Source organism: Spea bombifrons, chromosome 2 (genome assembly GCF_027358695.1).
Source record: "Spea bombifrons isolate aSpeBom1 chromosome 2, aSpeBom1.2.pri, whole genome shotgun sequence".
NCBI lineage: Eukaryota > Metazoa > Chordata > Amphibia > Anura > Pelobatidae > Spea > Spea bombifrons.
Genome location: NC_071088.1, coordinates 58153977 through 58277968, shown reverse-complemented (window position 1 = coordinate 58277968; position 123992 = coordinate 58153977). Strand labels below are relative to the sequence as shown.

General features: G+C 40.0%; 4 protein-coding genes across 7 annotated transcripts; all 4 read right to left on the bottom strand.

The window, feature by feature from the left end:
- Positions 1-18084: 18084 nt before the first annotated feature.
- On the bottom strand, positions 18085-23388 carry KISS1 (KiSS-1 metastasis suppressor). Its single transcript, XM_053454372.1, has 3 exons — positions 23288-23388; positions 20617-20710; positions 18085-18393 (listed from the first exon to the last, which is right to left on the bottom strand). The coding sequence occupies exons 2-3, from the start codon at positions 20705-20707 to the stop codon at positions 18089-18091; spliced, it is 396 nt and encodes a 131-aa protein (XP_053310347.1). The 5' UTR covers positions 20708-20710; positions 23288-23388; the 3' UTR covers positions 18085-18088.
- Positions 23389-23650: 262 nt separating this feature from the next.
- GOLT1A (golgi transport 1A) lies at positions 23651-28950 on the bottom strand. Its single transcript, XM_053454371.1, has 5 exons — positions 28881-28950; positions 25439-25530; positions 25175-25353; positions 25015-25078; positions 23651-23903 (listed from the first exon to the last, which is right to left on the bottom strand). The coding sequence occupies exons 1-5, from the start codon at positions 28897-28899 to the stop codon at positions 23862-23864; spliced, it is 396 nt and encodes a 131-aa protein (XP_053310346.1). The 5' UTR covers positions 28900-28950; the 3' UTR covers positions 23651-23861.
- A 7854-nt stretch (positions 28951-36804) lies between these two features.
- PLEKHA6 (pleckstrin homology domain containing A6) lies at positions 36805-110267 on the bottom strand. 4 transcript variants are annotated; one of them, XM_053454349.1, is made up of 30 exons: positions 110204-110267; positions 102854-103113; positions 102032-102108; positions 100141-100198; positions 61669-61740; positions 61482-61590; positions 60901-61005; positions 60393-60465; positions 59668-59768; positions 58000-58175; positions 57398-57814; positions 56779-57277; positions 56156-56242; positions 53207-53260; positions 51292-51369; positions 50495-50563; positions 50310-50390; positions 49893-50042; positions 49705-49800; positions 49514-49625; positions 49159-49298; positions 44902-45039; positions 44233-44368; positions 43954-44063; positions 43462-43644; positions 43114-43278; positions 42443-42576; positions 39900-40042; positions 38040-38196; positions 36805-37046 (listed from the first exon to the last, which is right to left on the bottom strand). In XM_053454349.1, the coding sequence occupies exons 2-29, from the start codon at positions 102934-102936 to the stop codon at positions 38048-38050; spliced, it is 3795 nt and encodes a 1264-aa protein (XP_053310324.1). In that variant the 5' UTR covers positions 102937-103113; positions 110204-110267; the 3' UTR covers positions 36805-37046; positions 38040-38047. The 4 variants fall into 4 exon arrangements, with proteins under 4 accessions (XP_053310324.1, XP_053310327.1, XP_053310325.1 ...); XM_053454352.1 differs by lacking the exons at positions 100141-100198; positions 102032-102108; positions 102854-103113; positions 110204-110267 and adding an exon at positions 97108-97345; XM_053454350.1 differs by lacking the exons at positions 100141-100198; positions 102032-102108; positions 102854-103113; positions 110204-110267 and adding an exon at positions 86862-87150.
- A 6505-nt stretch (positions 110268-116772) lies between these two features.
- On the bottom strand, positions 116773-121323 carry PPP1R15B (protein phosphatase 1 regulatory subunit 15B). Its single transcript, XM_053454359.1, has 2 exons — positions 119955-121323; positions 116773-117468 (listed from the first exon to the last, which is right to left on the bottom strand). Exons 1-2 carry the CDS (start codon positions 121251-121253, stop codon positions 117271-117273), a joined length of 1497 nt encoding a protein of 498 aa, XP_053310334.1. The 5' UTR covers positions 121254-121323; the 3' UTR covers positions 116773-117270.
- Positions 121324-123992: the final 2669 nt, after the last annotated feature.

The window sequence follows — 123992 nt, the reverse complement described above, 5'->3', positions numbered from 1 at the left end:
TAGATTAAGTATGCCCATTTTATATTTCTGTTTGCACTTAATGAATAAAAGATGATGTCAATTTATGAGCTTTAGGTAATTTGATAATACAGCAGTGAAGAGGTTACTTTTCCTGGCAGGCTCTGGAGTTTCTCTGTGACCAGAGTCCATGATAAAAAACCATTTAGGGACTGGAAATCCTGACAGACCTACTTGCTTCTCTCAGTGCCCTCTTCCCCCTTACATGTCTGGGTGCTCTTTTCAGATTTAAGAGTTTAACCCCCAGGTCAAGAGGCCAGGAAGGCATCTCATTGGCTTATTATTGCTTTCCCACACTCTGCCCTTCGCTTGGTGTCAATGTGAACGTAACAGGGGCTGTTCCCAAAACTCCTACAAGATAGGAATCTTAAAACCAAGTTTGAAGGGCAAAGTCTGAAGAGGGGAAGATTGTGTGGGAAATTAAATCTGTTCTCACAAAGTGATCAGCTTGTCATTTGTAATTTGAATTATTGTTGTTATAGCAGAGCTTAGTTAATAATATGGGTACATGAGATGGGTCACATTGAATTGATTGTTAGCATGACCTTTTTAGTCATTCTATAATTTTTGCAGTTTCCTGTATCTCCATACTCTGAAAATATATGTATCCTAACAACACGTATGGGTACTTAAAAACTGTAAGGCCAGCAAAACTTCTACATCGTACCATGACGTTGGTGATGCACATTGTTGAGTAGCGGTTAATGGTTTGGCATTCGCATAAATGAAGTGATGTGCGTATGGTACTCGTTGACATTTAGAGGTTGCAGATGGTATCATTTCTGAGCAAAACAGGAACACAGACAGAGTCCAGACGGGTTCCAAAATGTGAAGACGCAAATGCAAATAATAGTACTAAAGGGGCAAGAATGTAGCAAATATGGAGTCTTAAGACAGGGGTCGAAAAATGGGAGATGACATCAGCAAGGAAGACACCAGGAACAAACAGATCAGGGCCAGGATAAATTCTCAGTACACCCAAATACACACACCATTCTCAGTCAAACTACATTTCCAAGCAATCCAAGATTACATGTACCTCTGTTGTGTTGATAGGAGAGTGATCCAATACTAAATTCAAATTTAAGTAGAATCAGCCCTGCCTCAGCACACTTAATGGGCTTGCATTTATGCTGTGCGCAGAATTGGAGTTATAATTACAAGATTCTCACATTTATAATCTAATAACTAATTTCAGGCTCTGATGAAAGTGAAAGGAGAGAATAGATACGTTGAATAGATACATTCATTCAAGATGATGTACTATGGGCATTTGAATTAGTGAGTCACAGGTGCTGTACTAGGAGGAATTTTCCAATAATACTCTGGGTGGTTCTGTCATCTTTTTAAGAGCCTATTACCAACTGAGACACAAAGGGAACAGATGTGGAGTCTCAGAATAATGCTGGAACACTGCCTTTTCTCAAGATTTCATAAAAGGCCCGAGTTCTGATTTATCAAGCAGGGATAGTACAGAAGCAAATGTTGTATTGCATGAAAACAAGGATGTCAAGACAGATAAAGTATTGGAAAAGGAATACTCTGTGTTAAAGCAACAGCATTTACTCGAGGCTAGAGAGTAGCACACTTTTGATGCTCACCTCTATATTATATGTTCAAAACAGGAAGTATGATTCTTCTTATTAGTACTGTTTTCAGTGTTCAGTTAGTATGCTAGAAATTCTTTACACCACAGGTTCAGTGAATGAGTTTGGTCAGTCAGAAGCACATTGTGTCTGCATTTGCCCACGGGTAATTGAAAAAAAGTTCGTAGCACATTTTTCCTGCTTACATTTGGCAAGAAACCCACTGGGCTTGCTTTCAACACTAATTCAGTTAGGCTATGGTACTGACCTCTCAGCTACTGAAAAGTTATATAGTAGTATTGTATTAGTAGTATATACAGTGGAATATATAAAGTGTTCTTTTTAGAATCACCATAAACAGACATCAACCTTTTCTGGAAAATGTTGGCCATAGACATGAAATTGACAGCTGGTGGTGTGTCATTATAATGCCAGCCTTGGCATCAAAAGGCCAGCCTTGGGCTCAGCCTGTAAAACTGACGATGAGCTGAGCCAGATTCACCTGCATAACAAAAAAACTTTTCATGCTTTTGTTTGTGACAAATGGCTTCGCTTGGACAAGGAGTTTTATCAAGCTGGGCTTCAGTTTTCACTATTTTTAAAGCTGACTTGAGCCTGCGGTTGGTTTAAGGAATCCAGTGGTTTCCGTAATAAGGTTACAGGCTGAAATCTAATTTTATGACAAGACACGGAGGCTCCTATTGCTTAACTCTTTCTTTACTGGAAACAAATAGCAGCAAGAAAATATTAACAGAGAAAAAAGTAAAACACAATATGTGGCCCCAACAGCCAATCACCACACTGTATACATTATAAAACCAGTCTCCTCCCGGAAATCATCCTCTTTCTTTGCTGCTCACTGGATCAGATAAGTATCATCCAGTGTATTTCGTTATTCTATATACCTGACTATTTATTGAATATTTATTTAGTATTTATTTCATATATTTTTCTGTTTGGTTCCCTGCTATATCGTTTTCTGGGTTTGCTTTTCATGTATTTGTTGCAGGTTCTTATTCGCTAATTTTTTGTCTTGGTTTTGCCCTCCTTTTATTGATTCCCCCTTCGTTAGGGTTATTTTGTTTTTTCTTCCGTTTTGAGTTCCGTTTCGGTCCTCGTTACTTACCTTTCCCTTCCGATATGTCCTACTTGCTGTTTCCTTTATTCCGTTGCCGGCGTTGTCTGCCGAGAGTTTTCTTTTTACTCGCGTCTCTCTGAGACGCTCTATTGGTCTTCCGCGCATGCGCGCGGCTGCCGCTTCACCTCAGCTCCTTCGCGGTTTTTCATACACGCGGCTCTGCGGCTCTGGTATATTCTCCCTCGTCCTCTCTCGTCCGGACAGCGTTTTTGCTCGCCCAGGCAGGGGTAAGCTCCCAACCTGGTGCTCTTACTAAGATCTTTGCTTATATTCCCGTTTTCACTATTTGGCATTAGGATTTGACTTGGCTGTTCTGCAAATTAATTAATTATTATTTTCTGCCGATTATTATCATGCCTAAGCCTGTCAAAGAAGTGCCTTCTCAGGCAGACAATGTTATTTCCCTGGGGGATTTGGAAGCAGAACCGATTTTGCCTGTGCCTAGTGGGAGTAGTAGTCTCCCTTCTACTTCTGGGCCTCATTTAGACTTACAAAAGTCTGTGTCTGATGCTATTTTGGCTGCTATGGGATCTATGACATCTACTCTGTCACAGTCTATTGCCCAAGCAATTAATACTTGTTCTCTCCAAGGTGCTTCGGCACCTCTTAAAGTGACAGCACATAAAAAGGCAGTGGCCAAACAAAGACACCTTGAACCCCCGACCTCCAGAATTACTGAACATGGCGATGCTCATACCGCCCTAGATAGCGTGGCTTCAGCGCGCAAGAGAGCCTATCCGCGCCAGGCAGAACGGGCACGGCGGTGGAAGTGTGCTAAGACACTCCCCGAGGACTCAGATTCGGAGCTTGATTCCGCTGAGGAGGTCGTACCACCAGAGGATTCCTCTGATTTTGATGAGGATTTGGATGAGGAACCTTTTGATTCCTTGGAACCAGGTTCCCCCAAACAAGAGGACCCAGGGGTCTCTCACTCTTCATCCTCACCAGGGATTCTTGACCCTCAGGGAGAATGCCTTTTTGACCCTGAAAGTCTTCACCACCCTCGTTCATCAGAATGGGTACCATCTGTTCATATTGCCCAATATCTTGAGAAGTGGGTCAGGTGTCCTCTGTCTAAATCCGCAAGAAATAAACTACGAGCGGAATGTCCACGCCCTATTGTCCCTAATAAGGTTTGTGAAACCCCTTCGGTGGATCCAAAAATGGTCCAGTATTTAGCAAAATCTGGCTGGAACCCTAGGAAGGGTTTAGAGTCTGCCCTTAAATCCTGCCAGGATAAACACCTGGATGTGTTTGGCCCATTAACAAAATTATTTGAGTTGGCGTCCCATGCCAAAGAGAAAGGGGAATCAGTTGACCCAGACACCCTCTTGGGGTGGATCCAAAGGGCGATCTGTATCGCAGGGAATGTTAATACTTCCTTCTGCATTGAGAGACGTAAGGCCATCCTTCTAAAGGTGGAGCCTAAATTGGCCAATCTCGCCTTGTCGGAGGCGGGTAAGGATGCTCAGGGTCTCCTGTTTGGAGATTCCTTTATAAAAGAACTAGGTCAATTTGTTGGGGCTTTCACCGCATTGGACAAAGCCCAATCATCGATGAAACGGGTGTTTGAGCCTCGGGTCTCCACCAGGGCCGGCAGATTCAGGGGCCGTCTGGCCGGCCGTAATGCCTTCAGTTCTTCCCGAACTTCCAGAGGCTCCTTCACGCAACTCCCTCCACGTCGGGAGTTCAAGCAACCCTCACCGTTCTTCCCTTCACGAGCCAGGCCGTGGCGATCCAGGGGTTCCGGACGAGGTCATCGACGTCCCTATGGTGAGTACACTACTAACCATCCCTTCTTTCCCGCTTCAGGTGGGCGGACGTCTCCGTCATTTTTTCCAAGCTTGGAAAGATCTTACGGCGGACACGTGGGTCCTAGATTGTGTCCGGGGTTACAGGATAGAACTGATTTCTTATCCGTATCAGCAGATCCTTCCGTCTCCGATTATGTTTTCCCAACAGGACCAACTGCTCATAGACGCCGAATTGACCTCTCTGTGGACAAAAGGCGCTATAGAAGTGGCCTCAGACGAATCCCCAGGCTATGTCAGCAACATCTTTCTGGTCCAAAAGAAGGGCGGTGGTTTTCGTCCGGTAATCAATTTAAAATCGCTAAACCTTTTGGTACGTTACAGGCATTTCAAGATGGAGGGGATTCACCTTCTTCGCGACTTACTGTTACGGAACGATTGGATGGTGAAGTTGGATCTGCGGGATGCTTACCTCACGGTTCCCATGGCGGTCCAGTCGCGGGATCTCCTGCAGTTCTATTGGAAAGAGCGGAAATGGCGCTTTACATGTCTTCCCTTTGGGCTCTCGTCGGCTCCATGGTGTTTCACCAAGTTGCTTCGTCCTGTGGTATCGTGGCTTCGCACGCAAGGGGTGAGACTTATCATTTACTTGGACGATATTCTACTCATGGCTCAGGATCGTCACACTCTGCTGTCTCATCTACGCTTGTCAATCTCGTTCCTTTCGGAACTGGGTTTCCTCATCAACGAGGAGAAATCCTGTATGACACCTTCCCACAGAATGGAGTTTCTGGGGTTCGTGGTGGACGCGGATCGAGAAATGCTCAGTCTCCCGACTTCCAAGATTCGTTCTATTCGCAAGGAACTGACTCGTGCTCTGCAACGCCCGACCATCTCAATTCGTTTCCTGGCCAGGATTGTGGGGTTGCTTACGTCTTCGATTCAAGCGATTTTTCCGGCTCCGCTCCACTATCGGGCTCTCCAACGCTTGAAAATCGCTCATCTTCGCGACGGAGCGTCCTATGCGGATCTCGTTTCTCTGGACGCGGATTCGAGGGTCGAGTTACAATGGTGGATCCGGAATCTGGAAGCGTGGAATGGCAAGGCCATCGTGGGTCCTCGTCCGGATTTCACCATCGATTCGGACGCCAGCCTTCACGGCTGGGGTGCCCATTGCGAAGGACTCACTACGGGAGGCAGGTGGTCCCCGGAGGAAGCCGGTCTTCATATCAACTCTCTGGAGTTACTGGCCGGGTCCTTTGCAATCCGCAGTTTTTCAAAGGACCATGCCAACGTCTGCGTCAGACTCCGGATGGACAATGTTTCGGCAGTGCGGTACGTCAATCATTTCGGCGGTACCCACTCCAAGTCCCTGGCGGATTTGGCTCGCCAGTTCTGGGATTACTGTCTCAGCAGGAACATTGTGGTCCATGCGGAGTATCTCCCTGGGTTGCACAACTCCGTGGCCGATTGGTATTCTCGATATCTGCGGGATTCCAGCGATTGGAGGTTAGATCCGGAGGTGTTTCGTTCTATCGTTTCGATCTGGGGTCCTTTTTGTACAGACCTGTTCGCCTCCAGACTCAACGCGCAACTTCCGCGGTACTTCAGCTGGAGACCGGATCCAGAAGCGTTGGCGGTGGACGCGTTCGCTCAGGATTGGACCGGGGGCACCCAATATGCCTTCCCCCCGTTTTCCATGATACCACGCACCTTGCTACAAGTTCGGCGCCAGGGTGTTCAACTGGTGCTCATCACCCCGCTTTGGAGGTCGCAGCCATGGTTTCCTCCGTTGTTGGAGCTGTCGATCGATCCACCCAGATTGTTGCCCCACTCTCCTCTCCTTCTGCTGAGTCCGGAGGGTCATTCCCATCCTTTGATTCTGGACGGGTCGTTGCGCCTGGTGGCGTGGCTACTTTCCGGGGACTTTCGACGATCCACGGATTTTCGGACACGACTTCACGCCTCCTGGCAGCGTCGTGGGCCCCGGGAACCAGGAAGGCTTATGGATCAGCTTGGAGAATTTGGTCTGGTTGGTGCTTGGCTAGGAACTTGGATCCCTCTTCTGCACCTTTAAATGCGGTTCTTCAATTTCTTTCGTCTCTCTTTGAAGAAGGCAGAGCTTATCGTACCATCAACGTATACCGGTCGGCAATTTCGGCATCTCATGATGGTCTCCTTGGTTGTCCGATAGGACAACATCCTCTGGTTTGTCGTTTGATGAAGGGTGCCAGGCTTAGCAGACCTCCCCGTCCTCGGTATTCGACCACTTGGGATGTTTCTTGCGTTCTCTCCCTTTTAGCTTCATGGCCGCCGAATGAGGACCTTTCTCTGAAGGACTTGTCGGCTAAACTGCTTACCCTGCTATGTCTAGTTTCCTGCAAGAGGGTAGCGGACGTTCGCGCCTTGGATGTTGACAGTCGTTCTTTTGACCCTGCGGGTGTTACTTTTAATATATCCAGGCGTACCAAGACTTCTATCAAGTCTGTTTCTTACCCGGCTTTTCCATCTACTCCTTCTTTGTGTCCTGTGGCTTGTCTTAAGGAATATGAACTGCGCACAGCACAGTTGCGGTCTGCGTCTCACCCCAACCTTTTTATATCCTTCAGGGCTCCGTTCGGTCCAGTTTCCTCTACGACCTTGGCTCGTTGGTTGAAGAGGGTTCTGGGTCTTGCTGGGGTAGACACCTCCGTGTTTGGAGCCCATTCCTCTAGGAGTGCGGTTGCCACGAAGGTCATCAGTCTTGGTGGTCGTTTGGAGGATTTGATGAAGGCGGCGGACTGGTCCAGGCCATCCACTTTCAAGGAGTTTTATTTTCGACCTTCATCACATATTTTCTCTCCTATTGTTGCTCAGCTTTGAACTTGCAATAGGAGCCTCCGTGTCTTGTCATAAAATTGCATGATTTTACTATTACCATGACGTAAAGTCATGATTTTATTAAAGACACGGAGGCGAGTATTGCTTCCCACCCTTTTCCGCTGCGTGGGTCTCGCTCCCGCCCTATGACTTATGGTTTGTATAGGATTGATGTTAGTTGTTTATTTATTTCTTTGTCTCTTGTTCTGTCTGAGACTGACGGGTCACTGTGGTTTGTTTATGCCATTTATGTTTTCTTGGTTTCCTGCTACTTATCTGTTCTCATGCACTGGAGTTAACCTGTAGATTCTTGTTTTTCTTGTCTCCCTACAGCGTGATCTGGTTATGCGTTTTCTTCGTTCCTGTCTTGGTTTCTGCGGACGTTCAAGCATTTTGGTTCACAGCGGACGTTTCGTTTTGTGGTGCTGATCAAGTTCGCCTATCAAAGAAAGAGGATGATTTCCGGGAGGAGACTGGTTTTATAATGTATACAGTGTGGTGATTGGCTGTTGGGGCCACATATTGTGTTTTACTTTTTTCTCTGTTAATATTTTCTTGCTGCTATTTGTTTCCAGTAAAGAAAGAGTTAAGCAATACTCGCCTCCGTGTCTTTAATAAAATCATGACTTTACGTCATGGTAATAGTAAAATCATGCAATTTTATTTCATAATATTATGTATGAATTAGACTTGGACATTTTTTTATTTAATTTTTGGTGCCTTTGTTTCAGTTCTGACAAAATTTGGAGTTTTTGTTTCAGTTAAAATAAAAAATTCAGTGCAATATTTTCAATGGAGAGGTCCCTGCCACCTTCTGAACAAGATTTACTTCACTCTGCAGCATTGTAGGGCTTAGGAAGAATTCCAGACTAGATTTTGCAGTGCAGGACACATCAGCAGTGCGTCTATCCATAGTCACATCCAGCAGCATGTTATGGGACTGAAACAAAAATAACACCAATTATTGAAACTGATCCTTCATAGTAAGGAAAATGCAGCAGCAACAGCAGTAGGACAGTAGACAGACACTAGCAGAATGACACAAGCCACATAGCATATGGAACTGATTTCCCCCCAAAAATGCCGCACGATAGCATGCAATGGCCAAGGTAGGCCTGTCTGACTAATTTGTGCACGATATTTATTTAATTTGAGCTCTACAAAAATTAGTCTGTCCAACTGCAAATCTGTTCAAGTTCTACAATCCACCCCAGTCTCCAGACCAGTACTAAAAGTAAACAAAATCCCCCAAAGGCTGATGGAACATCAATCACAGCCATAAATAATGAGACTGTCCTTCCATTTCATGCCAGGATTATACCGACTATTTGTACCAATCACTTATTCTGTACCCAACTACACACGCTCCCACGCTGCAGTGCGGGGAACTCTGATCTCTGACAGCAGGGGAAGGTCTGTGCGATGGATGCAGACAACCCCCACTGCTAATGGCACCTCCTTCCGACTGCAGCGGAAGTTGTCTACGCGAATCACGTAGGCGTCTACCCGCTGCCCCGACTACACATTACGTAGTCAGAAGTGCCGGTAAGTTTGGGGGGGGGTTAGTGTTAAATGGGGGCATAAGGCATTTCTGAAGGCTCTATGATATGCCTTTTAACCCCCTTAATGCCACTCTGCCTCCAGATATGCCTTTTAACCCCCTTTATGCCACTCTGCCTCCAAAAATGCCTTTTAATCCTCTATACGCCACTCTGCCTCCTGAAATGCCTTATACCTCCCTATATGGCGCTCTCCCCCATAATATGCCTTTTAACCCCATAAATGCATATAGGGGTATGAGCCATTTCTAGAGGCAGAGTGGCACATAAGGGGTCAAAAGGCATGTCATGGGGCACAGTGGCATTTAGAGGGTTAAAAGGTATATCATGAGGCACAGTGGCATATAGTGGGTATAAGGCATTTCTGGGGCAGAATGGCAAGCATGGGGGAATATGTGCATAGCTTTTATTTAAAAAAATAGTTTACATAGTTTACATGAATTAACATTTACTAGTAAAAAAAAATTCCTATAGGGTTGTCTTTTATTTAGGCTTCTTCTTTTTTTTATAAATTAATATTCCGATTTTGGGGGGTCGTCTTATAATCAGGGTGGTCTTATAATGGAGCAAATACGGTACTTATAGCTTACCATTCTTATAAATAAACTGAATTTAACCCATAGATTGGCAGCTACATAAAAGGTGCATAGCAAGTAATCTGGGTTCTGCTGTGTAGTGAAAATGATCACCAGAAATTTCTGTAGTGCAGTGGGGTTTTCAGTCATCTGCTGAGTCGATCACTGGCAGAAAAGAAATCTCAATGCAATCAAGGCGAGTGCCTTCTCCTCACGGGCATGGGGGATCTTATTGTTACATGCTGCAATTTTTACAAAAAAGAACCTGGGTTATGGTTTCAACTGGTCATGTTCATCATGCAATATGAAGGGCCAACCCCTGTTAGCTTCCCCTGCAATAAGAGCTGGGCTGGTGTTGCATAACGCTTTTTAACAGTAAAAATGGGAGATCCTTGAAAGTGTTCTCCCTGCTTGAAATATGACCCTTGATGTAGTAGACGCTCACTGGAGTTATATTTTTGTAAAGCAGTGAAGTTAAACAGTTGAAACAGAACTCGCTTGCAATTTCCCACTTTATTGAATAAATCCCTGTGTTTTATGACCTGGGAACTTCCCAGGATAGGCTACTGGGAGTTCTTCTGTATGCAGGGGGAGTGGCTACATAAAGGCATAGTGGTACACATGCAGAGGAATAGGGCAAGCTTTAGCCTTTTGTGGATGAAGAGTGGGAAAAAGTAGGCAGGGAATGGATGTCACAGAAAATGACGCAGAAAATTGACCTCTGGTCAAACGCAGAGAGTTCCCAGGTATGGTTATGACTTCTAGAGCTGTGCTAGCGTGACATTTTCTTTTAAGTTTGAGCAAAACAATTTACAGGTTTATTTTATATGTAACTAAAATCCTAGTCAATGTTATAATGCATGTTCAGGACACAATAGTATAAATAGACAAAATAGTTTATATAGCAAGAAGGTAATTTTTTGTCTGTTGACCAGACCCCACTCAAGTACATCCACATGATATATTATTATATTAATTTTCTTACCAGCTTAAACAAAAGGCCACTTCTCACTACTTTTTCTCTTGGACCTCTCTGCAGCCTTTGACACAGCTGACCACCCTCTTCTCCTACAAACCCTCTTTCCTGACTCATATCCTACATCTCTGACCATACTTTTAGTGTCTCATTCACTGGAACTTGCTCCTCCCCCATATCTATCTGTTGGTGTTCCTCAGGGCTCAGTTCTTGGGCTGTTCTCCATCTACATCTCTTCGCTCATACAACTGATATCTTCCTTTGGCTTCTAGGACCACCTATATGCAGACGACACCCTATCTGTACTTTCCTCTCCTGTCCTTTCACTCTCTCTTCTAACTCGCCTCACTGACTATTGTTGAGGAATTGCATCATGGATGGCATCCCATTACGTAAATCTCAACATCTCCGAGTTTATGGTAATCCTGCCATCTGTTCTGTACGCAATTCCTGACATGTCTCTTACTGTTGACAACTCCACTATGCAACCGCTCTCTCCTTCATCCCTCTCATCCAGACTCACCAAATCCTGCTGCCTTCACCTGAAAGACATCTCCTGAACTCTCCCATTCCTCACACAAGAAAGAACCAAAATACTAATCCACCCCCTTGTCATCACAATTTGGCCTATATCAAAGTTACTCAGATCCTACTCTTTTTTCCTGCTTCTAACACATTAAGTTTGAGGACAAAATGTTTACTTGCTGTCTAATATATCCCCCCTGCTGACAGTTGCCATGATAACCAGATTATTAGTGTTATTCACTTCACCTGTCAGTGGTCATAATGTTATGGCTGATCGGTGTATATATTCGTGCTAAACTTATAATTACATTTGTAACGCTGTACCAATGCACTAATGCAGAACTAACACATCTTATTATATTGAGGTATCATGTAGGACTCATGTCCCTTTGTTTTGTTAGTGTTGCATTAGTGTTTGGCTATAGTAGCAGAAAGTATTAATTTATTAATTTTTTAAAAAAATGCCTTGGCCTACCTTGATAATCAGAGGTAAGATGCATAAGATGCATTACTGACGGGGGGGCGTGGCTACGCACGAGCGGCGGATGGCTGTGTGTTGACCGAGCTCCTCGCACACGACACCGCTAATTTAAGCATCTGAACCCCGAGAGAGACCATGGGCAACAAAAAAAGAGATCCGGACCACAAGCATACTCCCAAGCCGTCACAGGGGCTTAAATCGGCTGCCTTGACGGCTTATTTTCGCGATCCGACGCCAACGCGAATGGAGGATGCAGGGCCCAATATGGCGCCGACAGCGTGCTCAGCCTCTTCCCGGGCAAGCAGTCCGGTGTCGGATTGCTCTCAAGCAGCTCCGGATCAGGATATCCGTGAAATGCTCAAACGCTTACCCTCTAAGGCGGATATGGCTTCTATGATGTCCAAGCTGGAAACCTCCTTTCATACCAAGTTGAATGAGCTCTCGGCAGACATCACGCAGATAGGATCCCGTGTGGCGGATTTAGAATCTGACAAGGACCAGGTGTATGTCCAGCTGCAGCACATGAATCACCGGTTGGATAGTATCACTGACCAGGTGCACGCACAACATAGACACCTTGAAGATTTGGACAACCGTAATCGGCGCAATAATTTGCGCGTCCGGGGCTATCCGGAGGGGGAGGCTGAAGATCTAAAGGTACTCATTACAAATTATTTTAACGCTATCCTAGGTAGACCCCCCTCTACACCGCTGATGTTTGATAGAATCCACAGGGCGCTTCGCCCGAAACCTAATGCTCAGGCACCTCCCAGGGACATAATCTGTCGTTTGCACTACTTTGCTGATAAGGAAGCCATTCTCACAGCTTCCCGGAATGCTGACATACCAGCCCTTACGGGTATGGATGCACGGATCTACCAGGACCTGTCGTGGATTACCCTCCAAACGCGTAGGCATCTTAAGCCTCTGACTGATGAGTTGCGGGAACGCAACCTTAAATATAGATGGGGCTTCCCTTTCTCCCTTACGGTGACCCACCAACAGCGCACCTACACGATTACCAAGGCACAGGAGGTACCAGCATTTACTGAAGCTTTGGGTTTACCTGACATTCTGATACCGGATTGGATGGACCTATCGTTCCAACCATCTTTCCAACCGCAGCCCCAGAGACACCGCTGGCAGACGACTCAACGAAAGCGCAAATCGCCGACTCCGCGTCCGGGTCCGGTCTCGCTTACTCAACCCTCCCGGATCAAGATCACCTGAAGGTAGCTGGCTGGCATTCCTCTGCGATCTGACCTTGCGTTTTGCCTTCGGGACATCTGCTATACTGCCTGACTAGACAATAACAGTACCATGTTTGATTGTTTTTTTTTTGTTTTTTTTTTATTTTTTTTTTTATTTTTTCTACCTTTTCGTTTTATATTATGTTATGTTTCTACTACGCTGGTTTTTGGTTACTTATTATTTGATGCGAATACTCTCTCTCTATGGTTGCTACTCCGTACTTGAGGGGGTCACCTAATTCATGTCTCTACCATGTAGCACTCTTCTCAGTAGCTGAGTGTCCCCACTGTCTTGCGCATTCAGGGGTTCTATACATGTTCACTTTTTGGCCTTGGGCCTATTTTCCTTATATGGTGTCCGAGGTTGAATTGTTTATTGTTTATGGATACGCCTGCTCGTCCACCCCCGCAGCAGTGTTTGCCTCCTGACACCTGCTGCCGTCTGGAACTAAAGCCTGATTCCGGCGGCTGCCACTGCGATTTTTTGATGTACAGTTTGTTTTTCTTTATGGTTTTGTTTTCATGTTTATATCTTGTGACACATTTACTGACGATTTTTGGCCGAGTGGTGTTTTATGCTTTTCTTTCACGGATGATTTACATAAATGGCTAACTTTACATTGATGTCTTTAAATGTGAGGGGGCTGAATATTCCTGAGCGACGTACTATGGCTCTCCAGGAAGCTTATCGCCAAAAAGCCGACGTTGTATTTTTTCAGGAGACACACTTCAAGGCTGAGAGTGCTCCGTCACTCCGTAATCGTCATTATCCGGTGGGGTATTTTGCTAACTTTACGGCAAGCAAATCTAGAGGAGTGGCCATTTTGTTGCGTGCAACTGTCCCATTTACTTATGTAGACCATAGATCTGATGAGGGCGGCCGCTACCTACTCCTGAAGGGGAAAGTTGGTGATACTTTATTTACATTTGTTAATATATACTTACCCAACCGTTCCCAATGTCGTGCCTTGGCTGCGATCCTCAGGATTTGTGCTACCTTTACTGAGGGGCATGTTGTTTTTGGTGGTGACTGCAATTTCACTTTAGACAGACACTATGCCGCCGCTCGAGATGAGTCACACCAACCTTCTTCTCTTACGTCTAGGGCTATTGATCTCTTACATAACGCACAGCTGACAGATTGCTGGCGAGTAATGCACCCGACTGACACCGATTACACGTTTTTTTCCGCTCCTCGTAATTCGTATTCGCGCATCGATATGTTCTTCCTTTCCCATTATGCTTTGCCCATGTTATCAGGTGCTGACATTGGACATATTACATGGTCAGACCATGCCCCTATATTCCTTACTCTAAATGTGTCTGCAATGTCGCGGCCTCCGAGACATTGGAGACTTGATGACATCTTGTTAAACGATACTAATGTTACAACTGCAGTTTCGGAGGAGTTAGGCCATTACTTTCAAGCTAATGCGACAGGTGATGTTACCCCTATGATATGTTGGGAGACGCATAAAGCCGTTATTCGTGGGCGCCTGATTCAACTGAACTCCCAGCTTTTGAAAGGTAGGGCGAAGCGGCTGAAAGCCTTGACGGATAGAATTGCTGAACTTGAACGCGAACACAAGAGCTCCCACTCTATAGATCACTATAAACTGCTGACGGCCGCTCGCACTGATTTACACATTCTGCTTTCTGACCGGGCCAAGCGCTCCATGTTACATACTCGACACACTTTTTACTTACACGGAAACAGGAGTGGCAAACTGCTCGCAAAGGCTCTTCAGGCGAAAAGGCAATCCTCGTATATAGCGAAGCTCAAGGCCCGAGACGGGTCTCTTCAACACTCTACGCCTGACATTGCCCGGGTCTTTCATGATTACTACCGAACCCTTTATAACTTATGGCCCACCCCGACCTCGTTGCAACACACACAAGATGTTACGCTTTACTTGGAGAGGCACCTACACTCTACTGTCCCGCCCAATGTCAGTCACCACTTAGACTCTCCCATCTCTTTAGACGAATTTCATGCCGCACTCAAAGCTACTCCGTTAGGGAAAAGCCCGGGTCCTGATGGCTTCACAGCCAAATATTATAAGCAGTTTGCACAGGACTTGGCTCCTCACTTTTTACGTGCCTATAATTCTCTACGACTCCACCCCGATGTGCCTCAATCTCTTACCGAAGCTGCGATCACAGTTATTCCTAAACCTGGCAGGGACGCGTTGCTTTGCGAAAATTATCGGCCCATATCGCTAATTAATGTTGACTTGAAAATATTCGCCAAGGTGTTGGCTCTCCGACTGCGGCCGTTTGTGGGAGGACTGGTTCACCCTGATCAGTCGGGGTTTGTCCCTGCTAGAGAAGCCAAAGATAACACCACTAAACTTATAAACCTTATTCATGCCTCCGGCACTTTGAAGGCCCCAGCTATGTTGATGGCTGTAGATGCTGAGAAAGCGTTTGACAGGGTGAGCTGGTCCTTCCTATTTGGGGTTGTGCGGGCTATGGGTTTTGGGCCTTGCTGGCAATCGTGGCTGCAGGCGCTTTACTCTAATCCTTCCGCGAAGGTGATGGTGAATGGGGAACGCTCCGCTCCATTTTCGATCCTCAATGGCACGCGGCAGGGTTGTCCCCTCTCCCCTTTACTTTTTGTTTTGACTCTCGAACCCCTTCTCCAGGCTATTAGATCTAATGACTCTATTAAGGGGTTTTGTTTAGGACAATCTGAATACAAGACATCGGCTTTCGCTGATGATCTCTTATTTTCGTTATCTAGTCCGCTGCAATCCCTACCGCCTCTCATGTGTGAATTGCAGGAGTATGGGGTTCTTTCGGGTTTTAGAGTTAACTTGGAGAAAACGGAAATCCTTAATCTGACAGTTCCGGAGGCTGAGGTGGCTATACTACGATCTCGATACCCATTCACTTGGGCTAGCACCTCGGTTAAATATCTGGGCGTCAGGCTCCCTGCCACTATAAGATCATTGTTTGATTTAAACTTCCCTCCCTTACTTCACTCGATTAAGGCCGATCTAGTGAAATGGAATCTGCCCCAATTTAATTTGCTTGGTAGAGTTCATATTATTAAAATGAATATTCTGCCGCGGCTGCTTTATCTTTTACAGACGTTACCCATTCATATTCCTCCAGCCTTTTTTGCCGAGGTCCGTGCAATCTTCACAAAATTTCTGTGGGCACATAAACGCCCGAGGGTCCGCTATGACTTATTGACTCGTCCCCTGCACTTGGGGGGTCTGAATTTGCCGGACCTGAAATGCTACCATATGGCTAGCCTGCTTACAAGACTGTATCTATGGACTAGGACTGATACATGTAAACAGTGGCTGGATATTGAGGACTCTTTTTCAAAGGTTCCAAGACAGTCACTTCCTTGGCAATCTGCCCCGTTAACAGCTTTGGGGCTGGCCACTCATCCCACTATTGCCCCTACTTTACTGATGTGGAGGAAACATAAGTTAGATATGCATTGGTCCTCGGCCCATTCCCCACTCACTCCGATCTCTCACAACCCCCTTTTTCCCCCTGGTGTAGCGGGTCTTGGCTCTTTCCGGGATCCTAAGACATCTTACGTGCCTCTACATGACATAGTGGATGCTGGGGGTGTCAGGTCTTTGCCCTCCATATTTGGGGATAAGGGGAGCTCTGGTAATGTAGCATTCTTGTATCACCAACTGCGTCATTTTGTTGCTCCTATGCTCCAACACACGGCTGCTGGCCTCCACTATACTATCTTTGAAAGGATGTGTATTGCCCATAAAGGGGTTACTAGACCGTTCTCCACCTTTCATGTTTTGATCCGTAAGGCCATGTATAGCTCGCCTCCCTTTTATCTGAAAGCTTGGGAACGTGACCTCGGCTGTGCCCTTTCCCCTCAACAGTGGCGCAGAGCGGCGTCCATGATGTCCTCCTCGTCCCCTGACTCCTGTCTCCGTCTCCTGAATTTTAAACTACTGTGTCGATGGCATTTGACGCCTGATGCACTTCATAAAATGATCCCTGCGCATTCGGCTAGTTGTTGGCGGTGTGGTTACTCGCCCGCTACCCCTGGTCACATATGGTGGGCTTGCCCTAAAATTAAGACCTTCTGGTCTAACGTAATACAGATGGTCAGGATACTCACCTCTGTTGACATCTCTTGCACTCCCATGGCTGCCCTTTTCCACCTTACGCCATTGTCTTTTCGGAAGTACAAATTATCCCTTATACCGCACCTCCTTAATGCGGCGAAAGCGCTTATTCCCAGACGCTGGAGGCAACCTGATCCTCCTACCTTGCAGGAGTGGATAGTGGAGGTTGAGCGTATCCGTAGCTTGGAGGAACTTACCTTTAGCTTGGGTAATAAGTACCGCCTGTACCTCGCCACTTGGTCCCCTTGGCTGCGTTACACCTCGTCTGCGGGAGATTCCCGCAGATAACTTACCTGTCCCCTCCAAGTGTTGGAAGTTCTCCCCCCTCACTGAGACGCACACACTCTTGCTCCATTTGCTATAGTTAGCTTATACATTGTGTTACCTCCGTGCTGATTGTAGGCTTTCTTTTCTAGACGCCTTTTTATTTTATTTTTATACTACTGTTACCTACTCGTGTGGGAGCGTTACATTTATCACTCCCATTAAGTGTTTTCCTTCTATGAGTTCCCACTGGACTACGCGTCCCTTATTAGTTTGATATGACTTGGGCATTGTGTCACGAACCCTGTTGACTCTATCTTTCTCTCTCTTCTCTTTTCTTATACCTTTCTTTACTCTGTTCCTTCTATTTCTTACAGGGCTCAATGTATCTTTCACATGCTCAGTGCGATTTATTGCACTGGTGATCAAATATACCGTGAACTGCTCTTACCACCTGCGAGTGGTTTATTGACATGTACTGCTCTTCCCCCCTCCCCCTTTTTCCTTTCTGTACCCCTATTTGAAAATCCTTGAATAAATATATATAAAAAAAAAAAAAAAAAAAAAATGCATTACTGACAGTAAATGGCATTAAACGACTGGTGAGGTGTGATGGTGTCAACAGACCTGTAAGACTGGACATTCTCCATACACAGGACAGTATTTATAGTAACTGGTTTCATATTTAGCACTTCATTAAAATGACATAAACAGACGTCTGATCTGTTGTGTTAGGCATAGTGTTGGAGATGCATTAAGTTTTCATTAATATGTTTCAAATGTTGATACATCAGCAAATATTTCTGTGTCCCACTTTTGTTCTTGGGGATTGTTTTTAAATATGTGATAACTGTGTGAAACAATTGAATGATAATAGTGTATTCTACAAAACAAATCCTAGTGCATAAAATGGTTTGTATAAATTCAATATAGAGTTCTTGTAACACATTTATGTGACAGATTAAAAACATTATTAGCACCACTCAAGACTCTACAAGAACTTTATTTTGGAATTTACTGCTCCACTTTGTCTTTTTCCATATCTTAAGCCAAATGAGTTCCAGTTATATGTGGATAGATCCTTTTCTCTTTCAACCAGGAATGCCCCATCAGGTGCCGAACTGACTCTGCTGGGCACAGGGGAATCCTCTGACCACAACTGATTAGAAGGGGACAGCTTTTTCCTCCGACACAGTAGGGCAAGTATAGGTGTCTGTTCCATCTTCCACGTAGCTGGCATCTTATCTGAACATGGCAGCCACTGGTTATGTCCCAGCATCAGGCTTCTGCCTTCACCTGTAAGTAAGAAAGGTAATGAGGTAATATTTAGGAATATTCCTTGTTGGTTACCAATAGATCAGATTTTAGGGATTTTAGATCTGTCATTTTCTCGGGTCCTATGTCCTACATATTGGTACCGTGAATAAACCATTTATCCATTTGAGTGCTATGGGTCAGGACACATTTTACCCTGGGGGGCTGGGATAATTTTTGTTACATTTATGTGACAACATTAAAAACAGCTTTAAACTAGGGAAACTGGTGTTATTTTTTAATCACAGATAAAATGTTTAGGGCAAAGCATACATCACCCAAACATGATACAGTGAAAAAATACAAAAATGTAATTTTATCCATCTATCGTTATTTCCCCATAAATTCCTAGCCAAATACTAACAGTAACTGAAACAAAAGAAAAGTCCACTTCTTTAGTAAACTTATACAATATAATCGGTTTACGTAGAAAAACCCATGTAGTACACAATACACAAAACATCTTAGGGTAGGCATTTATATAAGAATGCTAAATCATAAGTAATTCCAATCATACTAATGAAACAAACTTTCTGTTGTAGGTACACATACCATTAAGTATGGCACTCTTTTTGTACAAAATAAAAGTTGTGGACCCATAAAGCTCATCACCCGGTTTGTGAAAACGAACTAAAAAATTATGTTTTTATATAAATAGTCATTGTGCTTTTTTATATTGGGGGCTACCTGTGATGTCATAGTCACTAACCTAGTTAGCAGGGATCAGGGTTTAGCAGCATGATCAATAGATCAACTTGTAACATGTTGCCTCTTAAACAATTTGTATAGCATCATTTGTTACCTTGGTAGCAAGCAGCAGCCATAAGGGCTGCCTTTCCACATACCCAAACACAGCCAGAAAGGTGTGATTTTTTTTCTTGAATTTTCTTTCAGAGAAGGTGATACTTGGAGCCTCACTTCAACAGAAGTCTCCTTGTATTCTCAAATACTTTCCATGGGACGCAGGATGCCACGGAAGCTCCTGGAGGGGTTTGAGGGCTAGCATCTTTCCTACAGACTACGGGTCCTGGCATTAGAAGGGGTTCTGTTTTTGGGGAGATGGGTACAGGCGGTCCATTAGGAGTACTTCTTTCCCCTGGTACGGAGTGCCACCTTTCCCCAAGACTGTGGAGCTTGGACACAGATTTGGGGCACCCCCATGGTCAGTATCTGCACCTGGATCTGATATCCAGCAGGTTTCATCCAGAAGTCAGGGAACCGCACCTGTTTACTATCCTCCCCACAGACTACAATAGTGACCCCCAAGGCTGAGGTGGGCTGAGTACAAATACTGATGCGTGTGCAAAGGAGGACCTGATGGAGAACTTTGTGTGGTTTCCTGTGTCTATTGTATGTAAATAACCCCCCTTGTACTGTTTAAATATTGATGTGTTTCCAAATAAACTGAGTCCTGCATTCAGCTTAACATGCTTGGGGTGGGCTGCTATGATCCTTTATTGTCCTTTTTAGGACGAAAGTCACACTGTGAAGCTAAGCTTCGGCTAGCCTCTGGTGCAGCGGCACCCCACCTTCTCTCAACGCTGGTTCTGTCTGGCGCAGAAGGGTTTAATTGCTGGTGTCCCGAAAGCAACGTTTGGCAGGAGTACCCAGTCGGGGGACAGGGCATCCTGTCACATTGGAGAAGGCTGCCCAACAGTTGCTAAGAAAAGCTTTTAGTGATCAATCACACAGGGTTCATAAGGCAGATACTTAGGACATAAGTAGTGGCCATCTGGACCATTTCTCCAACATATCTCCTATATAGCCGGTATCCTGGGGGTTAATAGAACTATTTGTGTATCTCTGTTAGTCTGCATTTCTTACTATTAGGATCAATAATCTTTGACTTTGTCCCTTCCATGTACTCACGGGTAAAAGGGTATAATGACGAAAATCTAAAAGAGGTGCAGGACCGAAATTCAATAGGCAGATAGAGTGCTACAGAGTTCTATTTCACTGAAATGTCAATTGTCTCTAAAACAATTATACTGATAAACACTAGCTACTAGTTGTGTAAATGAATCAATTAAATGATGCTCAATATTTCACTTGATTAAAATTGTTTGGTTTTATTTACAGCCGTCTTTATTTCTCTGTGAGGGTCAGTTTTGAAAGAAGTTTTGATATTCAATACAAAGAGAGTTACGATAATGTTGGCTCCAATTGAAATATTAAACTATTATGCAATAGTTCAGTTAAGCATACCTGTGAGTTTGGAGGTGTAGTCCAGACCATCAGGAGTAGACTCTCCTAGGTGAACTGCCACAAGCAGGCACAGCAGAGACAGCACTGACATTGTCTGGTGATGAAAAGCGTGTGCAACGTAAACCTAGGCAGAACCAATATTTTTATTTTTCTTACCAATTTTGAATCACAAAATTACCTCTTCCACAGTTTTTATAATAATACAATATTGCTGAGCTGGCATGGCCTCCATATAAGGTGATCACATCGACCATGTTTTCCCTACAGTATGTGGGAGGTATAGACTTATGGAAGGGAACCAATTAGTCAGTTATACATCACCCACACTGCAGGACAGCATTTTATCTGGGCTGGTCAGCAATATGTAAAAATTACGTAAACATGGAATCATGGAAAACATGGCTAATGTGGTCACCCTTCCTCCATAGCATGCTATACACAGAGTAACAACAACAACAAGTATTTATATAGTGCTTTTCTCCTGGTGGGACTCAACGCACTTGACAGGTATATGTATATGAGAAAAAGAGTGATTGGGAGAAAATATGGGTTTTAAGTCTTTTTTTAAAAGAGCAGCACAGCACTTTGTAGAATGGAAAGTGGCTGCAGAGGTAGGCCCATCATAAATACGCAGTTAGTAGTAATTTGATATAATAATAATAAAAGTCATAGTTACATAGTTAGGTTGTACCTAAGCAGGGGCAAGCATCACTGACAGATTCAGTGTGCACTAAAAATGATTTGGATTATGTCATCATGCCATAGGTGTTCCCTCTATTTACAAAAGAGATCCATAGGGTCTACACAAACCCCAAAGGGATATCCAGTTATGCTGCACTCCAAAAGATATACAAACATTTTTTAAAAATTAAAAAGTGCTGAAAATGTAAAGTGTTAAAAAGATGCAGCCTAGACTAACTTGCCCAGGCCTAGGGAGGTCGAGGGGGGAGGCAGTTTCCAGCCACCAAACTGGGGGCAGCAGATCTCCCTCTTGGGCAATCAAACCCTGCTCAATAGGCTGGTTACAAGATCTGTGATCTGCCCAACCAGCCCATGCAGCCTCCATGCACTGCTTTATAAGACATAGAGTGCCTCCAAAACCACAATGAGGACATCGGCCATGGGGGGATGACTGGGGCCCTGCTTAAGGTAGCACCTAAGTAAAATGTGTCAGTTAAAAAGTGTGTAAACAAATGCTGAGCGCCTCTTACCGACATTATAAGAAGGCCACACATATTTCCTACAATAAATAAATCCAGTTTCCAATCTCCGTAGCTGGAATGCCCAATTCCCCTTCATATGTTCTCTTATGTCAATTGTTTTTACTCTTTAAAGTTTACTCACATATGAATTTGGGAATTGGTGCCCAAAATTGAACAGCATGATCTAAATTGAGCCTGGCTGATACGTTGTATAGAGGCATAATCACATGATCTTGCATTCAATAATTGCAAGTTATTTGCTTTAGCAGCTGCTACTTATGGTTGCATTTGGTTACCAAGCTTGGAGTCAAATCATGCTCCTAAATCCTTTTTAAGTAAAGTAATTTAATATAATTTTTTAAATGGTTTCAGCTATATTACCGTGTGAGTTCTATGTACAGGGCTTTGGAATATGATGTAGATATAAAAATCAATAAATAATAATGATGATGTCAGAAGGTACATTCCATGGCTTAAGTACATCAAAAAGCTAGCTACAGATATTAGCTCAGGAATCAATAAAAAATGTAACTACAAAGCGATCTTCTTCTATCTCCCACAGAGAACTGTAAAATGGGCAACAGAGATGAGAAGACATGAAAAAGACCCAAAGGCATTAAAGCATATGTGAAGTGAATTCCATGCTAGACTGTTCACTGATTATCTATGAAGTCCTGTAATCACTCATTTGTTATTAGGCTATAGTCTTTACTCATGTCGCTTCTCCCACAGCAGTTTCCTTCTGGCATAGTCACCCTTCTCTTTCAAAATCACTGACTTCAGAGTCGGTCCCAAAAAAAATTTTCTATTCAAATCCATTGTCATTAACAATAATTTCAAGCTACCTCATTACTTAGGAATTTTTTTGGGTAATGTCTTTGCAAAATGTTTTTAGGTAATGTCTTTGCAAAATGGCACAGAGGCACATTTTTTTGAAGGTACTTTGATAATGTGTCAACTAACTGAGTGTCATATAGAAAACTGTATCACCTCTTGTCATTATCATCTCTCACCTGTCATTAAGGTAATATTTGATACCTTTGTAAGATTGCTAGCAATTGGTGTCAATATCACCAAAGCTTATACTGACAAATGCCACATTTGGAATGCATCTATGTCTTTAAGTTTGTGCTTGCCTAACTAACCCGTTCTTCTATCTATGACCCTTTGTTAACCCTAATATGCTGCATTTTAACTCACATTTAAAACAGCCTCAGTTTTTGTGTTAAGATACAACTCTATTTCTTTATGCTAGTCAAAAGAAATAGACAAGATAGACAGAGTAACTTAAATTACTTAACTTAAAATGAAATGACTAAAATCTCTGTGGCTACATGTTCCCTGTCAGACTAGTTCCAATAAATCTCACTTGAAACTAATTACTGAGATTTACTCAGTTCACTCAAGTCCTTAGCATCAACCATTGTCAGTTGCCTGCGATATTAGTGTTCTTTCGTGCTGGCACTCACCTTAATCCCAGTGACCTCTTTGATAGTCTCTCACATCTACTGTCTCAGTTAGCGTCAAACACCCGAATATGCTCCAGAACCATACAGCTGGTTTATATAAAAAGGCACTGATGACCTCAGTACTTCAAAGGCCATCCCCTGTTCAGCCCCACACACATTCTCATTCACACATGGACACAATAAATGCACCATAAACACATGCATATCTGAAAAAGGATTGAAAGAAATAAAATAAAGCTTGAATTGCCTTGACCTGTATTAATGTGAAATTATTGTTTTTGTACAAATATCCATCCACATATAATTGATAAATATTCAGATGTGTAGCCATTGTTCACTGCTATAAAAACCGTTAATCTACAATTTGGTTTAAATAGTTTATTAAATGTTAATCAAGCTACCCAGTTTTGTCATGAAATGTACTTTTTCTGTATCTGTTGCATCACAGCTGTTTGGTGTACATCACATTGTCACGGTGTCCATATTTGTACCACCGCACTAATCCAAGTTAGAAGGAAAAATAAGTCAAGATAAGTAAAATCTCTTTGGTGGGCTCATCATTTTCACGTACGAGTTATACCATTGTGGAATCACTGCCTGCTAACTTCTGAAAGAGCTGTGAGGAGAAAAAAAAAAGAATATGATTTTATTGAGAAGTACATTGTTTACATACAGTAACGTGAGAGGTTATATAGGATAGCAGGAGTTACAGCGGATATAAAAAGCTTACACACCCCTGTTAAAATGCCAGGTTCTTCTGATTGTAAAGAATGAGACAAAGATAATGTCAGAACTTTTTCCACCTTTAATGTGACTTATAGCGTGAACAATTCAATTGCAAAACAAGCTGAAATCTTTGAGGGGGGAAAAAAAATTAAAAACTCATAATAACCTGGTTGCATAAGTGTGCACACCCTTAAACTAATACTTTATTGAAGCACCTTTTGATTATATTACGGCAATCAGAGTCACTTTAATGAGGGCAGGTGTGTAATGACTTCTATTTAACATGAGTTGTGATTGGTGCACACTTTTGCAACCAGGTTATTGTGAGGTTTTTTTATTCCCCCCCCACAAAAATTTCAGTTTGTTTTGCAATTGAATTGTTCACGTTATAGGTCACATTAAAGGTGGAAAAAGTTCTGACATGATTTATCGTTGTCTCATCCTTTAATATCACAAGAACCTGGCATTTTAACAGGGGTGTATAGACTTTTTATATCCACTGTATATGGAAATTAATTATAAACAGTGTGTATTGCCAGTTTACAGTTTTGTTTTATGCTACTAAACACACTCTTCCAAATGGAAGAAAATATTAGTTTCTTTAATTATTATTTTTTAAGAATAAAAGATATATTTTTGTCATGAATGGTTGCAAGCCGGACTGTCATTGCCTTGTGTATGTCTTCTCAACTCGAGTGTGTCAGACCCTATGCGCTGACTAAAATCCTACTTAAACTGTTGCCATCTAAATAATAATAATATAATAGTAGTTAAAATAGTATCTCTATTGAAGGATAAATCACCGGGTTCATAGGTTCTATGGATATTTGTAAAATCCAGCAATGTTTTTATTCTTTGTTTTTAAAATGTTTATCTAATGCACCCTTTCTAATATTTATCATTTTATTTAAATATGTTTATATTCATTTAAAATATATTTATATTGTCCATGAGAAAATTAAGTGCATATTGAAATAAAACTGATGATAATGTGATATTACCAAGGTAAGTACAGGAATGTTCCCCAGAGATGCCAGGAACCCAAACACCATTGGAAAGAACCCCCTGAGTGTGAAAGAAAAACATATATTAAATATGTACTTATACAGGAAAATAGATGAAATTTTGTATATTATTAGATACATGTCCGTAACCTGTTACCTGAATAGATTAAAAAAGCCATAGATTTCACACAGCATTCCTATCAGTGGCCAACGGAGAAGGACCAGAAGTGCTCCTCCCAAAAAGAAGGTGCTGCCCCTTAACTTTTGTCGCTGGAAGAAGAAGCTGAATGTCCTCCTAAGACCAATAATTAGAGCCAAGCCAGATAGGAACAGAATCTATATGAGACAAGATCATGGTCAAAAGCTGAAGATTTCAGGATTCACGATGGATGATTCTGTTTTCTTAACGTGGAGTACTTACGTTTCCAAAAGCCAGAAGGACTGTATCAAAATATAATAGTACCCCAAAGGTGATGAAAAAAATGCCAAATCCTGCTAACCCAGCACCAAGCTCTGTAGATGAATCAGGGAGAAAAAACATACTGTAAGATATGTGCAGAAGACTGTTACAGGTAGCGAGAGAGAGAGACTGTACATTACCTTCAAGGTAGAAAGTAAAACATAAAACAATGCAGCAAGTAAGGCGAGAGAATTCTTAAGGTGCAAATAAAGAACAAAACTAATAATGTTGTTACTTTTAATGACATAATTACTGACCTTTGGGTCCAGGGTTGCAAGGATAGTCAAGTGGACCCCACCACTCTATACTTCCAACAAGACTTGTGCAATCAGATTCATACAGATTACATTTTAAGAAAAATTTACCAATTTTGTCATTTCATTTGAATGTCAGAAAATGAGTAGAGTATGTAGTAAGAGTAAAGTTTGAATATGAACATATGTCAAAAATTATACAGCGAAATATAAACTTTGCCTATTTGAGTGACAACATAAAGACAAGATTTTTTGTTTATAGCCAAGAAATGAGCAGATGCACAGTAGAGGAAGTAAGTGCGTTACCATAATATGGAAAAGGTTTAAAGAAATGGAGAGTTGTTTATGTTCAGAGTAATGTCACATCATTTTATGAAGCACAAAGGCAATATATTGTCAGAACGGAATGTATGTAAAGAGTTATGCACTGAATTGTCTGCATCAAATTTTTTATTTTTCTAATTTCCAACTGCACCTGAGACCACTGTTGAAAAAACGTGCAGGAATTAAGTGCATTGTACATTTAGTGAAGGTTTCACAATGATTGCATTGTTTTTTGTTAGGTTTTTTGTAAATCTGATTTTATGATTTTATTGGAATTTTTTCATAACAAGGATTGAGAAAAAAATCATAGAGAACAAAAAAAAACTAAAAAAACAGGAGCATTAAACAAAAAACAACCCACAACATATCTAACCGCTGTGAGAAGATGTGGGTTGCGTTTCCAATAAGGTTTCAATGCAAGAATTATATTAGAAAAATACTAAAAAGTGGAATGGGAAGGAAAGATCTACAAAATGTTCAGTAAGGTGCAGGCAGAGGACCCCCATAGAAAAGATAGAAAAAGTAAGGAAAGCGTATAAGTAAGTGAGATGGAAAAAGGAGACAGGACAAAAAGAAAGAATAGAACAGAAGGAAACAACAGAATGGAAAGGGAGACCGCAAGAGGAAAGGAAAGGGAACAACAGGTTGCTAAAGTGGAATAATAAAATGCCAGCCCCTACTACACACTCACAGTAACATACTTACACACACAGTAACATACACACAGACACTAAGTGGCAAGAAATGACATCATATCCCGTTGCTCAGATTTAGGGAGCCGGGACATACTCTGGATATAAAAAGTCTGCACACTCCTGTTAAAATGCCAGGTTCTTGTGATTTTAAAGAAGGAGACAAAGGTAAGTCATGTCAGACCAAGTGTCTGGTCCTTCAGGATAAGCAGATATACAGCTCCTGTGGTGCTTTCTTTGTTTCTGTAATGCCTCTTTCATGCCAACACACTCGGATCATGCAGAGAAAAGCACCATTCTGCAGACCACAGACACAGGCCCCATTAAACACCTCGTAACCCCTTAATGACAAAGCCCATACATGTACGGGGTCAAAATGCATTGTTTTCAATGGGTTTTGGGACCGCCCATTTTTCTTAAGGGGTTAATATTAGGCATGTGCACTCAATAAACAGCTTTATGGGAGCAAGAATGTTTGTCAGAATATTGGGACAGATCTATCAAAATTAGCCCAAGACATGTCCTGTGAAATCGGTAGTCTCGGATCTTCCTCTAACCAGCCCAAAATTAAGGGAGCACAAGGTCTGTCCCTCCACACCTCTGCTTCAGTGCTCCATAGCGCTGTGTGTCAGCAATTGATGCCGAGCGCCAGGGTGTGACATCGTATTCAGGTACTCAGCACTGAAGCCGTGTGCACCAGAAAGGAGACAGATTAAGAAATGGAGAGAAAGGGGGATAGATGATAGTGAAAAAGGGGAGTGATAAAGAGAAATGAGAGTGATGGGGAGAAAGGGGGAGATAATGAGTAAGAAGGGGAGATAATAAGAGAGAAAGGGCTATATAAAGTATGAGAGATAAGAAGAAAGAAGAGAGATGATGAAAAAGGGAAGGGGTAATGAGAAAGTGAATAGAGAGAGTAAGTGCAAGGAAGTGTGTGGCTGCAAGGGCAAGTGTGAGCCAGTATTTTTGTGTATAAGAGAAAGCGTGAATGTATGTTTGTATGTATGTGTGTTAGCTTACAATGGTAGACTGTGTGGGGGTACTAGCTTACAATGGTAGACTGTGTCGGGTGGGGTGTCAGTGTACAATGGTAAGTCAGATGTGTGTGTCAGTGTACAGTTTTCAAGTGTGTGTGTTTTGGGGGGGTGTCAGTGTACAGTGTTAAACCGTGTTGGGTGTCAGTGCATGGTGCTGAAGTGGGTGTGTGGGGGGAAGTGTGTATACAGTAGTGGATTGGGTGGAGTCTCCATCCCCTGTGTGTTAGTGTATTATTTGAGTGTCTGGAGTTAGAAAATGTGTTAGCGTATGGTGTACGACTGAGTTTGCATGCTTGCATATAGTATTGGCGCCAAAGAAATGGTGCACAGAGTGGCATGCAGGGAGCAGAGCAATGAGCAGTAAAGAAGCTGTACAGAGTTAGGGGCAGAGCAATTATTTCATGTGCCTGGGTGTGATGGGCCATGTGTACCTGGCTCAGCTGCCCCTGCATAAGAAATAATTGCTCTGCTCCCTTCTCTATATAGCTTCTTTACTGCTAACTCCTGCTAGTCTTTAATATGCTGATACCAAGTTTCCAGTAGCCCAGACGTGTACACGTGTATAATGCATATACAGAATAAGCAAAACATGCTTAGTAGTACAAAATCTCTGGTATAATACACAATCAAACTAGTCATGCTCAATTTGCATGAAAAAATAGAATATGCATATGTTTCCAAAGTATTTGTTTATGCAAATACGGGTCCTACAAAAGTACAGATTGAGAATGTTATATAGCATCTCAATAAGGGCCTGACTTTTTGATATGTTGGCCATCATTACACAGGCTCCCTGTAGAGTTACAGATGCTAGGAAATGGAGGAAAGTAGCTGTCACAAGTGAGGAAAGAACTGACATAATTCATTATTAAGAATATGTGTTTGTAGATATACCCACACAAAAGCAAGAATGCCAATAATTCTTTTTTGCTATGGCACTTGATAGAAAGAACAAGATATGAAGGACAATGATAGATACACAGACTCCAATATGAAGTGGACATATTTGCACAATTCCTTCAGTACTGAAAGGCAAGTTCTTACAGGCTAGGTATGGATAGGCCTAAAGGGAATAAGCAGTAGCTGTCACACTCACTCTGTAGCTCGCTGATCATTTTCTTCACTGCCAGGGCGTTCAGAGACAGTATTCTAACTTCCTAGTTCACGTGTTCCATCCCCATTGACCCTTGGAATCTTCACAGGTGTCCAACTCAGCAAAGAAAATTAACTCTGTTATGACCAGAAGTGGTTTTTTTTACAAGAATATTAAAACATGCAGAATATTTCTAAGTAAATTATGTTTTAAATTAATAGGGTGCCTTTATAGTGTTGCACTTTACTGAGCAGTTTCTGTAATTTAGGTGCCACGTATTGAAACTGTGATGTATTTTACTACCCATTCCCCACACCTAGAAGTGTATGTCAATTCACTTTTATGTATGGTAGCTAAATTATCATTGCTTTCTAACAAATCTAGCCCAAGCATTGTTTCCAAGTTAAAGTTCATTTGATGTGGACTTGTTGGATCAGGATTTAGTATACTCAACTAAATACAGGTTTAGATATTTAGAACTAAGGGAGTTGGTTACACAATCTAAGACAGAGAGGAGATCAGTAGAAGAGAGGTAAATCTGGTTGATATTGGCACATAGATGAAATTGAAAGCCAAAGTTGGAAATGAGTTTGCCAGGTGGAGTAGTGTAAAGCGAGAACAGAAGAGGTCCCAGAACTGAGCCTTGGGGTACACCAACCAAGAGGGGGGGCGGGAGGAGTGTTACTGTAAAGGAAGACACCAAAGGTTATATCAGAAAGGTAGGGTGTGAACCAGGAGAGAGTTGTGTCACAAAGACCAATATAGTGAAGAGTTTAAAGGAGAAGAGGGTAGCCCACAGTGTCAAAGGTAACAGAAAGGTCCAGTAGAATTAGCATAGAGGAATGTCCCTTGGACATAGCAGTGAGTAGGTCATTATTAAGTTTAGTAAGGGCAGTCTCAGTAGAATGTTGAACACAAAATCCAGATTGAAGAGGATCAAGTAAAGAGTTAGAGTTAAGAAACTTAGTTGAGTGTAAACAGGTTGTTCAGAAAGCTTGGAGGCAAGAGTAAGTAGACATATAAGAGAGTAGTTGTAGTCATGTCCGGGGAGGGTTTTTTCAAGATTGCAGTATGCATGAAGGACAATGGGGCAGATCCAGTAGAGAGAGATAGATTGTTTACATTTTATTATTGAAGTTGGTGATAAAGTAAGAGGCAGTAAGGTTAGTTGGGTTAATTGTGGTAGGGCAAAAAGGCAGTGGCGTCGGCAGGGGGGGGGCCAGAGGGGGCCATGCCCCCCCCTACATCATGCTGTGCCCCCCGGTGTGCCCTCCCAATTGAAACGCCATCTTTTTTTAATTTTTTTTTTAATAGATCCGGAGGAGAGAGAGAGGCGCCGATGTCATATCCGGCGCTCAGCAATGAAGCCGCGCACACTGCGGCAGAACCAGGAAGACAGAGACCTCGCGATCCCGCCGCTGGACTTCTACAAGCCCAAGGTAAGTGAACTTCAAAGGGGGGGGGAGAGGGTAGAAAGTTAGGAGGGGGTTAGAGAGTGAAAAGAGGTAGATAGGAAGTGAGAAGAGATAGGGAGGGAGAGAGGGGGTAGATAGGATAGATTGGGAGGGAGAGGGGGTAGTTAGGATAGATTGGGAGGGAGAGGGGATAGATAGGATAGATAGGGAGGGAGAGGGGATAGATTGGGAGGGAGATGGGATAGATAGGATAGATAGGGAGGGAGATGGAGATATTAACATATATTGGCAGCAGGGGCTAATATTAATATTTATTGGCAGCAGGGTCTAGTATTTATATTCATATTGGCAGCAGGGTCTAGTATTTATATATATATCGGCAGCAGGGGCTAATATTAATATATACTGGTAGCAGGGTCAAATATTAATATATATCGGCAGCAGGGTATAATATAAGTATATATCCGCAGCAGGGGCTAATATCAATATATATCCGCAGCAGGGGTTAATATTAATATATATCAGAAGCAGGGTGTAATATTTCTATATATCGGCAGCAGGGTCTAATATTTATATATATTGTCAGCAGGGGCTAATATTAAAGAATGAGAAATAACTGCCTAACGTGTGTGTGTGTATATGTGTATATATATATATATATATAGTGTATATGTACCGTTTTATAATTGGCCCCCCTACTTTGGTCCCTGGCCCCTCATGTGCCCCCCCTAAATATGAAAGCTGGAGACGCCACTGCAAAAAGGAGAACTAAAAGTATTGGAGTGGTGGTAAGGGTTATGAGACAGGGACAGGGGAGGGCTGTCAGCCTACGGCCTGGGGGCCATTGCGCCACTGAATCAGCCCACCATCCATGCCCAGCTTTTCCTGATTTTCTAATGCATATTGATGTAATGTGATGGGATTAGAATTACATCAGTACACTAAACAAAAGATCATCATACATGGGATGCCTGAAGCCACAATTTAGTGCCACAATGTAGTCAATAAGAAATGCAAATTGAAATAGAGTAAATAACACAAAACCTTTACTTTTCCTCTCACTGATTCCTGGGCCTAGAAAGTGTTGTCCTTTGAAGTGACTACAAATTCAGGAGTGTGTTTTATCTCTGGATAAGTAAAAATTAAATAGTTTAATTTATTCCTACAGAAAGTGCTCAGGAAACACATGACCAAATACATGACCAAAGAACAGGCTCTGCCATACCGACACCCAAACACACAAACCAGGACAGGCTCTGCCACACCGACACCCAAACAAAGTTGGACAGGAGAATTTAAAAGTTATATATGTCCTGGAAAACATGGCCAATATGGTTACCCTAATGCCCCACACCCTTGTGTATTGCCCCCAGCTAGCCCCACATTGTATATTTATCCTACCCCCCAGCACCCCCTATAATATTTATTTATGTGATGCCCCCAGCCAGCACCCCCTGGTGAATAAATGCCCCCCCCCTTAGCACCCTGATTGCATTCACACGATCTGCCCAACACCCAGATTGGAAGCTTAGGACTTGCCACCTTTGTCCCCAAACAACCTCCAAGCAACCTGCCTGTGGTATCCTCAAACAGCCTCCCTGTGTAATGCTTTCCCTCCACTTACACATCCACGCAATCACACACATATTAATTCATTCATTTAATTATTCACAACCATTCATATATTCATTTCCTCATTCACAGATAGTAATCATTGGCAGATACTCATTCATTCACTTATTGACAGATACTCATTCATTCCCTCAATCACGCATACTCATTCATACACCTTCCGCAGTTTGCAGACTTCCGCAGGGGACTCTGCTTCCGCCTGCTTTTCTTGCACTCTGTGCGGAGAAGCAGGAACGGAGCAGAGTCATGTGACGTGATCAAGGGTAGCGGAAGACTAGCGATGCCTCTAATAATGTTTCTGCCAATCAAGGACATAGTAGGAGCAGATGAGATTACACACATTACATCGCATAAAATATATTTTATATTATAGAAATTGTTAGAAAACCTTGGGAATCACACTGATTTCAGATTTAATAATGTATTTATATTACAATATACATATAGTCATTATGAGACATGAGGCATCAGGAAATATTACTTTATTGAAAGGGTAGGGTGCATGGAATAGCCTTCCAGCAGAAGTGGAAGCTGTTAATACAGTAAACACATTTAAGCAAGCATGGGATAGGAATAAGGCTAAGGACTAAGGAAAGTATTCAGAGGATGGGCAGACTGGATGTGCTGAATGGTTCTTATCTGCCGTCACGTTCTATGTTCCTGTGAGAAGTCTCAGATAATTCACCCCTCCATTACTAGACATGAGCAGTTTCAGACACAGTCACATACACACACATTTCAGACACACTCAAAAAGTTTCTTACCTGGTGCTGGATGCAATCAGAAGAGGCTTCTGAACCAATCGGGAGAGTTGAGTCTCTCTTGAAAGGCTGAGAACTCCTTTTTCTTTTAAACGGAGGGAGACTTTGTCCCCTGAGCCAGCCTGACCTCACAAATGCTCTATCGGGTGAATGGGCAAAAATTCCCACAGATCTTGTGGAAAGCCTTCTCAGAAGACATATTAAAGTCCAGGTTTTTAGAATGCAATGTCATAAAAGTCCATGTTGGTGTAATGGTCAGGTGTCCCAATTCTTTTGTCCATATAGTGTATATACACAATGTGTTCCATATGCATTTTATTTTGCACATGCACACCAAAGAAGTATGTGCAGATTAATATAACATGAGCATCATAACACAGAATACAACAGCAAAGCAAGCAAATTAGTGTGGTTCAGAACTCACAAGTGCAGTGTTGATGTTAGCGTGTTTATATATATATATATATATATATATATATATATATATATATATATATATATATATAGTCCTGTATACCAGTTAGATCACCCTTGATAAAGAGCTCTGTGTCAAAACATTGGGGGATCTCTTCTGCATTTTCCCACTCTTCAGCCATGTATGTATCTATTCACATGATCGTATGAATAAATCAACCAGAAGCCCTTATTTAAACCCCTAGACTGTCTGGGGAGAGACTTACTTAATATCCCATAACTAAAAAAGTAGTTAATACTTTCAAACCATCGATTGTAGGACTAAAATAGGAGGAAACAGAGCGAGAGCTTTTGTGTTTTACGATTAGATTGTATAGGAAATTGGTTTTCTTTCTCATTCCTTGGCTTCAAATGGTATGTAGAGGTCATAATTCATTGCTAGTGCTTGGACGTGATGAGAGGAAAATACACTGTAACATTGTATAACGTGTAATAATAAATTTTATTTTTCTAGCTCATCTTGTTTTGCATTGTGTTTTTACATATGCAAGTTTTCATCTAATAAAAAGAGATTTAAAAACAAAAGAAAAAAAAACAACTGGTCACTCTGGAATTTGCAAACCCTGATGGTAACAGCTAGACACTTCTGGTAGCCTGTTTGGAGAAAGGATGTCTCAGACTTTGTTTCAGCCAGGTCTGTGCAATGTTTCCAAGTGGCCGATTACAGCCACAGCCCATTCCGTTACAAAACCTTTGAAAAGGTATAGTATAGGGTGAATTTTAAGGGTTTGAGATTCTGGATTGTAAGCTGTCAAGATCAGTGCTCTCCTCATTTTGTACCAGTTTATTATTGTTTGTGATTTTAATTTACTTTACTGACTCTGTTGTAACACTGCTGTGGAATCCACTGGCGCTATATAAATAAATGTAATGTAATTCAAGTTCACTGCCAAATGGCACACAAGCAACTCAGCTTGGAAGATTTGTTTACACATGACCACAGCAAACATCTTCTCCCCAACACACACATGAATATGGACAAAGCAATACTTTAAATAGTAAACTAAATATTTATTGCCTTTCACACAAATTTCAAAAACTTTTCTTTGAAAAATCTTTTCCTCATCTACAAAAGCTAATGAAAAAAAACTGTTACATAGATTCTACTATTTGTCCTGAGTTTAGAAATACCCAATGTTTTTATGTTTTTTTTAAAAAAATGCTAGCTATAGGGCAATAAGTACAAATAGCTTACTGCTGTTTTAAAACCATTTTTTTTTAAATCTGGTCTGTCTGCCCCCATGTGCCATTTGGGACATATTCCAAGCCGGGCAGTTCAATTTACTCCTCATCAATATGCCATATATCCCAGCGTATTTCAAATGCTAGTATTTTAACTCTGTCCATGCACTAATCCTACTACCAGCATTTGGCAAACTTTTGACATTTGGTGACCAATAGACCAAACCTACCTTTTCCATCTGATGATGTTTACTTTAATATGTAGACACTGGGCATTGGCACACATTGTACAAATTTTCATAGTCAATCATATGAAGCCCAGCACACATCTGATTGTTCATCTCGTCCAAACATTGGCCCTTCTATCAGGGTTGTCATGGTATAAAAACATAGGAGGTTTTGAGGTTAGGTTATGGTGTGTCACTTAAAACGAAAGCACACATTGTTTTTTTTACATAGCTGGATTTTATTTCTAAAGCTAGCAAAGTTAGTAACATAGACAAATTCATAGCAGTTTTTTCTTTCAATGATTGGGATGTGAGCACATGGCTAAAAAATGGAATCCCTTTGATGCTGGTTTACATCCTTCTCTTTTCCTAAAAATGTTGCATTTCCCTTCATTATTACTCATATCAACATAGGTACTGCTTGGTCCACAGGTACCAGGTGTCAGGATTCACTTGTTTTGCTGCAGAAGAAGATTGTGACTTAATTTGCCCAGCATTAGTCTTCTAACGAAAAATATGTTGACACAATGGTTTCCCTTGTACACGGCACAGCGGTGCCTGCTTGCATCATCCATTAAGCAGTGAGGCTGGGAAAGTTCATGGGTTCAGAATTCAAGCTTTGTATATGTTGATGTTGCTTTTTTTAGATGTAATTTTTCTGCCTGAACTTGGGGTTTTACTAACGTTAAACACTTTCACTTTTTTTGCTACAAAAGTAACATTCATTCTTTCACAATTGAAAACATAAACTTCCTCCAAAGCCCTTTTTATATATATATATATATATTGTATAAATTTATATATATATATACTGTTTAAACCTGGAACTTAACTCAACAACTTCTGTTCTTTTGCCGAACAAAACACATTCAGTTACTAAACCTTCTAAATTGTTACTAACCGAACTAAATTGTTAGTCTAACCTGTTACTAATAAAACCAACCCAAAGTGGTGGCTTGCTGGATCACACTTGCCATATTGCCTTACAAAGCATATTATATGCCTTCATGTATTAATGTTGCCGAGAAAAAAAATGAAATCTTCCATAGCTGTACATTGCAAAAGGAAGATTCACACAGCAGGACTCTCTTATTACTACCATTTAAAAAAATTGCCAATTACATAAACCCCAACAAAAGAGCAATAACCAAACAAAATACATATTTTCGAGGCTTCAGTTGTGTGATATATCTCCAAAGTTAAAATGGTTATGTGTTCCGTAAGATTTATACTAGACATCTTGCAGACGCTCTATTATCAGTTGTTTTACACTTGCATTAAAGCATCATTAGTAGTAACTACCCAGTGTCCAAGCAATTTCTAATAGTTACTCTGACTTTTGTATTTTGGTGTGAGTTTAGCAGGAATTATACATATATTAATATTTTTCTGCACAGATCCTTTAGCATACACGGACTATTTAAAAACTATTATTACTAACATACTAGAGCGTTAAAAAAATAATTACAAGAAAAAAATACCTGGTTCTTGTAAATGGAAAGTGTCAGTTCGTCAACTGGACTTATTAAATTCAATTTAGCAACTGGTTATAGGCTTCCTTTCAAAGCAACATGGTGAAAAGCACCATACCCTCCAGGATGCAATTTCTAGGATCCATAATGTCCATAACACATCTCCATAATATATACATACAATAAATATTACTTTCATTATGCAAAATATATATATATATATATATATATAGCAATATACATAAAACGAGACATATCCTTTGTACACTATGCAATTGGTCTGTAGCAGGTAGCAGATTATTCCTGGCACTTAATATACGCAGAATGCATTTGTAAAACGAGTAGGTAGCCCTATATTGGTTTAAAGATGCTCAGCTGTTGCTGCCCTAGTCTGTATGGGTTTTCTAGCAAGTACAAATATTCTGGACTCAGGATAGTGTTTTAAAAGGGAGGAACAAGTGTCCATACAACCTCTGTGTGTTGTGCAGGCACCACACACAATAAGATTGCACATTTTAAGTCTTTCATAAGCCATATTAAACATCAGAACCGGAACAGATTTGTCTGCAGAAAGGCAACACAGCACGCAGTACATCTATAAGACCAGCTACTATTGTATTTCTACTTGAGAAAGAACGTAAATGTCTTTGAGGTCACCAAGTAGAGAGGTGTAGCCAAGCACTATGATATACACCAAAAGATGTTGAAAGGGAACATCGGAGCTGGCAAATCCCCTGTGGACACCGGCCATCATGATTTTCCTCTTTGCGTTGTCTGGATATAGAATCCACATTCCACAAGGTAATTTGGAGGTCAAAATTGGATATTTCTCACAAATTCCAATGGTGATGCTCACATGTCACTCCACTCCACGTGCCTGTTCTCCTCTAGGACAAATTCCAGGCTCTCGGTGTGTCTAGTTTAAAAAGAACACACTTCTGGCATCAAGAGGAGTGATTCTATTTAAGCTAGGTTCTGTATAGCTTTGCAGCTGTGGCTGCCTGCGCTGTGTGAAGAATGAACAAAAAGAAATCAATAAGATAATAGGAAATGTACAAAACATTAAGAAAATAACATAGGTTAAAATAAATATCCTGTTTAAGAGGAACAGACAAGAGAGCCTGAAAATATTTAAAGGACAAAAAAAAATAATATAATTTTTCTGATAAGTAAAATAGTAGGAGCAAAAACTTGAGAAGGCTAGAGTAAAAATCACAACATTTTCTTCTGAAATATAGTAATGTTAAAATGTATGCAATGAGATAATATGATTCTTAATCTTGTATGGATATCTGCAGACACATTGATGAAGCTATGATCCCTACTTGTGTTAATTATTCTTTCACTAGTGTATTACCTTGTTATACCACACACAAACTCCCACAGTACTTGTATCAGTTGGCTAAACCTGAATGGCGCCCAGTCAAAAATTAGCATAAAGGTTTACGAGCAACCATCACTCCTGTGTTCCAGTGGCACACTACGTTAACTAATCCACGGTTTAAGTTAAAAAAACCTTTTGCAATGATTGTAGCACTGCTACAAATTTCCTTGTTCTCCATGAAAACAGCAAAGTGCCGTTAAACTTTTGAACAGTAGTGTATATATAGGTCCACGTGCCTTGCACTCATTGAAGAATTTTCAGGGTGTTTTGCCTCCGTGCTGCTCCATTCACACGTTAATCCACAAAGGCGAGGCACTCACGAGACTTGACATTCATAAATATTTTTTTATTTTCAATAACAAATGATCAACGATCCGGACTGAAATGCCAATCAATAACAGTGCTCTATGAAACATACTACTAAAAAATATTATATGCCCCGCATTATTTTACAATTTTTGATCTAAAACATACTTGAAATTTCGAATGTGATATATATATCCCTTGTAATACGATATACGTCACACGTTAACACCAATCCCCCCACCACACAAAACTCTCGTTATGAATCTGTTGGGTTTTTTGATGGTGTTTGAAAGGGAAATAGCATCTTACATTGCTGCTCAGACACACATGATGTTCGCCCCGTATTCCCCAGCGCTGTCACTGCCACTGCTGCCGCCCCCCAGGGTCGAACGCTCAGGAGAGGAGGGGAGGGTCTGAGGAGCTGGGGACGTGGGTGACGTAGGGGGGCTCGGGGTGGCGCACAGAGCTGGAAACAAAAAATGAGAATGAGATGGTGCAGAGAGCGTGAAGCAGTTAATGTTTCTCTGTGTGAAAAGAAAGACGGCGAGGATTTAGCATCTTATCCACATCTCCACCCAGACACTACCCTGATAAGATGCCCGCATAGCAGACAGTGGAGGGACAAAGCAAATGTCAGTGTCCTCTGCAAGGGTTTTGAGTAATATTTAGTATTTTACTAAAATGAACCTTCAAATGAAATATCTGTGGTTTATTACTTTATTAATTACAACAAAGTCACAAACAGTGACAGAAATTAGGAGATGTTTTTTAGTGGTATTGAAGTTGCCAACATTCAAGAATAAAGTTGCTTAACTGAGTCTAGACGAGCTATTTACTGGTACGTTTTAAGTAACAATAAACGTTTCTTTTTTAAAAACCAACATAAATGTATCACACAATCGAAAATCTTTGGTGATTTCACATTTAGTTCAAATCTGTTTAATGATGCATATTTACATACAGCCTTGTATCACGTTTCTAGCAATAATAAATGACTTGGCGTTCAGGTGCATAATTTTAATCTTCCATTAACCTTTCCAGATGAAATCTGTTTCTGAAGCTAAAAAGTAGAGAATTCAGAATAGAGTTATTATTCAGATTTCACTCACTAATACTTTTTTTTGTCACGGTGACAATATGTTGAAGCCCTCTCTGCCACTGAAACGGTTAACATCACATTTCTTTCTAATGATCCCTCTTAGGCAGTAAGAAGGTAGCCTTCAGAAATAAATTGCCTTGCTTTTATGTCTTATATTCAATCAAAATGAATTATTTCAGCAATGTTGTTACAAGGAAGTATACTAGATACAGCTAAACACACGGCAGCTGATACCCAAAGAGATGCCTCATTTATCTGAGGGTTAAGAAGACCATGTCAGTCCCAAATGGCAAGCTAAATTGAAAAGGGAGGTACACTGAAACATGTCTTGGTTATGAAGCACTATGCACTTGATACATAGATAATAGAACAAGGAAAATGCGGAACCATCTTAAGATCACTGTCAGTATAAAAGCATCTTATTAAACTGTGTGCAGCGAAATGCAGAAACTGATTTATTAAGGTCAGTTGCTTATGACACATCAGTGGTTATGATCTGTGCCATTCTTTTCCATTTTAAATACAACCAACACACAGGCTGTAGGCTGCTGGCCTCCAACTCTCATCATTCTTAGCCATTCCATTAAATGTATGTTTTTAAACCCCTCTTATCTCCGGTCTGTGTCTAGACCCTTTTTTTATCCTGCTGTCTGTCACAGAAAACAAATCATTTTGGCCCAATGTGATAAATGTGGGGTCATCAGAAAAATATTCCACTTCACATTTAGCATTTTACCCCACAATCATTCTGTATAAATATGACTGAATGTGTTTTAACCTGCTAATATGCCTTTTTTTAAGCTGTAAATTATGAACAATATCTAAAACAGAGATGAGTCTGTGCCTGTATGTTTGGATCATACTTCATAACATGGTTCAACATTCACAAAAAGGGAATAAATGCCAGGAAGATGTAAATCTTAATTCATTATGTAAATGTAATAACGGGGCGGCTCCTGCAAAGCTTCTAGTTTTGAAGTAAGGAATACAAGGAAATAACTGGTGTCCATTTTGCTTGTGATTTACAAAAATGACTTCCATTCCCCTTTCTCAAACCAGTTGTGGCTTACCAGAGAGAAGACGGCCACGGCGTGAAGCTTCTGCTGCTAGTGTGCAAGACAACTCGATTCGCTTTTCTTGCTCATGAAGCTGTGATTCGGGATCTGCAGGCAGCTCCAGCTCAGAATCACTCAAAGGAATAACATTCTGCAAGCTACGGGAAACAGAACACAGGTGTGTTAGAAGATGGTTGAGAGGAGCAACCTTAAATTAATGGGACACTCCAGCCATCATATAAACCTTATTGCATATGATAGTTGTGTGGTCCATTTTAATGTTTGTGGTGTTCCTCTTGCAAATACATAGTGGGATTATGCAGAATCCCCCCTCATATTCATTTGCCTCTTTTGCCTGCCTCATTTTTATTCTCCGTGTTGTTCAACAATTATGTGAAATATCTACAGTGCAGTGAAAACTAATTTTAATATAAACAACAATACTAAAGAGCTCTTAGCCTCACCCCCATAAGGGGTTGGACATCAATTCAACAACAAATATGAATATATAAAACTTAACATTAACTTCATAAATTAAAAGCCAAATCAGGAAATAGCTAGCTCCAAAGAGAAATATAAGAAAAATAAGAAATTTAATATAAGACAAAGTGAGTAAACACAAAATGCAGTTTTTCAATGTTCATTTCATTTATTGAATATAAAGAGTAAATCAAAATTCATATCACCAATGCAAAAAATGAATTACCCCAAAACCTAATAACTCGTTGTGCTACCCTTGGCGGCAACAACTGCAATAAAACATTGGCAATTTACCTTTTACATAACAGAATTGTTTTAATTGAGCCACATTGGAGGGTTTTTGAACATTAACTGCATTTTCAGGGTCATGTGCTTGAGCTTTAGGTCACAAACTACTGACCAGACATTTTCCTTCAGTATTCCGACACAGAGCAGAATTCATATTTTCATCAATTATGTCAAACCACCCAGGTCCCGAAGCAGCCATCACTCTACCACCACTTTGTTTTTGGTCAGCAGTGGTTTCTCTCCTTGCAACTCTCCTATGGATGCAGTTTTGTGCACTGTCTCTTTCTTACTGTGAAATCATGACCACTGACCTTAAGCGTGGTAAGTGAGCCCTGCCGTTCTGGGTTCTTTTGTGATCTCCTGGAGGAGTCATTGATGCATTCTTGGAGCCATTCTGTTAGGTCAGCGACTCCTGGGAGAGTTTACCATTTTTTTCTAGCTAAACTCTATGGTTCTCGGTATGGTTCGCTGGAGTCCCAGTGCCTTTATAAATGACTTTGTAAAACCTTTCCAGACTGGAAGATCTCAATTACCTTATTATTTATCTCTTACATTTCTTTTAATTGCAGCATTATGTACTGACCATTTAGACCTCTTATCCAACTTCACTGTGTAAGACAGGTTCTATTTAATTGATGTTTAGATTTAACAGGGATGGCAGTAATCAAGCCTGAAATTATCAATTACATTTTATGAAATAACCTTTTCACATAGGGCCAGGTAGCGTTGAATAGTTTCTTCCCCTTTTAAAACTGCATTTTGTGTATACTCAAGTTATCGTTGTTAAATATTAAAAAGGAGTTTGACAGCCTGAAACATTGTGACAGATATGCAAAAAAAATATAAGACATTGTGGATGGAGCAAATATTTTTTCACAACACTGTACTTCAAGTCAGCTCCAGCTCTGGCTCGGCAAATTCTGCTGGCTGGGCCTCTTCAGAGTAGAGCCCTGCGCAGGATGGCTTTTTTAATCCCGCTCCCGCTGATTTTTTGCCCGCTCCCGCCACATTTGTGGCCAATCCCGCCCGCTCCTGTCACATTTGTGGCCAATCACGCCCGCTCCTGTCACATTTGTGGCCAATCACGCCCACCTCCTTACCTGAACTACAGAGTTTCAGCGCAGTCCCGCAAGGCTGCCTTCTCGCTGCTCATTCACAGCGTCTCTTCTCTTCCTCAGCCCAGGAACAAGGCGGAGTCACGGGAAGTGACATCACATCACGTGACTCCGTTTTGTTCCTGGGCGGAGAGTAAGAGAAGAGACGCTTTAAGGGAGCAGCGAGAAGGCAGCCTTGCGGGACTGCGCAGGATTACCGGGACCCGCAGGTACAGTGCCTGACCGCCCGCATCACCAGCAAGACCGCCCGCGCCCGCAAGTTTTTTGCCGCCTCCCAATGCAGTCCTCTACTTCAGAGCCTTTGCACATTTAAAAGTTCTCTCATTGATTTCAATAGGAAACTGATGCATTTAGGGGGACATCAACAGTGTGTTGCTCCACGAATAGGATGCCATCATTTTTTTAACCTATTCCGCAGTGAAGAAGGCATCCTTATGAAACAATAAAAGGCTCTACACATTTCCAAACCAACCTAAATCTCCTTTTTACAGGGCATTGAAGCGCTGCATAAATTGTTGGCGCTATATAAATAAAAGATAATAATAATAATAATTTAAAGAATGGAGTCTTACATGTGTGTATTAAAAAAACTAATGTAAGAATATAAAAATGTTTGTCCTTAGTAAAATAGATGATCTTTTCATTTAACATTACAAAGGATTGAATGTGTCCCACCTGGATTTGGCGATTAATGACTTTATCCGTTCGACTTTCCTTTGCTTTTCCTGTTGCTCCTCTGGGCTTAGGGGGCTCTCTGGCTCCATTTCAATGTAGCGCTCCGGAATTAAGACTTTGTCTGGGGTGGAGAGCTGAGACACAGAGACGTACATACAGGGTGTGATAGAGACAGAGTGTGTGATACCGTGTGTGTGAAAGCCAATCTGCCGTACATACAGCATGTGATACATACAATGTGCCATACATACAGTATGCGAAACATACAATGTGCCATACATACAGTATGTGATACATACAATGAGCCATACATACAGTATGTGAGACATACAATGTGCCATACATGCAGAGCATTTTAAAACATTAAGTGATAAGTCCTATGGTAGATTTGGTGTGTGATGGTAATATAAAATATGCAACACAAACTGATTTTGTGAGTGATTACATTTGGTGTGTATGATACATTGTGTGAGCTAAAATGTGACATTCAGGGATTGGCACCTTGTCTGGGGCGGAGAGCTGAAACACAGAGGGGAATAGTTGCATTGGTAAAAAAGAGGAAGATGCTTCACAGACTAAAGAGAGGGGTTAGGGGAAAGGAAAGTACAAGGTACAAGGACAAAAACAAATATAAAGTGTGTTAGTGGTGAGTGGCATGGAAAGGCATTCACCTCTCTGTTGATGTCCATATTATAGGCCTGTGGTTCCATGTCCATTTTGCGCAATCTGGCAATCTCCTCTCGAGGGGATTCATATGTCCTCTGGGACTCCTGTGACCGCACTGCAGCTTCTAGGTCGGAGATGTCCACTTCATGGATACTGCGATGCCTCCGTACCTGAAATCATTGTGGAGACTGAGCAACGAAGTGTAACAGCAATCAACATAACTTAACCTGCTGTATGAATGCATGTTAGGGTCTGTCTACAGTGCAAAATGCAAAGAGATGGAAACATGCAGAACTCTAGTTGTTGGATTCCAATGCCAATTTAAGGATGTCATTTCCTAGGCTTGAACTTACCACCCTGTATGATCCTGCTGGTTTGGTACTGCTGGATTCTGTCTGCTGATTGGCTGGAAGTTGCAGGCTCCGCCTCTTCTCCTTCATTGACCCACTCTGATGGCGCTTCATGCGATCAATTTGCTCCTCAACACTCATCTTTGACTTTACCTCACTGGGAAAAAGTGCACTCTTTGGGCGCTCCTAAAAGCCAATAGAATGCATGAAATTAAAAACACATTAACACATAACAAGGAAACAACAGATTACAGAGAGTGTCAAATATGACTTTATATAGAAAACCAGTTCAAGCACATCAGGATACTGTGGCCAAATTTCAGTCGCTATGCAGTCTAGAAAATAAATGTTTCTAATATTTATTATCTATATACGTGTACTAGTGACCACTACATTTTTAACATTTGCATATTAAAATCAACTAGGAGATAGAGTCATTTTAATCCATCAGAGTGTTTTAAAACATGGTATTAAGATATGTTGTGTTGGACTCACTCGTGAGCCAAGTCCATTGGGTGCCTGGCTCCCTCCTCTTCTCACAACCGATGTTTTTATAGCCATCCCTTCCTCACTGGGTGACTTTGTCCGTGGAGGCACAATGCCTACTGTAGGGCAGAGACAGAAGTAGAGATGAAATGAGAATTCTCACCACCACACCAGAAGACTGTTTTAGAATAACTTAATTCATCTATTAAAACTATATACATGTATCTATAATATTATAGTATCTATAATATTTATGAAGAAGTGACACATGCTTGAATTCCCGAGTACCTTTGTTGATGCCTTGTAGATGCATCTGTTGCTGCTCTAAGTCTGTCTTTTGCTGAAGCGAGCTGACTGTTTCAGTGGGGAGGAAAGAGGGATGCTGAGGGGATTCCCTATTATATGGTTCCAAGCTCTGCTTCATCTACAAAAAGGAAAAATACTGAACAGTGATCGGGAAAAATAAAAGGAAAAAAGGAGAGACCAATGAAAGCTGACAACAGTGAGAAATTGTGAGGAAGTAGAATTTGGCACATTATATTAACCCCTTAAGGACAATGGGCGGTCCCTAAAGCCATTGAAAACAATGCATTTTGAGCCCGTACATGTACGGGTTTTGTCATTAAGGGGTCAAATTAGGGACCACCATATTGTCCAAGAGCTTCTTTGGGGGACACGCACAAGCTGGAAAATAACTGCTTACTTTCTCCAATCTTGGCTATGGAAAACTATGGAAATCCCGAAGAAGCTTCTACAGATAAGGCTAGAAACAGGTGCATATGTATAGATGACATTATAGTATAGGAAGCTGGATGTGTACATTAATTCACATCTAGGACACCACTGTTAGCAGCTTCTGCAGTGTATAGAAAATTTGGTCACAAATAACAGTGTGTCCTACACCCACCTAACTCAAGCCACCAAATAATCTGTTCACTACTGACCCCTTCTAGTTACCTCACTGTGTGGCCAGCAGGGGGAGATAGGGTAAGGCCACGGCTGGAAACGGCCCTCCCCAGGGGGTGGAGGGACAGCTGGAGGAGAGTCCAAGGGAGTGTACGAAAGAGGGAGAGGGGGCCGAGGAGGGCCCGAATCCTGAGACAGAGAGGAAGCCAGAGAATATTAGCAGAAAAGGGGTGGAGAAATGAAGACAGTAATAGGTAAAGATGGGTTGAGTTTAAACTGAACATATGGGGTGGAGAAGTAAAAAATAAATGAAATAATACGTGACTCAATCCTAGATTAAACATAAAACAATTTAAAAATATTAAATACAGAGTAGTATGTTTTATACGTATGATGGAAGTGTATTTTTGTAGCATTTCACACAGCAACACATAGAAACAGGAGTCTCTAGCAATATCACTATTATAGAAGTAACAGGTATATAAGCAAGCCCCTCGAATAAAATAACCGTATTTGCTCGATTATAAGACGAGGTTTTTTCCAGCGCAAATGCTCTGAAAAATACCCCTCGTCTTATAATCAGGGTCGTCTTATAATCAGACCTCAAACAGGTCTGATTATGAGACAAAGATCCAGATCCCCCGCAGCGATGCAGAGGACCTGGATCCTCCTGTGTTAACCCCCCCCCAACTTACCGGTGCTTCTGAGTCCCCGGTGCTTAGTCCGGGCTGCGTGTAGAGCTCTACGCGATTAAATCGCGTAGAGCTCTACACGATACAATCGCGTAGAGCTCTACACGATACAATCGCGTAGAGCTCTACACGATACAATCGCGTAGAGCTCTACACGATACAATCGCGTAGAGCTCTACACGCTGCCCGGACTAAGCACTGGGGACTCAGAAGCACCGGTAAGCTGGAGGGGGGCCATAACACAGGAGGATGCAGGGGACCTGCATCCTCCTGTGTTATGCCCCCTCCAACTTACCGGTGCTTCTGAGTCCCCGGTGCTTAGTCCGGGCAGCGCATAGAGCTCTACGCGATTCATGTGGAGCTCTACATGCTGCCCGGACTAAGCACCTGGGGCTCAGATGCCGGGGACCTGGACCCTCCTGTGTTATGCGCCCCCCCCAACTCAGAAGCACCGGTAAGTTTGGAGGAGGGAGGGGCAGTGTTAAATGGGGGGTGTAAGGCATTTCTGGAGGCAGAGTGCTCTGTGAAATGCCTTTTAACCCCTTTAATGCTACTCTGCCTCCTGAAATGCCTTAAACCTCCCTATATGCCACTCTTCCCCATAATATGCCTTTTAACCCTCTAAGTGCCAGAGTGGCATATAGGGTTAAAAGGCATATCATGGGGCACTGTGGCATTTAGAGGGTTAAAAGGCATATCATGGGGCACGGTGGCATATAGGGGTATAAGGCACTTCTGGGGCAGATGTGCATAACTGGGGAGCAGGTTGGAAAATAGAAGGAAATAAAACCAAAATATTTTTCTCAAGCATACCTTTTATTAAAAAAAGTGGTTAAATGAATTAACATTTACTGGTAAAACTTTTTTCCTAAATTAATATTAAGATTTGGGGGGTCGTCTTATAATCGAGCAAATACGGTACTAATTTCCCAATCCCCTACCGATCTCAATAGCAAGGTGTGTCAGTCAGTATAACCAGGTTTTCTTCAACAGGGACCATGCCAGGTACTGAGTAAGGAAAAACTGAAACCACATTGTGGATGATATAGACAAACATAAATGGGGAATCGATTTTACGAACGAAGGCATGCCATTGTGTAAAAACTACACAGCTTGTGAACATTTACATTAGGAGGTGAGCACTGGTTTAACTTTTAACCGAGAATGTATGAGCAGAAACAAGTACGCCGTAAATAAGCATCAGAGTTAACCTATGCCCAAAGGGTATATCCAGAGCCTCCTGGGACCTCTGACGAGTCCCCCTGCTTGCTTAGCACAGGTACTGCGATCAGCAATGCAGGGTTATAGAGGCCTGCTTGCTGATCACTCAGCTGCTGTGAGGACTAACATAAAAAGAGGGAGAAACATAGTTTCATCATTTTCAAATAATAGCAACAAAATAATACAATATTAAAAATGAATAAGCAATTAAACAGACCCCAGTAATGTCACATGACATCATAAGGGGTACCATCTGGTCCCAGAAAGATCCACGAGGTCTTTAAAAAGTCTCAAGTCAAAAAGGTAAAAAAACAAATAATATTATAAAAAAGATGAAAAGGTTCCAAAATGTAAAAAAATAGGTACCCAAACTGCCATCCCACTACTAACACATAAAATAAAAAGAACATTCCCTGCCCCAACTCAAAAGTTCAAAAATAAGAAAAAAAAGTAGTATGTAAGGGAGTATGTATTCTACGCATACATCAGGATTTGTTTTAGCAGTGGCACCAATATATTCAAATTAACAAATAAATATGAAAAAGTGGAATAAATCCTCTGTAAGAATCCAATTTTGTTGTTTGTTTTAATTATTTTTAACATACCCATTACTCATAAATAATAAGACAACCCCCCAAAATTTGAATATTAATTTAGGAAAAAAAAGAAAAAGACTACCCTATAGGAAATAAAGTTTTACAAGTAAATACTAATTCACATGCAAACTATTTTTTCATATTTAATAAAAACTATGATTGAGAAAATTAATTTTTTGTTTTTATTTCCTTTTATATGCCAACCTGCATAGCCCCGTTATGTACATCTGCCCCCAGACTTGCCACTCTGCCCCCCAGATATGCCTTATACCCCCTTATATGCCACTCTGCCTCCCTGATATGCCACTCTGCCCCCAGAAATGCCTTATAATGCCTTGTCCCCTGTGCTCCAGACTCCCTGGTGCCTAGTGGGTGCAGCCGGGGGACGTCCGCACGAGGCGTAGACAACCTCCACTTCTGCCCAGCACTTCTGCTGAGCACCAGAAAGGTCATGTCACGCCGGTGCTCCGTCATAGACGCCCCAGTGGGGGTGCCAGGCAGAAGCGGAGGTTGTCAGCGTGCATCGTGCAAACGTTCACCGGCTGCCAGAGAGAAGGATCCAAGTCCCCTGCACTCGGTCATAGAAGCCCCAGCAGAAGTGCCGGCAGCAGCGGAGGTTGCCAGAGAGGAGGATCCAGGTCCCCTGCAGCACTGCGGGGGATCTGGATCTTAGTCTTATAGTCAGACCTCTATTTGAGGTCTGATTATAAGACAACCTCGAATACAAGATGAGGGGTATTTTTCAGAGCATTTGCTGTAAAAAAAACCTTGTCTTATATTCAAGCAAATATGGTTTTACTCATAACAAATGAGTCACTATACAAAATGCTGTATAAAGAGCAACACCTATCTGTCCTTGAAAAAACAGTATATACATTCTGTGGGTACACTAAACACAGAAAAGAGGAATAACTGAACAATAATATGGTAAAAAAAGGGGTTAAGTCATTGAACATTCATAATACAATTCATATTTTTTTTAACAAACCACTACTCCTCTGAAAAGTAGCATGTACCATTTTTTCAAAACAGGTTTTAGTCTCATTATTTAAGTGGGAGATGTGATGGTAAAGCAATTCCATTGCTAAAAGGATATCTCAGGCCACTGAGAATAATTAACAGATAATAGAAAGGGAAATAAGAGTGCTTTGGTCACAAATAAAAGTATATTCAAATATTTACGAAATTAGTGCTTAGACCAAAATAACATAACTCAGGACAGACCACTAACATGGTATGTGTGTATATCCCATTATTATCCCTCATTTTTAGTATTGGTAAAGACATAATGATGTCCATGAAAAGAAAAGAAAATGAGAAGAAAAGGGTAGAATGGAAATGTACCTGTACCATAGCCCAAGGATTAATAAGAATCAGTATTAATAAAATTGTCTTGGTGCACTGCCCTCAGGTGGTGAAATGTTGATACTGCTCCTTTATCTTTGAAATTGTGTTTAGTTATTAACCCCTTAAGGACAATGGGCGGTCCCAAAACCCATTGAAAACAATGCATTTTGAGCCCGTACATTAAGGGGTTAATATGTTGTTATGTTGCACCATAACATAAAACAGTAACTATTATACTTTTACAGGCATTTCGAAAGGAACAGCCCAACACATACATAAATTTGTTCCTCAAATAACCAACAGTTAAAACAGGGGTTTTAGGATGTTTCGGCAAACACACAGATGGATCTGATAGACATTGGTTGGCCCATCTGCTTCAGATCACTGATTATGTTCACGGAAAAGTCCAACAAATGATCTTTGCTGAAGAGTTTAACATGGTCCTGACTTACCTCACTAGTTGTCTGCTTGGTAGGTGAGCCTTGAGATCCTGAGATGAGGGAGAAAGGGCTGAGGGGACTGGTCATGCTGGCAGAGCTCAGGGGACTTGCTGGACTGTTAGAGCTGAAGGTAGCGGAAGGACCTGCGACTACTAAGAACAGAAAAGAGGTCATGAAAAACCTGATACAAACAAATGGAAAGTGCTTGATGATGTGTCTTTGTATACTTAATGGTGCACATGAAAGGTACCATTTTCATTTGGCATTTGAGAGCCCCTTTATGTTATAAGAAGTTTGAAAAGGTGTGTGTCTGGAAGTTCACTTAAAATACTGAAATACAGGATTTTACTTGCTGTAAGAGATTCACCTCTGTGCTTGGCTGTATCAGTTCCTCTGGATGGATTATTTTTTCTCAGTCCTTCCATCACATCCTGGATCCTCCAAATTTCTCTCTGGATGTGTCTGTTCATCAACTCATTCTGCAGAAATAAAAAACACAAAATGAAACTGATTTCTGTTTTGTATCCCTCTAGTTTTTTTTTGGCACTCCAAACTCACCTGTATATTAAGATTAAGCTGCTCCCACAAAGCATCATGCAACGCAGATACTTCTCCCTCCAGAGCTTCATATTCCAGGCTGCTATTATTTAATGCCTGGTAAAACCGAAAATAATATACACTGATTGATTTTGTTTTTCCAATATCGACAGTGCTTTGTGCTGAATGTTTATAACTCTGTGCATTACCGTGGTCGCCTGCGACAACTCCACGCGAATGCTGATCAGCTGGTTCTGCAGTGATTCCTTACGGAGAAGCAGCTTGTCTGGAAATGCTGTCTGGTTCCCAAACATCTCCATCTCCTGGTGAGTTCCCATCAGTGCACTCTCCAGGCTTTCCTGGGGAGAAGGCATAAAACTTTTAACCAAATAAACCGGTTTGTCATCACAAAAAAATCACTGTGATCAGATCGCCTCAACAAAGCACTCAGGTAAACAATGAATCACTTACTTACTTACTTACTGGCTTTCATAATGTCAACTAAATCACATACACAAAATAGCAAAAATAATGACCCAAAATATAACGCCATGCGCTGTCAAATCGCGGTCATGAACATTCCATCACCGAGTCTCATAACCAGACCTTGGGTCCCAATCTCTTACCTTTTCTGCTTTCAGCTGCTGCACTAACCGGTCCTGCTCCCTTACTACTTTGTGCTGTTCACAAAGACGACCCAGAAGTTTCTGGAAGGGGTAAGGTGATGTTTTATGTTAACCTCAGGTTATCATACATGTAATTAATAACGTCTAATCAATGCAGCACAGAGTACCTCTTCAATGCCACTTACATCAGTATCCTGTTCGTTGATTTTGTAGCTTTGCAAAGCCTCCCGGTATGGATCTGCATAAGGGGAAACCTAAACAAATACATAAAATATATTAAGGATTTCATTCAGCTACAGTTGGCGTTGTCTTTACGATACTATCTCACACTTTAATCATAGCTATACTTCAGAAGTTGGATAAACTGTAAGGTCATTTCATATAGCCAGAACTTTATCATGCATAAAATTGATTCAAAATCACTAAAAGAAAAAAATATTATAATAGTGTGGTATAAAGCAGAAATGGTGTCATATTTGCTTTCTTATTATAATGGCTATATTGTCTTTTTTATGAAAATACCTTTACAAACAAGAAGAACCACATGCTGAGTTTGCCCAAATTGTGCTTAACTGGTCAGCAATACAATCTAGCATGCAGTAAATGTGCAACGGACAATGAAAATACATGATGGTGATCCTATGGCAGCTACTGGCACCAAATACTGACTTCCAATTGTTTCCTCGCGCTGTGGCCTTCTTTTGTGTACTATTTAAGTACAAACCTACCTATTCTCAAACATTCACATATATACATCTACCTTGCCCATTGGCAGCATCAGGATTACTGTCACACTTCTGTGCAATTTCTGCAGTTCTTTATATTCAGATATAATAACAGATCTGTACAAAATTGGGGGATTTTCTGAATGCCATTTAATTGCAGAACACCGAGGGGCCTGATTTAGCAAATTCCTGTGCAGGTGACATGATGATGTAGTGAGTCTCATGCAGAGTTAGGTGACACTAGAGTGCTCTCTTACTTGCATGAAGATCTGTGCCCGGGGAGAAGAGTGTACCATATTGTTCACCATGCTGATCAGAGTCTCACTCTCACTCATCTGCAGCGGGTGGGGGAAAGGCAGGACGATGACAAACAAATCCAGCCAGAGCCCAGGCATTCCAAACTTGTATTAATTACCCAAACACTCTGCTGCACCGACTGATATAGCGCCAGGACTGGTTATACAAACAATGCATGGGAGATCTGCGACTTTTGAATACCTTTTAGTGCATCGATATTAAAAGTGTTACATGTAAAATCACGTAAGCTTTCAAGATTTGCAAGGTCCCTTCTTCAGATGTACCTCCATCTTCTTTAGCGTAATATTCAGGGATTAATACAGCAATATCAACTGCATGCTTGATTCTAAATATTTTCAAAAGCATCTTGCCTCACAGTACGAGAATGATGGTGATTTTACAGCAGTCACTACATACTCTTTTTGTTCTAAAGAATACCTAAAAAAATTGATAAAGCAATAACTCCTGAAAGGTTATAGAAGTCCCAAGACCAACTGACTCTTTCTGCGTGTTTGATCATACACAACAATCAATATACAACTGGCCCAACATAAGACACGATACGTTTTCTACTAGTTAAACATTAAAAAAACATTTAGAATGTTTAAATTGTATTACAATTTATTATGTAACTATTTTACAATTTTTTAAAAATTTGTATTTTATTTTATATTTTACGGATCACAGAGTGATCCACAGTAGGGCTCCACTGCCCTGCAATGCTGATAGCAGTACCTGTAATCAGCATGCAGGGGGAGCTCAGAGGTCTCAGGAACCTTTGTAATTGTTCCTGACCAGCAGAAGGGCACCGCCGCCATCTTGTGAAAGGTGTGCTGCCTTTCAATATGACAAATATCGTTCATTGCTTTCTAAGCTCATTTAACCACATGAAGTGCCAGACACGTCAATTGTCGTTAATGGATAATTTCCATTATGTCCCTAGCAGGTCAATTGTCATGAAGGGGTTAAGACAGCTGTATATAATGTGTGTATATTAGTCATGTGGATGTGTTCTAGTTCGGTTATAAACTCAATCACCCAAAGGGACCCTCCTATTAATGGAAGTATATGAGGGAAAGGATTTTATTAGCACTGCAATAAGGAATCAGCTCAGTGCCGGGGAAAACCACTCAAAACATGTCTTAGTGCCTAAGACATGACTGGTGCTTAGTGACTTGTTGGTCTGCAGATGAAGGAAGTTTATTTGAACACAATAAAAAAATCTCTTTTCACCAAGACTAACTTAACACTGTATACCGTGCAATATTTAATGATTTAAGATTTTTTTTTCCCATGGGACTCTTCCTCTTTATTTTGGGCTCAATGAATATGAACATCTGATTTAGAGTTCAATAAAATGTAAAGTAAAGCACGGGAATAATGTTTTTTTTTTGATCACCAAAAACCATTTGGTATACAAATTGTTTTGTAAAAACACAAAATAAGTTTTCTAATGAACTGTGCATCCGCTCATGTTCGTAGCATGGTATGACTGTGGAGAGAATAAAGTTTGCTCATATGTGCCCTTAGTCCACTCATCAGCCCCATATGTAGTCTTTATTCCAATGTTGACTGTCAGTAAATACAATTTCACCTATATATTTACTAGCAAGTGGCAATATATTGCACAAAACCATTTTTACTATTAAGTAACATAAACTCCGTTTATAACTTTAAATGCTTTATTCCATTGAACGCTGACAATTTGTACTCAATTTTCATATGCTTTCATATCACAACCCCACAAACGTGAGCGCTATTACAAGGAGAACTAAGTTACAAGGAATCTATTATATATATACTAGAAAGCACAGTAGGAAGAGAGAAGGGCAGGCAGACAGTGACGGGCAGGCACATAGCTATGTGACATCCTACCTGCTGATCCAAAAAATCAAGATGCCTCTGTAACTGCAGATCTAACATCTCTTCCTGTGGGGAGGGGGAAGCAGCAGCGGGAGACAAACAAACGGTTAAAAGGGCAAAGCCAGAGCGCAAAGCAGGCAGTGAGCATCCAAACTTATATATATGCACTCAATCCAATTTATGTATATTGAACTGATTTCCTGTTCTAGCAGGCCGCAAGCAACTGTGCTTATAACGCTAAAGCAGAAAAGAAATGAGACACACACATGTAGCACAAACCACGTAGACACACACAGCATTTCAGTCTGGGGCATACTTTAAAAGGTAGTTTGTAACTGGATTAACAATAGTAGTTGTTCAGGGATTAACACATCCCAGAATAGGAGTGTATTCTGCACAATCCCCCATATCCATTTGCCCCTTGGAGGGGTGATGGTGTAATGACTAGGGATGGGCAAAATGAGTTGGGGCTTGAATTTGGATACCCTTGTGTTCTTAATAAACATTTTGAACTTTGACATTTACTTTAACTGCTTTTGGAGAACTCTCTTTTTTTCTCCCTATTTTGGTTTTAATTTTATCTTTAAATAACCTCATAAGACAAGGTGGCCCCATTTGTTTTATTTTCTACAATTATACCTTAGAAAGTCCTCTAATATGTGATTTGAGGTTATTAATATTTTTATATATATACTTTTATTGTTATTGAATCTGTCACTTTAATAAACATTTTGTTTAAGTTACGCGGGTTTGCTTTCATAAATATTCTATTAATATGTAAAGTTTTATCATTGAATTCTTGTTTATTGTGACTGTGATCAGTTTTATTTTATATATTTGATTATGATTTACTATTGTGTCCCTATACATATGTTTTGGGGACATTTATATTCCTGTGAAAGATGGTTGGTAACATGCTGAGGAAGCCAATCATGGCGAAACACGTCAATGAGATAAAGTCCTTGAAAGAAGGGAGAGGCAAGAACCCTGCAACTACCACTACTGTAATCTGACTGATACCTCAATAGCTGAAAGGGGTATTTAGTGCATGTATGGATAATCCTTTCATTTTGTGCAATTGTGAGGTGTGTTGTTTTGCCTTTTTTTTTAAAAAAAAAAAATAAGCCTTGTTACTCTGTACTGAAGTTCCATTCTATGCTGCAGTCCATTTTTAATCCATAGCTAAGGTGATACCTTAGAGAAGGAAAACTGACTACTCTATCATGGAATAATATATCCCCCATATATTATTCCATATATTTTTATATAGTATATTATACTATGATATTGTATGTTTGTGGTTTTTTTTATTACAGTAAACAATAATATTGGTTAATATAAGACCCACCACTGCTGAAGAAAGTAACATCTTCATTTCTACAAATTATTTTCATAATCATAAGGTTTGAGGCTCCTCCTGTATAAGCTTCACCCACACAAAATGGGGTATATTTTTGCACACATCACTGCTTATATTTATTGTATTTTTAATTTCACAAAAGCATTTTACTGGTTATTGTATGTATTGTACATTTTATTATTCAAGTCCACTATTTTGCGCTCCTTGCACGTGATAAACTTAGATCCAGTCATCTCCAGCACTGGCTTGAGGAACGCTGTAGGCCGGGGTCTATTAAGCCCACATGTGTTAGCGTGGAAAGTTGCTCCCATTGATTTCATTGTCGCTTACCTGCCATTGATTGGTTGCTTCAAGCAGCCAGTCAGTGGCGTGAATCCCAGAACATGACTGACTTCTGTACAAATGCTGATTTAAATACACTTAATGTTAATTATCCCCCATGTCTGCAAAATTCTGTGCATGAATACAGTGTTTGTGTGTACCAGCCACCAGCTGCTTTTTTCAGTATAAAAAAGATGATTTAGTAATAAAAAGGTTCGTTTTACCCATTCCTAAAGGAAATCAGCTATACATTATGAATGCCCAACTCTTCCAAGAGAAACCTGCTGGGTCATCTGAATCCCAGTACAACTTTGAAATAGAATGTACCCCAGCATATAGTGAGGTGCTCTAAGGCTCCCCGTCTCTCAATTTGATTTCAGCCACCCTTAAAAGAAGGATTATGCATAGACGTGTAAAACACCATCAAGTGGTGATAATACAACAGTTTCTGGACACATTAGACTAATGTAGTGTAGGAGAACAGCTCTGCAGTGAACAGCAGGGGCCAGTCACACAGAAGGAAGTGAGCATCGACAGTTAAACAGGGGTTAAATTAACTTAATTTCTTATAACAATGGATGCTAACTTTTAATATGACTAGGTATTGCATAATCACTTTCTTAAAGGCAAAAAGTTAAGTGCCAATTTAGGTCAAAAGGAGTATGGATCTGTATACCTGCATTTCATGTTTTTGTACAAAAAAGGTTTTCTTTAGATCCAAATGGCGCGGCTGGCAAATGGGTGCAAATATAAATACGTGTTAATCCCTTGTAACTTGAGACCATTTTCACTTAATTGTCTACTTTCATATGCCCTTATAAAATTAGCTCACTTTGCTGATGTGTCCGAGGCAATGTATGGGTGCAACAAAACGTACTCTGCGTTGATTGTGTAATAAGAATCTGTGCTTCTTTGCACAATGTAAACCATATATTGACATATATTGTCAAATTAACTGCAAATTTAAAAATAACAAAGAATAGGTGGTGCTGCTAGTGTGGGGCATAGACACGCTCATATCATCGCATACTATTGTTTCATGTACACAATGCTGTGTGCATTTACATCAAGCATGCAAAGCCACGCAATATAGAGTGAAGTGAGAATTGCAAGAGCAGAGACATATATCAGGACAGAAATATCATAGTAAAAGTGCTTCTGGCAGGGGTCCCACACATACAATACACGATAGTGAATGGGACAGTGCAGAATATTCTCCCTTAATCTGGGTTGCTAGCAGGACATTTTGACAGTGAATCCCCTCATGTTGTGTAACATACCATCTTGTCGTGAAGAGGAGGAGATGCTGGGTAGTTGTAGGAGTATATTCCTGCTGGGAGCGGCCGTCGGTCACCCAAGTTGTCATACTGGAGAAGAGGGAAGGTACAGTTAAATCAATGATCGCATTTGTCTACTATTGCATTCAGCAAGTTTACGTCTTCCAGCATCATATGTGGAGTTCAAGAATGCACAGTTTGAATAAGACATGCTGAAGTGTTTAGTGGCTTCCGAGCTTCGAAACATTATACATATTACCCAACTTGCCATCAGGATGGAATGATACCGACAGCCAGGATGCATCTCATAACTGCACCTTCTTTGATAGCGAGTAGGACTTAGTGAGCTTTAAGCGGATAAAACACTGTATTTAAAAAGAAGGGATGTTTAATCTCTACCTCTCTTGTTTGGCTTAGTATTTATAAGGATGCTCATATTCATGCTCAGTTCATGTGCATATCTCTCTATTATACAGTCCTTGAACGTATAAAAAATTTGTATATTATATAATTTTTCTAATTTTGCTAAAGATTCCTCTTCCTGTGCAAATATAGCTATTTATATATATATAGAAACCAAAACTTATAGTGTAACACAGACATACGTTTTATAGCTTAATTCTTACTTTTGGAGAGCTGATTGAACGTCTCATAGTATATGCAACCGGTTCGCCAAAATTCTCATCTCGTGTCACATTCTCAAACCTGGCACTGGGGGAGCGCACAGGAGAGTAGACCCTTGGACGGGTGCTGTATGTACCCTGACTTGGAGAGCGAGGTACTGAGCGAGATCTGGGCTGCAAAGATAAGCGCCGTAGAGAATCACATGCTGCGTCTGTTTCCTGGTAATATAAAGCTGGACGAGGGCCCCACATCTCTGCTGATCGCCCATATCCTGATGGTTCCTTCCAGTCCATGGGGTGATAGGGGGCTCCATTGCGTATGGTCTGCCGCTTCTCTTCAACACCCCAGGGGGGAATACCTCTGTCAAAGGCCGGCATGGAGCAGATGCTGTCTGGCCTTGAACTTGTAGGGGTGTAGTACTGATAGCTGTCAGGGTATTGAGAAGGGTATTGAGAATAATAGTCTGGTACTCTGTGTGATCCTGGGTAGTACCTGCTGGGGCTGCAAGGAAATATGTTTACTGTATTAGTTCAGGGTGCTTTGCTGTGCACAATTTCACAAACACACTTTTATATTGTTTTCCAACCTATTTAATCATTATATTAAACATTTGGTGGTCACCTTTGCATTTCTTCTGTGGGAGCTGCTGCCCTGCGGAGATTGACCCAATGCTGAAGCTGAGACATGGAGTTCTGTCGCTGTGCTACCTTCTCTGGGTGGGTCCTGGGCTGAATCGCACGCCGCTGTCCATTACCATCCGGGAAGGCAGCACTTGTTTGTCGTCCCGGAGAGGGAAGAAAACCCCATCCATTGGCTTGTGGAGGACGCTCACACTCAGGCAGATGTCTTGGGGGCTCTAAGTCAAGAGGCCTTTCAGTAGAAGCCCCTGTTCCATTGATTTTAGTCAGTGGCTCCTTCCTGCATTCTGGTCTCCTTTCCAACTTCTCAGACCCTCTCCCATCACCCTCACCTCGGCTACGGGTGTCTGGTCCTCGATCCTTAAGAGGTGGTATATTCTCACTGTCTTGCCTCTCCAACCTGAACAAAAAATACAAAACATTTTATAAATGCTATTTATTAAGATGTCTCTCAGTGAGTTCATTATTACTACTTCTGACCATGATTTAGATTGCTGACCTAGATTTTGTATATGAATACTACATGCAACCAAGGTCACATTATGTATTCGAATGCAGGAGCCATGCATGTGTTCAAGCACTGACCTAGGAGTGGATTGGTTTTCCATTTGTGATGCCTCTCCCATTACTCGCACCCAGGACTCTTGCTCCTCCTTGCTGTCTGCACTAAAGTAATAGGTCCGGATGCCAGCATGCTCTGCCTGCCGAGAGACAGTGGCTGCATTATGAAGAGAGACATCCCCCACCCAGCATACTGTCACCTGAGGAAAATAAAGAGATGGGGACACATGAAATTAAACGTGGAAAACACTCAAAAAAAAAAAAAAAAAAACATGCAAAGACAACGCTACACACAATCCTTCACCAATATGATAGACAAACTATCTTTTTACTGTACATGTAACAAAAAACATAGAGCCTTCAGTTATTTAGACTTGTGTAACAAGAGACCATGTGACAGTATTATATACCAATGACAATGCAATAACTGCCTGACTCACTCCAAACTCCAAACAGCTGGAGAAGCAGAAGGGAACTGTGCATTTTACTCCTTCAAACCTGTGAGACATTTATCAAATACTAATTAATGAGCACAAGCGTTTAAACTTGACTCTGCTAATGCATTCTCCCCACATGCATTTACTTGGATCAATGTAAACCACAAACCACACTTATAGGTAGCGCTCAGGATGTAGCAACATGCACGTTTCCAAATCGGATATTTTTTGTAGCATGCACCCTCGTCTTGTGCCAAGCAGAGGATCGGTGATAATGACATGCAGGAGGTTCGGCAGGACTTACTACCTAGCATAGCGGATCTGCAGGGGGGCAGGCTCTTGGCAGGGGACGATCCACATGATCCTCTCACCAGCACAGGAGGGAAGACAGAAGAGGTGAGAGGGGTATATACCTGGGCTGAATCTGCTTGAATCAATCACTTAAAGCAGATGCCCCATAATTATTGCAAATTCACATGGCTGAACAGCACGGCATTCAAAAGAAAAATGGTAGCATCTTTAAGGAGAATAATGAACTAAGGACAGTGGCGACTTTGGAAACACATTTTAATATCAATTTAGTTAACATTGTTATTTGTCGGTATGTTCTTTGAAAAAAGAAAAGCTTGTAGTCAGGGAGTTTGGCTGAAATGTTTCCCAATGATACCAAGTAGTAGGCAAGCTAAGTTCAATGTGTGTTAATCAAACTGAAGTAATTCCCAAGAACTCAAAAATGTTCCACTGTCCTTAGCACACTTTAATCCTACTAAAAAGAAAAAAATCTCTTGAAATGTATGAATATATAGGGGAGATACATAAACAGACACATTTTGTAGCAGAAAACAAAGTCAATAAAGATATTTCATCTGGCTTTAAGAAGGGGAGAACAGGCAGGATATGAAGTTAATCTGGAATTCTACAAATTAAGAAATTTCAACATCAATTTCTATTTAACAAATCTATTTAATGGTGAGTGACAAAATTGTTAAATAATCCATGTGTCTATTCCGCATTCGCGTTCTTTTATGACAATAACTGATTTGTGTATAGACACAAGCATAAATTTGGCTGCAACCCTTTTATACATCTCCCCCAGTGGGGACTTTAGTCAAGTCAAAGATTAAATGTATATGCAAACATGTACATTTTAAAGTAGTTTCAGATTCCATTTGAACATTAACCATCGAGATATTTTCTTGGTTGTTTCAAGAACTTTGAAGAAATACAGGATTGTTTCTTATACTTTCATATTTACCTTAAAGGTGTGCTTACGGCTGATGTTGTCCGAGGGCTGGACTGGGGAGATGCGGAAACTAAGTAGGGGGATGCTACCCAAAACCCCTTCCTCCTTGTCATCTGGATGTGAATAAAAATGAGAAGACAGAAAATGTTATCAGCGTTCGAAAGAAGAATGCCACATGCAAGCAGGAAAAGAGAAGACACTGCGAAAGTTATGACAGGAGGATAAGCAGAACAGAGTGAAAGCTGTTGTATTTATACAGAAACCAATAAAGAAACATCAAAAACACATCTGTTTCTGCAGCAAATCATGTTAGAAGAGGGGTATTATACAGAATGACAGAAATGTGCTTGGAGCATGTCCTTACAAACAGGTAGAGGTTAGACGGCTGCCAGGCTTTTTCCATACACTGCTCTAATGTTCTCCCTGATACTCACAAAGCTAACCTTCGCTCCAGAAAGAGTTAATGCCTTCATCTGTCTAGCTGCTTGTGAGAGTTATGAGTGGGAGGCTTTTGTACATGCATAAAACAATGTGTGTTTGATAAATAATTCAAACTCCACCTGCTCTTGGACTCACCACAGATGAACAGGAGAAAGGGTCAGGGGCACTACCTGGCATCACAAGATGTGAGGCTAGGCATGGCAGGTGGATGGTTTTATATTTCCCTTTGGGAAATGACACAACTTTCCACCTGTGTGGCATTTATGCTTGTGATGAAATCACTGTTACACATGTACCTTTATAATAAAAGAGGCAACGGTCAACCAGGACAAACCAACGCTTGTTCCACTGCTTTACTCCAGAGCTGGCCTACAGGACAAAAAAAAAGAACAATTGAAAGAAATTAGCCTGTAAAATAAATGAATTAATGAGGTATGCTCACAGTATTAAAAGGTTTGTCACTAGTCACACACAAACTTCTGTAAATGTAGATTGCGCGTTCCACTTATGCTGCCTGTTAGCAGGATGATATATATCAGTTAACATGATTGAGGTTGGCCCCCATGGTATGATATTGTTGAGGTAATATAGACTCCCACCCTGGACGTCCTAGAATGTGCGGTCATGCCTGGATCATAGAGCAAATATTTTGATGGACAACAATCTCATACAGCACAGATAACAAAAGAGGTAGAGATGAGGTTCAACAATAAAACAGAATATTTCCTGGGGTTCAACTGAAGCCTACATGGAGGCAGAATGTGATGAAGGGCTTGGTTATGTGATTAGATGAAGGTCACGCACCTGTTTGTACAACCAGCCAGTCTTTATGACCTCGGCATTCGGATTCCTCTTCATGGAGTTGGAACGTTTTCCAAATGCAATGCCTTTCTTGGAAGGTCTGGAGGGCTATAGTAAGTAAAACACTTTCTGACAATGGCCTCAAAATAGAAATAAACAGGAAATAAACTGATGTCTTGTCCCAAACAGAACATTTCAGAATGTAAGACAGCAATGTTTCTATAATTAAAAAATAGGAGAGAATATAAAAGTCCAGCTGCTTATATTTAAAAAGTGAGATGCAGTAACACAGCATCCAGCACAGGACCTTTGTCTCATGAATGACAGGTGGGTTCATTGGCTTAGACTGCAATGGAATTGAGTCTCTAAATAACAGTCTCATTAAAAGCTTAACTGTTTAAAAGTGTACATGGCTTAGTGATGAAGACATATTATAATATGCTATTCATTTAATAATGCCTTTTTACAAACAAGGGCTATTTTGTAATAAACATGATATGGCTGAAACTTGTGTCCTATATGGTCTACTAGACCCTATAACAAGAAAATCATTATCCTTAAAGCAAGTGTGTAGAAGCTCTCACCCTGATGCTGGGCCCATCCGGAGAGGCATCAGAAACCATAGTAAATGAAGTGCTTTCGTTGGATAAACTCGTCGAACGCTTCCCTCCAGCCTCAGCACTCATGTCAGACCTGGGTGTAAGGTGGAATGGGTTTAGCTCATGTTAGAAGAAGCAATAGACTCTTGGCAGAGCTGAACCATACTCTTACCCTTGATGTCCAATTTCCCTTGGGATTTCTCCAGTCACTGGGTGCAAAAGGGTTGTGAAACGTTCATTGTGGCTACAAGAGAACGAAAGACAAATACAGTTAGTCAATTTTATAAAATGTGTTTGAAAAATATAGATGCTTAAAATCCGAGAATGGAATTCAAAACCATTTGAAACAATACAATGGTACCAAATGAAGGCTCTTCCCGTTCTAGGCAGACACGGCAACATATTTACACAAACTAAAATTCTCAATACAAATTGTTATATTACAAAGCTGTACATTATTAAGGAATAATCATTTTAATTCTGGGAAAGGTTAAAATCGAATGTCTTCTTCTTCCATGGTCGAACATTTCTTGCCACTTAAGCTTCAAGCTGCCAATCAGTGGCAATGAAGTCTTTCCACTGAATTAGATGGGAACACTTTCCACATGCACATGGGCCTAAACAGACCACTGCGCACATCATTCACCATAGCCAGTGCTGGAGCTGACTGGAAGTGGGTTCATCATGTGCAGGGAGATATGTTCAGCTGTATGCGTCTCCTGCAAGGCATTTAGCCAGTTTAGGGAAAGGGGCAAATTCTGCAGAATTACTCTCATGCATTTGCAAAATGGACCACGTGAAAATTTATAGAGACCACACAGTTATCATGCAGTGCGTTTAATGGTTGGATAATTAAGATTGCTGCTCCCATGGTATATACATAAGATGGCTTCTTCATACTTATTGACTATTTTCATTTGTAAATATTCCCAGAAATTAGGGTTTGGTTAAAGTAATGTTACAAATTTTGGGTTACAATGGCCACTAGGTGGTTTTAGTAATAGACCCACGAAAACTTTGCTGATGGAATTTAGTATGATTCCAGTCTTGTTTCCCACATTGACTCCTCACACACTGTATAAATGTGTTTACGTTATCCACATTTCTCCGTTATTTGTCTCTCCGTAACACAGAATTTTTTTTAAGAAATACCTTATGAATCACTGATTATTTGATATGGTGTTCTTTTCTGATGACTAATACAATAGATTGTTAATCTTAAAACAACAGTGCAACTTCTTAATCTTCTTCTGCCTACTCATATATATGTAACACTTAAATATGTTATAGGAACATCATTCCTAGTACTGTTTTGAAACAGGACGGTTTCCAGAAATAATTATTTTGCTAAATATGTTCAATTGTGACACAAAAACAGACATTGATAGGATGCTACCACAGAAAACGGTTCTTAAAACGTTGTTATTTTTGGTGATTAAATCTTAGGAGGAAATCCTTTAATGAATCCGTGATGCACAAGGAAGTTCTGCTTTATGTTCACATCTTGCCAAGAAATGTGTGTGCATCAGCCTGAAAAAGCTGCAGCACAGCTGCCACTGATTTCATAATAATAATAATAATAATAATGATAATAAAATATTCTTGTATTACAGGCCATGTGGTTATTTTGCATTGACAGAAATACAAGTTCTGGTGTGAGTTGTTTTACAGTTGGAACCCAGTGCAACTTTATCCAGTGGCTGCAAAGGTCACTCTACCACTTAGGTTCTGTAGAATAATTTGTGAGCACACAAGGGTAGTATGTTTTCTGTAGTTTTTAACATGAAACTAAACCCCTAAAGTGTAGAATTTAACTTGTGAGGCCTAATTCTAAATGGCCTCCAAAAATGTATGTGTTTCTTCCTTTTAGTCCCAGTACCAAGCAAGCTACTCCCCAGTCTACCCCTCCATCTACGTACACAATGGGGTCCAGAGCATGTATGTAAAATTAAAATCTTTATATACTGGTATGTTAAGAAGGTACCATTATTTTTTACAACTACTTTGTGTTATACTACAAAACATTTAAATTAGCGGATGTTCTTATTTTTATAATAATGCTGTCTTTAAAACAAAAATGGAGGTGAGCAAAACGTACCAAAGTGCTTGCAATCCCCATGACAGTAACATTCAGCACAGTTAATAGTTAAGAACGCTTTCCCCACAAGATACCCATTGCTGTCAGTAGAGCGGTTTCTGAAGCATTAAGTACTGCAATGCAGCACGGCCTCCATCAAATTGTCCTTGGGGGTATTGTACGAAATATACACCCATGATTCTGTTTCAAACCATATCACTACTTGGCTGTTGGAAAGGCCTTGGAAGCAATAGCAGTAGGAAAAAAGCCTATGAGTACAGAACATACCTGTCTCGGTTGTTAATTCGAAATTTCAGCATGCTTCTGCTTCCTCCTGCCCTCAGAGGTGAGACTGGAGGCAGACAGTGTAGAGGAGGAACATGTGCATGTTCCGGCCAAAGGAGGACAAACAGAGGATCAAGGAGAACAGAGCAGGCCACTGGGCAGAGACGTTGTGGCAGCAGGGAGGTAAGACAAGCATAAGGACAGCAACCTTAAGTATCATGAGGCATTCACAGTGCTAATTTGATCAGACTTTGATTTATAAGACAGAACCTTTGCTTTTATCAATCTGGACATTGCGGAAACACCTTGAGAATACAGATATTCAGGGAACCCAGTATTCTGATGTTCACGATTCATTCAGATTTTTTTTTTCTTAAACATTTTATGGCTGAACTTAAAATTCAACTTTATTCAACAAAATAAAGTATTCATTCTTACCAAACAGCTATTGTTTATCACCTCTTCCAAACATTTTGCAGTACTTTAAAGTTAATAGAGGTTTTCAAGAGGACAGGTCCATTCCAGCACAGCAAAAATAATGTGGATACTCTTAGAAGCCAAATAAACTCATCGGCCACCATTCTTGATCTTAACGTGTAAGCCATGTGATACAAGTCCATGCTTTCTTTTCATATTTCATATTCTTTTGTTTGTTTGTATGTTTATAGGTTTTATTTCAGGTTTGACTAATCTGATAAATCTGACAATCTCTCATTTTATTTCTGTAAAATCTGTATGTCTAATGCAGGCATTCCAATTCACAAGTAAGCCTGCTCTATAAAGAAACGTGTGTTCTGATGGCTGTATATAGGGGTCATTAGTATATTTGTGCAGATCTGCTTGTTGCCAGCAGGGGCCACACTTCCCTTACATCTCCAAATTCCTGTGACCTTAATCCCCTCATTAAAGGGTTTTGCTGTAAAACCTGCAGGGTTAGAGATGGCCTCAGTTGTCCCATTTTTCCCTCTCTTAAAGCAAGAAAATCCACTAAACCATTATGATCACAGCTTTGGGGGGGGGGGTTATGTCAAATCCCCTCTTTTTTTTCAGACACGATCTATGATAGAATTTCAAGCCAAGATCCAGGCTGCGAAAACAAGTCGAATAAATGCTTTTATTATCAACCAGCTATCACAAATCCAAGGAGTGTTGATTGTCTGCAAAATATCTAGGCTTGGTATGAAAAGTGTTTAAGGAAGACGTTCATTCTTAAAGCACAGTAGACAACATTTATTCATAATAATAGTAAAAGCCAAAAGGTAGGGATACAATGAAAAATAGCTGTTAAAGAGTTAAAGTTCAAAATAGCTGGAGTATTATTCTGGCTCACCATGGTAATTACAGACAATTCTCATATACAGTATTGTGGCTGAGTACACGTACAGTATATATACTGTATATACACACATATATATATATATATATATATATATATATATATATGTGTGTGTGTATATATTTTATACAAACACTGTAACCAGGGTTGGAACTCTGGCTGTTGTGGAACACAACTCCCAAAACACTATTCCAATTTGTCCGCCCATCACTCTTGTCTAACATAACTGAAAGGATGAATTGCATGAGCACCACTAAAATCATATTGCATATAGCAATAAGGGGGCTTCAGATAACACACAAACTGCGTTTTAAGGAAATGAGTGGATCTTTTATCTTTAAACATGAGCAGCCCGTCCGCAGAAAAGGTTCTCCCCAGTAATGAAGGATCCCCTCCCCCTGTCAGCCTCCCACATCAGGACCAGCTTGCCTGTATTTTTTGGAACAGGCGGCTGCAGATAAGGTGTTTCCCGGATTCCAGAGGCTGAGGGAAGAAACATCTGGACCTAATAATAGCCGCGGAATGTGAGCCCCCTTACTTCGAGTCACACAATACCAAGATCTGCTGAAGCCCCTCAATAACCATTGAGCAGTTCGACCAATTATGGAGACAAAAGAGAAGAAATGTAGTGTTTACTTTTGGCAATAGCGGGGTCAAAAATGAATTACAAAGAAATGTATTGTGCAGCATTCCAGCAGTTTAAGGAGGAAAGTGAAGTCATTACATTGAGAGAAGTACTACTTGAGTGGCCATACTCCACCCTGTTCTTGTGTATGTGTGCATACTAAAGAAATACTTGAAAGTACTCAGTCATGCAGGGCCATGTTAAACCAAGCTATACACATAAAAAACTAGAATAGCTTCTACACCCAAATATCAATGAAATGCATTATAATAAACCTCTCTCCTTTCAGAGTATCTTATCCAAAATGTAATGGTTTTCAATGATTATATGTGATAATGCAGAGCCTGCTTAGTAAATAGACTCCTAATAATATCAGTGACCTATTCAAACCTTGTATTACTAAGGTGTGGTCTCGATGTGACGAAGTACACTTGTTATGGCAAGCACCGTAAAAATGGAATTAACAACTGTTTTGTTAATTATTCATTTATTAGTCAATACTATCTTTTACTTGAAGCCCAGTCAGGGTGTTCGACTTCAGTGGGGTTTATTCACTTATAGTTTGTCTTAGAACTATAGGTTAAACTCATCAACTTTTTTATACATTATGACAGGCAAGTTCTGTAACGTTTCTCCGTCAAGTAGGACCAAGCTGGGCCCGCACAATTTTTAATTCAATAAGCAAGGTGACATCTGACTGATTTAAGTTTAGTGAATAACCCCCCCATTGCCCTCACAGCCTAGTTGCATGGAAAAATGAACACATCATTTCTGTAATTACACATTCACAAATTCCTGCTATACTTACTTTTTAATTGTATAATTTCAACAATTTCAAATGACGCAAACCCTTCAGTTTTAAGAACGCAAAACCCCCACACGGAAGCGACTTCCAACAGTGCCACAGAAAGGGGGGCATCCTTCTTGACCCCAAAATGACAATCTGATTTTTCACTGGATCAACAAGCTAGAACTCATCATATTCTTACATCCTGTTATAACCCTGTATATTCTGATAAAAAAAAAACCCAGTCCATACTTAAAAGCATTGAACTTGATAGCACATGGGTAGGGAATTCCACATCTTTCTTGATCTTACTGTAAAGGACGCTTTTTGATTATTTAGGTTAAAAGACAAGCTTTCGACGGTTATCCTCCCTTCATCAGGTCTGAAGCAATACTAATCAACATGATAGAGGTTACAACTTAAAACAAGTGATGGTATAAGAGAAGGGGGGGGTTGAGTGGGGTGTCGTAAATAATAGGTCTGGAGGTGAGAAATGCAGAGAGGTAGAGAGATAACCCAGGGACATATATATATATATACACACATATATATATATATATATATATATACGGTATAGTCCTACTAATGAAGAAGCCATACATATTTGTATGAAACGATACCCCCACAGACAACTATTGTCAGAATAAGTCTTTTCTAAATACTAGAAGAACAAAAAAAGAATGTGATCAGTTCTCCAACTGTAATTAACAGAAAATTCAAGGGTCAGTGAAGAGGTAGGGAATGTGTATGATCAAATAGAAGGATTTTGAAGCTTACGGGTTATATATAAACGCCAGAAATTAAGCAACCAGCAGGAACAGAACACAGGTTGCTATAATGATTGCTCCACAACAGGGTGGTTGTCCAGAGATAAAACGATTATTAATAAAAACATCCTAAAAATTGTAGAACAATGCTCACCCAGAAAATCTTTTCTGATCTTATAATTAACATAACGTGTTAATGTGTCTTTAAACTCAATTTACACAAGATTAAGCCATTAATTTGGACTGATGTAAAGAGCTCTTATTTAAAATCCCTATTTACGAGATGTGTTGCTGCCTACAACGAAGGAGGTGGGTATGTCGCCTAAAAAATGAGTAATGCATGAGTGATTTGCACTAACTTTTCCTGTCTTTTCTGTTGAGATAATAAAGATGTACATATATATATATATATATTGCGGAATAGGATGGTGTTATATAAAACAATAAATAATATATATATATATATATATATATATACACACACATATGCTGTGGAATATGATGGTGTTATATAAAACAATAAATAAAAATAATGTTGTAAAAAACCAAAAAAAGGTGTATATTTTGTTTGACAAGCAGAGGATTTGTTTTGGTTTAAAAGTTAGCCTTATGGAAAATGAGATCTACGTCTCAGGGTGGCAGGGCCAACATTATCTAATCCACTTCCTGCCCTCAAGTCCTCATCCAGCTGCCTGAGCCAATCTGCAATATGCAATGGGACGGAAATAAGATAATAGATGGAATAATCACGCAGTCTTTAAGGAAGGGAAGTTTCAGATTCTCCACATATAAACACATTTATATTGCTGCTTATTTTAATATTGGGTTTACTTTGTGTAAAATGGCAGATTTGGGGAAAAGTGACAGATCAGCTTATGTGTGATTTCACAAGAAAAGTTACACATTGATGAAAAGGGTTGTTGGAGGACGCACACGCAGAAACCCAGCCAGACACATTCTGTTCCACATTTTAGATTGTTTGCTATCTTATCACTGGCAAAACCAGAACACGGTCAAAAGGTTAAACAAAGAATATATATATGTATTGGTTGGATTAGATATATAAACAAACATGTTCAAACAGACAAAACAATATATCCAAATCTAGAAAATGGTACACACAGAGCATAATCAGTTATTTGCACCCATTAAATAAGTTAGATGAGCGCTTTAGGGATGTTCTAACAACAAATTTCTTGGATTCACACAGTGGACACAAGCGCCAAAAATATGGGGTGACTGTCTAGAGACTGAGCCATGCAGTCCCACCAGCAAAGAATGAACATCGCTAATGTACTTACAGCTCAAATTAATTAAAAATATATGTAAACAAGAGGCTTTCAATTAATAAAGGAGCACTTAAGTATATTTATAGTGAGGTGTATTTGCTGGTAAATTCCTTTCTGTAACAGTTAGCGGGGTGAGTGATATGTAATAATTCTAGAAACGGAATAGAAAATGCACACACTACAGAATACTTGTTATATAGGTCACCAACTTATTTTCCCAGGGCCTAAAGATCAAATATCTAAAATTCCCATGGAAGATTAGTTGGTAAAGACTAGAGCTGATCGAATTGGTGTGTCTATACAGGCTGACAGGGTTGTGTCACATTCAACGCTGATCCAAGAAAATCATTTCCGCTCTCATCCGTTTGAGGTTGGTTTAAATTGAAGGCAGAAATAGTATGGTCTGTTTTTGTGAAGCTTGGAAAACCAAGGTTAATAATTTACATTTAATTTTACCTACAAATGGGAACATGCCCACAGGACATGAATATCCTATAATTGCACAGCATACAACGGGGGTGGGAGGAGGTGATTGGGATTTCTTCTTACAGTAGTTTCCAATTATTCCTATTATGTGTTGATGTGACAAATCTGAAGTTTGTAGAAACTTGTATCTCCATGCATTATTATACCCTTTCAGTCCTTCGTCTGCGTGCCTCCCTCTCCTATCAAAAATAGAGGTGGTCAGCAGCACCAAAAATCAACAGGCGCGCAAGCCGGGCTCCACCAGGACCCTTAATAACAAATAAACAGACGAAGGCTCAGCACTTGTGAGGCCACTGTTTGTGTGTGGACATTAACATACCCTGAGAAACCTTTATATAGACTTGTCTGTATATGTGTGTGTTTGCATACATATATGTACTAATGACATTGTATATTATGCATAAATGGCATATATGGGGAAATATTACATGATCATATACATATGTTTCCCTAGGTTAGTTGTAAACTACTTACCTTTTAGTCACTTAAATATAATTATAGCAAAACTGCACAAATTTGCCAAGCTCCCACAAGAAAAAGTGTATAATGACCCTCCACACCCATTGAAATATGTATGTTTTCCTTGAGTATAAAACACTGTACCGTATGCAGTTTTATAGTCTAGTACAGAAGTGGGATTTATTTTATCTTGCTCTAATAACTTTATTTGCAGGTTAGTATAGTATAGTATAGTATTGTAGGTTTAAAAAAGACTTCAGTCCATCAAGTTCAACCTTTCACACATACCTAGTTCTAAAGGTTGCCATTGTAAGCAGTTGCAATATTTTGGGTGACTTTCCCTGGTCACCACACTTAGATGAATTTGTCTATTATATATATATAATACATACTATGACAAAAACATGTGAAAAGTAGATTTTTTTTAAAAACTGAGTGTGTGATACCAGTAATTAAAAAAAATGGCCAAAAAGGGCTACTTCAAAAATGACTGTACTGTTCCTACATAATACATAACTAAATCAGTGAGATGGCTTTCAAGGAAACTTTTAACATTAAGAAAACATAGCACAAGGTCAGCTTATTTTTTTTTTGACAGAGACACTCACTGGGACTGGACTTTCATAATGCTTAGTAATATCAGGGATTTGTCCTACTTTCTTGCAAAAGTCTGTTTTTGCGAATATAGCCCAGAATGTCCTGTGACCCAAGTCCATGCAAAGCTCTTTGGCTCACATAGATGGAGACAGATGTTGTTCTTCTCAATCTCTTTCACCCAAATTCCAGCCACACCCAGCCCAGGCACTCTCTCCCACAGAAACAAAGCCTGCGCAGCATCGCTCCATTAACTCTGTTAGAGAACTTACAGAACATCGTGCATGTTACTTCTGTATTAACTAGATATTGATACCTGAGCATCAGCAGCACTTGTGATCTATTAAAAAAAACATTCAGAGCATTGCATTTTTAAAGGGACAGTTTAATGTCAATGGCACTCTCAGTAAAGAGGAATGCATATTAAATTATATTCTTCAATAATTTATTCATTATTGGCGATTGAAGCCACTAGTCGTGAGAATGTGTTCCCACTGAACTTGATAGGAGCGAGAGCCACGCATGCGCACAGTGGCTCTGAATAGGCCCGTGTAGCCATTGCTAACAGGCAACGCAATATTAAGTTCCAGCAAAACTGACATTTAATGCCAATGACATAATATAACTTCCTTTATAACAACTGCAGGTAGCCCCATTTTCCACAGAAAGCTGTTGCTGGGTACCTGGGGACCAGGCCAGGACCAGAAAGTCCATTTGGTTCCATGCATGTTTGCTCATGGAGTCAATCAATGTAGGCTGACAAAAGCAATGTCTGTGCTTCTATCTTCATCACTCTGTATGGCGGGAAGAGACAGATAATGTGATTGCAAAGTGCCCTCAGTGTTCTAAATATCTGAATAGAAGCTATGCCTGATCAGCACAAGTGCATGCTTTTAAACGTATTCATTAGTTCGTATAGAATATTAAGTGCAAATTATAAGGTGATGAACTACTTATGTCCTGGTTACTCATTGTACAGCAATGTGGAACCTGAATGCACTGCATAAGTCATACAATCATATAAATCATATGTAGCTAGTGATTAATTTAGCCTGTAAAAAAACACAGTAAAAATGTACCCTCTGAAGGTAGCAGATGTCATTTTGGCATCTGACTGACTGATGCTGCATCAGAATTTGACACACATTAGCTGCAACAAAGCCATATTGAGTCCCCAATTTAGGTTCCAAAATTGTGTTCCTCATGGTGCAGAAACCATATGGAAAGTTATAGCAAAAGGCCATGTTCTGTTTAAAACCTACACAAGAACCACTATACAAAAAAAGGGGAGAAAGAGAGGTAACCGAGCATGTTCAGCTATCCTTACTGTCCCTTATTCTGTGTACTGCATCGCAACGTGTTTCAAGATTCTTCTTCCCTTCTTCCAACTTGGTGGTTGTATTACAACGGTTATTTTGACCACTGAACCCCCAATATTTTGTAAGTGAATTCCCGCTGCATATGGAATCATTTTAAAGGTAGCATTTAAGCTATTTATATTGTCTTATCAAACCTACAGCCTGCTGCCTTCACATACTTAATTTTGGATTTTTTTTACTTGACAAAACACTTGGCATTTCAGCTGCGGTATCTATAACACTGTCCATGAACTCTTTTATGAATTTTAATTGCCTTCCTTAAACCTCGCTTCTCTACTGCTCCGCTAAGACACTGCCTCGCATTACAAACCTGTTGGAATCGGTATTTCCCATACGTTATTGTGACACGTCGACCTTCTGTCTGCCTTATGGATCATGGCACACAGCTGTAATCTTTTCTCAAACCACAGCCTTTCTATTCCAAGAAATACATACCTTAGAAAATAAATTAGTTTAACTTTTCGTCTTATGCAGCCACAAAGCCATGATTCTGATTAATTGGGGTTTAATCCCTAGATGTGGAAAATCCCAGTCAGATGGATCAATACATAGACAGTTGAACAAATTCAACTTTAGAGAAAAGAACAAGTACATCAATATAGCTGGTTCAAGCCAACACCGTGTTCAGTCCTGCTCTATAAGTGTAAACCAAACCCAAGCCAACTCAAACCTGTCTTTTTTGTTTAGTATTTTGTACATTTTCTTCTTTCTGTAGGCTCAGCTCACACACAGTAAGCCGAGCCCAGGGTCTGGATCTGACTTGCCGGCTCTTCTGCTTCTGTCAGATTCGGTTGACACTGATTGAAAGCCTACATGTGTCTACAGGCGGACATGTGCATACAATGGTTATGGATGGTGTGTTTAATGTTTTTTGTATACAGGGGTGTTTACTGAGGTGTGTACAGGATGCATGTGTATAATATAGTGAGTTGCTATGGTACAATCTGCTCAAGCGCACCACATTTCAGTTAATCTATTGAAATAATCCCTGTGTTAGGCAGCACTCAAATTATTGGCAGTAATCTATTGATCCAAAAAAGTGAAAACACCTCAATATCATTTTATTTTAATTTCACTTAAAAGACAGACTAAACACCTTGCACATAACACACAGATGCAGATGTTTATAGGACAGGTGCAGGTCCAACTAGACAACTTTGTCATGCATTATGAAGAGTCAAAACAAATATTTTTTACCTAAAAAATGCATAGCTCAATCAGGTTAATTCCAAGAAATATTGCTCATTAACCAGATCCAACTCAGCCCACCTAGCAAGGAATCTCACTGGGACTGAATGCATAAAATTGGTTGAAACCACCATTTTCCTGCAAATACCTGCTTTAAATGAGCCTAAGGGCACTTTTAACTTTTCCTGCAAACCAGAGATGATATACCTACCCTAAGTCTTCAGCACAATTTTAATTAATTGATCATAAACATGTCATGCATTACTAAGAAAAACTGAAGCAACACACGTTATTCATAATAATATGCCACAGCTAATAATCTCTTGAAATAAACAAATAACTTGTTTGGTTGATCATCTGTGCAAAACTGTGGGAATACTTAAGAGAAAAATATTTACAAAACCCACCCACTACTTTGGTCTACAGTTAGAACCACTTCAAAGGCAAACTCCAAATCACTCCCACATAAAACTGAAAATTAATGGGTAAATTAACGTACTAGTAAAAAATGGTTCATTACGGGAAAAAGAGAGAGAGAATTCTCTCAATAAACCGCTTATGGAAATCATTAAAAATACCACAGCCGCACCTATAAATTAAAAAAAATGAATGAATGAGGAGAAAAAAACTGTTGAAACAACTTTCTGCGCGTCTACAAACATATCCATGTATGATAGATTTACATTGGATATACATGTGTATATAAGCTGTATAAAACAGATAAATGTGTGTTCTGAGTCAGACAGCTGTGTGTCAAGGTGTCTGTATCAGGTTACATCCCAAAACATACACTCCATTCCTTGCATTCTTTACTGGATGCCATAGGTGGCAAGCTCTAGCGAAGGCTCAGTCCCGCTTATACGGATAATTCCACAGTAAGGTATCTGCACCTAGGACTATCGGACCAACTGATATATTTCGGTATATACATATATATTGTTCGAAAATGTGGGATCGCTTAGAAATGTCCTTGTTTTTAGCCATTATAATACCATCAAATGGATCAGAACTAATATATATATATATATATATATATATATATATATATATATATATATATATATAGAATATCTTCATTCTTATATAGAGGCCCTTTATCACTCCCATCACTCTTGTGTTGCAATGGCAGGTTGTATTAGCTAATCCAAGTATAAGTTTAAAAGGCTGACTGACCAAGTGCTGTTACAATGATGTTAAGGTAGCTAGAAATTGCCTTCTTTTCCTATGAAAACACATGATTGGCCCCAAACTTCTGAACGGTAGTGTATATAAAAGGTATATATATATATTATATATATATATATATATATATATATATATATATATATACACACACACAAACACACGCACTCTAGGCGCACACACCCCCTCTATCAGCTACAGATGTTGACCAAAGCATTGTCTCGCACTAATCAGGAAAAATAAATGTTTTGTGGTCAAACGAAATCAAATGCTAAGTGGTAAACACAGCGAGGCAAAGGAGCAAAGATACACAAAGCTTGCACAACACACCCGCCAGCTGGACAGAGCCGTATCACAGGCTCCATTCTTTGCTGAAAGGACCACGGACCTTGGGACAATGTTTGCCGAGGAAAACAAACACATACTGTGTACTGTCCTATTAACACGTGAGCTGCCGGAGCGTGGATAGGTTCACAAGTCAAAAGGCGATGAAAGCACGCAGAGGATGAGATCAGGAAACAGAACGAACTGGATGAAAACAGCATGTCAAAGCGCACAGTGACATGTTAGCACGCACATTACTCGTATGTTACAGATGCAGCACATCATACTCCCAGCAGCTTACTGGGAAAGTGACAGCGGCTGTTGGGACTTGGTTACATTAATAGTGGAAAGGCCAGTGGCATGCGGGGACCTTTGTGACAACGTGATTTAGGGACAGGGGGCAAAGGTCAAGGATTTGAAAGGATCTAACAGGAAGAAACAGGTGGCTTGTCCGTGGCAGTGTAGTCTGTAGCAGGGATCATGTCACAATATGATCGCTCTTGTACAAGTGATTGGGAGTCACAAGCACAGCACGGCAAGCACAAACCTGCTCCGTGTAGATGGAATTTTACATCGCAGGTCACCAGGTGTTGAACCAAACGCGAGCGAAGTCACTGAACAGCCAGAGGACGTCATCTTATCCCTTATCGTTACCGCGAACACCCGCAAACCGACCCCACATATCCCCGGCGCAGGGCTCTTTTCTCACCTGGGTCCAGGGACTCACATTCTGCAGCCCAGAAGACTCCCTATTCGAGAACGTGCAGCGGATGCTCGGTGTACCTCCCTTACACCGCCTCCCCCTTCCCTGCGCCGATCTGCCCCCTCCTTGTCACTTCTCAGGCCAGCGCATACAATATAACATTAGCACCCCCTAACCATGGAGCGCGCACGGACCCTGCCCCGTGTGTAGTCTTCTCCGGTTACAACCTCTCCAATCCATACGTTTCACCCGCCTCTTTCTCGTCCGCCTTTTCCAAAACTAGCCGGGATCCTTTAGCAGCCGCTACCCCTCCCAATGTCCACTTTTCACTACCGAATGACACCTAACCGGGTCTTTACTCCCTCACACCCATTAACCGCGTTCTGCCCTGTTAACAATCCCACCGGGCGCTGCGTTTCCATATCCGAAATCGCATTATTATTTTCAAAGCCTTCCACACCCTGTCGTGTCCCTCTAGCCTCCCCCTGACCTCGTTATTCTGCTCCCTACTACTCAGTGGGCCCCTTGTGGCCCCCACCTTCCATACTGTACCCTTTCATTACCTCACACACGCCTCCTTTCTAATCTCATTTAATGTGATTTTTACAGGGTAGCTGCCAATTATTGTTCTAACTTTTTCACCTTCCAGTCCCAGGCAGGAAAAGAGGCGGGATGATATAATCCTTACTTACAGAGATAGCAATAACCAGAAATTCTGCCTCCTACAGAGATTATCTCCCTTTAAATGTCTATCAGAACAGTAAAAAGACACCACTCCTGGATTTATAAACTGTGCAGTTTAACATCAACTATATTTTTTTTACTTAAACACAGGAGTATTGTTTGTGTGTATAGTGTGTGTCTGTGTGTTCAATGCAGGTGTCCCACTTACATTAAGTATCTTAAATAATGACAAGGTCTCCATGCATGATGACCTGAAGTGCCCAGGTATGCATGTAAATATATATATATATATATATATATATATATATATATATATATATATATATATATACACGCACACACACAGTGTACATGTATATATCATCATTAGAGGTTCCAAGAGATGAACTGACCAAAGGCAATACCCCTCAAATATATACTCCCCAACACTTTTAACTGTAGAGGCACACTTTTGTATATGAAACAAGGCAGGGCTTTAATAAGAATCTATGTGACCTAGCCATAGCCACTTATGTAACTGAGAAAAGCATTGCATTTTCCCATATTTTTCTTCTGTTTACAGTCAGATTATTGTAATGACGCAAAGATACGCTCATACCCACTGGACATTCTGAGCTCATGGAAAGGAGAGGTATCAGGTTATGAAAGAGGAAGTCAACAGAGGGATACGTCATAAGGAGGGAGTCCCCAGCGCCTAGTCATGGTTATCATCACATTGAGGCCCAAGGTGTCACCATACAGGTCCACCTGGAATCCACCCGCTCCCTCATTTGGTCAATCATGCATACACAAGCTTCACTAAGATGGTAGGTGTATTTCTACAGCCTGCTTGGTCCTTGTATACTCATAAATGTGACAAAAGACCAAAGCGTGCAGGTATCCCTTCTCCTCCCCCGCCATCCCCTGGGGCTCTGTGAGCTCAGGGGTCAACAATTCATGGGAGAGCTCCGGGTTAATGCATCTATCATATCAACATTTAAGTTAACATCTTAAGTGTCAAGCAGGTCAGCACCCTATTACCCTTGCTGTAACATGGTGCATTACATCATGTTGGTATCTGGATGTTGGCCTCTGATAACAATTCATACATGTGGTGTCCCAGACACAGACAGAATTATTCCAAGAAGAGGGTGTTTTATTTCAAAGAAAATAATAAACTGCATCCGCTTTTCCAACTTAATCATTAACTAGTATTTGAGGAGTGTATAGCCATATCTTACATTATGTAAGCAACTACACAAAAATGTTCTAAAATGTTCAAAAACATCCTTCCAAAATGTTATATAAAATTAGATTTATTATTAATTCTATAATTCAAATTTAGAAAAAAGTTACATTTCATATATAAATATAAAATGTTGAGTGTGAATATTCATATCCATAGATCTCCAAGGCAAATACAGTCCATGCAAATGTATTTGATGAGGCCTCGTTCATGTCTGAAAAGTCTATAAATTGTTTTCTTTTGTTACTATATTTATTTAGGGTTATTGCAATACACTAGAAAAATATGGTAAATAAAGAATTAGCTATACACACTCGAGATTAAAAAAAAGGCAAGAAGCATGTATCCCCTTTCTATTTTTTAGTGTTCTTCTGTCATGCAGACCTATGAAATCCTCATCCCTCAATACTAATTTAGCTAATAAGCTGTTGCAAGATTATAAAGTATTTCAAACAGAGGAGTGAAAATCCAATGTACTGATGCAACATATAATATACACACACATTAGAGCTCAGTGAACGCCTTATGTTACAGTTGATAGGTGCTGCCATTAGTTTAGCAGACTGTAAACTGGTTCAAGCATGGCATTTTTACTTTATGTTCCCTATGGTATGCTTTATATTTACTATTACCTTCAATGTAAAATTATAGTACAAAGCAGAATGTTCCTGAGAGGGAGACATTTAGAGAGAGTGTCAGAGTGTGAAAGAACATGAATGAGCGTGAGTAAGGAAGAACATGAGAGTGAATGAGAGCGATTGACAACAAATTTTGTTTCCAAAGGCTGTCTGAAAATAAATGGACCAAAAATGAAACAAAAAATTCCTCCAAAATGTTTTTGGTCCATTTGCACAAGCCTACTTGGTATTCACCCGAACATGCATATGCATGTACATATGTTACATTCACAGTTATGCTTCCTATAATTACACCGGAAAGACCTGTACAAATTGTATTACTAGACAAGCTCACATAGCATTCATGCATGCATGAGTGCATACAGACAAGGAGGACTCCAGAATGAATGTTGAGTTACTATTTATGCTTCACAATTGTATTTAGACACGTTCTAATACCAAAATATTGGCAAAATTTCATAACAGCCTAGAAAAATCTTATTCATAATTGATGAAGTGGCAACTCTGGGGGTTTACCAAGTCCTCACATTTATACACAGTTCATTGTAAAATGTATATGAAAAAATTAAAATGTGCAAAAACTTTTAGACCATCTCATTATGATTGCTTACAATTGCAGAAGAAATTCGGAAAACGTTTGCTCCCAGGCGGCCCATGTTGCCTGGTCATATCTAAATTTAGCTCTGGGACAGATGCAGCCCTCCAATATTTTTGGATGGTTTCCAGCTGGTGATGCCATTACATTACAGTTAATGTAATGCCTTGTGGACACCCAACACATAAAGGCTAACAATAGCCCTTAATACTGGAAACCCTGGACAATACCGCTGAAAATCGTTGCTCAACAAGTTCAGTTAAATGAATAAAAGTGATTAAATATTAACCTCAGTGATAGTGTGTACCTTCAGAGAATTAAATGAACCAGACAGCGGGAGTACACAAACAGTGTAGGAAGTAGGTGAGAGTTAGCTAAGCATATTTCTTTACGTGTGCATTTCCTTCAGATATTCAGACTCAGAAAGCTGGCGGCAGGTGATAAAAAATAGGGTGTGACTGAGCCCAATGGAGCCCAGACAGTGTTCTAGATTCCTTACATATTCCCTGCTAGCCATGCAGAAAAAGAGAAGAAATAGATTTATGTTTTTAGATAGTTTGAGCTATATTTACAGAAAATAATTGAGTGTAAAACCAACCAATTCTAGAATGCCCTTTCAGTGTCACGCACAGGGAAGGTGATGTCACATCACACTGTTATGCTCAGAGGTTTAATACACACACCTTTGTGTACCAGACTAGGGTGGTAGTTTTTTTCCTTGGAACCCAGCTGAAGATATTTTTAATGATTGAGTCATCAGTGATTGGTTAATACTGTTTTTTATCTTAGATGTCACATCTGACAAAAGTACGCTAAAACACTGACAAGTACGTTTTTATGACAAGTAAGTCTTAAGCCACAGACTGAACAATCCCGGGCTAAAGTAGTCCCTTGCATGGCACCACATTAAGGAAATTACCAGCAGCATGAAGGATCCCTTCTAGAAAGGCAGCCTTTTACAAATGTATTCAGCATTGAAAAATTCCTGGGACTGGTATGATTATTATTTTTAGATATATATATAGCGGCATCATATTCCTCAGTGATGTACAATGGGTTATCACAAAATAAGGAGCTATCCACCTGTTTTCTATTGAAATGCTTCCTTACAATAACACAATGATAGCACTACAGTCCACCTGTCCTGTGATGCCACCCTGTATTTGTTCATTCTACAAGAGGAGGCTTTTCTCCTTTTCTCTTTAAAGCAGCTTCTCATATGGTTATGAATCTCCTCCCGTACACTGACAGAACTAGAAACAGTACTACTGCCTGATGGGTGGTACGACGAAAGTAACATAGGGTTCTAAAAATGAATCCTTACTACATGAACTGTTCATGTCTCCTGTGATGCTCTGCTACCTACATATTGGCCAACGCCGATCCCTTTAGAGCAAATTTCCTTCCACGAAGTGGATTTGTCATGATTGTTCAGCATAAAGTAGAATTATGAACTTGTCTGGTCACCTTTCAAGACATTTTGTATACAGATGGTCAATCATGTTTAATGAAATATTTCCAAACAGTAAGATATATAAACGATAGGTGGTTTTATTACATTGTTATGCTAAACTTTCCATTTTTAAGCATAATAGAGGAAGTTCTCGGGGCTATACATCATTGTTTAACATGTTAAAAAACAAAACCATACCAGTATTGTGATATTATCATCTATCTGAAGATTAAAAGAACATAAGAAAAAAAACACACCATAGGCAGATGGATACAACCCAATATTCACAACTTGCGCATGAATGTGATAAGCCCTATTTGACTTGCAATAGTAGTTGCACATTTGCTACTAAGATTAGATGTGTGGAGTATCATCAGATTTGGTGTTTGCCTCATTTTTTAACCCAGCTTGCACATAGAAACCTCAGATAAAAAATACCTGTTTTCAGGTAAGGATACAAAACATTCATGGCTTGTTTTGTTTGTGGGCCTCGAGTCCTAGAGTTGAAGATCACCACAAATAAAACTAAAACAATCTATTTGTGCAATGTATGCGTGAATGTCATACTCAGTCAGGAATAATCTAATACTAATTGTGACATCGGCTGCCTTAAGAATAGTGGCATTTTGTTGTGTTTGTCGTAACTATCAAGCTATATATTTTGCCCTGCATGTTGGTGACTTCCAAGCCCATCTTATAACAGTGATATGGTTTAGGGACCCCATGGTTTTGATATTTTTTCTCCTATGTGTGTGAAACATGCAATCTTTCCCTCTTATACATTTGCTACAAAAACAGTCCTTCTCGTTTCATATTATGCTGTTTCCAATTAGTGTTATCTGGTTTCCACACTCCTGGCTGATCATATTGTAACGTGCAATGCTGGATTAACTGTATGATCCTAAGAAGTTAGATAAAAATCAAAAACATATTTTTATCCTTCACGTAAACCTGCATCCCCATGCTTATATCTCAGACTGCATGCACATGCTAAATGTAACTGTACTTTAAAGACATTTCAAAAACCCACCAGACACTACATGTTTCTTCATTGATGTGGCTCTTGATTCCTCAACTATGAATGTCTTAGAAAATCATTTACTACTGAGCTTATTTTTAATACTCTATACACTGTCTGTACCAATGTATATTTGAACACTGGGGGTACCAAGAGAACAATAATATGCTTACTAATCCACATAACTGACATTTATTTATTTTTGTAAGAAAGAAATGAGGGTAAAACTTAATTTTAAAAACTATAGCTTTAGATTTTAAAGTCCAGCAATTTAGGATCCTATGACATTTGTCTGTTGGCAATGACCAACAAGTAGAGCGATCAATAACTTGTTCACCACCTTAGGAGCTAAAAACCTTTGCTGTCTATTCTGCTATTTGACTGTAAATGGAGAGCAGAATAAAAAACAGGCGGCATTTTAGTATACCTAGGTTTTTGGAAATAGAGCTTACGGTCATTTAGCATGCACCACTGCTTTATACGCTGATATATCACAAGGTCTTTCAACAGAGTTTTGCCCAACTGGCATTAATGAAGCATTAAGACATCATGAAGTATTACAATCAATGGAGGAGACAGTTGAAGATTCTTGGATGAAGAGATAAAAGCTTAACGGGGTTCTGATAACTCCAGTCATCGTGATTTACAAACTATATGTCTTTTAACAAAACATTAACTTTCATCTACTGGACTGGATAGAGAGAGTTTTAAACTCCACAAATTTAGAAATTATTGAACTGGCTTCATTTTTAATTTGTATCATTATTTTGGAGGTTTAAAAGTAAGAGACACCTTACCACTGTAAAGTAGAAGTTTCCTATCCAAAAGTCTGTACAAAATCCCCTTATCTATACAACAGCTTCCGCCAAAGTGAGGGAATGACCATGCAGACACTGAGAACATGAACGTAGCTGTTCCCATGATATACATGATATACTTTCAACTGTAAACACTTTTACAAATTCACATTAACAGCTGTTGAACTGTAAAATACACAAAAGATCTACTCCAATAAAATGAGGTGCTACTCACAATGGTCAACCATTGTTGTTTTTTTAATTTGCTTCACCACAATGAAATTTTAGCATTAATGTAATCTACGTATATTACATTAAGATTAGATTAAGACTAGTAATGATCAAACTTCCCTATAATGTGTGCGGCGGTGGAGGGCCTTCTTTTCGCTTTTCATCAGGCTACTTACGTCTATAAATATATACACAATAGCGTGTCCCCTACATTAAAACAACATGCACTTATTCCCCCCTCTATCTCTTTCTTCTGTCTCTTGCTTTTTTCTCACATGCTATCTCTCCCCCTTTATCTTACTTTCATATGTTCCATGCTCCCTCCTTCTTCTTCTCTGTTTATTTTCTGTCTCCTTTATTTTCCATCTCATGTTTTTTATACATATATCTCTCTTCCTTTATTCTCCCACCCCCGCACACGGCACTGTCATACCCCCCCCCCCCCCGCTTATGCACACAAGACTATACGGCTGCCTTCCTTTGCACACAACACTCTGTGGCAACCCCTCTCCTCCTATTAGGATGAACTAACAGGAACCCAATATACAGGGAAGGAATCCCCAAACGTAGCCAGGGTAACCGAGGACAGCGATGGTAGTGAGGTAGTAAGTGCGTAAACAGTCCAGGTCAGGGACACCAGAGAAGCAGCAAAATGGTAAGGGAAACCCTAGGTACTGAAGCTCACAGAACACCAAGCACAGATCAGCAGGAATCATCCCCTTTTAAATGTTCCCGGGGTTTTTGGCCCGCAGCTTTAGCCGGCACAGAGCCCACAAAGGTAAGGGTTCTTTGCGCAGGTATTCAGATGAAGTGCTGCACTTTGGTGCCCGATGGGCTCTACGGGTTGGGCACTGCGACTGCCTGCCTGACTGGCGCGACAGATAGGCTCCTGACATCTCCCTATACACAACACTCTGTAGTAGCCTATCTCCCTGAACACAACACTATGCGCCAGCCTCTTGTCAGGGTGCACACTCTTGGTCACGATGGGTCGAGGCATACAGCAAAGGTCCCATAACAGCCCTGCCCAGCATGACCCACAATTCTTATAGTGATAAGGTACTCAATTTCCAGTATATTTATTCATTTATATTTATTATTTCTTTGTCAGATGTCATGTGTCACTTCCATTCATATAAAAATAAAGTGTAAAACTTTAAAAAGAAAAACAAATAAATGCCAACAGTTTTTTCTAATTTTAAAAAAAAAACGTTTAAATCCCTGGCCCTCAAGATGGTGAGAGTATAATAGTTTTGGGCAGAGTTAAGGGAGATCCAAAAAATAAGTGAATGCAGATATGTATATATGGGCAAGAGCTCTAGGAAGCCTTAAAAGGTAAGCAGTGAATGTGGGTGAGGAGCCAAAAAAGCATATGATGAGAAAACCAACTTGAACCGCTGTGTGGGAAAGTATGCTCTGGATAGATCACAATTTAGAAATTTCTTGCTGTCATCAATATTACAATAATCTCAATAAGTAAAGGGTAACAGAGTGTATGAATTTCAACATTAATGAGATACATACTCTGCATATTTCTTTTATTGCAAAGCAAAAAAAAAATATCTGTTGAAGTTTGGAGGGAAGAGTCAGGTGTCACTCTGAAGTAATACTATAGAGGCATTGTTCACAGAGGTTCTGTTTACTGCAATTATACAAGATTTGGGTCTAGTTTGACAGGAAATTTGAGTACCGCGGTATGAAATCTGGTTTAGCTGTCATTTGTTGATCTATAAGAACAGTACGCTAAAGACAATTAGAAGTGTGATGATACTGTAACAGTTGTCAGTGTAATAGCTGTCTGCTATGCATGGTCACATTTATTGTTGTCTTATTTACATGGTCAAAGTCATTGGAGTGGATAAAGCCAGCAACTGAAAAGGTGGTCAATATGATAGCTGCATGATGATAGATTTGATAGTTTATATTTTCATTGTGTTCCTTTAGCAAATGAATGTTGGGATTCTGCTAAAGCTGGACAGGGTATGATATGTGTTTTGAGAGATACATATACCATCCAAAAAATCTATAAAAATGTATTTCAAACAATTTGGCATTTTTGACAGTTTGAAGTTATGCTTTTTAATCAAAATAATAAAAAAAAAACAAAATAAAAGTGAATGTCAACTCAGAAAAAAGGCACTGAAGTGACTGAAACGTAAACATATATAAATCATATGGATCCAGTGATTCTATGGGATTAAAAAATGTTTTTATAAAGGTAACAGACATCCCTTTACTACTCTGTGCCAATTGGATGAATCGCTGTGGGTGCAGGGAATGCAGACGAGGACCCAGTGATCAGTGATGTATACATAAAGAGAGGACAACCTAAAATAACAGTTTCCTTGAGGTTTGCTATGGTGAGTACACACACGTATCTCCCCGTATGCTCTATTTTTCAAAGCAAAAGTTCAAGCCTTGTACCAGCTAAGCTTCATACAGCAGCTCCATACATGCACTAACTTTCCTTCTGTGTTTACATAATATTGTGAGACAATGGGTTAGTGACATAACATTTTTATTGCACTTGTGTGAGACTACTGCTAAGAGTATCTAATAACAAAAACGTGCACACAATGGCTACTCAGCTCATAACTTCCAAAACGGGGGCCAACAGAAACAAACTTCACCCATGTGTTCTGAACAGGTTTTTTCCTGGTAACTAGCACCAATTCAAAAGAAAAATGAGGCAACCGAACCAGAGCATCAAAATGTATAAATTTAATTGAGAATTTCAGTTATGAACAGTGACAGTGAACATTGATCAGCAGGAAGGATGCGATAATGTGAGATGATGATATGCAAGGATATGCACAGAAAAAAATGCAATGTATTTAATAAAGTACACTGTTTTACTTTAAAAAAAAAACTAAACTCTGAGTACATTTTAATAATATACACCACCATTCAAAAGTTAGGGATCACTTAGACAATTCCTTAAGAAAAGCAAATTTTGTCCATTAAAAAAAACCCCAAATGGATCAGAAATACAGTGTAGACGTTGTTGATGTTGTAAATGACTATTGCAGCTGAAAACTGCTGTTTTTTTAATGGCATATCTGCACTGTGTTCCAATGGCACCTTGTATTAGCTAGTTTAAGTTTAAAAGCTTGAAAATTTTCTTGTTACCCATGCGAGTCACCCCAAACTTTTCAACCATAGTATATATATATATATATATATATATATATATATATACATATATGAAAGCATATTTTTTATATGGTAAGCGACCTTTGACTTATTGGTACCATATTGGGTCTGGACTGCAGACTAATGATGTGGCATTAATCTATGATGTCAGATATGCTGATACAACTAGTGTCATTGCAACCACAACCTATTTCATTACAGTCCGAGCTGCACAGGCAAAACATGCTTTTCACTTGGCTTTGAAATGACGAAGAAAATAGGTATATCTTTCGGGAAACATGTCATTTTCTACAGCTGGCCTGCTAACAGCCTGAGACAGAAAGCACAATAAGTGATTTTCTCTTACAGCACCTGCATTGAGAGACACTCATTTCCACTTCAGTACAGGGAATCTGAGAGTAATAGAGAAGAACAGCTATCCATCTTGGTCATAACAGAATCACTCACTGCTATACACTGCAGTACTGGTTATCCAGAGTAAGAACTAGTTCCCGGGAAATTTTTTAGACGCACTAGCTGTGTCAGATTCTGACACAGATCTTACCTTCCGGGAGGTAAACCTTTAAACCAATGACTTCAAATTATACTGAATGACAAGAAAAGGTCAAGTTGTAGGTAATTTTCATAATTGGGTTTAGTTACCTAAAATCTCTGACAATGACGGATCCCCTTTAATTAAGAACAGAGTTAATTAGCTCTTATAACACTTAGCTTAAGTGGACATTCTCAGGTTCTGTAGATACAATAAGTTACCTATTTAAAATTGTTACTAGTTCTCTAGAATGGGCTACAGTGGCTCTTATACAAATATTGCTGTTGGAAGACATTTAAAGTAATAAGTCTGATATGAGAGTTCTTTAGAATTGATCAATGGAGCGCAAAGTACAAAACAAGTCTGGATGTTTATCAGGCTGTCTTTTTGGGTGGAGTGAACATTTGTTATGTGGTAACTCGTAGGTGAAAGCGACTGATGGATAGGACAGGACAGTCCGTCAGACTCGATTATTAGACTATGCGAAGAAAGTCTTCAATCCAAAGCCTTGTGCACATTTCACTGGTCTAAGTACAGACACAACGAAGGATTATGTAGTGGGTGGGCGTACAAATCTAAAAAGAGATTGTGCTTCATACAAGGCCCTTCTAGATTCAAAACTGTCAAGAGGTGTTAATAAAAGTTAGGAAACCAAATAATATCCGTTACAATGTTCTGGATGATAGTCAATATAATTTATGCCCATAACACAACTCATGGAAACGTAGAATTTGACGGCAGGTGAGAACCGATCGGCCCACCTAGTCAAACCATTTTTCCAGAACTCAAATGAACAAATAATGCAAGCATCAGCACACAATATAACTGAGAATAGTTACCAAAATCAAAGTTCAAAAACATCAATTACTTTTTAAACACTATAAGGCTAAATCACAGGCAAGCTGTTGCTGTTACAAGTGAAAAAGTAAGCATGTAAGAGGTGATTTATGGAATAGTCCTAAATCTTCTAAATCATGCTACATGGCTGTAATAAGCTATACACAGCTCTATGTGAGATGAACCCTAAAACAAGGTTTCCTAATAAGAGGTTCCCCCACCATGCCACGGCATTTTATGAAGCTGGCACTAGGTACCAAGCAACATTGAAAAGGTATTATTACTGTGTGGCACCTGCTAGTGACACTCCTTAGACAAACTCACTTCCGCAGGCTGTGTAACTCCAAATCCTTATAACCTGAAGTAATGTTAGGAAGACTGTTGATAGTACCACCCATCCAAAACACACCTTTACCTTTTCTCTATGCCTTTTCTTTGTTACCACTATTTTTTGTGTTCTTTTCCCCTACATTTACCCACAGTAGTCTTTTGTTTTCTTACTTCCCCTGTATATGCGTACTGTTGGCACTTTGGTCACATTTTAGAGAGCTTACCAGACAAGGAGGAGGAGTGTATTTTTCTTCTTAAGTTAACGTTTATCATGAAATAATAGCACTTTTACACTTTCTTTCTAACCCTTTGGTATACTTCATTAATAGTTCATCCCCGGTGCTTTGCTTGCATCTACTACATATCAAGGACAAAGGACAAGAGAACTCACCCGGGACAAATGCGGTTGACCTGCTGCTTGTAGCTGGTTTGAGGTATTTCAAATGGATATTCTTCACACATGCAGAATGCTCAGCACATACAGGTTATATTTCCGCCTCTGGCTCAAACGTGCCTATTTACCTTCACCAGTATGTTAGGAGGGGGGGGAGTAAGAGAAGGGGTGTGCGTGTTTAAACCAGCCAATCAAAATCCTGTCCGGATAGTCAGCTATTTACCTGTCGCCTGCAAATGTAACCCTTGACTTGTCTAATAACCCTTTCAGTGCCGAAATGTGCTTATAGGCATAGCTCCAAAAAGGTGAAATACTATATCTTACTAGACATTGTAACACTGTAAACCCGCCATTATATTCTGTAACTCTCAAATCCACATATTTTAGACATTTACATTTTCAGAGTGTTTTTTTTTTTTAAATGTTAACCAAATTAAAGAGATGGAAGGTGGATTCGACGAGGACTAGGTCTAGTGTTGTGCATGTGTAATGCATGTTTACTAATGGACAGCATTAAGGGACATGCAGGAACCCAAGTTTTGAAAATAAATACATTAAAACTTCAAACATACCTTGCTGATTAGTAGAAAGTTGGTTCTTCTGAATAAAAAATTTGACCCTGTGTTTCTCCATGTGGGTGACATCTGGGCTTGATGTCTCTAAGGCTTATCCTCAACTGTTTGTGTCTACAAAGAATGCCTCTCTCTCCTTTGTTCTCGGTTTCTTTTCTATCCTCAATAAAACAAATGTCATCTGCCTCCATCCCTTTTTTATACACTGGACACTCCCTTCCTCCCTTCTCCACCTTTACTCTTTTTACAATGACAATCCATTCTCCATCTTTACCCCTGATGCAAACAATACACTTGCTGGCCAATGGCCTTCCTCTCGGTGGGGTATCAGTCATGCTGGGCATTGAGGGGTGGGATTATAGAGGCCAGAGAATCAATCGACAGCCTTTCGGCTTTTGCTGAACACCAGATCCCACAGTCAGTCATTTCTGGATCAGGATTACTTTGCCTCCACATAACCATCATGGGCATAGAACCCTCCTTTACATAGAAGCATACAATTTCAAAGCAAATAAGAACCATTCAGGTCAATCTAGTCTGTCCATTATTTCTGCTGTAGAAATTCAAACCTGGTTTTGTCCTATATTCAGGATAACCACATGCTTATCACAGGCAAGTCCTTTGACACCACTTCTACTGGGAGACTGTTACACTTATCCACCACTCTCTCAGTAAAGTAATAGTCATATCAGAGTGCAGTCACTAGGCGGTTCAAGAGATGGGTGTCATACCTTGTTGAGAAATAACAAACAAGTCTCTTTCCACAAAGTGAATCCACCTGACATCTGCTGGACAGATACACAGGGGGATATACTAGGCTTGATTTATTTTTTGCAGAAGTTCCTGCTGGGTTATATGTCCACAGAGATGCCGACGAAGATTGAAGATAAAAGAGAGAAGAGAAGGGGAAAGATAAAAGGTAGAAAATGGAACAACGGAGAAGGTAGGGAAACATTTAGATAGCATGAGAGAGAGAGTGAACAAGAATGAGAGTGAGTGAATGTGGGCCCATATATTTCAGTCAAAACTGCTGAGCTTTTTGCTTTGTTTTCACCTGATTCGGGGGGGGTCTGGCCTCGTTTTTGTAGCTTCGTATGAATTGCAATTACAATTCGTACAAATCAGAATGTACTGATTACTTCCCCGTAACCAATCAATCAGCATCACACAGGGAGGGCTGATCGTCCAAGAGGGCACGCTGCACCCCCTGTTTTGCAGTAGAGTGACTGCCACCCCCAGGCCCTGACGCAATAGGCGCCTAGACCAGGATATGTTCACTGCCATAAATACTATCTGAATCTCTATTCTAAAATTGCATTTTAATGTTACTATTTATAAGTAATCACACCTGCTACTATAGTTCGCTAACATACAATAGACTATTGTTGTTGACGCTGTTTGTAACGTCATAGGGTGTTTTGCTTTTACAGACAAAGGGCAAGAGAGCCTAATTGAATAATTCTTGTTAAGGTAGCGTTTAAAGAGAAAACATCTGACCGTAAAATTAACACTTTTCTGTTATACAGGCCAAGCAAGCTAAAGGGGTAGGGAAGTTTGCCACATGACACCATATACCTGTACCACCTCTACTGAGCGGCTGAAAAATGGCCTACCACCTATTCGGTAAAATCTAAACATCTATTTTTACCAACATCCCATGAAATGAGCTGTAATGAGTACACGGGTGAAAGTGTCCACGGCTGGGTTGCAATCTACCCTGTTTGTCACTGCACAGTTCTGTATTACGCACTAAAGGTAAAAGCTGATTATTCACAATCCAACAGAACGTAGTCCATGGTGGGAAGAAATGCTGGGATGACATTAAAAGCAGCAAAGCAGAATGAGTCTGAGATAAAAGCCCTAGGGGGATCAGAGCTTAGAACAAATAGGAGGACTCACTGGCTTCTCAGTTGTCAGCTTCTGCAAATATCCTCTACGGAAAAGCACAGCTGGACACGAACACACATATATCACACGCGTTGTTTGGAACACACGACATTATGCAATTTCACAGAGAAACTACGTATATCTGTACGCCCACCTAACTTAACATGCATTTACATGCACTCGGCATGACAAGCCATTTCACACACACATTCACTGCATACTTAAGCACACACACACAACTGGTCAGTTTACACGCACACGCAGCCTATTTTTCTTGCTCTTTCATAACTGTAATTATAACCTAAAATGCAAAGGTTTTAAAGGGAATTTTTGGTTGTTTTTTTTTAGGGCTGCAACAATGAATCGATAAAATCGATAATAATCGATTATGAAAATCATAATCAGAGTGGCAAATAGGGAGGTATAAAGCATATCTGGGGGAGGATTGGCATATAGGGGGATTTAAGGCATATCGGGGGGCACATTGGCATATCAGGAGGGCATAGGACATATCTGGGGGTATAAGGCATATTAGGGGGCTCAGTGGCATATCGGGGGCACAGTGGCATATAGAAGGTATAAGGCATATCAGGGGATAGAGTGGCATATAGGGGGTATAAGGCATATCGGGGGTAAAAGGCATTTCGGGGGACAGTGACATATAGGAGGTATGAGGCATATCTGGGGCAGAGTGGCAAGCTGGGGGTCAGATGTGTCTAAAAAAGAGGGTGAATAGAGAAATGCCATTGTGAGAGAGATAAAAGTGTTAATGACACATCTTAATGTAAATTTGAAGTTTTTACTTTAAGTAAACGAAAAATTATTATAATAATCGTTAGTTGCAGCCCTAATTGTTTTTTTTTTTTGTTTTTTTTTTTACAAAAAATGACATCATTTTCAGTAACCTTTTTTCAGAAATAAGGAGGCGCCTAGCCTACTGGGTGTCGAAGTAGCTCATAAATCAGTCCAAGGCCATAAATCCTGACACCCATAACACTCCTCCCAGTGTCACTGGGAGCTATGATCTCCCTGGAGGTTTATTGGCTAACATTTTAAAAAAAAATCTATATGTATTTTTTATGCTTATGGTCCCATATGCACTGAAAGGGATAAATGTACAGTATATATTGTTTGATTGTAATGTAAGTGTCTTGCATCGATAAAACATCAATAGAACATTCTAGGCCATTTTTTTGGTGTATGGTACCAAATTACATGCCCTGGAACATCTTAATGGAATTAGACCAGTGATTGGCAGAAATGCACATTTAGGACATTGTATGCAGTACCCTGTAGTGAAATTATGTAGGACAGTTCTTGCTTTTGAAAACTGTACATGCCACCTATCAAATATTAGGGCCACCTGGCTGGGCTTGCCAGCTCTCTATTGGGAGACATTGATGGGGGGCAAACTGACTTTCTCAGTATACAAAAGAGAGGGAGACAGAGAGACGCCAAGGATTGCTGTGTTAATCCAGTAGTGTAAACTGATTTACGACCACCTTAGTATTGCTTTTGACTATAGCTAAAGGGAGGTTGATTATGCACTCCCCCTTCTATAGTGGCTGTATTTTAGGAGTTTAATAAGGACTGGTCAAGAAAGATGAGGAAACACGTTTGGACATGGAAACAGCCACTTTGAAGTGGATACTATTTTTAGGCAGCGGGTTCATAGCTGCCATCATACCCAGTTTCAGTAAAGCATTGTGTGGGATAAGGTTGTTAAGGACTGGAATTAAGCAGAATCTACTGCTTTTAAGAAAACTCCCCGCTGGTTGGTCAAAGTGTAGCAGTGTCCATGTAACTGTATAAACTATAAAACAAACAGTTACTTTGACATCACTAATGTAGCTAATGATTCTTTCGGGAGATTGGTGTAAATGTCTGAATGTAAATGACATAGGTCACGTTCCTCCAACCTTTTCAGTGAAGAAGTTAAAAGAATGGTGTAGTTCCGCAGATAGTGGCAAGAATAAGACGAGCGTGGTAGGAACTCTTGTAATAACTGTACAGCAGTTCTTATTTCTATTCCTATTTCATATATTAAACATAAAAATGAACATATGCTTATGCCGGTGACTGCAGGGCAAAGAAATACCGGGTTCGTACATGCACTTTACCATTTCAACAATCAGCCTTGAAGGAATATAATCCCACCGGGGTTTTAGCTTGACTATAGTTAACATGTAAGTGCACACTTATATTTGTGGATGGCTAAGCAATGTAGTATTAACCTGAAACCAGGTGGGTTTATAGTGTATTTGTACTGGGGATGTAAAGCAATAGATGAAATTAAGAGACCACCCATGCTACTAATTGCAACTACCATTCTTGTCAAAAGCGGACATAATGGATCTATACAAATCTGTGATAAATAAAGCAAAGCACATGCCAGATATTTCACACCTAGTACTAATCCACCCCCCATCAAAAAGTGTAATAAATATGTTAATGTTTATATGACCTGACACCTAGATTGAATTCATATATACCGTATGTCAAATGTTAAGATTAAGGTTCCCCTTTAAATAATAATTTGAAGGAAAAAAAAGCTATAATACTACTGATGTTCCAAAATATCCTATAATATGTATTTTCATAAGTTTCCACTAGGAAACATGACATTAATAATCAAATAACAGAACAATAAGAGTCAAAAACACTAGATTTTGGACACTGAGGTTTTGACAAATAGAGAGGCAGCTTTGGAATCCCACCATGGTAAGCAGATAATTTGTTAATTAGTAGTTAGGAAAGATATGTAAATATTTTTTTTCTGTAAACAAAAGATTTTCCCCTACCCAAAATCCGTTCAATAGAAGGCTGCACTGATTAGTATAATGAATGCTTGATTAATTCCTAGTGAGAACTTCATTAAAACAGCACAAGACTGACAGTTTACAGCTGAAATTCTGTAATAATATGCAATGAGACTAATTCAAGATAATTACAACCAAATGCCATTGGGAGGCAGTCATTGCAAGCAAGCCATTCAGACTAACGCCCTATTTGAATATGTAATCATTCTGCTCCAATCCATTTTTTGAATAGAAATTATAACATCTCTTCTAGAAGAAAATGATCTGTTTGTCCTGTGAGAAGTTATTCTACACTACCTGGTGTCATGGATGGATCCATGGAGGCAACAGGGCAATCTCCCAACAAAAAGAGCAGCATGCTGCAGGAGTAGGTATAAAGGGGCCCTGAGTCCTGGACTTACCTCTGTATGTCCCTAATTTTAAGAAGGAGGTAGAGTTGAGTGGGGTCACATAACTTTGCATCTCATGACCATGCGGTAGTAGCTCAGCAGCTCGTAGTGTGTGCAAGCTCAACTGAACACAGGTTGAGGCTTCACAGGGTAAGTGAGTTGCACATGTGTGTATGTTAGTATGTGTATATGTGTGTGTGCATCTTGGTATGTTATTGTGTCTGGGTATGTTAAGGTAAGGGTGCGTGTGTATGGGTGTAAGTCTGAGTGTCTGGTTACATTACTGTATCTGGTTGTGTTAATGTGGGCGTTTGGTTGTGTGAGTGTCTACATGAGTGTGTGCATCATTGTTAGTGTTGAGTGTCTGTGTTAGTGTGACTGTCTGGTGTGTTAGTAAAGGTATAGAGTTGTATAGTGTTAGCTATAGAAAGAGCTAAGATGATACATTTATTGGCTAACTGAAGTATAATGAATAGGAAGCTTTCGAGACTATCTAAGTCTTTCTTCAGGCATAATATGCCTATGATGAAGAGACCAGGTTGTGTTGCTGTGGGTTTCTGGGAGCGTGTGTTAGTGTGAGTGCCTCTTCCGAGGTCAGGCTCTAGATCCGACCCTGCCTGGCCTTGTGGGGAAGACTGTCCCAGCAGTTGCAGAGACCTCCAGGCTAAAATAGCTGTTGGGGGTCAAAGGGAAAGCTGCCAGGGGTCCCTAGGTTAAGCCTGAGCCCAAAGTTCAGTGTTAAAAATGGTCCTGCAACTCTCTTATGTCATTTTGCATTACCAAGGACAGACCTCTGCAAGAAGAGATGGGTTGGTACTGCATGATCCATATGTAATGTGGGAGATTTCTTAGAACTCTTTCTGAAGGAAACTTTTTAGTGTTTTCAGATTCTACGGCAACAACCTAAGAGTTCCTGCTTTTGCGTCACATTAAGTGTTCCATGAAAATGTACGAATGGGTACATTTTTATATGATGGAAAAATTATTTGTGCATTTCAAAGTACTAGGAATGCTGCAAAAGTGTTCACTTCAGCAGAGTAGGTGGAATAGTACCTTTAAGTTGTCATGAAGACAGAACAAGATGTCAACACACTAAATTATTGAGCAGAGTCTATGCTAACACACCTAATGAAAATTATTCTGGAAAGGAGAGTTTTGACTTCTAGCTTTAATTTTCCAGATTTAAACAACCTCCTTCACAACCTTATATTCACACTCTCTGGGTGTCTGTGGCCAAATCGTCTTATCTTATTAGATATCTCACGCATAGGGTACTTTAAGCTCCACTTATACTGAACCAATTAACAGTAATTGCTGTCTTTAGAACAGTTAGTAAAATTGCTACTACATCTACATTACTGAAACAAGATGCTGATAAGTATACTGATAGATTACAGGCATACCCTGCTTTTATTATTTCACTGTCAGAACACTCACAGGTAAAGACATAGTTGTAGCACAACCATTCCCCTGTTCACATACCCTTGCTTCATGAGAACTGACACATAACAGCATTTCGCCAGCCCGTCAGTCCCACTTTTCAGCCTTTTTGGAGCATTTTGTGTTGGAAATGACCGGGCGATTGTTGTGCACTGCCTTCACTGATAAGTGAAAAAAGTAGTGCTTCACTTTAGGTACAGTTTCGTACTCTGGACCCCATTGTGTGTGATAATGTGGGGTATTCCTGTACTTTATCTACAGCCAACCAAAGACTAGAAAAATATCCTAATCTGGGTTATCACATTACAGGTCATTTAACAAAGATAACCAAAAGGGGATCTGCTTCCCTTATATGTATCATGCACTCAATGCGAACATTGTTTTTAGCAACAAGTCATTGCACATACGAGTGCGCAGTTATGTTAAGGACCAAATAAACATAATGTAAGAGTTTTGCACCTTACATATATGTGCGTTACACTGTATGCTTGTCTATCTGTCATAAGAAGTCAGGTCTCCGTACCTCTGACCTACGAAATACTTCAGAACCGCTTCAGAGCCAGTGGGCTGTTACAGACGTTAGTGTTCTATTGATTCTGTCTACAAACAGACGCAGATGGATGGCCAGCCCAATCAACCAGGCAACATAAGATATTTGTACCTTTCACAGAAATCATACTACATTAGTTGTTTTAACAGACGTGTGATGGGGAATGCCTAGTACAAATTGCTAACGTGTTTTATTGCCTACTTCGGGCTGTGTTTGAAGCAGGTACTGGCACACGAGCCTAGTGGCCCTGCTGTGACCTGACAAGCCTCTTCTCTATTTGAATTTCTTATAGATGCTTCTAATTGTTTTTTTCCCAGCCAGCAATGGGCTCAGCAGTTACCATGGAAACCTGTTAGGCAAATGTAGCCGCCCTTTGGACTGCAGGAAGGTGAAACCCCACAGAATTCACATCAGCAACAGTGAGGAGAAGACAATGATAAACCCATGGCGACCAATCCAAGAGCAGGATGCTGTGACGTCACGTGTAATATTGCAGAGACACAGAAGGCTAAATGGAAGCAAAGCTAAATATAGACAGCCTTGTATACACACTGTTGTGTGTCTAGCTTCGTGTTGGGCTTTGCACACATCCCATCCAACATATGTATTAGACACATGCAGTTTCTGTATTAAAACTGCAGTTACTTAAGCCAGAATCAAAGAGAAACAACTATTAATTGCTATTCATATGACAACGTTTACTCGTGCCATGTCTGAGATGGGAAATGTCTCAGAAATTCCTATCATTTGCTTTCTTACCCCATTCCACTTTTCCCACTTTACCCCATTCCCTTTCTGCCCTATGAAACCATTCTAGAGGCAGGAAACTGGCAGCGTTCTGACATCAGGTAATAATCTAACAGTGATCACGATGCCCAAATCAAAGCATACACAGTGCCACGCTGTCTGGTTTCACACTGCCTCAGGACCTAACCTTAGATTAGAAACTGAGAATGCAATGTGATAATTTTGAGACTAATTATAAATTAATTCTGCGTTTATACAGCACCAGCATTTTCCTTGCAGCAATAAATGGTGCATAATGAACACATAGCAAGTTAGAATAAACAAAGTTAAGCAGGGAGAACAAAATCTGCTGTCTAATACAAGCCAGACAAGGCTTTGACATGTTTTGTATGACTCGTTCATAAAGGTGTATGTATGAAGGACAACAAAATGAGTGAAATCACACTTCTCATTAATAGCACAAAGGAAGTACTGTAAAGCAAGATCGCAATCATCTCTCACATTTGGCCACATGTGGTCCCTGCAGCTTCCTTCGCATAATCAAGAACTCCACAGAAAAAACTTACCAGAATCGTCCATTCCTGAAAAACAATTATGTTTCAAGAATGGATGGAGGAACATGGTTTGGGTAATTGGCGCTATTTAAAACAATAATAATCTTTCTGGTGGTAAGTTAGTTACAGGTAAGATACCGGTGTTGTTGGTGTCTGCTCTGCACTTCAAAGGATCTTTCCCAACAGACAGAGCTGGAGTGGAATCTGGCTACGTTCCTGCATTTTGTAATAAGATCCAGAGGCTGGCACCAGTAGGACATGTCTGCAGTTAGCTCATTATAAAGAAACATGTCCATGGGGACCCCTCAGGTGAAGGAACCCAAGGGAATGGGGCAATGGAAAAACCTTACCCACTGCCACATCTCATGGCCTACGAAGATTAGCTCCAATGTGTTCAATTTAAAACTAACTCGGCCTTTTTCTTTTAACTCTGAATATGTTTTTTTTTATTTTGCAACCATATGTTTACACTTCCACTATAGCTATTGTCAGGCTGCTATTAATAAAATGTGCAGATTTATAGAGGGTGTTGTAGCGTTATCAGTAATCTAATAGAAACAGATCTGCTCTGTAATGGGATAATGGATAATGTAATGTAACTGCGTATTACTGTTAACGATTCAGAGCTAAAATGAAACCGGTCCCACTCCCCTGCAGCCTAAACTGAATGTACTACAAGAAGTAAAAGTATAGGCACATCAAAACGATGGATACAAATAAATGTTTAATTTCCCACCACTGCTAAAAAAAATATGTGTCCATGCGCATTAATGATACATGCTTGCAGGTGGACCCATAGGCAGGACAAAAAACTCCTAAGCAGATGCTCAGATAAGTTAATCATCCAGGCAGCCTACTAATATCCCTTCAGATATGCACAAAGAGGAGAAGAAGGTTTGACAATGAGGGAAAATGGAGAATGTGGTCAGAGAGAACAAAAGTAGAGACGGCATGGTACCAACACAGTGGTGGTGGGGGAGGAGAAGGATGATGATGATGATGCAGACAGCTGGACCTAGATAGGTGAAAGGATTTAGTAACAGGACACCGAAATATAATGTAATCTCTGCTGCAAGAAGAGAGAGGTGGAGCAGGTGGTATATTGGGATAATACTGGTTTCAAGAGCTGTGTTGAAACGCATCCAATTGCTGCAGGGCAAATTCACACCCAGTACTATCTAGTGATAATTGCATTAACCCCTTATAACCCAAGCAACACAGAAACAAAGCAGTGTATCCCTTTTTATGCTGTTTCAACCATGGCTTTGAGGATGGTCACACCTACCTTGCACAGTCCAGGGCACCTCTGGGGTGCTTGGCAGACGTCTAGGAGGCCCCTTCATTATATCCATTGCAAGATGCCTGTGATCTGTGCATTGTTTGTAATTAGGTATGTCTGCCACACATGGGCCAAGACGAATACAGCTTCTTGCACTGCAATGTGCCTTCTGTGCGCTGATACAGATTGGTGCTGTATGCAGAGCCTGCACTGAGCTGTGATGTATACAGAGTGAGCACTGAGCATGCTCTCAGGATCCCTGGGGATTTAAATCCCTCACGTGACTCTGAGCTGTCAGGCAGAGTGAGGAGATTTAACCCCGTCTGTCATGTTGGATCTTTTTAATTGTATGTAGTGACACGTACTGCACCTACCTATTATCTGTGTATCTATCTATCTATCTATCTATCTATCTATCTATCTATCTATCTATCTAGATACATACACACACATGTCATACTATACCATATGCCAGCTGCCCACATCACTAAATGGCTGCATCATTACAGTTTTTTAGATACACCCCCTTCACTCCAAATTCATTTAATTTTATTGACAGAAAAAATATCCCACAAACAGGAGCAAGACTAAATGTAAGGAAAAAAAACAAAATAGTATCCATACAACAAGATTTATTTTAGTATAGATTGAAATAAGATACATAAATATGTCCCTCATTGACCGAAACAGTGTGCATTTGTGTAAGTGTGTAGATGTTACTCTCTGATAAAAATGGGTCCGCTACAGGACTATATGTGTTCTATTATGTCTTGAGGTATGGCTAGAGATTCATTGGAACGCTCTCCTTTTATTTTTATTACCTTAAAAATGAGTTTTCAAAAACATTGTGTCATCGTAGGCATCATCTAAACTTCAATGCATACGATACCTGACTGGTTCCTTTAATATTATATGGTGTCCTTGCAAATGCATGGCTGATCCTACATTGGCCTCCTTGTGAACTATTTGCTATTTATGGGGCAGGAGATGTGTTCATCCAGTCATTGGGGCCAATCCTCAGACCAGCAAGGAGGTACTGAGCTTCTAACCAAGGCAAATCATTTATTTAATTCTCTCAATTTTTTTTATTTGAAAGAATGCATTTTACATAATAGCATTAGCATATTCTAGCACATATTTAAGTGACTTCAATATGCATTCTTCCAAAATGAAATAAATTTAACAAAACAAAATGATATCTCATGCATGGCAACTGCCTGGGGGAAGAGGCAAATCCATATACAAAAGGGACAGCACAGAAATTCAAAGGGACTACGCAGCTTTCAATTGCATTAAACTGCATGTGATGGCTGGAGTGTCCGTTTAATGCTAAAAGAAAACATATTTGTTTTTCATTTAAGGGTTACATAAAAGCCCGTAAAATGGAAACACAAAGTTTAGAAGGCATAGCGAATCTCACATCCAGTTGAGCTCCATAGTTGAGTCAATACTTAAATCACTGGGGATGCAACTCAGGTCAACTTGTGCAAGTTTTCACAAGTTTAAAAAAAAACAACCAAACAACAAAAAATATTTTTCATTTATTTTTTTACTTGACCCCCAATGGCATCACTGGGAGGGCAGAAAGGGCAATGCCCCCTACTCTATATAGTTCCCCCATATGCCCTTCTAACTGAAACGCTCTTGGTGGCTGCCTGCCTCTGGAGGATCAGGGCCAGTTGGGGAAATCATACATCTCTCTCTAACCAAACTGAACTAAAGGGAGCAGGATGGTTTTTTTCCATACATACCTGTTTCACTGCTCCCTCACAAAGCAGCTAGGGATGCTGATGATGTCATTTGCCAGCACTCAGCATTGAAGCCCTGCGACAGAGCAGTGAGACAGACCTAGCGCTTGCACCACATAACTTAAGAAGGTAAGTGAAGGGGAGAGATAGATAGGGAGAGATAGATAGTGAGAAAGAAGAGATATAGCAAGGTGTATTGAAAAGGGTAGAGATATTGAGAAGGGGAGAGATGGGGGAAATGCAGAGAGGTAGTGAGAAGGGGGAGATATTGAGAAATAAGGTAGATGGGAAGAAAGGGGAGAGATAATGATAAAGATGACAGATTGGGGAAAGGTGGAGAGAAAACAAGAAAGGGAGAGATAGTGAATAAGAGGGGAGAGATGGGGACAAAGGGTATAGATAAAGATAACGTAGAGAGATATAGATAAGGAAGCTGAGAGAAAGAAGAGAGATGAAGAGAAAGGTAAGAGATAATGAAAGATGAGAAGAGATCATGAGAAAGAGGGGAGATAATGCAAAAGGGGAAGATCGAAGAGAATGGGTGAGATAAATACAAAGGGAGAGATAAATAGACAAGGGAGATATAAATGGGGTACAAGAAAAGGGATGGATGAGCAAAAAAAGGGAAGAGATAATGAAAAAAGGGAGAAAATGATATAGGGGATAAGTTATGAGAAATGGGAGAGAAAGACTGTGTTTGGATGTTAGAGAAAGTATGTCTAAGGGCAAGCAAGGAAGATGCAAGGACAAGTGTAAAATATCTACAGAAACATTTTCTTGTTTTGTGATTAATATTTACATAGAAATCCCACTGTGCAATTCATTTATTAATACATTCAGTGCCAGACATGCTGGTATTGAACACAATGTCCTTCATTATCTGAAGGCTGTCATGTTGGGTAGTACAACACTGGCCTCTGAACATTCTGAACAAGAATTTTGGAAAGTGATAAAACATCTAGGCATAAAGATGGAACAAATGAACCATTATGTTACTCTTGCACAGCACACACCTGCATATATAGTCCGCCTGTTTACATTCCTATATCTCATAGGACTGAATGGTATTTTAATAATGTACAATAGTCTTCTGTTTATAGAATACATAGATTACATTTGAGATACTGTCAAACTCATGCATGACACACAGTGCTTGCTATATAGGCCAATACTAAAGCAAATCTCCATGTGCCAATTCCTGAGCCTCTAAACCTTGGTCCAACCCTCAAGTGACCTTTGTTCTGTAAAATTTTATCAGCAGCTCCATGAATGCCAGTAATGTTTCACTTACTTGATATAATACTCTGATCCCTGTGGTGTGAAGCCATATTCCCAGCCACGAGGCAAATCTGCAAAACACACATTATTGTAAACATGTTAAACCATGACCCTCAAATGACACTTATTCACAGACAGAGCTATAGATATTATAAGTAACTCAAACAGGCCACTGATTTGAGCAAAGGAATAAGGGACTATATACCTGCTAAAATAAGCAACAAGGAGATAAGAACACATGACATGTATAACGATCAAACAAAAACCCCTACACCCACCAAAAGCAATCTGGAAATTAAAAAAGCTTGTCAGATCCATGGAACACAACATCGTTTAACAAAGAAACCTTCTTCAAGGCTGCTAACACCACTGAAAATAAAGAAAGGGATTTTGCATTTGTAAAGACCTTAAAGCTTATTCTGTCATTCGTCTTACATTCAGTATGTACATTTTCCTACATGATGTATGTTTAAATCAACTCACTGTATTAACTTCTACCACGTCGGCCGTGGAGTGGTTCCACCTACGTACCACCCTCTTAATTAAGTAAAACTCCTTCACATTACACATTCCATCTACACTACATGACCGAAAGTATGCGGGCACCTGACCATCATACCTATGTGAGCTTATTGGACATCTCATTCCAAAAGCTTGGGCATTAATATGGAGTTGCCACTCCCCATCCTCTTTTATGACTATAACAACTTCCACTATTCCAGATAGTGAAGTTGATTCATTATTCCATCATTTCCACTGCTTCAGAGTCCAGTGACGGCATGTTTAACACCACTACAGCCAGCGCTTGGCATTGCAACATAATGAAAACCCATTTCGTGAAGCTTCCATGAAAACCCATTTCGTGAAGCTTCCATGAAAACCCATTTCGTGAAGCTTCCGACGCCCAGTACTTGTGCTTATGTTACTTCCAACATGTTTGAAACTCTGTAGTGAGCGATTTTTATGCGCTATATGCTTCAACAGCCCCACTCTGTGAATGTGTGGCCTACCACTTCATGGCTGAGCTGTTGTTACTCCTAGACACTTCCACTTCACAGTAATAGTACTTCCAGTGGACCGGGGCAGATCTAACAAGGCATAAATTTCACAAACTGACTTGTGGTAAAGGAGACATCCTATGACAGTGCCATGTTTAAAGTCACTGAGCTCTTCAGGACGACCCATTCTAATGTCATTGTGTGTCTCTGGAGATGGTTGTCTATGTGCTTGATTTTATACATTGATTAGCAATGGCTGTCACTGAAACACGTAAACTCAATAATTGACATTCATGGCATGTCTTGGGGTAGACGGGTTTAGAAAGCAATAAAAGGTATTGGTATTGAGGCATTCAGCAATACCAAAAACTGCTGCAGGGACCCCATCTGATCGCTCCCTGTAACAACAAAGTGCTGTAATGTTCAATACAGTGGTGGCCCCCTGCCATATACCCTCAAACACCAGAATCCCACCCAAGGACGCACTGTGACTCCCATCCAGCAAGGTAGCAGGTATCAAAGCTTCAAACTGAAAATTCCACACATACCAAATGTGGTGTTTTAGCCACCAAACAACCTGACAACCCTATGTATGGGTTGTATCACTGTACTCAGGAGATGGTGCTGAATACATATTGGAGTGTTGTTTAGCTGTGAAATATACGAGGAGCTGTAAATTAATATCTGAAGTACAAAGAAAACTCACATAATTGAAATACCAAGAATTTGAATTTACATTTAAGTCTTGTGTAATTCTGTTGGTTAAGTATGTTTTCTATGTTGTTGGGGAGGGAAAGGATTAGTCACCCAAACTAAGATGGAAAGCCACACTAACATATTGGGCAACCTTCTGTTAACAAATGCACCAAATAGCTCTAATATGAAATGTGGAAAAGTCCATCTCACCACTGCTGTTTATGTGTCCAGTCTGAAGAGTGTTTCCTGATTGTGGATGAGGCCACTGTGTGATCTCTTTTTCATCACTGCGTAGAGAATGTAACATGTGTTACTGCAAAACATCAATTCTTTACAAATAGAATATTATTACTTCCCTAACCGCATAGGAGCCTACTGGATTGTGGTGTCAACATCTTGACATCCTTATACTATGAATAGGCAACACAGTCAGTATCTTCTCTAGGGGCAGCTTGACTGGCTCTGTATATTGCATAGTTAAATCAGAGAGACATGTTTACCCGTTGCATTATGCAGGGCGTGCTCAGCATTTCTTTTTGGGGAAGTAAGTAGTGACAGTGCCCCTGTTCAACCTGTGCTGAGGAGCGGCCTGGTGATGTCATTAACAAAAGAAATGGGCTAATTAATGTACAAAAACAAATTGGGGCACTATTATGCTATACCCATTGAAATTACAACCCTCCTTCAAACTATATATCTCAGTCCAAAGGCTGCTAAATAATGCAGATTATATTTAAAGGCTGAGTGCAAAGCTTTTGGGTGTTTATATATATATAGCTACATTTTTGGCTAATAAAGACATTTAAATACCCATTTTAGCATGGAGTGCATTTTTCTAGTTCTTAAACTGGTATCTGCATCACATTTTATTGAATTTCACCACTTCCATTTTTTTCTTTTTCCAGTAGTTTTGGAAGGATGTATTATAAACAGTTTGAGTGGCTGCAGAAGTACAAGGGAGGTAATTAATCAAGAGCAGGAATACTGCAAGAGCCCGGTTACCCAGCAAAATATTTAGACTTGCTCACTCACTTAATGAAAAAAACTCTCCCGTCGCTCATCACTCCATAGGTCCAGTTATCGGGCAGGTCCAGCCACCCCATATCTTCAGACATGGCTGATACCTTTTATTAATGATGTAAAAAGCAGTCACCCACAGTCTTCATCTGAAGTCTCCTACTTGTGCGTTTGCCTACAGAAAGATTGTTCTATAGCCCCTTTTTAAGCAAGAGACTGGACTCTGAAGATCTCCTTTCTGGTCTGGATCACTGTAGACAACTCAGCGTGTCTGCCTAAAACAATAAAAATCCATTCTGTAGATTTCATTAAGCAAGGTTACATACATTAAAGTTCTTAGTTATGTTTATGTGATCCTACTCAATAAACAACACGTCACTAAAAGGTATTATAAATTCCTTTATATTAAACAAACACAGACTGTGTTTGATGACTTCTTTGAAGAAACATAACTTTAAAAGTCTCCAATTTTTCATACGCAATGCCTATAAAAAAACATATTCAGACCTTTCACGAATTATCTCATATTACTGGAACATTGGTTTTATTTTATTTTGTGACATGATAACAAAAAGAGTGCAAGCAGCAGTAAAGACAGGTGTTCATGAGATGTAGGTGGGAGAGGGGAGGGCAGCAATGTGAGCTGCATGGTTGAGGGGAGAGGGGTGCCTGTATGTATAGTTTTAAAGTCAATGTGTGTGAGTATACATGTATAGTATGTCTATAGCGTTAGATAGTGTGTGTATGTGTATTAGAATGTGCTGAGTGTTTGGGTGTGTCAGCACATGGTAATAGAGTGTGTGTTAGTGTTCTTTGTTTGCGTGGTGCGTTACTGTAAGATGTTAGTGTCTGAGGCTGAGCCTCAGACACTATTGTGTTAGCATACGTTTATGTTACCTTATTGGTGTTAGGGTGTGTATAATGTCAATATATGTGTTCGCATGTGTGTGGGTGTCAACATATGGTGCTAGCATGCATGTGTGTCAGCATGTAGTTGAGCCTAGGGGATTTAGGAGAGGGACATGAGGATAGGGGAAAGTGTGTGTAAGTTTATGGTGTGGATGTAACAAAAGGTTTACACATTAGTACAGTATGTGGGAGGGTTAGTTACGGGGGCATTGAATAAATAATGTGCCCAGACGGTGCTAACCCTAGGTTTACCCCTGCATGTGATAAACATAATGATTTTCACAATTAATAAATAACCCATGCCTATATATAGTAATATATTTATATTAACAGAAGGACTGTTTTTGCTTTTATTGTCGGGGGTACCTGTTCATATATAAAGGGCACTCCAGCCATCATAGGCACTTTAATCATATAATAGCAGAGTTATCCCTTTACATTTTCATGGTGTCCCCTTGCAAATTCTCTTTAGAATCACATTTTTAGAGCGAAATTTGGTAGTGCAGATCCATAGATTTAGGATATAAATTAATAAAGATAATTTATTTGTCAGGAAAAAACAACTGACGTTGAATGAATCTCTTGGGTAACAGCCATGCCAACTTTAATTAGCTTTAACCTACCAATGAAAAAGAAGAACCAGTGCTAGCTGGGCTCACGCATCAAAGAATGAAAGAGACCACTAAGGTAGGGTGACCAGGCGTCTCTGGTTTCCGGGTACAGTCCCCGGACAAATAATGTCCCCAGACATGTCCCCGGATGCAGGCCCGGATTAACATTCACTCCTGCAGGAGCACTACTGCTACCTACGGAAGTCTGCGAGCGGCACCAAGAGATCTGCAGTTCAGGTAAGGGGGTGGGGGAGGTGTATGAAAGAGTATGTGTGATTGAGGGAATGAATCAGTATCTGTGAATGAGTGAATGAATGAGTATCTGTAAATGAGTATATGAATGAGTGAATTAATGTTTGTGAATAAGTAAATAAATATATGTGTGTGATAGCACTGATATGTAAGTGGGTGGGGGCATGGCACAGAGAGGCTGTTTGAGGCTAGGATGCCACATGGAGGCGGTTTGAGGTTAGGCTGTTTGAGGACAAAGATGGTAAGCCCTATGCTTCCAATCTGGGTGTTAGTTTCTATGGATGCAATCTGGGTGCCAGGGCTGACATGATACTAAAGGGGAGGCAATATGCAAGGGTGTGGGGGCATTAATTCACAAGGGGGTGCTGGCTGGGGGCATCTCATAAATCAATACTAAAGGGGGGGCTGGGTGTTGGGATAAATATAGAATGTGGGGCTAGCTAGAGGCAATACACAACGGTGTGGGGGCATTAGGGTGACCACATTGGCCATGTTTTCCAGGACACATATCATTTTTACATATTGCTGACCAGCCCAGATAAAATGCTGCCCTGCAGTACGGGGACAGCATTTCATCTGGGCTGGTGGCATCAATACACAAGGAGGGCAGCTGGGACCATTACATAAATCAATACTAAAGGGAGGGGCAGGCAGGGGACATAAATACACATAGTACTGCCTATGGGTAATACACAAGGGGCAAAAACACAAAGCAATGTGGAAAATCCTTTTTTTTATTGTTGTAGCTTAGCCTGTGCGGATGTTGGTGCCGGTGTGGCAGAGCCTGTCCTGGTGTGTGTTTGGGTGTTGGTGTGGCAGAGCCTGTTCTGGTATGTAGAAATAAATTGAACCATTTATTTTTTACTTATCCAGAAATAAAACTCCCTCTTGAATTTGTAGTCACTTCAGAGGACAAAACTTTCTAGGCCCAGAAAATAGGTGAGAGGAATAGTAAAGGTGTTGTGTTATTAACTCTATTTCAATCTGCATATTTCATTGAAAAGGATTAATCGCACTAAATTGTGCCTTCAAGCGTCCCATGTATGATGACTTTTATTGCGTGTTTTAGGTATTTGTGAGTGTTTTTTAGGGATTGTACTCCCAATCCCACCACATAAAATTCTATTTTATACTATTTGCCTAGCATTGATGTCATCTCTATCCAGTACACATGAATGCCGAGGAGTTAAGATTATGTCTATTTTATTTATTTACCTGAAAAAGCCCAAAATCCTCAGCACCAGGCCCATGATGCTTTTTTTTAATCTCATGGGCAAAATGTGAGAAATAACGTATATATCATAAATCACTTCATAAACACATCCCAAATACAGTGCATATATAGTTTGAAGAAAATATGCTTATAAAATAGTTTTTTTTTACCATTTGCCAATTTAAAAAAAATCCCCAAATTTAATTTAAAAAATATGGTCACCTTGCACTAGGGCAAAAAGGGAACATGAGGTGAAATTTGGTTGGTAGGGGTGGCATATTGGTGGATTAGCAACAAAGTTTAGGTGATAAAGAATGGAATATAGTAGCCTGTCTGGAGTTGCTTCCTTTGCATTATATAGATCCAGCTAGATATCCCTACTGTCACTTCCTGGATTAGGGAGTGGGTGGATTGTAGTAGGTTAGCCCACCTGGGGTGGGTGCAACCTAGATGAGATGTTGATTAGTTTACAGTTTTGAGCACCATGTGTAGGACTCATAGTTGTTTAACTGGAAGTGTATGTCGGATGAACCATGTTGATGTAGTTTACGTTGGTGGTATTTGGCAGGACACAACTAGACTCTTAACTGTTTAGTGACCTTAAGACGTATTACATCCTATAAAACAGGCCCTAGATGACCAAGGACATACTAGTTCATCCTATGGTTTTTACCCCCGCAGAGATCAGGGTGTCATTCGACGGCCTTGTGTCTGCTCTGTCAGCACACGCTAGCATCGACAGTTTAGTGCTGACCAATCTAGTGTAACGGTGCTCGCCGGTTACACCGGTGTGAAGGAGAGTGGCTTAACAGAAGTTCAAGCATTTTTAGTGTCAGGACTGACATCGCCAGAAATAACATTGACAATAAAAAGGTTCACAAAGGGTCTATACAGATACCCCTGAGACCTCTGATGAGCCCTCCTGCTTTATTACCCTGCCTGCCTCACCTGAAGCCTATGTCATTCACACCTGACCTAATGACCAGGCCTATATCTGACCACTCCCCTGTTTGTTAGGTGCCTTTACATTAAGACTGCGATGACTTTACAGGCTGTGTAATCTGGCTCCTGATATCCTGTGATTAAACCTGCATTTACCTGACTAAAGAACCTGGTTCCATTGGAATTAAGATTACCAGACTCAACTACAGAAGCCTGTGTATCTTTATAAGAAGTCTTATTGGAACATCAACTCTGCTTCATTGATTCTGCTCGTCATAGTTACACCTGCTACAGATTCCAATACTCCAATAGCTCCAATATCTCTTGCACTTCAGCTATTAACTCTGGGGTACGAGAACTGTAATCATCGGTGTATATCTGCCTACCTGCTTTCATAAGCTATTGTTACTACAACAGCTCCAATTGGATTTTCTCATAGACTTCACGCTATGAACCTTCATGTTGGTTATCTTATGCTTTGAATTGTCTGCAACAAAAGATATAACTCACCTGCCTTGGATTAACTCATCTGTCTCTGGACTATTGTGTGCCTTATTTTCCTTTTGTACTTGGTTCTCATTATGAATAAAGACTAACAATCTGAATTAACCGTAAACCCCGATCTGAGACTCTTTCCTGACCTGATAACACTCCGATTAGCAGCAATATAGATCAAAGTGAAAAGGGGAAGAAACAGTGTTTCATCCTCTTTAAAAAAAAACATTTTAAACAAAAAAATATTAAAATTAATCAGTGGTATCTAATTTTGTGGAAGAAATCCTAATTAAAATAGTTTTTACTGTTTTTTGAGATATTATTCATAACTAATGACAGAGTATACAAAAAAGTGGTAGAAAGTGCAAGCCCTATCTGTCCATGGAAACCAATTTCTGTGGGTACATTAAACATGGAAAAGGGGAATGATGGTTGAACAAAGATATGCTAAATGTGGCAAAAATGCTCCAGTGGCTTGGAGGGGGAGAAACACCCGGTAACATAGGGGTTAAAGGCAGACATCCTCTTTACTTAGGGCTTGTTTCTACTTATCAAATTTTGGTATGTGACAGGAATTTAAATTGTTGAGTGAATTTATGTTTATGTAATATTTGAATTTAATGTTATTTTCCATTAACCCCTTAAACCCTTCTTTTACCGCGGCTGTTTTAACATTTCTGCTGTGTTTATTTATTTTTTCTTTCTCATTTAGCATACCCCCATACATTTAGGACAAGAAAGGCTTTCTTTTCCTAAATTGGAATTTTGGAATTTTGACATCTGGCCATCTTCCACCCATGTCCTATTTAGGACATATTTCAAGCTGGTCAATTTAATTTACCACAATCAAACCAGCACCATAAGTTGCGCTGCATCACACTACCCGAGCGGGTAAAAAATTTGTATTATTTTTTAAATTGTTTTGAAACTTACATGGATGGTTCTCCTTATGATGCCATGGTGACATCACTGGAGTCTTTATCATTTTTAAACCTTATTACATTTATTTATTTTTTAACTTTTTATAAATTTTAATATTTTTGGATTTTTTATTATATATATTTTATAGGCTCAATCCAGTACCTGTGATCAACCTGAAGGGGTAGCTCAGAGGTCTCAGGAGCCTCAATATCAAGGAATTTGGACAACCCCAGCTGTGTGAAAGTAGGGATAGTTGATCACTTCCTAAGCTCTTTGCAGCAGCCGTGGCACCTCCATCCTCAATATGGCAATTGTGATCTCTCCGGATAGTGATCACAGGGCCCCGCAGATATTTTTGTGTTGCTAAACACTTTGATATCGAGGCATTGTGCAATATCGTCTGAGCTAAGAAAGCGTTTTTTGATCCTTTACAGCATGTTTTTCTGCGATGTGCCAGGCATGTCAGGGGTTAAATATTAAACATGTTGCAGTGTTTAGTAAAATGCTGCAGCCTCTACAGTCCAACACCTGCCACTATGGATTTATTTTAATGAGTTTCATTAATTTCAAAATCTTTAGTCAAAGGCAGTCACCTAAAAAGGATGTAGCCATAAAAATAAAGATACTTGCAGCACCAATATGCTTTTGTATTTTAGGAGCAATGCAGAGTATCCAAGAAGCTGGGCCACAGTGCATGCCACACGGTTTAGGCACTCAAAGGTTAAACATATAAAGACCTTTATGTGAATCCCTTAAATAGCATAGATTAACTGAAGATCACTGTTGAGATAAAATCTCCACCTAAAGGATTTGCTCTCAAGAAGAAAAAACACAAAAATGTTGACAATTACAGATTACGAATATGCATTTAGCTTTTGATTGCTATGGTTAATATCGCCACATATAATAATACCCTCAGTTTTAAGATATGGCTTTGGAATAGTCAAACTCATTTTATAATTTCAACAGTAATAATAATTCTTATTAATAATAATCTGTCCTTGGTAATTCACTAAGGATGAAGGCGTAGATCACTTCCGTGGAGTTGATACATTAAGTTTTACATTTGTTATATGTGTTTTACAGAGGTCACAATTTAAAAAAAGAAGTGAGCTGAACTAAATAACGTAAAGAAAATGTACTGATGTAAAATCATATACAAAATAAGACTAGTGATTTACAGAAGTAATGCTTTGACTTCCTACAGAAAAGATGACAGTAATTGTGCTTGAATTCTCACAACAGTGTATAAATAATATAGAACAGCAATTACAGTGCTGCTACCACAACATGGGTCTGAAAGTCACAACAATGGTAGAAAGGTATACCAGATTGAGTATAGGGGATTTTTGTAGAATGGACTTAAAATTGATGCGGACACAAATAAACCCTATTGCACAAAATAAAAGCAATATAAAGCAGGAATTATTGAAGTTTAAATGAAATTGTGTTAAAAGTACATGGCACCTAAAGCGGTTTTCTATAATCTATATTATATGTATTATGCACAAAAGATGACATGCACCACTACAGATACAGTTTCTGAAAATTATGAATCCTGCCACGAGGTTAACTAACATCAAATTATACGATTACCCTGTAATTTATTACGTATATTAAGATTTTTACCCCAATAAGAACCTTACAGGGGCGTCCACAAGTAAAACAGTGTTTTACACTAAACCAGGGGTTTGGGTTAAAAAATTTCAATATACTGTCTCGTTATACCCACTTAGTTCCTTTCTCTGCTAGAAGGGATGGATAAAATGAATCCATTACTAAACATTTAAATTACTGACATTACTTGAATGTCATCCCGTCATTAGGGAGGCCAACTCTCTTTATAATATATTGTGGAATTGGGGAACTTTCATCCCAGTGGGAATCTATCCAAACAAAATACTGCGTACAGTAATTGGTTAGAAGATAAAAGTTATCATAAACATATAACCTCTTCCTTCTAAATGTTGTTCTGAATGTCCCTTTAAAATACAAGGAATATTTTGAATGTTTCCTACTTACCGGGCCATCAAAACAATATAGTAGGGAAATGTTTGGTGCCAAGTTGTCTGCAGTCTCATATTTTTTACACTGTGAAAGGTTTTGCGGCTAGCATAGTTCTAACTAGTTATTTTGCACCTGGGGCAAATTCCTAGAGTTTCCACCCCTATTGACAAAACACATACATAAACCTATGTTATGCGCAGTAACCTAGACATATGTAGATCTCTAAATAGATCACAAAATTATACGCCAGTATTTCGGCTAAAAAAGGCAGAAAAATATAGTTGAAATATTAGGGGAGGTAGAAGCCCCTAGAACAGATAGACTGAAACATAGCTTAGTTTCCATGTCTGGTACCTGGGTAGAGAGATGAAGCGTCCTCCTTAGATGAGAAAGTATCCGATGAATATCTAGTCATGGAAGTATACCGATCAGAAATTTGGTAATGAAAGAGCTGTGTGTGACCACAATCTGTGTGTATAGGGTGTGAGTCATGGATGCCCTATTTGTCACACAGAGGTGACAGGCATACCTTATCCTACACCTTTCCAAGACACTCCTCCCATCTTAATTACAGGCTTCTGCCTTTCTTCAAAATTCCCTCCACCCTTGGCCCTGATATTCTGGATTTTATTTCCAGGTCATTACAAACATGGAGGAGGTTAATGACCTGTATTAGATTTTTATAAGAACAGTGGATTTTGATATCACATAAACCTTGTCATTTGACACATTTCCAACTATTTTATTATGTATTTTTTTATAATATCAGCATTGTTGTGACTTTTGAGAAAAGTCATCTATTGCTCCAGATTTAGTAAAACACAATCATATTTTAATTCTCAATGCCCACGGAAAAAGCTCTCCGGCTGAGGAATCCACATGTTAGTACTGCAGCAGCACAGGAATGAATCTCTAATGACATGCTTCAATTAAACACCCTTCGGGTTCGTGCAGGATAGGAATTCAAAATCAGCAGTAAAGCAGTTCTGCCACATTCCTGACAGTCATACATCGCCCCCTTGCGTTTGCCAGTGTGTACTACATGTTAGAGACAGTACAGACTTTCCCTACTAGCTGCAGGATGGTATTTTTGCACGGTACACCGTACATCATAACCACCAAGCCATTAAATAGGCCTATTTTTATACAGTCAACTTGTTGTAAGAACACCTTTTTTCGCTATTATAGCTGTTTTACTGTTTTTTTGTTGCAAATGTATATTGTTATTGCATATTGCAATGAACTTGTGTAGAATAGTATCTAATAATGATACAGTAAACAAAACGTATTTAAAACATCTATTGACTATAAATAAGCCGTTAAAAAAAATACTGGTGACAAGCAGAAATAACAAAAAATGTTTAAAACAAAGGTGTTGATTAAGGAATCCTTAGGATACCAGTTCTGACACCAAGGCTGTGGAAAGTCTTTGAAATATGGGATAGTTTGTTAAACTTGAGTCAAACAATTCTCCCCATCTCCAAATTCTATGACAAGTGGCTGGCTTTAGAGTGGGTTGTGATTTGATTAGGTAACATTAAACATAATAAATAGTGACGCTCATAATTATTATATTTAACTTCAACGGAATGTAAAGTGTAGGGTGTAGAGTTTACTCATGCTAATAGTTGCGCGCTTCCTGGTATGTACAGATGCTAGGTGTTGCATAATGTTTAATTGAATTATTTTAATTATTATTATTTATTGGTTTATACAAATAATAGTAATAGTAAAAAATAGTTGCACCTTTACTGGTATGTACAACCGATGTTAGTTGCACAATCTTTATTTCAATCATTTTGTGCTATTATTACCATTTATTGATTTATATAAACAGTAGTAAAAGTAATTTGCGTTTGTCCTGGTATGTACAGCAGATGTTAGCTGTTGCACAATGTTTACTTCAATTATTTTTTACTAGAGCGATATTTTGAGATGTTGTATAGTTATATTAATAATCTTGCAATTAACTAACCGGAAGGTAGTAACCATCTTGGTATTTGCTTGAATGTCCAGTTTTGGGAAATAAGTCCCTAAACACATCAGATGGTACAGTAGCCGCACCACATATTTGTGACGTGTGTGCATATGTGCCCCCAACTTTACAGAACGTGCCACACTGGCTTCAGAATTCCTTGATCGGAAATAGGACTCTTCATAAATTGCATCCTTTTCTTCTGAGGACAGGTCTTCATAAGGAAAACGGATGAAGGCTCCCCTAAAGACATCCGGGTGATTTGCAGCAGAATGTTAAGGCTGAGAAGTGGCCACTATAGCTTGAATATGGAGGAATGTAGACGGTTAACTCAAAATTTTAACCACTGTATTTCATTCCTTTAAGAATCCTGATGGGTATTCTTGCAGATGGAGCAGGCAGAATGCTTAGCCATGGCAGATGCTTGACGTGGAATCCTGCAGGCTTAATCTACATCTTTAAAATAAGTAGCTAACGTCATGCACAAGAAAACAAAATATGACAGAAAATTGTTTCAAAAATGTGCAAAATCATAGCGTACGCGGGCATTAGCAAAAATAAAAATGCAGAAAAAATTGATATGGAGACACAAGGACATGCGTGTACTCCTGACTGCAGCACGACCAGCAAAAACAGGGTGAAGTAAAAAACCCAAACATTTGTGCATGCATAGAAGCTGAAAAACCACACGCACAGATTTAACCAGACTAAATAGGGAAGCGACATAGCTTCATTCTATAATGAAGCAGATGTACAGTTCTCACCAGGAAACCAGATAAGAGGTGAAGGTTACCTATCTGCTAAGGCAGGAAAAGACACATGGGTGAAGAGGAATAGAAGGGTTGTATTGATTTTTTTTGCCCTAACTGAATGGGGTTAGGAGTCTCTAACCTGTCACTGCTGCCATGGATGGCAAGAGAAAGGTCATTAACGTTAAAATAGAATCACACCTTTTCTGAAATCTAAGCCAACTGAAGACATTGTGCACCTGTGTCTAGGGGTACTTTCTGTAAAGGGAACCAGACCAATATAACATTCTTACTGCCATATTCTTTAATTGGAAAAGGGAATTAAGATGCCCTCTGACAGTGGACACTGGGATCAGGTTATCTTACATACCAATAAATTGTTTAGCTGCACTACTCATCTGAAGTCTCTAAAAATGGGTTATTAAGGTGGTGCCTCGTTCCCTCTATCACACTTACCATTTTCTGGAGAAATACTTTTTTTTTTTTTTTTTTTAATATGGCATTGTAAAGACAGCCAACCACAAGGAATAATGGAGTGTTTGCATAAAAAAATTCAAGATGTTTATGACAAAACATGAGCATACTGGGCAAATTACTAACACCTTACCTCTTTATGATATGGGTTTAGGTCCAGGGCAGATGTGTACTGGTGTTCATATTCAAATAGCTTAGCGCAAAGTCTTTTTTTGTTGACACTAGACTTGTGCGTTCACATTGGTACAAATTTTAATAAAATGTTGTCAATTCATATAAATGTCCAAAGACGAGGACTCCAACTAAACGAAAACGAAGCAGAGAGCTTTGAAATTTTGTTTGCATTTCGTTGGTCTTTACATTCACTCAGACACTCTTACCTCAGTCTCCCTACCTTCTCCACTGACTTCTTCCGGGGGTATATAAGTTAAAAACGTTTAACATAACTTACTGTGAAAAAGTCGTTTATATATATATATATATATATATATATATATATATATAATAACCAAGTCCGAAAAGGTTTATCGTCTCTATAGAATCTAAGGCCGGTAAAGGAGACAAGCACAACTACAGAGTGTCTTCAATTGCAAAAGTGCCTTGTTACGTTTCAAGAAACAAACTAGTCAGGTAGTTTCTGATGCGATACTTGTTGCCATAAAATAAACATAACTACTGCAGCCGGTGCTTCAAAAAAGGTCAGTTAGCCTTCCATCGATGCTTTCATCCAACTACTCATTTGCAATCTGTATTAATATCAACCACGTCTCTCTCTTCCAGGTATGATTATCTTAGTGCATTTGATCCAACCCTGAACCCCTCATCTCCTGCTATGAGAACTTGTTTTCACCTCGTATGTCTCTATCCTACCTGTCACCATACCCTGCTAACTTCAAAGGGTTAACTTTGGCACACTCGTTTAGCTTTCTTGCAATAGTTGAGGTGTGAAACATCTGCATCCTATATGAAATCCCCTTATCTGACCACTTGTGAGGTAGCCCTATAAAATTCCTAAGCTTCACTTGGAAACAAAGCTGCAGGGGCCTCATCCCCAATGGACACCTTTTAAACAGAAAGAAGAGTTACAACGGAGCTAAACTGCAACACCATCATCCCGTGCTATCCTCAGGTAACCCAATCACCCTAATCCCACCTAAGTTTTTACTTTTCCCCTACCCCTTAAATATATCTTAACCCCCTTTCCACCTACACAGTACACATCTCTTGATCCCTTCTGCCATCACCCTACCTCAGCTAACATGCCATTCTCTCCTTTTCTCATAGCTTCCCCACCACTAACCACTCAGGTGAAGGCATCCCCATCATAGTTTTAGATTTTTTATTATTATTGTGATATTATAATTATTCCGAGTGTAACAACGGTACACTGCTGGCACTATATAAAATATATGCAATGTAGAGTTCCCATTTTGTCTTCTAAAGTCCACCTCATTGAAAGTACAACCCATGTATATATATATATATATTTATTTTTTTTGTTTGTTTTTGAGGGGGGGGTTTGAACAGGAGACAGACATACTACAAATACACGAATACTAAGCTCTTGCAGAGGTTTATTAAATAAGAATTATTTTTACAAAGAAATATCTTTAACACTTTTTTGTAAAGTTTCTCTTGCAAAATATAAAAAAATAGGGATTTAATTTCATTTTTCTAAATATGCACTGCTTGATCCTGAAGGGATATACAGAGGATGTGGGCTACGATAGCTAGTGGCCAATGACGCAAAGTCAATGTATACACATAAAACTTATACTGAGCTTATGTTTATGTCATACTTTCCTGCTGCATTAACACTAAAGGAAACAGTGTATTAAAGAGATACATTTAAAACAAGTAACTCCTACATTTGCATGGAATCGACCCTGTAAACCCGGAACCATGAATGTAGGCAACCGTTAAGGAAGAGACACGAGAACACAAATAGAAAGCTAGAACAGTTTTGTTTTTTTAACTTTAGGTTGGTATTTTTATTTGTATATCCGAATTACTTGCTACTGAATAGATGGAAGAAAAAAAACACAAACCACAGCTTGATACTATATATACATACACATCTATTGCCAAATCACCAATGTACATTAGTTACATAAAAATACAGTTGCATCTAGGCAACATGATAGTTTGTCATAGATGAACAAAACCTTCAAGGCGCATTTTTTTTTTTTTATGAAATGTGAAGTTCTGGTAAGTGTAACCAAGTAGTATAAAGTGCTCCAAACAGTGCAGTTAAAAGGATGTTCTGCAAGGCAGTTCTATCCTACTATAGGTTTTCATAACACAGGACAAAGTGCCCGGCCACAAGGTTTGTCCATACAGCCATGACGGTTTCACTGTTTAGGAAATCTAACATCTGGTGGAGCTCCTGTACTTCATCTATGAGAAACTAATGGTGCAACACATGCAGAGCTGACCCATTCAAGAGTAAAAGATAGCCCCGCCAACTTGTTTTTCCAACCAGCTGTATCCTTAAATGCAGACTCTTAGAACCCGAGGGCCAATTCTGCATGGCTAAATACAACTATCCCGGGCCAATATGGCATGCATTCTTTTGCACAATAGACATGTTTATATATATTATACACATGTACATATAGACATCTGTGTGTAAAATAACCTGCTGTGGAAAGGGGATAATCTAATTTCCATTAGCGAGTCTGTCCCCACTGTTTGATTATCAAGCACATATCCTCCAAAGATATTTGCATGGCAAACAGAACTGGCTTGTATTCAGTAAACAAGTTTGTACGCAACAGCTGCTAGATTACCGTGCATACAAGTCTCAAGGGTTGATATGTTATATAAAATTAAAATTGATTAGATTTTTTTTACTTGTGACTTAAAAAGTACAGTTAAATGTAACTCTACTATGTTTTGCCTTTTCATATTTGTCCCATCTATGCAAAGAATGCATATTTAGGATTGCCTGATCAGCCGCTTTTAACAGGACACTTAAGCATTCTACACGGTGCAGGCAAACCTACAACAAATACTGTTTGCCAGTAAGTAGAATTGTTGCCATGATATTAAGGCAATATAAAATCTATGTACTGCCATTCGGAATACAACAGAATAAAATAAATAGGGTCTTCAGTTTTATAGGAAGGCTCTAGGCTTAAATCTCCTTTTCACTCGGATACTTTGGGCACTTTGACAGGGAAGTGTGAAATCAAAAAGGGTATAAAGCATATAGATGCATAGAGTTTAATCTGGCATCAATGAGACACTTTAAATGGCGATCACTGCTTTAAATTATAAAAATATAAGTCTGGCTTTAATTTGCGTTGCGAAAAGTGTAAAGCACCACTGGTTTGCGGACTACAAAAATAAAAATAGATTTTCTTCTAATATGGCTCCCTTTCTTCCCAAAATGTGCCTTTTAGCTACTTAAATATTAAATTTACTATCATAAATAATTAAAAATCAAACTAACCTAACATCCCAAACCTAGGAATCGTATTTAAATCAAGACACGGTAAGCAATACACAGTTCAGGCTTCTCTGTTTTAGATTCAGAGAGTAGCCTGATATACAGTGTATAATTTTAACTGTAATTGCCATGCTTTCAAATTTAGAAGCAATGCAGGGTTCATAGATTACATGACAGATTTGTACAGAATAGTGAAGCATCAGAAGGTGCTATTTTGGAAAGCAAAGAAAAAGTAGTAACATTGCCATGACCGACATTACAGTTCGTAAACTTAAAGTGCCTGAAGTAAAACGGGCAATTCTTCCATTTCTGGCTGCTGGAGGAATATACGTTTACTCCTTCCCTCTACGCAGAGATTTCAGAACGAGATGTAAAATTTTTAAAATGGCAGAAGGGAAAAAACTTCTGCAAGGAGCCTAATGATTACGGTCTGCTAACTACCCCATGTCTCTCTCATACTGTCCCAAATTTTTTGTCTGTGATCTGAGGTCAAGCAGTGTCCAATCACAGCTTCTGTTTCTTGTATGCGCCTCTGGAATCTGCATCGATCCCTGGCAAATTCCTCCCAGGGGCCTTTCCGGTCCTCTTCGCTGCACACGTTGTATACAGTAACTTCATCGTTGAAGGTCACCTATAAAAGACAACATACATGGTGAGAGAAGTAAGACCAAAAGATGCATTTCAAACATGTTAACATCACACAGCCCCACAGGTGACAGGATTAGTAATTCTACAGCAAATGCCGATTATGTATTGCACAGTCAGACTCTAGTCATAGGAGTCCTCTGTAGGCTTCATAGTCGTGTATACCTGTGAGTTGCTTCATTTTCAGGGGAGTTGCTCTTATAAGAAAACTACATTATCTTTTCCATCAAGTTGTTGGAGAGGCCTCAAAATTGCAGCGTCACGCAACAGCTTGTTTAGGAGGATAAGCTTAACTGTTCAAAATAATGCTGACTAAACCATGCTGTACCAATCTGCAGTCATCCACTCCCGATATTAAAAAGCTCAAGCGACGCTCCAATCAAACCAGGCAGTAACCTACAATGCATAACATCTTCGGACAGCCACAGGTTTTGGGAGATAGTGGATGGGAGGTGTACTGCAACAGATGGCCAGCCAGGGAGAACACACACTTAACACTTTTCACTAATTTCAGCAACAATGCCCCCTACTGCCATTACAGTACACCTTAGTGCAGATACTGTAGGTACCTTCGCTCACATCCCTTAAGGCTTAGGTTTGACATATTTCTTACTACTCGTAACACACCTCTGTTGACTTTGCATTTTTCCCTTTTGCATGCAGAGCGCTATATCCCTGCGGAGTTCCATGTCTGTCCTATAGTTACATCAGCCTTCTCCCACCGTGGGTTTTCGGTTTCAGTCCTTTGCATCAGTCTGTGGTTTACCTCTTGGGACATTATTACCAGGGACTCTGTATCACGGCTTCTAGAGTTACAATAATAACTACTTGGCACCAGAGTTGCTTCCACCGAGAACAATTCCAAGCCGTCAATGGCTAAACATGGCCTACCAATTGTCAACAATGTTCAGAGGACTTTATTGTATCTCAGAGAGCCTAACCCCATGCCCACTTAAATGGTCAGGGCAACGTATATGGCTTCAAACAGCAAAATTAAACATAATGCACACAACTGATCACCAATTTAGAGAAAGTCAGGGTTTCAAATACATTTAAGGGATGCGTAAGCGTGATTTATATTGTGAGAATCTCCTCTGGTAAATTCCATTTTCTGAATTGAACTACAATTAGCATTATGCCAAAACACATGAGTATCTGTCACAAGACCAACTGCTCATAAAAGCTCCAAACATCATGACGGATGCTGGTTTCACCAAAAGAAATCTGCTCCTTCAGCAAGACTAAAAAGAGCTGCCATTAGTATAATGACAGCCCTATTACACATACACTAAATAAAATGTAGCAATATTGTGATTGTATAATACTGTGAAAAACTGGTTTAAGCTAAAAAACATCCGTGAGTCACAGTCTGGCATCTGGAATAAAGAATATGCCTATAGCTGGTTTAGGATCTCATGTTACCCCTGTCACCAAAATGTGTCAAAGCAAAAAAAAAAACAAAAAAAAAAAAGAAGGTTACTAACGACTTAAAACTCATCAAAAAAAAACAAAACCTAAAATATCCACTATATTAACAAGGCTTGTTATAACGAGTTCAATTGCTTTATTTTTTTAACACTATTTTACACTATGGAGAAGGATTGCTTTAAATTATGCATAGCGCCAAATACATTTTGTGACAAGGCAACATGCATAAACTTACGTTAAATTAAAAAAAAACGAAGCAACGTCCCTGTTAAAAGTAACAATTCCACTGATTAGGTAACATCGTTAGATAAGGGCTCATAAAGAAGAACATATGGGCAGGTCCCACGGTCACACAAGTCATTCTGTCATACCCTTTCAATGTATGTATGGTAAGAATTGCAACATAAATAAAAAAGTATTTCTTCATTTAACATTTTGTCTAGAATTAGGAAAAATAGAAACTATGTGCTTACCGTTCTGTTAATGTTTCACCTACTATGGCAGATGAGTCAAACATATGTTACAAATGCCATCACCACCAAGCCTAAACCTCATTTTAACTAACCTTCGTCATAAAAATATAATTAGCACTATTAGCCACAAGACTAAACAAGAAATGTCTTAGCACTAAGACAAATATAGCGGATTGGAATGTCCTCAAAGTTATTCACAATCCATCAATTTGTGGCATACTTTACGCTCAGTCACCTGAATGCTTAGGCTTTCATGCCACTGACACACATACAATTTAACCCACGTGATAATTCACATTTTGGAACATTATGCCACACATCAAGAGGGTCCTCGAGCTGCATGCTGTATAGTAGATGAATATTTAACACATAAAGAATAGGATATAAGCAAACAATGCTACATGGCTAGAATTGGATAATAATTCTTAGCTTGCTCATTAGGTATTACAACTGTGTGACTGCTAACTGCTGCATGCAAGACCTGCATACTGGCATTTTCATTGCATTGATACATTTTTTCTAACATCAATATAACCTATTCCAACCAAATGACTTGAAAGGTTATGCATACCTTTTTCTGCGGAGGATTGGCACTATTAGCGTCCACTTGCTGGACATGCTTGTTATCAGTCTGCGGAAACATGGAGACATCAGCGTGACAAAAACTTGACAGCGTGCTGTTCTGGGGGCTTGCAGAGGTAAGTTCTGTGTATTTGCTAATGGTTTCTGTGTTGTGATTCTTTTTCACGAAAGACTGAACGGAGGCCTTAAAGCATAAAGGATTATAAGGGTCATCAAAGTTGTTGAAAGCGTTCCAAAGTTTGAGATTCTCCTCTTCATCTGCACTATATTCATCCTCACTGTCACTTGCAGACAGAGCATCACTGTCACACCATGACTCCTGATCAGATGGGATGTCCTCGTTTTCCACTGCCAGGTGGGATACTTCCTCTGCTGCAGCACCTGTATGCAATATGGCAGTGAAGTTTTGAGGGTTATAGGGGTCCATTGTGTAAAAGGAATTCCAGAGTTCCACTCCTTCTGCATCTTGATCCTCGCAATCTGTTTCAGACACTGACCCTTCACTGTCAAAGCCATCATCATCATCCTCAGCAGCTACAGAGTGTTCACTGTCAGAGCAAGAGCTTTTATCATCCTCATCACTGGATACTGTCCCCAAAATATATCTGATATGCTGGTTGGCACATACAGGACGGGTAAAAACAGGTAGTTCTTCGAGATCAGAATCATCCCCATCACAATCACTAGAATTGGATAGCTCTGTTGTGCTTGCACAAGGATTTTGATGTTCATAGTCTGCCACAATTGTGCATGACTGGTGGATTGGAATATTCTCACAATTAATATTTGACCAATCTTCCAAGCTAAAGTACCCTTGGTCTTGGTCTGGGCTAGGCTGATCCTTTACCAGACCACTTCCTGCAAGATCTTGATTGTGTAACAGAACTGACAACCGGGGGCAACTTTTAAGCTCCTTGTATGTTTCTAGTTCACCAGCTTCTAAAATATTAGGCAGCAATGGTTTGTGTGTCATCTCTTGTAGGGTTCCAGGATGGTGAGGCACTGAAGTCTCCACACTTTGGTCATATGCTGGCAGCTCAGAATACTGCTCCCAGTCACAAGAAAGTGGGTCTTTATTACAGTTATATTGTTTTGGGACCTCTTTCTGACACTTAGAATTTTCTGTCGGTTGCTCGTGCTGGTGTTGTTGGTCTATTACATGTTTAACACCATCTGAAGCCTGGTTCTGCTGCAGGAACCAGAGCCTTTTATCACGAATATGTTGAACCTCAACCGTAGATTTACTTCCACAAGAGATTTCAGAAAAAGAATCTTCAATGTGCAGCATGTCTTCATTTCCAGATGAAACCCAGGTAAACAGACCAGCTGGGCCTGCACCGAGAATGCACGACACTATGCCGAAGTTAGGTAGATGGGAGCCGTTCATTTCACTGCGCGTTATGTATACATTCCGATCATGAAATTGTGGGTCAAGGTTAAAAGCAGACAGCGAAGCTTTTAAACAGCCATCACTTTCCTCTATAGGAGGGCCCTCAAAATCCTTGCAGGAACCCACACCTGGCTCCCATATCTCTTGCATGGTTACCTTTTGCCGGGAGCGATCTTCACAAGAGGTTTTCCATGCATTCTGACCTTTGCTTCCAGACACAAAACCCAAGGAACTAAGCAGTTCTTCCTCCCATGAACTCTGTGCTGAGGATGGGACCACCAGCTCCTTCCAAGGGCCAAGATCCTCAAGACATTCCTCCAGCTCCTCCCAGGGCCCTGGACCCAAACCTTTCAACATCTCGGGGAACTCCGTGGCAGATACCTGCCTATGAACAATCCATCCAGGGGTCAGGAAGGAAGAGATGGAGGTGCCCCATGCTCCCGTCAGGTAAGACCAAGCTGCCCCTACCAGCTGGAAGAGGCGGTACTGGAGCAGGCCGTGCAGGAAGCGGCCTACTAGCGCCCGGAGCCCCCGCGAGGAGACCGTGTCTCGGTCAGCAGACATCAGGCTGGATCTACACACCGGAGAGATTTGAAGATTCGGATATGCGCCGCCATGAAGGTTTCATGGACACACCGCGAGCCCCAACACCAGCCCGAAACCAGACATGACAGTGTGTGCCTTAGCAGGGAGGAAGCGGCCAAAGAAAGCGTATGACGAGCGGGCGTGGGGAAGCAACGCAAGGTCACGCCCAGTGACGTATTGTGGGAGGCGTGGAGAATATTTAGCGCTCCCCTGTGTAACTTTAGGGCAAATTGCCAGCGAGCGCGAGGGGACGGGAAAATGCACCATGTTTATAAAATAATATAATAAATAGCAGAGAGGCAAAGCATTGGTTTCCAAAGGTCTGTCTAGACAACGCCAGCTGACTTTTGTTTTTTTCCTTTGAACTGTATAGTTTTTTTTAGTGAAATACATACGTGCGGGTGTAGTATTTTAATAGCTACTTTAACAGAAAAACGTTTAACACGTTGCCGCCCTAAACCCGCCCTCTTGCTCAATATTTTTCATGTCGCCGCCCGCACTTATATTGTAAAGTTGCATCAGCCGGGGAGAGCGAGCATGCGCAGTTCACCGTGGGCGCCTGTACACGACGCTGTGTACTGTAGGAGGTGAAATGAGGTGTTGGCGTTTACCGGCATAAGAGGATCTGTCGTTATGGATTTACGCTGTTCCTCCCGCTGCTTCTCTCAAACGTCGATCAATCCAGATTGGGTTCATGGTTGACCACGTCCACATTAACCCCCATCAACATTTTATTTTATTGCTAGTATATATAAAGTATTTTTTTTCTTCTCAAACAGCCTATTTCACCTGATGGGTTATCTAATCCCAATGGACTAGGCCAACACAATAATTCCCTTTCACATTGCCTGTGGTAAACCATAGAATTAATTTATCTTAATTTCCTAGCTGGAACTCTAACGTCCATGTAGGAAAGAATTTTATTGGGCAAGACTCCATAAGCAGAGCCATAAAGAATAGACTCAATGTGACGGTCGATGAGGGAAAGTCACCCAAATCCAGAATGAGGTGGCAGCCTCCAGGTCAAAATGTGTCAGATAATATTTATAGTACAAAATCAGGGGGAATGTTGCTGGGTACATTAACAGTACGTAATAAACTGTAGGCTTTATGTATCCAAATACATTGTCAAGATGCAAATCCCAGAACAGATTCATCATTGAAACCGATATGGTTATTGTTCCCCCCATGATAACATTGACTGACAAACAATACATGACCATATGCATAATAAAGGCATCCGTTTCATTTGCAGAACTCAAATTAGGGATTTAATGATGCGCCTATGCCGTGTATAAAAAGTGTGTGAATAAGCGATTAAGGGATCTAAGCAAGAGAGGTGTAAAAATCTAAAGTACAAATTAAATTAATTAGTAAATTGTACACTCGTTTGAGCAAGGCCCTCAACACTTGTTTCCGTGAGTCAAATTGTTATGTTATGCACTACTTGTTTTGTCCTGTCTGCCCATTGTACAGCACTGCAAAATATGATGGTGCTATTAAAACAATAAGTAATAAAAATACAACCTAATCAGTGTATTTTCTGTTTAAAATGTTGTGCAGAATTTTATTTATACCCATTGTATGTATTTAGTGTTTGAACCACTTTGGTTTTATTCCTTTGACATCACATAATCTCCATCCTTTTTTTTTTTTTTTTTTTTGCTTCTTTTAAGGCTAGGTTTCCACTTTTTTTTTTTTTGCTAAAAACGCCCATAAAAACGCCGATTCAGCCACACGGCGTTTTTTTAGTGAAAAAACGCTGCAGCCAGATGTTAGCTGTTCTTCAATAGGAAATCGCAGAATGCCATATCCACTTGGCGTTTTTCTGTTTGGCGTTTTTCTGCTTTTTTTGGGCTCTGTGGCAGTTTTTCAAAATCGCAGCATGTTGACACTCTGGCGTTTTTTGCAAGGAAATCTTGGCGTTTTTCTCCAATAGAAGTCTATGGGAGAGAAAAAACGCCATGAAAAAGCCATGTGGGTTTTTTGCCTTGGCGTTTTTTATGGCGTTTTTTCCACAGTTACAATGCAGAGGATGGACCCAGTATCTGT

Bases quoted from the DNA above. Each gene is read 5' to 3' on its own strand.
- KISS1 (XM_053454372.1), bottom strand. From the start codon at position 20,707: ATGTCAGTGCTGTCTCTGCTGTGCCTGCTTGTGGCAGTTCACCTAGGA. The intron at 18,394-20,616 runs GTATGCTTAACT...TCTTACTTACAG, and splicing joins CTACACCTCCAAACTCACAG to GTGAAGGCAGAAGCCTGATG.
- GOLT1A (XM_053454371.1), bottom strand. The intron at 25,354-25,438 runs GTAAGTACTCCA...TGTCTCATATAG, and splicing joins TCCTTCTGGCTTTTGGAAAC to ATTCTGTTCCTATCTGGCTT. The intron at 25,079-25,174 runs GTAACAGGTTAC...TTTCACACTCAG, and splicing joins GGCTTTTTTAATCTATTCAG to GGGGTTCTTTCCAATGGTGT.
- PLEKHA6 (XM_053454349.1), bottom strand. From the start codon at position 102,936: ATGTCTGAAGATATGGGGTGGCTGGACCTGCCCGATAACTGGACCTAT. The intron at 51,370-53,206 runs GTAGGATGTCAC...CACCCGCTGCAG, and splicing joins TTGATTTTTTGGATCAGCAG to ATGAGTGAGAGTGAGACTCT. The intron at 44,064-44,232 runs GTACTCGGGAAT...TCTGCCCTACAG, and splicing joins TCTACAAGGCATCAACAAAG to TAGGCATTGTGCCTCCACGG.
- PPP1R15B (XM_053454359.1), bottom strand. From the start codon at position 121,253: ATGCTGCACATTGAAGATTCTTTTTCTGAAATCTCTTGTGGAAGTAAA. The intron at 117,469-119,954 runs GTATGCATAACC...TGTCTTTTATAG, and splicing joins CCAATCCTCCGCAGAAAAAG to GTGACCTTCAACGATGAAGT.